This window comes from Fringilla coelebs, assembly GCF_963513975.1.
Source record: "Fringilla coelebs genome assembly, chromosome: 3".
Taxonomy (NCBI): domain Eukaryota; kingdom Metazoa; phylum Chordata; class Aves; order Passeriformes; family Fringillidae; genus Fringilla; species Fringilla coelebs.
The window spans coordinates 105,704,385-105,821,603 of record NC_140030.1 but is presented as its reverse complement, the minus strand read 5'-3'; the positions used below and the strand labels follow the sequence as shown (position 1 = coordinate 105,821,603).

Genomic DNA, 117,219 nt, shown 5'->3' with positions numbered 1-117,219 from the left:
ATTAAAAATCCCTCTCCAGATTTCTTGTGTGCCCCCTTACGGTACTGGAAGGTTCTCTAAGGTCTCCATGGACCAGACTGAACAACCCCAGCTCTCCCAGCCTTTGTAGGAGAGGGGCTCCAGCTCTCCGAGCATCTTCATGGCCTCCTCTGGACTCACTCTGACAGGTCCACATCCTTCTTTTGTTGGGAGTCCCAGAGCTGGTTCAGTACACCAGGTGGAGTCTCACAAGAGCAGAGTCTCAGAAGTAGAGGGAGAGAATCCCCTCCCTGGACTTGGTGGCTTTGCCTCCTTTGATGCAGCTCAGGATCTGGTTGGCAATATATGAAGAGCTGCCTTTAGTTAACAAAGCCCAGAGAGAAGGTGTCCTGATGGTTGGTAAATATGCTTTCCTCAGAGGCTGTGCTGGGTGCTTGTGCCCTTCCCAGGCTGGGTCCAGGAGCTGAACTGGATGCTTTGCAGGGCTGAATGGCAGGGTGAAGGTCCTGCAGCATCAGCTGAGGCTGTCTGTCTGCTCTTTGTGTGAAGTCAGTGTTTTTCCTTTGGTGAATAACCCTGGGGATTGCTGCAGTGAGGGATGAGGCTGCTCTGCAGTTAACAGGAGGTGGTTGCAGTGGGATCAATCCCTTCTGCTTTGCTTGGGTAGCAGGGTGAAAGAACTCCATGTGTCAGCAGGCTGGGGGCTGGGGGGTGGGCACACAGTGTCTCCATCAGTAGCCCAGCTCTTGGGCGCTGCCAAGGATATGCTCACCTGCACTATTGCTCCCAAACTGAGGCTTCTCCTGGCTGCTTCTGGACTGTGCAGGGACAGCCAACCTGGGACCCAACCCCCTCCTTACACTCAGCACGTGGAGGAGGGTAATTAAAGGAGTCATCCTTCCAAGTCAGGCTTTTTGTACAGCTCTTCAGACCTAGAAACCACTCCTTTTTCTCCTGGCACTAGGCTCAGCTTGCTGAAACAAAGATTAAAAGCCTGGATTCCACTAAAGATTCTTCAGTGGCAGCCCAAACAAGCTCCCTAGAGAAGATTAACTATCCCCTGCACTGTTTGAGCTTGAGCTTTAGCAAAATGGACTGATGAGGAAAACACAGGTAGTACTGCAAAGATGATTTTGATAAAGGTGGGCAGAGCACAGTGAAGGCATGAAAGGCTGGTTAAGTGTTTGCTTTTATGTATAGCTGAGTTCTAGGTCTTTAGACAAGACTTAATCTTTTCTATAAACAAATAACACATTCATTTACATGAATAATCCACATTTCTTATGCAAATCATTTGCCTGCTGCTATTTCTACTGAGAATAATATTCAGTATAATTACCACATTTATTTAGTGAATCTATTTACACAGGATAGCTCTCTGTCCATGAACGCTCTTCACCAGAGAGGCCCAAAGAGCAACAGGGGAGGCCAAGCTGCCAGTCATGTGTGCCCTGTGCTTTCTATTTTTGTTCCCATGAAGCATTCTGGGACCGTTTGAGATGTCTGGGCAAGAGCAGAAGGATGCCAGCATCCTGCCTCCATCCCAGGGAGAGCACCTGCTGCTAATGGAAGGCAGCTCTCCCCTGCTCACCAGCCTGCTGTTTGAGCTCCAGCTAACTATAATGAGGCAAGGCACTTTGAATAATAACTTTCCTTTGGGTATAAGGCTATCTTAATTTTTTGTGTGTTTAAGTTGGTAATTGCCACAGAGTTTGAAAATCTTCCAGGTTTTACCACTCCTAATTATGTTCTCATGCATATGCATCCCCTGCTTGTGTGCTCATTACTGTGAGGAGATCAGAACCCCGAACGTTGGAGCAGTTCCCTCCAATTATCTCCCCTATGCAGAAGTTCCTGTGAAATACCTCTCCTGCATGGGATGGCCCAAGATATTTGGAGAACATCTTGCTGTCCAGAGCATATTTTGCTCCAGGTGGTAAAATCAAGATGGGTTTCATCCCTCACGTGTCTTGCCCAGACTGCTCCTACCTGGGATGTCCCCTTGCTTGTAGCACCAGCCATTGAAATACTTGTTCAGGGGAAGTTATTAAGGTGTCCTAATGGAAAATATTTCAAGTTTCTAGGGCCCTGATTGCCTCTTTACCTGCTCTGTTTGCATCTATTGATCGTTCTGGTTCAACAAGACCCTCTGGGATTAGCAAACACTAACAGGTTTGAATGCATTCATGAGGTTCTATGCAGGGAAAGAAAAATAATGCTGTTGGGCTTCTGACTTGTTCTTGCTCAATAACAGCAAAACAAATGTGTGCAATTAAACATTACTTTGTTTTCTAAACAGCAGCCTTGAAATTTTGTCCTGCTAATGTGGGAATCCAGCTGCTGCTTTGCTGTCTGACCAACAGCAATGATTTGGGGATGGGAAAGGAGATGTTAATCCACCCTGAGCACGTTCAGGGTAGAATACCATTCCCTTGTAGGAAGGCAGGATTTCTAGCACCATGTGTGTTTTTGTGTAGGAGATCACAGTGGATCCTATGGAAAGATCAACGTGGAGCAAGCACAGCCATTGACATTACTCACTCTTTTTGTACAGAGTAACTGCTTGTTAACTATTTGTCAGGGAGCTGTGGGGTCAGTAGTTGTTAGCCCTTTGGAACTTCTGTACTGTGAGAGAGGGAGGTTGCCTGATCAAATAGAAATCACTGTCTTTATGCTTAAAGCATTGGATTGTGTATGAAGAAATGTCTATTCCTAGACACCTCAGCTAAATAATGGGATTAAAATTTTAAGAAGTAAGGTGATGTATGGCTCACTGTCTCCAGTTTTTGTATCCTTCAGGAGAAGGGAGAGATAAACAATCAGGATTCTTTTTTTCTGTAAAAAATTTTATAGGAGGAAGATGAGGGTAAAACTTTCCACCCAGCTGTGAAAACCCTCCTTCCCCAGAAGTGCCTGGTGCAATATTGCATATTGCCAGCTGTGTTAATAGATGCCTAGATCCCAGTTGGCATTGGGCCATACTTACATATACCAGAAATAGAGATTTAATTCTGAAGTCTGCTTAACACCTGCACACAAAAGGACAGAGGCATTAAAGGTGCTTTAAGGACAAAGCTTTATTTTAGCTAATGTGTTCTCTCACCCATCACATGACTTGTTCTTTTTTCTGTTGAGTGTCACCTGTCCAAACCACAATTATGGGCTTCAGTGTGTCTGAGAGACACAGTCCTGCAGCTGGCTAAAAGAGACTGATTTAGCACATTCAAAGCAACAAAAGGGCTTGGTCTGAATTCTGGCAGGGTTCTCTGCTTTTAGAGATGGATGTGGGGGTGGGGGCGTGTGCATGTGTGTGAATGCACAGAGGAGCACAGCTCCTTGGGAGCCAGGTGAGCAGCTTTGCTTCCCCTGGAATTCCCAGCAGCCCTGGGAGCATGTGTTTTACCCAGAGCTGTGCTGAGAGCTGCAGGGTGCCCAGGACCTCACAGGTTCAGCTGCTGCTGGTAAAGATTCACCTGCCCTGTGCTCTGTTTCTTTACTGTGTGCTGCAACTTGACCCATAAAACCCTCTGCTGCCTTTGGTCTCAAATACTCCTTTGTGGCCATTTGCAGGGCCTGCCACTGGTGGCTGGTGCAGTGACCTGGAGCTAGGCAGCTTACCCCACCAAAACAAGGAAAAAGCAGGTTGTGGGATCAGCAGCCATCGCTTATCTAAGGGCTTTTTCCAGAAAATAGGAGCATCAGGAGAGACCAACAAGCACCAGAGACATTTGGGGACAGACAGGATCCAGAAAGCTTTACTGTAGCAATAGAGCCCAGAGGCAGGGCTGCTCAAGGGAACTGTTCTTTGCTATAATGTCCCTCAGTCAGACACTGAAGTCCATGTGTCTCCCTTCAAATCTCCCGTTGCTCTTCCCCTTGTTCCCGCACCTGCTTGAGTTGGCATCATTGGGCACCTGGAAATGCTGTGAGTAAAAGCTGCATCTAGTCCAGAAAAACCTGTTCCAGCAAATGGAGACAAGGACTGGGGAGCATAGGAATGAAACACAAGTACAAGTGGGTGCCCATTTGATTGCAGTTGCTGGAAATGGAAAATACCTTGAGGTAAGCAAGAATTCCCCCCAGCCTTCCTCCAGTTTCACTACAGAGAAGTGTTTGCAGTTGTTCCAATGGTGAGGGAGCTCAGTGCTGCCTCATCCATCAGTGCCACAGACACTAGCCTGGAGGTGGGAGTCTGACTTGTAGGAACTGCAGGCAAATGTCTGGGTGTGTCCTCTTGCCTGTCGACTTGGGAAGCAGCTTCTGTTGCTGCAGCTGACTTGATGAGAGTTTCAATTAACAAATGCTATTAAAGTAGCTCTCCTCTTTATTTTTTTTTTTTTTTAATGCATAGCATTTCCTGACAGCTTAAACGTTTAATTAACTGGAGCTGCCATCGTGGAAAGTTTGCTAGAGAAGAATGCTTGCGGTTTAATTAAAAAGAAAAAAAATCCTTCAGAGGTACTGGAAGAGATCTGCTTGCAACAGTGATAATGGCAAAAAGCCTGCAGGAACTCCTGCATTTCCCTTTCTGAGTGCAGCAGTAGGTGAGGAGGTGCACAGCAATATCATCACCCGAGAGGAGAAGGTGAGTGCTTAACAGCTTCACGTTTGACCCTCCCATTTAAGCTGCAGATGTAGGACAAGCTACAGTTCTGTTACCTCAGCAAGGGAGAGGAGACAGCCAATAAAAAGTTTTGGTTTTGTTTTTTTAATACTTTAACTTACAATTCTCCTGGTATTAGGCCAGAGCTCTCTCTAACATTTTTGGTGTTCTCCAAGGGCACAGAGAGAGAACATTTTTCATATAAGCACTGGTCTGATCTTTTTTTTGCTTCTGTTACAGCACAAAACAAAGGCAGATCTTTCCTGCCACAAAAAAATGTGGAATACTGTTCACATTATCTTCAACAGCCATCATGAAAGCTGTTTTTTGAGATGGCAGGGTACTGCCTGAGGTGGCAGAGGGCCTTTGGTGCCCTCACAACGCTGAGGGCTGTGTGGGATGGTAGCTGGGGGTAGGAACCATCAGCTCAGCACACACTTGCACCCTTGCAGCAGCTTTCCACAGGGCCCCAGCATGGTGGTGTCAAGTACTGCAGAGCTGGGGAACCCCATGGCAAAGCAACAACCTCCTTGCTCCTGTGCAAGGGACTTCTGCCCTTCCTCTCCTCACTCTGACCAGGTGACCTGGAGGCTTTTTGAACAGCTACAGGTGGTATTAAATATAAACCTGGATGTCACTGACATGACTGTTCACATTTGGAGCACAGCTCCACGCACAGAGGGGTATCAAATGGTTCTGAGTCATCTCTGGGAGCAGGCTGGGGCTTTGGGGTGGTGCTGGGCCAGGGCATGTGCTGGCTTGCTGTCCTGGAGCTTCTGCACCCAGGCTGGCACCTCTGCGGCTGGTGATGAGGGACAGCTGGGCTCCTGCTGAAACAGGCCAGTGCTCAGCACTTGCCAAAACAGCTATTTGGGAGCACAGTAGCACACCCCCTCTGCCAGGGCTGGGAGAGAAACCTCTGAATGAGTGTCTGCCCCTGAGCCTGGAGGATGCACCACAGAGGCACCACTGAATGAAATCCAGCCCCTGTATAACCACCTATTACCATGCTGACTCTTTCAAGTACGGATCTCTGATTTTTTTTTTTTTGCAAACAAACAGAGTCTTTCTGATATATGTGCTACTTCAAGCAGCACTTCTTCATGGAGATGGGGCACTGCCATGAACAGCACTGAGTGCTGGGCTACAGCAAGTTGAACCAGACTCCTGGTTAAGGCTACCCTTGCCTGAGCCAGATCCTCCCCTGGCAGTGGAGCTCTGTCCTAGAAGCCCCTTTCAATCCAGAGCTCAGTGGGGCTCCTCCACCTTACAATAACCTGCCATGTTCAGTTGAGACTCCTCAGTATCTCCAGCTTGGGGGTGGATTTTGATCCTTTCCTCTGATCACTTCTTGACTGTATCCGTTTGAGCCCCTTTCAACTTTCTGAGGAAAAAATTGCAAAGTATTTGTGATCCTTTTGGAAAAGAAACACTCTGAATGGAATCTCAGATGTGAACTGAACTCAAACCCAAGAGTATTCCTAGTAAAAACTGCACTGAAGCAGTGTCCAGCTGGTTTGTAGACCCAGTGAGATTAGATTCCCTTGAAATGTGCTTTACAGATGTCCTTGAAACAGCAAGGAAAGCTACTTTCCCCTTCCAGCCATTCCTCAAAGGACCTGAAGGGCCATTGTCTGAAGCTGTGATTGTGAAGAGTCCCCCTCCCACTCAGAAATCGCGTCCTATTTTTCCTTTCACAAAACAATCATTTTCATCAGCTTTTCAACGCTGATACCAACAAATGCCAGCCACCCATTTCCTAGATTGTTTTTCTGTCTCTGGCTGTACTGCCTGTAAATTTTGTTGTGTTGGAAACAGGTAATATGTTATGGACCTCACTTGTGAAGCAGCTGAGATTGGCAGATAAAAGAATTAGAGAAATGGGAAAGATATGGGTCAATAATACAACAGAAGAATTTTTTCATTATTATTTTTTATACAAGTTTCTGAAAGTCTACGACTTCAAATAACTCTGAACCTCCAGATTTGTATTCTTGTTTAAATAGCTGTTACCATCATCTGCTTGACAGATTATCTGTCCCAGCACACAGGCACACTGTCAGGAGGAATATACTTCCTTGAGAATGACGCATTGCCAGAGCTCCTGGGGTCTCCTGCCTCCACAGGACAGCTGCACAGAGCTGGGACTTGCAGAGCATCCCCCTGCCCCCGGCTGGAGCGCTGGCAGCACCAGCAGGGAAGCATCGGCCCTTTCCCTGTTCTCTGCCGGGATAACAGCAAGTTATCCATCACGGCACCGAGCCCTGCCAGTGAAGCTTTCTCTCAGCAGAGGGAGTTGTTTCTCAAGGTAATAAGAAAGCATTATCTGATTGCATTTTTGTCAGGTATGTCCTATTTATTACCTTACCTGTAATCTAATTTGTAATGTATTTCCTTGATATTTTCTATACTTCCCCTCTGTATTTTGTAATAGCTTCCCCTGAAAGTCTGACCTACAAAAAAGACAAGGTTTTTAATCCAGCTTTGAATGATAACACCCTCCAGGTGCCTTTATCTGGAAAAACTCTCCTTGCACAGAGGGAGATCTGGTAGGAAAAACTCAGGACCCTCTGAAAATGTGTTGGGGGAAAACTGTCTACCAGCAGCCAAGGTCACTTTGTCCTAGGCAGGAAAATACTTGTGGCAAGGTGATCTTTTTGGTCAGAAAGCCATTCCTGATCCAAAGGAGGTATGTGAGAGGTAGAAACCAGTCTGTCCCAACAGCAGGAAGGCAAGAAAACAACTATAAGCCATTTAAAAACTATCACTGATGTGCATCAGCTGCTGAAAGCTGCTCAGGTGTTTTACCTTGGCTATCAGAAAAAAGCATGAGGCAACAGTCTGGGGAGAGAGCAGCACCTGTAGGTCCCAGCTAGGTTGGGCAGAGATGTCTTATGGTGGCAGAGGTGAAGTGTGACAGTCCAGCTACCCAGAACATGGGGCTGATGAAGGTTAATTGGCATGAGAAATGACACACACCGTGGGAACAGGTTGCATTTTCAGGTTGGTGTGGGCTTCCCATGTGACATCAGGTTGGTGGCCCACCAGGGCATGAGAGCTTTCTGCCCTCTTCTCACCTGGTTAGTTCTTCTCCTGCTTGGCTGTAAAATGAAGTTCAAACTAACTGCCTGCTGGACCTGGATTTCCTCCTTCTGGTAAAGGTGTTTCAAAGTCATACAGCTTTAAAACAAAGAAAGAGAAATGTCCCTTTTTGTGGATGCTAATGAAATTTTTATCTGGGCATCTTTCTGTGAATGTTGGGCCTGAGAGGCATGGATTATGTTAGGGAGAAGGGCTTATTGAGCCCTGGAAATAAATCAGAGGAGGACAGAGGATGAAGATCGTAGATGATAAATTAGCAAGTGACAGAAAACAACTGCAGGAAATAATAAAGCCAGGAGAAGTGTGTGGGAAATCCATAGGAGAGGTTGTTTACAACATGTGCATTGGACTTTCCAGCATTTGACATCTTATCTCTATTTCATTCCATATGTTACTTTATGCATGGATTCCTGTTTTTATGGGGTTTGTTCTATAGTTTTTGTACTAACATGAATGACTCACATCTGCTCCAATTCTTAATTTATTCTCTAATGTCTTCTGCAAAGGTTTGCTCAGCTCATGTAATACTTGTCAGTGGCAAAATCAGAAGAGCAGCTTCAGGCAGGTGAGCAGGGATAGCTGGGTGAGACAGCTCTTTTCTGGAGTCTTACTCTGTAGTTTTCTTAGGTGTTTTGTTCCCCTCAGCAATGCCTGTAATTCCCACTTTGGCTGCCCTGTGTGGGCAGGCCTGCTGTGCTGGGGCTGTGCATGGAGCCAGCAAGGAACACCCCATGGGACAGGGATGACGGCTGAGGGCCGTCCTTGCAGGACCACGGCCTGGCACTAAGCTGCTGCCGGAATACCAACAGCTGATGATTATGATTTTATTTTTTAAGTGTTCTTGACAGCTCTGGAGACACACATCTTCTCTTCCAAATCCAGTAATTAAATTCCACCTACCTGAATTCCCCCTGCTGTTTCAATTGGTTAAATTAATCTTCCCATCATGTCTGAGCCTCCTCAGTGTGTTGTTGAACGGTGGCCTCCTCTCGCCCCGGAGTCGGGCGGGGACCGGGACCGGGACCGACCCGGGCCAAACTCGCAGCGGCGCTGCCCAGCCCCGCGCATCCCTTGGCGTGCAAGTGGCCCGGACTCACTCAGGAAGGCAGGGCAGAGGGATGGGCGTCCCCGGTTACACGCAGACACCCCCGCACCCCTCAGTGTCCCCGTCCCCGGGGCTGCCTCTCCTCCGGCGCGGAGCGAGCAGAGCAGCAGCTCCCCGGGGACCAGCCCGGCTGCCTGCGCGCCGCACCTTTCGCGGCGAGCGGCTCCGGCTCCAGCCCCCCTCCTCCCGGCGCCTCCTCCTCCCGTTCCTCCTCCCCTCCCCTCCCCTGCAGAGCATGCACAGCCCGGGACTCGCATCGCCGGCTCCGAGGCGGGCGGGCGAGACCGTCCTCCCCGCCAGCCCCGCTGCCGCTGCCCCCCGAGCCGCCCGCGGCTCCCCCTCAGCGCCTCCCGGTGCCCCCGCCGGACTTTTCCCTCCTCCCGAGGATGAGGCGGCCGACGCGGCGGCTGGCGCTGTCTCTGCTGGGGGTGCTCTGGCTCGCCGCCCTCCTCCTCTTCTTCTTCGGGGCGCGGAGGAAGTTGGAGGCGGCGGAGCCTGAGGGACACACGCCGGAGGTAAGGAAGGGGCGGCGGGGCCGCGGCTGCTCCGGCGGGACTTGGGCGCGATGCCGCCGGCGCCCGGGGAAGAAGTTCCCGGCGGTTTTCGCGACCCCCACCCCACCGCGTTCTCCTTCAAGTTTGGTACCGGACCTGTGCTTTTGCGGGGGGACACTGGGGCCCTTTCCGTACCCCCCGGGCTTGGTTTTCCCCGTCCCCTCCCTCCGCTCGGTCTCGGACAGCGGACGCCCCAGCCGCCCCCCTCCCCGCCCCGCTTCACCGGGGGTGCCCCGGCCGCGGGTGCTGCCGGCGGTACCGGCCCTTTGTCCCGCCGCCAACTTGGAGCATCCCAGGCTCCGGGGAGCGGGGGGAGCGGTGCTCCCCACGGGAACGAAACGCGTGGTTCGTGTCACGGGTCTTTCCCCCCGTGGGTCGCGCCGTGCTCCCGAGCTCTGCCCTGAAGGAGAAGGGCTCGGACCTGTCCGGGCTGACAGGACCGGAGGGGAGCACACCTGGATGGGCCGTGTTCGGCGTGCGCGGGCTGGGCGAGCCCGGTTAAAGCGCGGGGCTTTCGCGGCTGGCTGTGGTGGAAAAGCAGGATCGCGCAGCGCTGCTGCCCTGGGAGCCCCGGCCGGGCTGGGACGAGGGTGTCCGCGCAATCAATCGCGCCTTTCCGTGTCGTGTGTGAGTCTCCGGAGTGACAGCATGGCAGAGATGCGAGGGGCATCTCGCTCCGCACAGGGAGTGAATCGGAGTTTCACTGCCCAAACGAAAAGCAGGGGAGCTGCGAGCAGCTTCGGCTGAACGAGGTCCCGGGTCCTCTCCTCCTCGGCTGCGAGCGGCTGCGGCTTAGCTGAGGGTTAACTTTCCAAAGGACGTGGATTAGATGCTGCTTAGTTGTACTGTTGTAAATCTTGAATTAATTAATCCGGGTTAGAAACCCAGCTTCTGAAAATACACCGAGATTGGGGTTATTGTGGCAGTGGAAGGGTGTGAGTCCTCACCCCCTTCTTTCACACCAGTGACACCGAGCAGTGTTTGGCCCTCAATATGTGACAGCTTTACGTGTTTGCTGCATCTTTGGAGAGTCTCATATATGTGTCTGTCACCTCAGCAACTGAATTAACGACCCGATTGGAAAAAGAAAGTCAGAACTCATAAAGCTTACTTTGATTTTTTCATCCTGAGGAATTATTGGTTTTCCATGTTTTTTTAAATAAAAATGATTGAGGAGGTTTCTTCAGGCTTTTGTAAATCTTTCAATCCTAGAAGAAGGGAATGAATCTATGTGACTTCAGGCCCCAAAAAGACGTAATTATCTATACATTTATTTATTTATTTAAGCTAGGAAAGGCAATAAACAAGTCACTGAAAGCAGAGTTAGGAGACAAGAGCTTTCTTAACCAGAACTGTGCTTTGGTGTTGGAACTGTATTTGTAAAGATTGCAAAAAAAGACCTCCCCTGTTTGACGGGGGCTACTATAATCTCCTTGAAATGAACCTTGCTTCTTGCTTAGCACCAGCTGCCGCTGAATCACTGCCATTTTGCAGCCCATTTTGACTTTCTGCTCCCATTCAAGGCTCCCCCACCTCGGGGTGTAGGTTGCTGATGCTGTTACAGGCTGGTCTTGGCTCCCGCAGCAGGTGAAGGGAACTTCTGCCACACAGGATCTGTCCCCACGTTTTGAAGCTGCCACTGCCAAGTTGCCATAACTCCAGCAAATTGACTGCTTGAATTGCCTCTCCTTCATTTCTTCTGAATTTTCCATCCATACAGTTGCATCCCCTTGAGATTCATAAAGTGCAGATTGTTTTTTTATTTTTTAATGCATTGAATTTTTTGGCTTTGGAGACTGCTTTGGAGCAATATGACTTATAAGCTGCTTATGAGCATGGGGATGTGGTGTCCCTTCAGTTAACACTTCTGAACGGCTGCAGAGCTGACTGGGCTACCAGAGACAGGAATGCTGTGGTCCAGAGAGGAGCCTGGTGCTGTGTCCTGTTGCCCTTGCCAGTGGGACTTGCTGCTACTGATGAAAACTTGAGCAATTGAGGGTTGTCCTCCCAAATTCCTGGGGAAACCAGAGGAGGTGATGGATTGCTAACAGCAGCTCAAACATTGTAAGACAGCTACAGAGGGGAAATGGAGCAAATCCACATAAACTTTCCTGGCAGCATTTTCCAAGCTGTTCCCTCCCCCCTTCTCTCCCACTTGAGCTGTATTCTGTGGACGTGGGCACGCTGTGTATCATGCCTTGTGTAGGTTTAACCTTTAGACAGTTCCAGTTAGGCTCCAGCGGGGATTGCTGCCTCCTGCCGTGCCTGTCCCCACCAGGGCTCCCAGCACGCATCCATGCTGGGTGGCCACAGTGCGCGAGCCCGCTGGCTGGCTGTGGCACATTGGCGGCTTGCTGAGAGCTCACAGAGCTGCTGCCCTTGGCTCCGTGGATGCCCATCAATCACTGTTATTTTGGTCTACACCCTGCCCCCTGCTTTACCCCAAATCCTGAGCCAGGTCCAGGCTTCAGCTTCCCAAAGGACGGCTTGTGATGTTTTTCTTGCAGTCCTATGCTGGGGTGGGCAGGGTCTCCAGGGGGCAGGACCTTGGTGTGAGGGGTGTGACATGGTGTTTGAGTTCTTCCTTTGCCCAAAAAATGCTGCTGGCTTGGCATCTTAAGGACCTGGTGAAGGCAAGCATTCCGGGAAGGTCTTGCAGCAGTAGCTGAGCTTTCCCAAGCTGCTCATGCCCGATGAGGTGGGTGCAGCAGTCTGTTGTGATTAACTTAGCTTCACCTTCCCCTGTAATTTTTCCCTTGTATTCCCCTGCAATCCATCTCTATGGATCTCTTGCTGCTGCCCAGTGGCAGGTAGGCAGGCAGAGGGCCCCCCCTTCTTGCCAGCCCTTGTTTCCCTCAATCCCTGGCACCTCATTTCCCTCCTCCTCCTCCTCCCTGCTGCCTGCAGCTGCTGGTGGTACATGCCAGGGCAGCGGCAGCAGGTTGAGGCTGGATTTTAGGGTGTGGGACTCCCTCCTGGCCGTGAGGTGTAGCAACTTTCCAGGGCTGGTACGATATGGAAGAACAAAACTGGTCATGTTTAGGACCATGAAGTTGTTCTGGGATAACTTCACCAGTCGCTCCAATGCTGTTTTTACTGTTGTTACTTGGGGTTTGGAGGTTGTTTTTTCTCTCTTTGCCAAGGGGCAGATCAAGCTCTGTTAGTGCCGTGAGTAGCCCTCGCCCTTTCGCTGCCCTTTGCGCAGTCCTGTGACTTGGCTGGGAAGAGGAGCTGTAGCAGGATGCCTGCCCCTGCCAGGGAGCTTTACCCGGCCGGCTGCCTGCTCAGCAGCCCTGGGCTCAGCCTGCAGGGAAGCCCAGCCTGATGGATGGGGGTGTGAGGACACGGGGCTGCCCGGGGTCATGGATCAGCTGGGACTCGTTGAGCCTCCTTCCTTCCCTGCCTTTTGGCCGAGGGTTTCCAAGCACTTTGCAAGCTTTAATTAGTTCCAGCTTGTCTCCTTGTCCCGGCAGTTTTCCAGCTGGATAAACCAGGACCCGGAGAGGCTAATTGAACTTTGTATCCTTCTGTCTCTGGTGGACTCCAGAGGAATTGGAATAATTTTATCCTCTTGGAAAATCAGGCTGCTGGTGACCCACCTGAAGTCACCCAGGGAGGCAGTGGTGGGGCTTGGCATGTGCTCCAGTAATCCCGGGCTCATGGCCCCATGCTGCTGGCTGGCATCTCCCCTGCTTCCCTCTGATCCATCCCCCTGCTCTGCTTTTCGGGGGGGACATATGAAGTAATAACTTAATTACATTAAGGAATAATGAGGGGAACTGATACGCGGGATTAATTACAAGCAAAATCCCAAATTAATTGTGAGGAGTACTTGTAGCTGGCTCTGCAGCAATGCTTTGCTGGTGTGCTGCCTCCTGTGTCCTGTGCCAGGCTGTGGCTGGGGATGCTTGTGAGGGAGCAGGAGATGAGTAGGTGGGTGATAAGCCCTTGATCATCTCTTTTCCTGCACCTGTATCAGACCACAGTGGCTGTGTGGCAGAGCCCTGCAGCAGGGAGGGGTTTTTGGGGGTCTGGGCTCCCATACTCAGGACCAGCAGTGTGTGCAGGAGGGACAGGAAGATAAGTTTTTGTTTGGTTTGGGATTTTATTTCCCTTCATTCCTTCCTGCATGCTAGCTTGCTCCCTCTGATGAATGGCTGAAGCACAGTTGACAGCCTCTGGAGGGAAAGCGGGTCTGTGACAGGCTTGACTGCAGGAGAAAAGCTACAGAGGAAAAGTTTCCTTTATTAAAAAGAATGACCTGTTCTACTTGACTTGTACCAGTGTTTGCAATGCAACATCTCCTTTCTGAGTGTGCTCAAATGCAGCTGGGGAATGGCTCCTGGGAGATGTGGAGAAGCTCAGCAGCTTCACTGCCTGCCCCACTGCTCAGCACCCTGCAGGGTCAGACCTCAGTGCAAAGGGACCCTTGCCAGCTTTGTGCTTATGTGCCTTGCACCAGCCTGTGCTTCCTTCTGCATCATTGCCATCTAGAAAGCCTCAGCACCTGGAGCTCAGCTGACAGTCTCCAGATATTAAATTCCTGTCAGTTTTATAGCAGCAGAGCCACTTAACAGATTAAAATAACTGTGTATCCTGCAAAAATTCAGATCTTGACAATTAAGGGATTGAAGTGGAAAGGCTGTTGGGAACAAAAAAAAAAAAAAAAGACAGAGTTTCTAATACCCAGGAAGCTTGTATTGACTGGGACTTGGCTGGAGACATGGATAGGTCTAGGATGTGAGAGAAGGGGAAAACTTATTTCATGCTTTGTTGGTAAAATCCCACTCTGAAATCTCTAGGAGCAAAACCAGGCTTTCTAGGATGTGCAGAGTTTTGCTTGTGAAGGAGCTGTGATGGAACGCAGTTCCTCTCTCTCTTGCTTGTGTGTTTAGTGCTGGATAAAACAGAAAGCCATGCCCAAGCAGCCCTCATCTGTGGGGTCAGGCAGGACAGGTCTGGTGGAGCAGGGGTGAAGTGAGGAAGTCACCTCAGTGGCTAAACCATCTGTGGACAAATGGTGAGCAGCCTGCCTGGTGCGCCTTAATTAATTAACCTGCCCTCTGTGCATTACAGCACTCCCTGGGATACCTGTAGAACAAAAACCAGTCAATGAAAACCCTCCTAATTTTTCACTGGTAATTGCAATGAATGAATTTTGCCTCCATTACATTGTGGTGGAGCTCTGTGTTGCAGCTGTGACTGATGGGGGCATAAATATTGATTGAACAAGACATGTTTGCTTTGCAAAACTGTGAGCATTGGAATGTACAGGTGCCTTTCTTAGCTTAGTGCTTTTAAAAGAAGTATCAGAGAGGGAAGGAAAGGAGGCAAGGATTCTGCTTTTCTTCTGGTAAGAGTATAAATAAATTTCTGTGCAGGTGGTATGTGTTTTGTTGACAAGAACTGTTGAGCGCCAGAAGAAGAAAAAAAGTACTTTTTATTGTGCTGCTCTGAAAGGATAAAAAGAGTTGGAAGAGTCCTGCTGCTTCACTCTGAAGGGGTGTTGGAGGTGGTGATGCTCTGAGGGTGGGTTGGGCTCAGGAGTGTCATGGTTTCTCTTGTAAATTGCTTTTCCTGTCAAGGTCCCTGTAGAGCACCCTGCACGTGGAGTTGCTGCAGGCTGCAGCATCCCTCTTCAGCTGGTGTGACATGGTGTGGCATCATCCTTTCCTAGGTAACAGGGAAGGGCTCAAGCCCTTGCTGCTGGGTTTTTAGCCAGACTCAGCTCTGGCTCACAGCTGGGAACCCTTGGTGACCTTTAGGGGTAGGCTTGACAAAAGTCTTACTTTTGAGCAGGGAAGTCTCCAAAATGAGCTGTGTGTCTGGATGCCAAGGCTTCAGAGACACAGCACATATGTTGAAGTGTCTCTATGCTTGAGAAAGATGTTGACTGTGAGGGAAGATGTTTTGTCCTATTTATCCTTTCACCACCTCAGATATGCACAGAGTTGGATTGTTTACTCAAAAACTCACTGTTTTCTCCTTGCTCTTCCTTTCCTTGATAAGAAGGCATCATCCTGATTTATTTTGATGGGCTCATGGCCCAGGGCCTGTCTTGGCAGGGTTTACTGCTTGCTCTGCTGAGACATCTCTTGTCCCTGGCTCCGCAATGTGACCTGTGCCTCCCCACAGGCAGGGGACTCTGCACATGGGATGGCTGCAGGGTGAGAGCTATAAATGGGAATGCTGTGCCTGGGGAAGGCAGGTCCAGGGAGCATTTTATGCTGCTGTGACTAGAGATTCTTTTTGTGCCTTCTGAAGCTGAGGGGTTGCTTGTGTGTGTGGAGACTAGGGCAGAGCGTGGAGGGCACACTCTGCTGAGCTGCTGTGGCTCCAGCTTGGGAAGGGCACTGCCAGGAGATTCAGCCTTGCAAATAAAACTGTCTTGTGATCCCCTATGAATGCAGGTGCAGCCTTATTGTCCCATGCTGACAAATCCCTGGGAAGCTGAATACTGGGGTTTTGTGTGCCCAGTGTTTTTCTTGGGTCTGTGGATGTGTGTGTTCTGTATGCACAGCTCACGGGGATGCCACTTTGGTACCTCTGGCTGTGCTTCTCTGTGCCGTAATCTCTTTACCAGTGGGAAAAGCAAGCTTGGAAGAAGTTGTGGAAGTGCAAAAGCAGTGTACTCCGCCTGGGAGAGTCTCATCTGTGAGGGCAGGCCAGCATTTGGTGCAATAAAACCAATTAAGGGGAGTGTATCTGCGAGAAAGCAGAAGTAGGATCTGTTTAAGGAAGACGTTTGCGGGAAGGAGTAATTACGTGCAGCCTAACGACAAAGGGTGCAGCGGATTGACTGTTAATTGGAGTAGCAGGAGCGGGAGATTGCTGGCATTAGCTGTGTGTTTCTTGCTGGCTTCCTCCTGTTTAAAGAAGGAAGGGGTAAGGAGCAGATGATAGGGGGGAGTTTGCTCTCAATCCACTTTCCCGTGCAATGAAAAAGCCATTTTTTCCCCTTTCTCTCACAGCAAAATGTTCAGATTTTGCCAAAGACGCTTAGTGCAGTTGCTTACTAAGCTGCAATTAAATTGATTTCCCACCCTCTTTACCCTTTTTGGTTCCAGAATCTCAGCAGGAATCAGTGTTACAGGAAGAGTAAGCCAAGGAGGAGATCTTGTGCCCCATCTTCTGCTCATCTAAGTCAGTATATTACTCCACTCTTCGTATGTATTTCCAGAGGAGCTGGGAAAGTGAGGTTGCTTAGGTACAGGGTTTCCCATATAGCTGCTGCTGGGGGGTGGGAAGGGCAGTTCTAGATCAGGCTGGATCAGTCTATGGGGTACCTGAAATGCCTCCTGCTGTGGGATGGGCATTGGGTGTCCTGGGAGTGCCTGCGGCTCTGGGTAGCACAGAGTTGCTGGGAGGAGCAGGAGGAGGATTTCTTATCCTTAACGCGTGCCTTTGGTGAAAATGATCAGTGGTGAGAGGTTCAGCAGGAGTTCACCTTTTTGTTCATGAAGGTAACATTAGTTGTAGTAATAGTTTGCCTCAGTCCCGCTGTTTGGAAACCCCTTAAGCACCTTGGTTAAATTAACCTTTGGTGCAGCCCGAGGGAATGAGAGGTGTGGTGGTCCTTTGTGGGTCTTTGAAGAGGTGTTTGAATAAGGGCCGATGCACTAGTGTCACTTCTCCACAGGGGGACAAGGTGACATGCTGGATGCTGTACTTTCCCCAGACAGCAGGTGTGCAGATGGTGGTGGCACTGGGAGGGTGTGACAGGGCTTGTGTCCCCAGCCAAACCCTGCCTTGCCACACATAGGCAGAAATTCGTGATGATTTACTGCACAGCAGCTCGAGCTCCAGCTTTGTGATATTATTTGGAGGAGCAAGTGAGCTAATGATTGCATCTCATCTCAGAAAGTACTGCGGGAAGTGCAGTGCCAGGAGAGAATTGATTCAGAAGCAAAACAGGTTCATTTTCAGATCAGGCTGAAAGACAAGGGAAGGAGAGATTCTCCTTCATTTTTTTTTTTTCTTTTTTTTTTTTTTTTAACTTTTGTTTTTTCCCCCCCCCAATCTCAAGTGAGACTGAGGGTCTTAGCCTTTTCCTCTTTGGTTTTCTTGTGGAAACATCAGCAATAAACCTGATTGGAAAGTGATACGAGGAGAGCAGGGTTCATGCGGTGCAAAAACAAATGAGCTATGAAATCACCCTCTATTCTCCAAACATTATTCACAGAGCCAGGAAAATTGAGACGGATGATTCTTTTTCTTTTGAAGCCACTGAAGGAGTAAGTCCAAAGGATGTGATTTGGCCCATGCCAGGAGAGAAAGGCTGCTTTGTCCTGGCTTTCCAAATAGCTTTGCCTGCATTTAGACACACACCATTTCCTCCTCAAGGACCACCGTCGGCATCCGCCAGTTACAACCACACCTCATAACCCATTATGGAGACACATGGCTCACAAATAAGACATGAATATGTTCAGTGGTGCCTTAGCTGCAGCCCCCCCGGGCTGGATGGAGTTCATGCACATCTTTTCTTGAATTTTTAGTTGCTTGTTGTTAGGTGAGATGGAGAAAAGATGAGAGGGAGGAGTTACAGGTGTGAGCAGAGTCGCTTTCAATGGCTGGCTTAGTTCTTCTTACAAAATGGTGATTTTAAAAGAATCTATTTTTATTTAAATGAGGTTTTTTTCATCTGGGTCTAGGTAATCTGCTTTACCCCGTAGGTTGATTCAGGATCATTCAGGATGGAATCATATCCTCTGATATCCTTTGGGATCTGCCTTGGGGGATGTTTGGGATGCAGCCCTTTGCACTTTGACCTCGCCTAGATGGAATGCAAAACTCAGGGTCTGGTTGGGGTGGTAGGCACATGGTTTTTCTGGTGAGGTGGGCAGTGGGAAGACACTGGGAGCTGCTGGAGCTCTGGCACTGTGGGAGCCAAGCTGGGAAGGGGACTTGTGTAGCATGGGCCTGCCTTCCACAGGAGTGGAGCAGGGAGGAATGGTGGCATTCATAATGCCCGTTGCATTTTCCTGGTGCCATAATACAGTGTAATTTGGAGAGAGGCAGACTCAAACATGCATTACCCAGCCATCTGCTGCTGCCACTGGGATCCAAATGGATGAATATACACATAGTGCTCGGAGTTAAACCGTGTACGATGTGTAGGCTGCATATGGTTTGCTCTCGGTGGTACAGCAAAACACTTTGTGAAGAAGAACCTCCTGTCCTGCCCTCCCATCCTGCAGGAGGATCTCTGCTTTAAATCTCTTCAAAGAAAAAAGAACCACCCCCTGTGCAGCCCTTGGGGATGTGTCCTCAGCCCAGCAGTGTGCTGCCAGCCGTGTCTGCTGGCTATGGCATGGGAGGAGTTGATTTTGGGGTGGAGACCCCTTCCAGAGGTGATGTGTGAAGGGTTTGGTCAGGAGCGTTAGAAACTGTGAGAAAGTGAAATATCTGAAAATTGAAATTAGATTTGCAAGTGGTGAGAAAGGGAATGGAATGATGAGAAATTGTTACGTTGCCTGGTGACATGGCCTTTGTTACTGCACCTGGGCATGGATGTGTTTCTTCAGCAGGGACCTCCTGGATGCACCTGCGCACTCAGGAAGCAAAAATCAGACATAAAATATAAACACAATCTGCCTTGAGAGGTGAGAATGAGCTCCAGCAGGCATCTGAATGCTGGGGAAGGTCATTCAGATGTTGGATTCAGCAAGGTGAGGACACCTTCCCTCCTGAAGGCAATGTCAGCAAAGGAAAGGCAGTTTCAGTTTGGCCTTTGCAGGCAGAAGCTCTGCTCTCATGGGGGAAACAGCAGGAAATGGTGTTGGTGCTTTAGGGCACCAGCTGCTGGGAGCTGGAGGGCAATCAGCCTTCCCCAGCAGGCACAAGGGGTGTTCTGGAAAGTGGCATGTCCTTGCTCTTGATGCCTTTCTGCATCCTTGGGACCACAGGTCCTGCTGCCATCATCGTGGCCAAATCCTGGCTTTGTGAATGAAAGAGAAGTTTGATTCCAGAAGTGGAGCACATCTCTGCTGTGTAACCATAGCTTTGCACATCTTGTGTTTACCCAGAGCATCATGCTGGGACAGCAGCCGTAGAACTGGGGCAGAGCTGGTGCAGCAGCAGGTACAGGCCCAGCACGGGGATTTGCCCATGTGATAGCTGGAAATTAACTCATTAAATAAAGTAATTTGCACCTTTTAATCTCAGTGATTCCTGTGTGTGGGCACCTGTATTTAGGAGAAGAGCTTATTCTGCTTCAATTAATTTTATATCAATATAAGCTGAATAATTAAAGGTGTGAATGGAAGGCCAGGTAGCTAATTCCCTTCCCTCTGGTGCACAGGCTGCACTGAGATAGCCTGGAAGAGGGAGCTCCTGGCAATGCAGATGTTAGTCCAGCCAAAAGAGCCAAACAGTTCTGAGTTTCTATATGTAAATATCAACTGGGATCAACTATTTTTTGATGCTCATCTCCTCGTATTGATCTTGGTTTGTGCATTGGCACCAGTTGTGTGTGTGTGGCTTTGGGCAACCCAGCATTTCTCTGTCTGAATGCAGGCTTGGCTCTCAGGATGTTCTCCTCATCTTCAGGCAGAACCAGCAGCCATTACTGCATCTGAGAGATAAAGCAGATAAATTTGCACTTTTTTTCCTTGTTTCCAGAAGCTGTGTTTCAAGTCTGTAGGCCAGGAGTGGCTGTGTTTCACTACAGTAGGATGCCATTGATAACTGGCTATTTTTGCCTCAAAATCACAGGGAACTTCTCAGACTTGTATTAATCCAATGAAAGAGTAAAAACTTTCGGAGTATAAAAGCTGGGGACATATCTTTGAGAACAAACTAATGCTTGACCTAAAAAGTGTGATACATCTCAAGTCCTGAGGTGCAGCTAAATTCATACCATGCTCAGGATTTCTTCTCCTCCCCCAGTAATCCTTTCCCAGTGCATCAGACAGGTACAGGAGATTAATTTGCTCAAGCTCCTAATGTTTGCTCCATGTTACAAGGACCCAAATTCCACAAGAGGCTGGCTTTCACTGTGGGAGGCTCTCAAGTTCATCCCAGTGTGTGCTTAAGGGCTTTTGCCACCTAGGATTTGGTTTGGAGAGACTGTTCAGGGAAGGCAGCGCTCGCTTTTCTGTAAGCAGGGCTGATTTCAGTGCCGTAAGGAGCACGGGGAAGTTTGATAACCCAGCAGCATGGTTCAGTGCCTTCCCTCGTGCTGCCTGGCTGTGTTCTTGCAAGGAGCCACAGTGTGATTACAAGGGCTGTTAAACGCCCTTAATATTCATGCTGTCGGAGGGAGCATTACTCCTGCCAGCTCTGCTGTCTGCTGCTGTTTGCAGTAGCATCGCATTGATGATTGAATCACCAGTGCCACAGTGAGTAGTGTGTGAAGCCCCTCCAGCCAGGAGATGCAAAGGCAGAGTTAAATCCCTCCTGTTTGTCCACTTTTTTTTTTTTTTCTGTCTCTTAACAGCATTTTTTTAAGCAAACAAAGCGCAGCGGAATAGTTAGGAGCCATGAAACAAGATGGGAAATGAGCCCCTTGCAGAGAGGTTAAGAGAACAGGGCACAGGAGCTGTGAGGGGAAGGAGCTGGAGGGCTCAGGGCAGCCCATGCTTGATGCAGCAGTGCTTTGCATGCTTCTTCTCCTCATCCTCTTTTCAGGCATAGATGGGAGAAGCAGCAGACTGAGTGATACATATTTGTGTGTATACACTGGTACATACTGGGTGGTGCAGCAGAACAGGGGGTGCTATGATTGTGGCTTGGGGAGGCTTTTGGAACGGAAGCTAGGAGCTGTTTTTTGTGAGAGAGCCCTCTTGCATCCTAACCTCTTTTGGATGGGGAGCTGCTCCCACTTGGTGTTGGGTTTGGAGAGTGTTTGTACCCCGTCATGCCTGAGCCACTGCCGCAGCTCCCGTGTTTCCTTGTCTGGCGCTGGGATGCAGCTATTTCTCCCAACAAAGCTGTGTCCCTCGTGTGCAGCCTCAGCTGCCTCAGAGAATCTTCAGCATGCCAGGTATTTGAGGGAAAAGAGCCAAAAGCAGATTCTTGGCACCCTGTTCTGCTTGTTGGTCTGATCTATGCCCCTCTCTGTCCTGCAGGGCTGTGGCACTTCTTGTGTGCCCTCCTGCTCAGCCACAGGTATCTCGAGCAGGTGGCTTGTCTTGGAGGCGTCCCCACACTTCCTATTTGGCCCAAAATGTGCAGTGTCCATCCAGCCATAAAGACTTGAATTTTGCTTATGGGGCCAGGGGCCTGGAAACTTCAGTGGTTGTTTGGGAGAGGAGTACCGAGCCGAGCATCCTCAGCTGCAGGGAAATGCTGGGCACTTTCCCCGAGGCCGGCTCCCGGCAGCACTGCAGCATCCCCCTTTGTGTGCACAGGTGTTGCCGGGGAGGAGGCTGGCACCTCCACAGATGCCGTGTTTGCATGGCCTGCCCTGCCGGGTGTGGGTGAGGAGCCCTGACAGGGTGGCCATTAGCGGAGCTGTCGGGCGATCGCTCCCGTCGGTTCGAGTTAGGGAGAGCAGGCGCCGGGGACGCCTGGCTGGGCGCCGGCAGGAGCAGGGCTCGCCGAGCCTCCATTGATTTCTGAGCTTGTCACGCTGTTCATTAGGAGAGGGAGAGCAAACGAGGTGCTTAGCAGAAGTGCTCCAAGTCGATCCTGATGGAGTAAGTTTCTCCGCTGCCTGGTTAGGGGCAAAAAAAAATAATTCTTGCCCAAGTCTCTTCTGCTCATAGAGTGTTCAGCCTCCCACCTCTTGTCTTTCAGGAGTGTCTGGCAGGATCTCCCCTGGCACTGCCCTGTCCTTGCAGACTTTCTGCACTCCCTCTCAGTGTAGCAAGCTGTGCTGCTGGTGCTTTTGCTTGTAGGATGATTTTGTTCCCTGTCCCTCTTGTCCTTCCAGGTTCCCACAGCTGGGTCCCTGTTGCGTGCTGAGCTCGCTGTGTCTCTTTTTCATGCTGGAGCTGCATTGATCGAGGCAGTAAATCAGCTGGCTGGTGCTGTGGATATAAATGATGGATGTAATGAACCAAGTGGGGGGGGGGAAGAGGAAAAAAAAGGAGGGGGAAACAGAAGGAAAAATTGGGAAGAAAACAGCATACTCAACAATGGATGGGCTATGCGATGAAATTTCCATCTCAGCCAAGGCCCCTCAGCACAGCAGCATGGTCCTAGCAATGTCTGGAGGTGCTGCAAGAGGACCTGCTGGGGGAGGAAAAGGGGGTTCCCGTGCATGCAGAGCTGTGCTGGCACCCCACCTTCCCCCCACACTTGCTGACAGCAGCTCATGGATGGTGGAGATAAGGATGGAAGCTGGTATCTGCCGCGTGGGCTGCGCCACAGGGCTGGATAGAGGGCACCAAATGGAGCTAAATCAGAGGCCAATTTATAGTCTTGCTGGCTACAGCTGCAGGGAAGGTTTGAGATACTATTGTTTGAATGTCTCTGCAGCTCTTAAGGTTGCAACCCCTTCATTTGCTTTCTGCCTTAGCTGGGTTTCCTTTTTTTTTTTTTTTTAGTTTTAAAGTGCTTTCCTGCTGGTGAAAGGCTGAAAGCCCCCAAGGCTTAAGCCTCCTACTGATTTCAGCAGTTTCTGGGTCTTTGAGCTGGCTGTACTCTGTTCCTGAGCTTTGGGGATGTAGAAGGAGGTTTGGAGCTGAGTCAGTGGTGTCTCCACCTGTGGGTTGTTATCCAGCTGAACAGAGCCTGGCAGCTCCCCATGGGCCACAAACCAGATGTTGTGTGGCAGTGATTTAAAGTCTCCATCATTTCGAGACAAATCAGTGATAATGAGTCTCTTTTTATAGAGAGGGACTTTGAGGCACGGGAAGATTTAATGGCAGACGCTCTGTAAAATTAGCTACTTAGCTAACTTTAGCAAAATCTTAGCCAAATTAACTAAAAATGAGCTAAATTCAGCGAAAATCATTGGAGAATTGTCAGTCTGGATGGAGGAAAAGCAGGAATTGAAGGGGGAAGTGAGGCCTTAGTGGCACTGATGAAGTTGTAACACCAGTTGGCAGTTCAGGAACGTGCCTGGGGTATGCTGCTGAGTTTTGGGTGTCTCCTTGGGATGGATCCTGGGTTGGAAGAAATTAAGGTGGATGATGGGAAGTTATTTGCAGGGAGAGAATAATTGTCTTGTGCACCTCGCTGCTGCCAGGCTTTTGTGGCTTGAAGCACTTGATGGCTGGCAGCAGGAGGGTTTGATGCCTTCATGGTCACCCTCGGCCACAGCTTTTGTAAGAGGAAAAAGAGATGGGGGAAAAAAGTGTCTCATCACTCGGGATGGTATCTTGAGGGCAGAAAAATGGGGCGAGGCATCACTCCTAGGGGAGCTGTGTGTAGCTGTCAGTGCAGAGAGGTCTGCACCTTCCTGCCCTGTGTTGGAGGCCAGGTGCCTGGTTGGATGGGTCAGGAATGATTCATTTTCTTAGGTTGGGTGCTATTGTAGTCTTGTGCCCTTGGAAGTGAAATACGAGGAAGGAGAGCTGAAGAAAAGCCTCTGAAGTGGCTGAAGGAGGAGGTGAAAGAGAGTAAAGATGAAATCCAATTCTGTGAGCCTGGCTGTTGGCCAGGAGGATGTGGTGAACTTCTGCTGTGTGCCTCGGGATCTGTCACGACCAGGAGCACTTAGGAGCTATTTTTCCTCCAGCAGAGCTACATCTTTCTGCAGATGTTAAGTTGACAGAAACAAGATGGATTGTTGCAGAAGTACAAAGGGCTTGGATGTACATTTTTCTCTTTATCCCAATTTATGTCTGAGATAGTTGTAAGCCCCATGGAAAATTATCCCTGATCTGGTGATGTGCTAGTGACGTTCTGGCTTTTGGCTTTTCCCAGAGACAATTCCAGTGGACTAGCCAAGGGTGTCAGCGTTACTGGCCAGCAGTGGTGAAGCCAGTCCAGGGGGTCCCCATCTCCTCCTCCATTAGCTAGAAAGCTTATGGATCAGGAGTGACTGGAGTTGTGGTTTTGGGGGCTGTGCATGCTTGAGCTGGCTCTTCTCTGCCCAGCTGGTTTAAGCCCTTAGAGCTGGCAGAGTCGTTTTATCCCAGTCATTTTTTCCGAGTGGTGCAGAGTCAGGGGGGCACGTGTGGAAGCATCCCTGCCTGCAGCAGTGGGGCTGGGGACCACAAAGTGGGACCTAAGGCAAACCCCAGAGCCTGCACTCCTGGGAGGGATGAGAAGGGAATGCAGAGCTGTGCAGAGTAGTGCAGGGGTTTGCTCAGCATTCTCAGTTGGCTTCTGGGACAGGAATTACCGTGAGGTTTTCAGGAAAGTGGTCTTGGGAAAAATGTGTAGAGGCAGAAATATAAGTAATCTCTCAGTTTGCAGAGTGTTCTGATAAACTGATGTCTTCAAGAGTGGCGAACAAGTTGTGCAGTTATTGTGCTTCCTCCAGAAAAAAAAAAAACCTAAATTCCAAAAGCCAACACCCTGCCATTTAACATGGTGGGTAGGGCAAGGAAGAAATGCATCTCTCTGTTTCATGCACTTCCATCAAATATGTTATCAGGAAGCACTGTTTAGTTTAGGATTTATTTCTCCTCCCTGGAAACCTGTGCTGGCTGGGCAGACCCTAGCAGAGGGTTTGGCAGTGCTGGCAGCGTTCAGCATGTGGGTGAATGTGACACACAGTCTCAGTTTAAAGCACTGTGCTGGGCAGGGTGGGTTTGTGTCCCATCCTAACCTTGATCTCAGTTTTCCTCCTGCAGCTCCAGTGTGCCCAGCAGAATGTGGGGCAGCTGGGACAGCTCTCACAAGCCCGTGTAGTTTTTTTTGGGTTTGTGGGTAATAATGAGCTGCCATGGGAAATAGCAGTTTCTTTTAAAGCAATCTTCTCTACCAAAGTCCCCTTGAATTTAATGAAGACTTAGAAAGTTGTTCCTTCAATTTCTACGCTGGCATATAGATATCCATAAAAGAGCCCTCCCGTAAATGGAACAGAGAGGAAACCATTCATTTTAGCGTCTCTGCATTTATGGATTGATTTTTACAGAATCCTATTAGTTTCACTGCCAGTAAATGGCACGAGGACTCTATTTCAAACCAGACAATGTCAAGATATAGAGGTGGGCATTAAATATCATCCCACCTGTTGCTGTTCAGCTATGCTGCTTGTGTCTGAGCAGAATGTAATGGCAGAGGCCAGGATTGCCAAGTCGATCTCTTCCAGCTCTTTGCTTTGTAAAATCATTAGGAGCCACGATAACGTAAGAGGCTGGCATTACACTGGTTCAACAGCCCGTTAAATAGATCTGATCATTTTTGTGCAAGGCTTTCTTAAAAGCAAAGGAATAAATACTCTCCTGTAGCTGTTCGTGGTGCTGCTTTTGAGAAAAGAATGATTTATAATGCTGCTCTTAAATAAACAAGTTAGATACAATGAAGAAGACCCCCAACCCCATAAACCACAGACAACTACTCTGCCCCAAAATACAGACAATTTCTAGATTTTATTTTCCTTCCCCCTCTGTCAGGTAGAGGACAGAACATTTCTCTCCCAACCCAGAGGGCTGCTGACAGCCCAGCTCTACCTGCCCATTTTACACTGTTCCTTCACGTGATGTTTGAGCTGCTGACAGCCAGATGGTTTCATAAACAGCCGCCTCTCTTTGGGCCAAGGGTAGCTCACCTTCCAGTGTCATTACCCAGCTCTCAGATTATTACAAATGAAAACATGCTATTAGTGTAATTTCCATTCCCCCCCTCCCTGTTTAAGCTCTCTGCTTTGTGCATCCCGCTTGATTTTTGGCGGTGTGATGCTTTGATTTTTGTTGGTGGGTGGTTTTACTCTTTGATTTCAATTCCAGCTGCATTTGGTTTGCAGAATGTGAGGACTTTGCAATTAAAACCAAAACTGAGCTGCACACATTGTAGCAAGGCAGGAAAAGCAAGAGGCTGACAGTTTTAGTATGGCACGGCAAGTGGGGGACATTGCTTAGCCATGGCCGTGCCAGTCTCCTGCTTGGGCCAAGCAAAGCTGTGATGCCTTACTGGACTGTTGGGAAAAGGCAACGTAATGTGGAAGTCATACATGTATATACCCATATGTGTATTTTCCTATATATAGGTTTTCTGTAGCTGAGAGGGAAGGGGTTGTTGGCAAGATCAGTGGTGTAGCCTCAGATGCCATGTGCTATTTAGGGAGTTGGTGCTGCTGGTTCTCAGCCATCTGATCACAGGCATAAAAATGTGCTTTGGAGTTGTTTCTGCTGTTTTACCTCTGTGGGCTGACCAGGTCACCCCTGCGCTGGTGCTGTTGTTGCAGTGGAGACTCGGAGGATGTCGCTTCAGAAAGAGAAAAGGACCTCTTTGAGGGTCAGAAAAAAAGAGAAGGATGTTAATAAAAGAGCCTGACCCTGAACTTACCCTCTCCCTGGCTGTTAGGCTGCTGCTCACATCCTTTGTCCGCTGTATCCTGCAGGCTGTGGAAGTAGAGAGCTGTCAGGACGCATGCTGGTGCCCCAAATCCCTGCTGTCCCCCTGCCCATGGCAGGCCCCTGCCAGCACAGCCTTGCCAGGAGAGTTTTCCTGCCTCAGTGTAGAGGAATGGTTTCTAGGGTTGGAAGAGCACGTGGCTCCTTCCTCCCTGGGCAGCCTTGGGCTTCCCCAGCGGAGTGAGCGGAGCTCGGCTGCTCTGCCCGGGGGCTGCTGAGACTTGTGGGGAGCCAGCTCAGCTCTGAGCTCCCAGAAGTGCTGCAGATGCTTCAAAAGTGCTGCAAAAGCTTGCCCTTTTTGAGATGTGTAATTTCTGAGTGCGCCAGATGCTGGGAACTGTGTTTGGTGTGGGTTTGTGCCAGGGCACCTTTAAATTGCAGGGCTGAGTTCCTGGCAATAATAGGATTTGGCTGTAACATCTGTAGCCTAAATTTCATCCTGTCCCAAGGCTTCTGAGACTAGCTGGAGCTGGATTTTTAAAATTTAATTTAATTTAATTATTTTATGCTTGAATTGGAGTGTACCCAAAGAGCTGCCACCTACACCTGCATCTCTGGGATAGCCCAGCATCTGGGCTAACATCTTACAGCATATTCCCAGTGGGTTTACATCCCATGGAGAATTTCAGGGTCTCTGTGGGCCAAGTAGTCAAGTCCACGCTTCAGCTGTCCCATCAGGACATGGAGAAAGGATGGGGAGGCCTGGGTGAGGCTGTGCTGTGCTCTGGGGATACAGAGCAGGACCCCCTGCACTCAGGTCACTGCTCAGTGCTTCCCAGTGGGAGGCCTGGGAATGTGGCCTAGAAGCATGGCAAAAGCTCACTTTGCCACTTACTTCACCCAGACTGATGGTGAAAAGCAGCTCCCTGGGTAAGGCTGTAATGAAAGTTATGCTCAAAGCAGGTCTAAAATCCCATTTCTTTTGCCCTTTAATTATTTAATTTATTTTCTATATTTAACGTGCTTGCTCTTCGTGAGTCAACTGAATTTTCATGGGTTGTTTTTTTTTTTTCTCAAATATTTATCTGTGTTGGCAGAGGGAACATCTTAAAATGAGCTGCTCAGAACTTGCCCTAGATGCCCTAGTGTTTCTTCTGGCCGCTTCTGCTACGGAGTGGTTACTTGCTCTACATTTCCCACATTTTCCCTGCTGCACCCAGTGAAGATAAAATGTTAAATCAAAACACAATGAAGAATTTTAATTTTATTCCTCATTTTCACCACTTGGGAAATAAAAGGCTGGTGGGCTTAGCCTGGTGCTGGCAGCTGAGCCCTGCTCCAGTAGTGCTGGCTGCCCATTCCTGTTTGGCATTGCTGAAGCTGGGCAGGAGTGAGGGATAAGCCACAGTGAGCCTGCTGGAGCTCAGCTGTGACATGTGAAATAGCAGAGCCCCTGCCAAATGCCCTCTGGGGGGGAAAACCATCTTGTCTTGGTGTACCAGGATCCTGGTCCCTTTTAGCAGCCTGGATTAGTATTTTAGAATGAGAAGGCTTTTACTGCTTTTCTTTTTGCAGTCACATTTATGTAGGGAGGCGGTGGACAGGACTGCTGAACAGCCTTTCCTGGGTAACTTGTGAGGACAAGCAGGGTGCTGCCATGTGAATTGACAGCAAATCCTGCCTGCTTTTGCTCCCTGCCATCTTGGAGAGCTGGAAATGGTGCAGAGGGGGATACAAAGTGATGGCTTCTCTGTAAGAAGTAGCCTTAGACTGCTCAGTCTGGGATGGAGGACAGGGGATGTGCTGCAGATCTGGAAGGTCATTAATGGCAGACAAGTGGTGGATAGGAAATAGCTCCCATCTCTTCCTGCACAAAATCTGGGTTGTCAGAGAAAGCTGGCAGGGGCAGGTTCAATGTGCTGGGACACAAGCTGCTTGTGGAGCCCCATACAGCTGCTTTTTCTGGGTGCTGAAAGTCTGGCTGGGTTCAGCAGTGACTGGACAAGATGCATGGGGAAAAGGTCTGGGCAAGGGTTAAATGAGATCTTCTTTTTCCCTTGCTCCTCTGAACACCACCTTCCTGAGCTCAGCAGTTTTAGAGCTGGGTGGTCCAGCTGGATCCAGCTGAGCCCCCTGCCCATGCAGGCAGCTGGGCAGATGTTTCTGTGCCTATCTAGGACAGGGAGGAGGCTGCATCCCTGCTGGGGCTGCTGTGCATCCTGCTCAGGAGCTTAAAGCAGCGCTTCCCAGGGCCAGAGCGCAGCACAAACCATTAGTCTTGCTGAGTACAGCTATGATTGTGCTTAGCACTGCCTTCCTATCTCTCCTGGCTGAACCATAGAGCACTTTGCAATGATTAATTCAGCATGAAACTCTTAAGTGAGCATTATTGCCCCGTGTTAAAGCAGACATAAAGGTTGCTGGCAGAGCAGGAGCAGAAACTCTCTGCCATACAGATGTTCACCAGCCTGGCTGTCTGCAGCCACCAGTGCATCCCACTGGCCTTCTTTTGTCTCAGCACTTTTTTAGGTCCATTTTGTTGCCCTTGAGATATTGTTCTTTTTGCTGCAAAAAAAAAAAAAAAAAAAAAAGGGGGATGAATTCAGATGCCGAGCTGTACCCAGTAGCTTGGGATTAAAACTCTCTTTGACTGCATAGATGAAAAGTCTTGGCTTGTGTAACCAGTTATTTCTGGTGCATCTCTCCAGGCATCTGCCTTGATGTGGGCAGCAGCAGCAGCAGCATATGCTGCTGGCTGCGGGGGGACCAGTGCTGTCACCATCTGTGTGCAGGCTTGCTGGGGCAGTGGCAAGCATTGCTGCTGGGGCTCTGTGCCCCTGCCTTCCCCAGGGCTGTGCGTGAGCCAGGTGCAGGTCATCCAGCTCAGAGCTGGGAGCCTGTGGTGCTGTGTCCAGAGCTCTTCACATCTCATGAGAGTTTTTTCTTCTTTGGGCTCTAGCGAGGGTATAAAAATTATGAAGGCCCTCAGCAGGAGCTTGTGCTCTGAAGGTGCCTTTACAACAGTAAATCAAATATAAAAGCTGTCAGGTAGGGTTTTTTACAGCCATCAGGACCAGAGCTGGTTGGAATGCCTTATGCACAGCTGATGGGACCTCTACACTGGCTGCTGTGGTTTTGGGCAAGATCATGGAGTAGCATGTCTGCTGCTTGGCACATCTTCTCTATCCCACATGGTTTCTGCTCTTCCCTGAGGTAGTCTGGCTTTTGCTTGCTCCAGCATGCCTCTCAAAGCCTGAGTGTGCCCCCAGGCATCTTCTCCCTTATGTTTGAAGACACACTCTGGCTGGTGCCAAGGGTTGGGATAGTGAGGGGAGATAGAGACAGGCCTGGAGCTGGAAGAAAAGAGCTGCTGGAGTGTGTGGGAGAGAGTAAGGATGGAAAAAGATCTGTGAGAAAAAAACAAGCCCAGTGGATGCCTAACATTAAGAGAAGCAGCATCACTAACTTGGGACTTGCTTTGTGCTTTCAGGACCATCCAGACAATAGAAGGTTGTGTTTCACCTCTGGTTACACAGGCCCAGCAGTGGTGGTGTGAGACACTTCCCTCCAGTGGCATGAGCCTCCTTTGCAGTTTCTACTCCCCTGGTTTCCACCAGGAAGCCCAGCTGCAGACATGGCTCCTCAGCAAGGAGATTCCCTTCCCATGTAGCTGTGGCCCAGCAGGCACTGTGTATCTGAACCTGCATGCATTAACCAGGTCTCAGCCATATCCCTCCTTTCCTTGCCTGCCTGGTCAGAGTTTGCCAGCATCTTGTTTCCCTCTGGCTGGAAGGACTGGCTCCTCATTTCCTTTCCTTGCAGCTACTGCCAGCAGCAAACACGACCTGATTTGTATTATCCTGTGTCTGATCCCACCTAATCCTTAGCGCAGCTCTGCAGGCAAGGGCAGTGTGTTGCTGCTGGAGCAAGAGGGATCAAAGGCATGTGGGTTGGGATGTAGCCCAGATGGGCGATGGGGCTTCCTAAATGTGGGTCCAGCCTCTGCTCTCTACTCCTTGTGTCACACAGGTGACTTCCCTCCCTTCCCATGGCTTTCTGAGGGCAGGGAGCTTTGCCTTCAGCAGATAGTGCACAGCTGCTGGTGGAGCTGATGTGTCCATCCAGCATGAGAAGCCCTCCGTGGAAGTGAGCGTGGGGCTGCTGCAGAGCTGGCTCTTTGGGTTCAGAGGTCCTGCAGGTGTTGCCTATCAGCTTGTTTCTGGTGGTTGGGTGGACAAGCCTTGTGTGGTGACATCTCTGTGCTGCCTAGGCCACTGAGTGTTGTCTTGCCACCCACTTGCTGCAAGAAGCTGAACTGTGCCCATGACCATTGCCACTGTCCAAGCCTGATGCTGCCAAAGCTGAAGACCCAAGGGATTCAGGGCAGCTTATTTCTGCCTGGATTTGAGCTTTGCTGCTGGTTTGTATTGTGATTGCTCTGCTTGCCCACGTGCATCTTGTGACAAAATGTCATCTACAGGACTGCCCTGGTGTCTGCATGGAAGGGGATGAGGTTTGAGGGTTTGTGACACTGAGATATGTGGCAGGGTTTGCTGCCCCCACAGTGTGTGGAATTGTGGAGCTTAATGTGTGCATGCCATGAGCCAGTACTGCCTGGGTGGAAGAAATCCTGTATCAGACAAGGGGACTGGTCCAAGCCCAAGTAGGAGATGCTCACCAAGACTTCCATGCTGTGTTTTTGTGACTGAGGACTTCTAAAATGCTCTTTTCCTTATTGCAGTGAAACATGTGTTTGTATGTGACAGAGAGAATCAGTGCCAAATGCAGATTGGGTTTTTTTATGATAATAACAGCAAAGCTCAGTGCTGGTTCCTGGTTTCCATCCAGATCCCCGTGCTCTTGGATGTTTTGAGTTTGCTGCATCAGGAGACTTAGCATGGGTTTGGTTTTTGTGATGCCCGTGCTGCGGCTTCCGTGCCCAGACGTGGCTCTGCTCAGGGTTTTCCCATGCAAACAGAAGAGCTGTGCTGCTGGAGGATGGCCAGAGCCTGGAGATCTGCCTGTGATCTGCCTGGCCAGGCCACACCATCCATGTCATGCTTCTGTTTTTTCCCCGTCCCCAGCCAAGCCTGCATCAATCCAAGGCACAGCACTTGAGGCTCCCGCAGCGCCCGTGCTCACGGCTGGCTGGGACCCACAGTCCTTCCCCAGCAGGCTTGATTATTTTCAAACTTGCCATCCCTTCCTAGGGTGCATTTCTCACTAGCCAGCACTGATTTTTTTTATTTCTATTACTGAGCTGAGATAGAGGAAGGTTGGGCTGACACATATGCTCTAAATTATGCTGCTGTATCTCCGGTGCTGTCAGTCATGGTGTACCCAGGCCGAGGATCTTGCAGACACTCCAGCAGCAGGTACCTGAGGATCAAAGGTTTAGATCCGTTCTTGCTGTCACAAATGTTTTATATCTGGTTTCTCCTTGAGGGGAGTTGGGGGGAGGATGGGCTGGTACATCTGAGGAGTACACACACCCTGGAGCATCGTTGCTGTGACCTGAGTTTCATCTCCCTGTGCCTGTGTGTTGAGGACCAGCTCTGGGCTACAGAAACACCTTCCTCTGCAAAATGTGTGTGTTGAGATGAGGACATGGGTCACCAGTGCTTTTTGACAGGGGGGTGGTATCTGACAGGTGGGCACTGGCAGGTCCTGAGCTCCAGCTGAGCCCTGAGAGTTTGCCCCATAGGTCAGTACCCCACAGGCTCTGCTGCCCCTGCATCTTCCTGCATCATGTGTGTTAGGGCAGCTCTCACGTTTCCCAGTGATGCTTTTAAATCTATTGGGGAAGTCGAGCTTTGGCCAGGAATTTCTTCACTGCTGCCATGATAGCTGCTTGATATGGTTTGGACTGGGCTGGGCTGCAGCACATCACTGCAGAGTGGGCATATGGCAGGAAGGCTCTCTGCAAGGGCTCAGGGCATTTTGGTTAGTCACCAGCAAGGGTTTTCCTCTGCTCTTCCCACTCTGCTAGGGGTGAGAGGTGGGAAAAGGGAAAAACGCCCTTGTACTGGAGCTGCTCAGCACAGGCCACACTCCTGCCCAGTGGGAGCCTTGCGACTTAACTGTAGGAGCAGGAAAGCTGGGGCATGGCTGGAGGGAGTCCAGGGCTTTTCCACAGCCAGAAATCAAGTGCAGAAGTGGGGAGTTTGGTCTGACCGCATTTCTTGTCCTTGCTGAGCTCCTTCCTTGGAGCAGGTTGTGTCTTGGTACATCTCTGCTCCCCAAAGCAGCTGTCAGAGGGAGGGGGAAGGGTGAAGCTGGTGGCTTCTTAAAGGCAGCTAAAGCCATGCATGCAACTGTCCTGTGTGTTTGCAATTATTGTATTCTTGTTTAATACCTATTTTTATGATATGTGTGGTTTTTTTTATAACCTTTCCTTCCCTTGGAGGCACTTCACATTCATATGCTGCTGTTACCATCACTCCTGTTGCTGCCTGCCTTAGAAGGGTGGCTGCTCAGGGAAGGATACTAGCATTAGTTTCTAAAGCTGTGTAAAGATCCTCTTGGAAGCAATTACCAGATGGATTACCCCTGGCTTTGCTGCTGTGAAAAGGCCATGTTGGGTCGAGGATGCTGACTATATTAACAGCACGATCCCTTCCTTCTTGGGAGGAGTGGTTGGGATTAACCTCCTGATTTTTGAAGGGCTGGGTTCAAAGCAGGACATTCAGAGCAGGGATCTGCCTGGCTGCCTCCTTTATTCTTCCCTCCCTGTTCCCTTTTCCCTTTCCTTTCCCCTGATGTGCCCCATCCCAGGCTGTCCTCTGGCACGTGGGAACCACAGCTCCATGGGGAAGGGGAAGACCTTCCCTGACCTCTGAGATGCTCCAGCTCTGTGGTTTGGTAGGAGTTTTGGCTGTAATGCAGGAGGAGGAGCAAAGCTCAGCTGGAGACTGAGTACAGCTATGGGCTCCTAAGTACTAAATCATCTGCTGCTCCTGCTGAAGCCTGGGAAGGCTGGTTCGACCTTCATGGCTGGGAAGCAGCTCATGTCTGTCCTGAAAGGCACAGAAGGAAAACAAAAGACTGTCTGTCCATGCAGGAACTCCCTTTTGCCACTTCATTTACCCACCATCACTCTGGGCTCTTCTCAATGTATTTGACCTCTGGTGATCCTGGGAATGTGCTGAACCTGTCTGGTGTGGAGGCACACACGGCATGTTGCCTTAATTTCTTTCCCAATTAGTGCTGGGTAATTGGTGATGACCTTTGGGGAGCAGCTCTTGCACTCACCCACACACCGAGCGTGCAGCCAGCAAAGGATGGCACTGGGGAGGGGCTGCCTGTTGGGCACCAGGTAATGTGGCACCGTGGTCCCAAAGATGCTCTTTGGCATCTCCTGGCACCCTGGTGAGCCCAGAGAGGGTTGCTGAGGGGATCCCCTTTGGCAGGGGGAAAAGGCATTTTTGGGAATTAGCAGGTGGAGACCGATGGAGTGAGCCCAGGGGAGCTGTGGGCATTCCACTGGAGATGAGAGGGGCAGTGGGAGTACTGCTGGGGGACTGCTCCCATCAGTCACTGATGGGAATTGATGCTCAACTCCTTGTGGGGCTGCTGCCAGTCCAGATGTTTTCCACTTATTTTGGGCTTTTAAAACCTGAAATCTTAAGAAATTAAAATCTCAATGAAAACAGAGACTCTTAAAACGTATTTTGTCTGGTTTGCCATCCAGCATTACCATTTGTAAACCCATTAGAGCAGTTCACAGGACTGGCATTGCTCATCCTTTTCTTGTGGCTCTGGGAAAACCCAGAAGACCATTTTTGGATAGAAACTTGGGAAGGCTGATGCAGCCCAAGCACAAGCAGTTGAACTGAGAAGTCCTGCAGCATCCCAGGAGAGCTGTGGGCAGGCGGAGGAGGAAATGACCAAAAATCCTCTCCATCCTTCTGCTTGACTCTCAGTACAGACAGAGCTGGGCCTTCTCTTTTGTCCAGTCAGCAGCTTGGTTTGTGCTGACCTCCTAAATATTCAGCTCATTATACACTCTAACGTATAAATAAAACAGAAGCAGGCAGCAATATTCTCCAGGAGGATATAATCGGCTTCCTTTCCTTTTTAATTACACAGGATTTGTCTCCATGTGTCAGGCTATCCTATGGGCTAATTTATAATTTTAAAGAGTTAAGATCTTTGTTCTTTATGTAGTCAGACTCTTATGAACGCACCTGATTTTGGAGGTCCGAGATGAAAGAGCATCTTTCTAGGTGGAAATGCAAGGAATTTTGTTGTGGGTGTTGTTTCTAGAGGTCAGTGGCCTGAATCCTGCATTCCTTTCCATTGTCACAGAGTGATATGAGGTTCTTCACTCTGCTGGAGATGGTGAGGGTCACCCTGGGAATTCCTGGGGTCTCCCTGGGGTGTGTGATGCTGGCTGCCAGCATGCATTGCCTGTCCCTCTGTAAATGCAGGATGCTGGCCTGGTGCTACAGCCAGCGGGTAGGAGCATTGTCCACATATGGAGCTCTGGCTCTAGCTGCCTGTGGGAGATGTGGATATATTTTAACCTGGCACCACTGCCAGTGCAGCAGTTGCTTGCTGATAAGTGTGGTGTGAACTCTGAGCTGACTTGTTTTCTCCTAAGGGAAGCCCTTGAAACAAAATTTGGCTTTTCATCAAAGCAATGAATCTGTCATCTTTCCCTCTGTGCAGCTCGGAGTCCCCTGCTCCTGATTTGCGAATAAATTCCCCATTTTGGTGGCTGCCCTGGCCATCCATTTTAAAATTAAAGCTTTGGTGCCCTTACTGGAAAAAGCATCAGTAATTCTCCAGTGGCTTTTCATGCTGTTACATTTGGCTGGAGACTTCAATAGATTTAAGCCTCTGGAGGGTGTTTCAGACTATGTATATTGTTTACCACAGATACAGGCAAGAAGATAAACAAATTGCTGGTTCTATCTGTGACTGACTTAATGGTGGCCCAGATTCCTTAGCTGCTTGCACTGACTCAGTGGCCAACAACCTGAGCTGATGCCAGCTGAGTGAAGGGACGACAGGAGGAAGTTACTTCTCCAAGACCTTCAGGGGGATGTTTTCATGCAGGCTGAAGCTGCAGCTGTACTTTGTGAGGGTCAAGTCTTCTTCCAGTTCTTGAAGGTCACATCTTCTTCCACGGCCCCTTTCCAGCCTTTGTCACTCCTGTTGAGTGATGTTGCAGGTGCCTTGGTTGTGTAAATGTGTGTGCGTGCCACAGGAGAGATCCAGGCTCTGCCCACACAGGAGGTAGTGAGCAGCAAGGGCAGAAAAGGTGGGGACAGTGTGGTCTTGGCCTCAGGGCCAAGTGAGAAAGTGGGACACTGAAAGGTCCTCAAGGGCTTGTGCTCCCTGCTGAGCCAGCAGAAGAGGAGGAGATGCTCCATCCTTTGAAGATGGAGGAGAATGCCTGTGGATGTGCATGAGCAGGAAAGGGTCAGTGGCAATGAGAAGCTGCATGGTGAATGTTCAAAGCTTCTCCAGGGACTCCAGCTGGAGAGCAGGCTTTGCTGGAGAAGTGCTTTGCTTTAATTAGGTATCTGTATTAATATTTTATTTGATTTTTCTTTTGTTTTGTTCTTACTTCCTCCAAAGTGGGGTCAGAACAGACTCAGATCGGAAGCTTTTCCTTGAGAGACCAAAAAAAATCACCTCCAAGCAGGGGGAGGTGCTGGTCCTCTTTGGAGCAGGGTGGGATCCTGGATCTGCTGCGTGTCCCCAAGGGGTCACAGAGGAGCTGCCACCAAGGTGCTCATGCATGTTGTGCCCAGGTACCAGTACAGGAGGAAGAGGAGTTTCACAGCCCTCAAATAAATCAACTGGGGCTAAAATCTCCATGAGTCACAAAACTAATTAGGGCAGATAATGGTCAGGCCGGAGCTGCCTCCATTCCCAGTGTGTGGTTTGTGTCAGCACAAAGCAGGGCCACTGAGCCAGTGAAGCACTTAAGCAAGTACTTAACTTCAAGCATTTAAACAGGGGTTTGTGTCGGTTCCTACAAACGCCTGGAGTCACTTAAGTTTGTAGTTAAGTGCTTGATTGACTTAAGGATTGTGCAGTTTGGGGAAGGAGGGTAAGAGGAAAGAGGTGACTTCCAGGGTTGGTGTGGATTTGATGCTGAACAGTGCCTGATGCACTGGAAGATGTGATGCAAGATGAGTACAAAGCCTTTTTTCCAAAGACCCAGATCCTGCTTTTGGCACCAGCATATCCTTTTTGGATGGGACAGAGACTGGCTGTGGTGCTGCCTGTCTGCCCCTTGTATCCTGGGGCTGAGGCCATCGGGATGCACAGCACTGCTTGCTCAGGCAGTGGGCTCTGGGGTTGAGAAAACTACACCAAAACTTGACTGAAGGATCTTGTACCTCAGTGCTCCATCTGGGTTATTCAAGGATGAGGACAAAGGCAGTCTGACACTGTCCCACTTCTTTTCCCTCTGATGCTGCTGACCCTCTTAAATGCACGTGCTGGCACCAGGGGACGAGGAGGGATGAGCCCTATCCTGTTTGAAGTATTATAATCCTTTCAGATGGCATTAGTGCCTGGGCCAGCAGCAGCTCTATAATTGAACCTCCTGTTTGCAGGAGCCCTGCGCTTCAGTGAGACTTCTAAATCTCATTTGTATAATGCCTGGTTGCAGTTCCTGCTGAAAAAGATTGCCCTCTGCCTCCAGTGCCCCCTGAGCCTGCTGAGCACAAGGATGTCCTCGCTGGCAGAGGAGTGACAGAGCGTGACTGGGCAGCCGCACTGTGCTGCATGGCATCTGAGTTTCCAGAGCTTTCACGTGTTTATTGGACCTTGTGATAGGCTGATGCAATTTTTAATTTCCCCACCTCCTGTTTTTTAATGCCTGAGTCCCAGGGAATGGGCTCAGTGGCAAGTGCTCAGTCAGGTATTTTGTAGGGATTTTCCAGGGAAAGCTGGGTTTGAGGGGAATCGACGAAGAAGCACGTTTGGCCACTGCCAGACTCCTTTGGGGTTATCTTTGCACCTGCACAAGTAGAGCCCTTTTTGTGGCCAAATGGTTTCCCTGGAAAACCCTGTCAGCTCTGCCAGCCCCCTCGGCTGCCTTGGGTTTGCTGCCTCCTGAAAGCGTGTGTGGCATTCATATTCTCTGAAAAATGTCCTTTGCCCAGGGTTTTTCTCCTGGGAAGCTGAAAGGCAGCAAAAGGCCTCAGCGAAAAGAAAAACAATTCATATCTCACGTGCTTCTCCTGTGTTGTGCTCATGTGGAATGTGTTTGGAGATTGTTTACCCACAGGTGATTGTTCCATTGGATTCTGGTGTGAGTTGTTTTCACTCTTTGGCCAATTGGAGCCAAGCTGTGTTGGGACTCTAGAGAGAGTCACAAGTTTTCATTATTATCTTTTTAGCCTTCTGTATCTTTTCTGTATTCTTTAGTGTAGTATAGTATTCTTTAATATAATATAGTATAAGAAGATACATAAATTAGCCTTCTGATAAGATGGAGTCAGATGCATCATTCTCTGCCCTCGTTGGTGGCCCTGCATTTACAATAAGTATGCTCGTGGCACTGGTCCTATTCACTGTGGTCTGAAGGCAGAACTTAGCAGCTCCAAAGGGAAAACAGCTTTTATTTTAGCAAAGGCTTAAGTTCTCTATGTTAAAACAGTGCCACAAAAGAAGAAAGTGAATCAGAGCCTCCCTTAGGCTCGCACTGCCCACTCCTTGTCTTGCTGGGCAGCTGGAGGCTGGCCCTGTGGACCAGTGTGACCTGCCTGTCCCCAGTCCTTGCTGGCTCCTCTTGGGAGGCTTTTCACCACCTGACATGCCCTTTCAGTGCTGGGCTGCCTCTGGGTGGCCAAAGTGCTGCCACAGCTACCCTTTCCCTGCCCGGTGTCCAGCCTGGCCTGGCCTCCCATGCCCTGCCGGGGGATGCCGCGGGCCCGCAGCAGCAGCAGCCGCCGGCTGGGCTGCTTGTTCCTCCTTCCCGCTCCAGCAATCCCTGCTGTACTGTAATCACACAATTATTATGCCGTTAAAATGTCATATTCGCAGAAATCCACGTAAACAAGGCATTAGCAGTTGCCAGGAAATTGTAGTTTTACTGCTAATGACCCATTTTCCCCCTGCAGCACCACTTGTTTTTTTCTTAAATATTATTTTTTCCCTTCTTTGTTTCTTTGGGTTTTTTTTTTTTTTTGTTTTGTTTCTGAGCTGTGATTTAAGAGGCAGATGACGAATTACATCTTTGCACTGAGAGGCTTTTAATCTTTAATGTACAGTTACAGTGAAAAGCTGCCTCTGTGCCTGCTCTGGGCTGTGTGCCCTTAGCCAACGAGGGTGATGGGTGGTTTTGGAGGAGATGCCTTTAGTGGGTCATTTTTTGGGGGATGCTTTACTGAAATGGCAGAGAAAGTGCTTGGTGACCCCTGCTCTTGGCTGGGTGCTGGTGTGAGATGGAAGCTTCAAGAAGTTTTGTCAGCATCTTTTTGTGGGTGTCCCTCTCCTTGACCACCCCTGGGGCACTCCCCACTGTGGTGTTGGAAGAGACAACACTTGTTTACCGAGAGCAGACAGCTCCTCCTTGGATATATTTTCCTTCTCTTTCCTTCTGCTCATTGAGTCTCTCAAACTCTTTTAAGCGTTGACTGTGTTTCCTATAATTAATACCAGTCATTAAACTGCAGTGTTGAAAGAGAAATTACCTAATTCCAAGAAAAAAAAAAATGAAAATTTATTACTAGTACGTGAGAGAAAATTAATAGGAAGCTTGGAGAGATGAGCCCTGTAGAAGATAAATAGAAAGGCAAGTGGAGTATTGACTTGATCCTTTTCTAGTGCAGGGTAATTTGGCCTGTAAAGTGAGTTAGATCATAATAAATTAAATTTAGATTTCTGCACATCAGTTAAATAACTCCCAAGACAGAATTCTGGTGTGAGGAAGAGGTGATAATACATTGTGGAAATATTATAATGAAGACCTTATCTGGTAACCTGTAACCAATGTGCTGTCCCTAGGTAAGCAAAGGGGATTTCTCCTGGTGCTTTAACTCTCCTTCCCTGTCTCAGATCAGGCGCAGGGGAGAAACAGGTGAGTCCCTGTGTGCAGGTTGGTGAGGTCTCCTGCCTCCTGCTGCTTGCACAGCTGGGAGCTTTTCATGTTTTCCTCTCCTGCTTTGAGCAGCTGTGTTTTGCAGAGGTCAGTGTGCACCTGTGTCTGAGCTGAGCATTCTGCTCTAATTTCAGTTACCCTTTTAGGGAGGCTTGGAATGGAAAGAATACCCAGAAATTTGGGCGGGTGATGCAGATCAAAAGCAAACTACCAACCCCTGGTATCTACCTCTGGCTGAGAAAGTGAACCCAATCCCTGGCCTTGTTTTGTGGCCAGATAGGGATTAAAATAACTGTTAAATCTCTGGCATCTAGTTACTGTAGATCTCAGGTGTGCATTTAATTACCCAATATTTATTATCCATCCCACTGATAGCTTTCCTCAACCCAAAAAGGAGAACCTAGGTGAATCAAGGTGGGCTGGTGTCTTTCAGGTGGAGATTGCACAGGAGTATTAATTAGTCACTGCAGAGTGAACCAGGAATGCAAGCCTGGAATGCAAGGTATATCCAGAGCAGGATGAGAGGTAAATACTGTGGGGTAAGGCACGGGTATTTGTCCATATATCCATTTCCTGCTGGGACCCCAGCCCTGGAAACAGCGCATTAGTGGAGTTAGATGGATACTGGGAAAATGCCATCCCAGACCGTGGAGGACCCTGCCATGTGCCAAACCCTGCTTCTGCTGCCTGACCAGAGCATTGCTGTGCTTGTAGCAGGTGCAGAATCTCCAGTTTTCTTGAGGGACTCCACCAGCCCTCCCACCTGAGCGATCAGATCCTTGCCCAGCTGCACCCTTCTAGCTGATCCAGGGCTATTGGGTGTAACTGATGTCACAAAAACCAAAACAACATACCCACACACGCCTTACAGCCTTAAGTGCTGTGTGGCCACTTTTGAAAGCCATTTCTCTTCTTATCAAGTTTGATAAAACCAACTTTTATTTTTCTTCACAGCATTAAAATTTAGGGACTGCAGCTCTGGTGGTTGTTTCAGCAGCGCCAGGCCTCCTGGGGTCATCGTGAAATCTTATAAACATCAGGCTGTCGCTGGCTGTGCGATGCAATCGCCTCACTTTTCCCTGATCTTTTACTGCCGTGCTAAATCATGTTTTGCAAGATGCCTGAGAAAAAAACCCAACATAAACAGCATTTATCACCCTGTGCACGTCAGCCCTCCCGAAAGTCCGCGGCTGGGTTATGTGCGTCCTCCTCGTAAAACTCCTGCAGGGACCTTACTGGTTTCATAACTTTCTCCCAGCCTTGAATAACTTGATTCCAGTCCTGAATAACTTCCTCTCAGCATGGCTGGTGATTCAGGGGTTTCTTCTGATCTCCTCGCACTGTGGAAGGTGCTGGAGGAGGTCCTGAGAAGGCCATGAGGTCACACCAGGGGAGGATGAATACAACCCTGTATCTGGAAACCTCTGCATCCCTGGAATTTGTTGGCTCTTTGGGAGTGCTCATGTCGCCGTAACCCGGGGTGATGTGAGGCATCCTCTGGCTGGAGATGCCTGGCTTGCTCCTGTGGTGGTTCACTTGCAGGAGCCAGTGCTCCCTCCTCCCCTTCCTGTGACTACAAAAAATGCGCTGCCAGATGCGAGTAAAATCAATTATGGGATAAAAATCGCCCTTTTCAAAAGCTTCATTTTGTGCTATTAGCAGGCAAAATCGGCTTTGAGATGGTGTGAAGTGAGGAGGGGGAAAAAAAGAAAAAGAAAAGCAGAAGAAAAGATCAATTATTGGATAAGATCACAGTTTTCTTTAGGGCTGAGATGTGTGTAAATGTTTGCATCTCTCAGTGTTACAGGTAGGCTGAGATCAAAGAGGTTGTGCTGCTGTAGCGATGAGATCGTATCGCCGCTGTTTTGTGCTGGCTGCCTCAGACGCTGCCAAAGGATGCTTAAACCCCCATCAGCTTCTGCTGCTCAGGGATGCTTCAACCCCAACAGCACTGAGCCACCAAGAAATACTTAAACCCCCCAAGATTGTTAAAGCTGCTGGGTAACCCTGAAATGCGCTTTTCCATCCCTCTGGAGTGGGGGGGACGTGCTTCCCTGCTCTTCTCCCTGCAGCAGGGCTGAAGTCCTCAGTGGGAGACATGTGGTGGCAAAGATGGACTGAAATTGGGCTGGGAGCATGATGGCCCCTTCTTCCAGGGTCCTGTTGCTGGAGCTGGGGCTAGGATGTGCCTGTGGAAATGTGGGATTACTCCTTTCCTACCTGAAAGGTTATGGGGGCCATGGGTCATGTGATGTAAAATACCTTTGTTCTTTGCCTGGAGAGAAGCTCAAACCCTTACAAAATGTTTGTGCTGCATGAGAGGGGCATCCACCAGAGACCTGAATTTGGGTTCCAGTTAGTCACTTTAATTCAAATTGGCAGGCTCTCTTTGACATATTGTTTCAGGACTTAAGGATAAAAAATAAACCCTGAAGACCTCATGGGACTCTATAGGAGTGTGCCTCTTGTTGATGGAGTAACAAAACTATCTCCTTTGTCCCCTCAAAAAAGGAAAGAAGCCCAGAAGTTTCTCTTCTCGATTTGGTGAAAAAGCCACCTCATAGGCCTGGGGGACTTCACCTCAAACTTAAGGATGGCTAATTGGACAGAAGCCAAAAAGTCCCACCTGGGCAATTTACTAGAAAAAGAAGTGAACAAAGAAACTAAGCACTTTTTAAGGTGTTTTACCAGGAGCAAGAACCTCTAGCACCTGGCTCGGTTTTTCTCTGTCTCTGATTTTGCCTTTTATTAAACCTTTTTGTTTCGAACACTTTACCTCCAAAGGTAGCTGAGCTATCTTGGGTGTGTTACAGACCTCCGAGAGCTTACAAGTCCTGGCTCGGAGAGGCTGCTGTGACAGGACTCCTCTTGAGCTGCTCTTGCGGCGCTTGCCGGAGTTGCGGGGATGACAGAGCTCCGGCGGGGCTCGGGAGGGGCTCTGGAGCGGGGTCAGGTGTGCTCCGGTCTCTGCTGTGTCTAACGGGGCTGACTTTGTGCGCGCAGGAATCGGAGGCGGACTGGGACGACCTCTGGGATCAGTTTGAAGAGCGGAGGTACCTGAGCGCCCGGAGGTGGAAGGGCGGCGAGGACCCGTACCGGCTGCATGCCTTTAACCAGCGGGAGAGCGAGAGGATCCCCAGTGACCGTGCTGTCCGCGACACCCGCCACCACAGGTTCTGCCTCCTCCTGCCTCCTCCTCTTCCTCACCAAGCTTCACGGCACGGGGGCCTAGTCCCCTTTCCCTTTTCAGGGATGTGGTTACGGGCTGCCACTGGGTGCTCTTGGGATTGGGTCTGCCTGGGTTGTATTTCTGGGATTGAATCTTTCCCTTTGCTTGATTTCTTGGCATGTCTGGAAGTCTTAAACCTGTTAATTGAAACTGTATAAGTTATTCAGGACTCTAGGGAAAGAAAAGAAAGGCCTTTATTTTCCCTTCCGAAAATTAGCGGGTTTGCAAGAGCAAGTCTCACTGTTGGGCAAAGTCTTCACGGGTGCTGGGAACTCTTGCTCTGCAGATGCAGTGAGGTGATGCAAGGGGGATAAAATAACTGTTGAGCGTTGAAATTGCTCTGCAGAGACAAGAGTGGGGAATAAGAGGTAATTGCTGAGTGAGGAGAGAAGGGTAAGAACTTGTTGGTTACTAGCTGCTCCAGCACCCCTGAGGTCAGAAATATCCTTTGGTGCCCAGAGGAGCTCTTAGGAAAGCAGGGAGGATTGCAGCAACAGTTGCCTTGTAGATGGAGCTGCACTCCCCTGTCAGTGTGAGAAGGGTGGGGTGGGAGTTTTGGTGCACCCTTGCTTGCTGAGGTCTCAGCTGTAGTCTCTCTCTGGTTGTCTTTCCAAACTCACTGGGGAGGAGCTGCCCTTCCTGCTGAAGGTCAGTGGGGTTAGTTGTTTGCTTGCTGGATGGGGTGATGCGAGGATGTCCTGGTGGTGAAGGGAGAGCTCCCAAGGTCCCCTCAATGCAGTTTTCCTCCTTGTCACCTGAGGACACAGCGTATGGCCCCTGCTGTCAGTCACCAGTCCACAGCCAGTGCAAGCTCTTTCCATGGAGCTGTGCCCGGCATTATGTCCCAACTTGCTAGCAGCAGCTGTCTCTCCTGCCTTGTCCTGGGAGCCCTTTTGGGGACATCCTGCTCTGGTGGGAGCTCTGTGCTGGACCCAGCCATAGCGCCCTACTGCCTGTGCTGCACCTTGCTCCCAGATCAGAGTGACTCCAGGTCTGAACTTCTTTTATTCCAGTTCAAATGCAGCACTTAGGCTGAAATGCTGAAACAGCACCAGCTCCCCAGCCCTGTAGCAAGCCATGTGCTTATTTATTTATTTAGCTTCTTTTTGTTGTAAGGACCAGATGCTCCTTTCTCCGGAGAGGAGCTGTCAGCCCTGACGGACGCCTGTTATAGCTGAGCAGAGAGTGAGTGTGCTATTCCTGGAGAGAATTAATGCCAGGGATATTAACCATCTGCCCTATTAAAAGGGAGATTGCCTCGGTTGCCCCTTGCCTACCCTCACTGTGCAGTGGCAGCCACCTTGTTCCTGGGCGGGCAGATGTGGCACTGAGTGCTCCTGTGAAAGAAAAGTTCTCATTAAGGAGGAAGACAGGGCACAGCACGTGGGAGGGGCTGGGGCTAATTTAATTTGTTTCCAATTTCCTTAACCCGGTAATTGGATTCTGATTTATTGAGTATGCCTGAGGAATGCTGCGGATGATGCACCATTAGCCAAGCATTAGAGTAGCCACGGAGGAAATGGAGCTGCCGGCAGGTCTGGGGGAGGCAGGCGCTGATGGAGAGGATGGAGGAGGGAGAAGGATCTAGGATTGGTGGCTGGGGGAGAGAGGAAAGTGCAGAGCTGAGGCCTCTCTGGAAAAATAATCCTTACTTACAGCACAGGTGTCCTGGGAGCTGCTGCAGGTGATGGTCAGGCCCTGCCGTGCAGCCTGGAAGCTGGTCTTGAACTGTGCAGCAGAAATGTGTGGGAGAGCATGGATAAGCATGGAGCAGGGAGAAGTTGCTGGTGGCTGTGCAAGAACATGTAAAGGGAATCCACCATGGGGTTGACTAAATGCCCTCCTCTGAAGGGGAGAGCAGGGTTGTGTGGACCAGGCTGTTGTGGGAGAAGGGACACCTGCAGTGCTCCTGCTGCATGTCCTTCTGGAGGCTGTGTTTAGAGGCTTGGTTTCAATAGAAAACTTGGATTAAGCTGCCCAAAGTGAACCCAGAGACTCGGGCCTCAATTCTCCTCCAGCTGACTTCAGGGCAATTCAGGACCCCACACTAAGGGGTACCACTGTGCCAAGAGGCTCCTGCCCAGCCTGTGTGAGGGTTTTGGAGGCTTTGGAGAGGGTCTCATCCATCATTTCAGCTCCTTGCCATTGATAAGCAACTTCTCCTTCAGCCTCTTGGTGAAATGTTGAGCTCTGCTTTGTGACAAGGTTTCCAGTGTGTTGGCTCTCCATCCTTCTGCCTCTGTGTGACATATGGCAGCACTGAGATGGAATTTCAGACCATGGTAATGCCCAGAGACCCACACATTGGATCCTAATCCTAGGGGCTGGGATGTGGGAATGCTGCTCCTTATAGCTTCTCTGTGGGGTGTTTTTCATTAGGATGGTTGCAGAAAGTTTCCTGGTGTTTTCTCTGCTAATCCGGCCAAGCATCTGGACTTGCCAGTGATAGCTGAATATACAAAATCTGGCAAGGGCTGAGCAGCAAGCTCCTTGCCAGGAGGTCATGGAGAGGGCAAATACTTTCAATGGGATGGGATGTGGCACTGACAGCCAGTTGCTTAGCAATGTTTGCTGGATTGATTTTGTTTTTAAATTGCAGCCACTGGAATAGTTTCAGATGGAGAGGAATTGCAGTGTTCCAAGAAATCAGAGCAGGAGAAACTGTGGTGGCTCTCTTTGTCTGCCTCTGGCTAGTGGAGGGCTATGAGCTTCAGCTTGGTTTGTGGGTGATTTCAGCCAGGGAGCTGTCATGCTTTCTATGGACTATTTTGTGTCACTTGGCCTGGGAGATCTCACAGTTGGAGCCTTGCTCCTGGGGACCTTCTTGTGTTTCGCTGCCATTAACTTCATTCCTGGTTGCACATTGACTAAGCACTTGGCCACATAAAGGCTACATTTCTCCAAGGACAAGACAAGACCTTGGGTGGTCCTGTAGTGTTGCATCCCATCTTCCCCAAGAGTCAAGGTTAAAACATCCCTGTGACTGCATCAGCAGACTGGACCTGGAGCTTGGTGCTTATCCAGACTGTGCACAGCCAGCTCATTTCTCTGGAGTGGGTGGCTAGTCTCCCTCCACCACGGTAGCCACATGCACTGGGGATTACCTCATCCCCACCTCCCACAACTCCCACCGGCAAACTGCGGGAGCGAAGCGGCAGTGAATGAGTCAGTGCCGGGCGGAGAGGAGCTGAGCTTTCCAGTATTGCTCAGCGGCTCGGAAAGCCGACAGCGAGGACGTGTCGCCCCCAGCCAGAAGATTTCGTCGTGATGGCTCCTGGGCTTTTTCCATCTGTGGCAGACAGCTCCTGGGGAGGCTGGTATTCACCACGCCAGTGCTCCATATGCTGCTTGGGCTGACCTCCGCCTCGCCGCGCTCCCCTGGGTTTGATGGATGCACAGATGCTGTTGTGGCTGCCAGGCTCGGCTGGGACCCGGCACTGGCCTGGGCGGGGGTTTGTGCTGGCTGAGGGTGGAAATCGGGGATAAGGAGAGGGGATGAGAGGCTGGAGGAGAGGTGAGAGCCTCCAGCAGACTTCTCCAGCTGTTGCAAATCACATCAGCCAGCTTCAGGCATCTCCCAGTGTCTGTTTTCCTCTGTTTGTTTTGCTTTTTACTTCAGCAGTGCTGGTACATGTTTAGTAGTGCTGTCTCAAGAGCTGATAAAGCAAGAAGGCCAAGGATGCAGCCCTCTCAAATTCTAGCATAAGACTGCATTTTTGAAATTCCCTCCTTCCCTGAGTCTCAAGTGCTTTACAAGAGGTCCTACCTACCCAACTGAAGTTTAATTTTACAGCTGCTTAGGGGTGTGTTTGTGTATGTCTGAGATAGACAAAACAGCTGCTAAGATCAAGTTGTAATTGAAACACAAGGGATGCTGCAGGCATGAAGATCAGGTGTTGCATTGTCTGCTGAAGGTGAGAATATCCTGGCAGCCCAGAAGCCAGGTCCTGCCAGCTTGTGCCCCCTAGAAAACTAAACAGCTCTGCTAAACAGCTCTATAGTGTTATAGTCCTATTCTCTTTGAGGACAACAGCACACACTCTTAAGATTTCCTCCAGATTTCTTCTCTGAAATCCCTGTGCTAAGCTAGCTGGAGAGTGTCCCTTGGGTAGGAAGGCAGCTTAGGACTGTTTGCTCTGCTCATATGGTCTGTTTTTGGAGGGATGGGAAGATGCAGGTGATGCCTGTGAGGTTTCCCTAAGACAGAGAGCTGCTGTCTTGTATTCTCAAGGTCCAGAAATTCAGCCCTCAAGCAGGAGCATTACACACTGCAGTGCTGTTTTGACCCATTAATTTCAGCTTGCATCCCAAGGGTGCAGAGCTTGCACATTTCACGTCGCGGTGGAGCAGCTGTGGTTGGGGTAGGCAAAAATACCTGGCTGTGCTGAGTGTGGGGGTGACTGGGAAGAACAGGTGGTCCTGAGGGTCACCTCTGCTGGGTGTTGTACCTGTGGACACAGGTACCTGGGACTGAGCGTGGCTCTCTGCCCTCCCCTCTGTCCCTCCTGGGCACGGCTGACACATGGGAGCGCATGTTGGCATCCCTGTGCAGATGGCAAGAGGGCAGCTGTGGCACGTGCAGGCTTTGGAGTGGCTCTGTTTCTGGGTGAGTTGATGATTGCCACCCAGGAGTGGCTCTGTTTCTGGGTGAGTTGATGTTTGCCACCCAGGAGTGGCTCTGTTTTTGGGTGAGTTGATGGTTGCCACCCAGGAGTGGTGAGCACTGAGAATATGGTGATGTCTTCTTGGGAATGAGGAGTCGAAGGGGAGAAAAGCTGGCAGCATTGCCTTTGGTTTGGTATGCTTATGATGCCCTTGGAGTTCTCACATTGCCTTGTCTTCTTCCAGCTTCCTTTCCCACCAAAAACCACTTTGAGGTTGTTCTTGAGGTGGGCACTGGGTCTCAGCAGCCAGAAATGTGGTTTTTGCCCCACACAGGAATTTAAGCATCTTACCTTTCTTGCCTGGTTTCTTGAGAGTACCCAAAGGAGGAACTTAATATCTGGTGACCAACACTTATGGAAGAGCCCAGGCAGGACAGAGTGGTGGCTCTGCTCTGCTGGCCTCAGTGATACCTGAATGTCAGACCTGTAGAAGCAGGTCCCTAGCAGGTGACCAAACCCACTTTGAATTTGAGGGAGGGTTTGTAGGGACCTAGATGGACCTTGCACAGTTGAGAGCAAAACCAAACCTATAGATTTTAGAGGTCTCCTGTTATCTTTCACTTTGCTGACTCGATACATTTCTTACTTTGGCCTGTGGACTGTAGCTGGGCTAATCCACTTTCCTGTGTAATGCAGACTAAGTCCTGAGGGATTATTATTTTTAAAATGTGCTTATTCAAGCAGTGTCTCGTGAGTTGCTGGCTCAGGGGGTGCTGTGTGGTAGAGCAGGGCAAGAGGTGGTGTGGGCAGGGGTGCATGTGCTTGTGGTCTCCCTGTGCCTGATGCTGCTGGGTCCATCTGCTTGGGGCAGGTCTGAGCTTGGGGTGGCTGGATGTGAGAGGGTCCAGGTTTCTTCTTGCCTTTGGGGCTCTTTATTAGCTGCTGGGTGGCTGTCAGCAATGTCCTGAGGAGTTTTTCTGTCGCTTGATTTATTATTCCAGCTGTTACTCTGTTTTCCGGGCAGAGCAAGGATATTTGTCATTTCATTGCAAAACAAGATTTATCACATTTCAGCAAAATCCTGTATGTGTGAGGGCTGTCCAGATCTTCTGCCTGCAAAGCATTTTGGGGCTGAAACAGCTGGGTAAGAGAGGATCTGGGATACCCATGCCTTTGGTCTTGGTCTCCTTATTTCTAGTGACAGCAAGAGCAGAGCACGACCCTGCAGGTGAGCAGGTACACAAATCAGTGGTAGAAAACACATTTTACACAAAAGCATTTCCATTAGGAAACTACATCATTGCTTTTTTTCCTTGGACACCAGACCCCAAGAGGTTAGCTCTCAGCACTGTGTTTTTCCATCATCTCCCTAGGCTGAGATCTCTCAGGATGAATATATGATAACAATCCTTTAAGTAGAGTAGGGGCTGGCTTTTCCCTTTGGGATAAACTAGAACTGCCTGCATTGGTCAAGGTCTTGGTTCTGGCCTTGATAGATGGCTTTTGTGGCCTAAATTTGAGACTTTCATGCTTATGTGGAGTGCTCACCTCACGTAGTGGCATTTGCACTTGGTCTGCTGGGTGAATTTGGACTTGAAACTGCAAGGGTGTTTGAAGTACCACAGTGTGATCAAAACACAGAGAGATTGTTTTCAGGTAGCGCAGAGAACAAGGAGTATTGAGGTTGGCACTTCTTGGCAGCTAAGCAAGGAAAGCTAGACAGCTATTAATCAGAAACTGGCATTTCATAAAATCATAGAATAATTTGGGCTGGAAGAGACCACAGGAGGTCTCTGATCCAGCCTCCTGCTCCAAGCTGGGTCAGCTCTGTAATCAGCCCAGGTTTGTCTCAATGCAAAAAGCCATGAGCCCACTGGGACTCCTGCCTCTCAGGCTTGCCCCAGCATTTTATAAAAGCTGATGTAATTTGAAAAACCTTGTTGCAGCACATGGAATTTGTAGTTCTTTTCCCCCAGCTACCTGTGTTTGTGAAACAACTTTGAAGTTGCTTGAGGTGCTGTCATCTCCTCTTTTGGTGTTCATCGCTTTCAGGTGATTCACTTAACTACCACACTCGTGTCTTCTCTGGCTTAACATTGCAAGCCTTTGCCAACTGTGGGGTTGAGACAGGCTTGAGAAAACTTGGTCAAAGACAAAAATCCCATGGAGTCTCCACTCCATTATGTCGCTTGAAAGTGGACAAAAATATTCACCGGACCGTTTTAGCCCTGCAAAAATCCAGTATTTTGTGTTTTCCTGCTTCTGCTGGAGTTGGTGTCTGGTACAGGTGTGGGAATACCTGCACTGAGGTGCCTCTTTCTGATAGTTGCACCTTCTTTTCCTGGAGAGCCCATGCAGAAGTGTGATGGGTCTTTCCGGGGACTGCAGACTGAGCTGGACATGCACAATCCTGGGAAATAGCTGGGGACTGTCCAAGTCCCCATACTGGGAGTACCTGTGGCCACCCCAGTGTCTGTGACATTTGCTGCCCACGTTTTTTCTGGTGGAGGTGGAGGGCTCAGCTGGCCTGAGGGTTCTGAGGCAGGGACTGGTGGTTTCAGGGGACAAAAACAGATGAATGCAGGGATCTTTTTTCAAATATCTTTCTACATGATGTCCTCTTTTGAAGCCTTCTGGGTTTGGGGTTTTTTTTGAATGTGGTAGGAGAAGAAAGAGTAGGGTCTGCAGGAAATGGGATTATTGTGGGTTTGAGCACTGAGAGAAGTTGCATTCCCTGGGAGTGGCTGCCCATGTCTGAGCTGGGATCTCTCCTTGTCCAGCACTCCTGGCTAAACCATCATCCCAACATTCTCTTGTCCTGAAGAGCCCGCTCTTCCCTCCTTGGATGGGAAGAGCCCACATTGCCCACATTGGATCTTCCTGTGCCTTTCCAGGGAGTTGGTGTGCTTCCTGGGCGTCATGGACACCCAGACCACCCTGTGGGACTTGCACAAGCTTCCGTGGAAAGGAGAGAGACTTTCAGGCATGAGATCCCAATCCAAACCCAGATGCTTGAGGCAGCCTTTGGTGCTGCTCTGTGCCCTCCAAGCCCTGCCTAATCCCTCCCTGGAGCTAGAGATGCTGGGTTGGCTCACTCAGAATTGCCTCCTTGGCAGGGACACAGGGTCATTGTCACCACCAGTCTAACTGCATCCCAGGAAAACGAGCTCCTGCCACCCTCTTGCTTTCAGAGGTGCTATGTCTTCCTCACCCTGGCACTATGGTGGCTCCACTCAGGTTTTTGGAGCATGGCTCAACTGGTCCCAGGTTGCAAATCGTGCCCTGGAGTCATGGGCTCTGGATGTTGGCTGTCACCCAGGCGCAGGAGCTGAGGTGAAGTGAGATGCTGCAGTTTTGTATCTTGAGGGGCTGCCTAGAGAAAAGGCAGGCTGAGGAGCTTTCATTAAAAATGGTTCTGGGAAGGAATGCTGGGGCTGGGGGTGGCTGGTGTTTCTCCAGGAGCAGAGCTGGTTGTGTTTTGTGTCTGCTGTAGGGAGGTGGCAGATGTGACAGCACTTATTCTACAGTGGTAGATTTTCAGTGCTATTCATCCCCCCTTTTTTTTCCTTGTATGAGAAGGATGAGGGTAACTTGAGAAGCAGCTGAGGAGTGAGCCAGGCTCTCTGAGGAGCTGATGGAAGTGTATAGGCAGGTGTTTGGGATGCAGGAGGATGTGCCAGTTAAGTGGTTGTGTTACTCATTTTTTTTTCTGGAGGGCAAAGCTACTTCCATCTGAATGGGCTGTGCAAGGAGTGTGAGTTATGGCACTTGTCTGCACAGCGAGCAGAAGCTGTTCCTGAGCTGTATTCTTGGCTAAAAGATGTCTGCAGGCCAAAGAGGATTGGCAGGGTGGGTGCTGGGGGAGTCTGTAGGGAGCTCAGTGTCTTGGCATCTGGCTGCAGGCAGTGGGGATGACTGGACTGTTCCAGCAAATATCCTGGTATAATACTACATTTCTTACTGCTGAGTTTTGTTTATCCAAGTTGTCCTTCCTCCAGCCCCTGAGTGCCTTGCTGGGTGGGAAAAGCATCTGCACGGGACAGTCATCCTCCCAAAGAGAATCTGAGGGGCTCACAGGGGAGCATGCACAGCTTCCATCCCAGCTGTTCCTTCCCTGAAGAATACCTTTATTTTGTGTTCCTTGCCAAAAACTGCGGTTTCAGAGAGGGGAAAAAAGCTGAGAAGTTCCCCCTCCCCTCCCTCCCCCCTCCCACAAAGTGATGTATTTCTTTCCCCTAAGTCATTTTGGCTTTGTTTCCCTATGAGACAGTTTTGATTTCATTTTGGAAATTCCCCACTCACCCGTCCACTGCATTTTGCCAAGAAAAATGCACGCACAAACCAGTTCTGGGTCGATTTGAAATGACCCTTCCCTCGTCCTTTTTCAGTCCTTCCATTTTCCCTGCTTGCATCCCAGCCCTGTGGAGAGATGTTGTGCATTGTACTGAGGACTTCTGTGCAGGCACTGGGGGAGCCTCCCTCTGTGCAGTCCCTATGGGAATTACTTCAGCTGCTGGTTCCCCCATGAGAACCAGTTTGGTTTTGGGATGGAAGGATTAGGAGAGCCCATGGGATTTCCCTTTTGTTGTGCAGACTCGGGTGCTGGAGCAATAAGGGAAGAGGGTGCCTGGGGAGAAGGGATTGGGACTGGTGCTCTTGGCTGAGACACAGTGCCTTGGGTTTTTTAAGCATCCTTGCACCAGAGGGCATGGAATGGACCAGAAGAATCTGTACAGCCTTTGAAGAGAGGGGTTTTGCCTCTGTTAATATCCTGTGGCAGGTTGGTTTGTGTTGAGGAGTAACTGCTGGAGAGATGCACTGTTAGCCCAGAGTTGAGCTGCTGTCTATCCATCAATACCACGTGTTTCTCACCAGCCTCCAGTCTCTTGCTCAGTCCCTTGGGAAATGGCAGAGCTACTACTGCCAGGGATAATTATTCCTCAAGACAGAAGACATTTGATAAAATATTAACCTTTTTCAAAAACAGAGCCCCAGTTAATTAGCTCCACTTTTGTGACACATTCACCCAGAGATAAAAGCTCGTTCCCCAGATATCTGTCTGTGGAGCAGTGATCTTTCTGCCTGTCCCTGTCATGATGGGGGACACAGAGGAGTGGAGGAGTGAGAGCTGGGAATTCAATAAAAGACAGTGACCTGCCAGTCACTGCACCCTGAGGACAAACTGCTCTATTTCAAGGTGAGCAATGCCTGGTACAGGCACTGCTGCTTTTGTTCAAGAGCCTGGAGCTGGAAACAGAGACAGAGTGGGTGGTGGGATCCACCTCGCTGCCTACACCTGGGCTGTGTCTGTGTTGTCAGTGCCACATCTCTGGAGCTTGAGTTTGGCGGCTACATGGGTAGGTAGGGCTCAGTAGAGCTGAGTGAATAACAGTGTTTCAGTTCTTTGGTTATTTAAGAGAAAGAAAAGCTAGGAGATGGCAATTTCAGAATAAACCAAAAGCAAAGCTGTTGGGGAATCTGAAAGTAAAAAGGCAGGAAAACTTAAAGCCAAAGAGATCTGTTTTTCTCATCCTGAAAAGGGAAAAATTTCATTTAGATCTCAAATGTTTTTGACACTTTAGTCATCTAAAAATGACAAGCTGTATTTAAAAGCAAGTGATTTTGAGTATCAGATGAAAAGTACACATTGGGCTCCTGAGGAACAAACGATGTGCTGGAGTGGAAGTGATGCTGCAACGTGCGTTGGCGGGTGCAGGAACTGCTGGTGAGAGGCAGTCACTGCACCAGGGAGAGGATTCTTCCCAGGGGATGGAGGGAGGGGTGGGGGTCTCTGACACACCAGGACTGACTGCAGACCCAGCCCTGGCCCTCGGGGTGGCTGTGCCAACATCAGTCTGTGGTATTTTCTGGGGTCCCTGTCATAGGGAGGAAATGATGAATCTGACTCCATGTTCTTAGAAGGCTGATTTATTATTTTATGATACTATATTATATTAAAGAATACTGTACTAAAACTATACTAAAGAATAGAGAGAGCATACAGACAGAAGGCTAAAAGATAATAATTAAAAACTCGTGACCCTCTCCTCAGAGTCTGACACAGTCTGACTGTGATTGGTCATTAAGTCAAAACAATTCACATGAAACCAATGAAACAATGATCATTTGGTAAACAATGTCCAAACCACATTCCAAAGCAGCAAAACACAGGAGAAGCAAATAGATAATTATTGTTTTCCTTTTCCTCTGAGGCGTCTCAGCTTCCCAGGAGAAGAAATCCTGATGAAGGGATTTTTCAGAAAATATGACGGTGACATCAGTCCGTCCATGGGGGCATTGGATTTCGTTTTTAAACTCCAGGTGCCTCCTTCCCTGCAACAGAATGAAAGGATCCTGGGGTTTTTATAGGGAAGAGAAACCCTTGCCTGTCTCAGTGGCCTTCAGTGGGTGCACCCACCTGAACCACAGCAGAGCCCAGTGATGATTTCGTGGTGGCCATCCCTTCATCACCAAGTGCTTCAGCATTCCCAGGGTGGCATTGATCACCCTCTGCTAGAACCATCGTCTGTCTTTGGCTGCTGTAACATATTGACAACTTGTCTTATAGTTATTATGTGCCATCGACTACTTTGATAACTTGCTCCAAGTAATTCTGACAGAATGAAGTTGTTTGTTTAACTCTCCTGCTTGTCTCGCTATTTCTATTGACCTAATATGTTTATGAAGGCTGAAATCAAAGTCAAGTATTAGTAAATAATGGAACTAATTCTCCAAGACTCGCTCCTGTTGATAATTTAGGCCATGAGACAGTTTCTTCCATCAAGCTCTTGTTTGGTTTTTTTCTTCTAGCCAGCACCTTAAATTCCTACTCCATCAGCTGCAGCAAAAGGGCATTTTGTTTTGGGGCTGTTTGGGTGGATTCCTGCTTTGAGCACTGCAGATCCCTACATGTTGGAAGTGTTTTTGAGCTGTCACAGTGGGGAGCTGGGTTTGTGTTTCCCCAGCTGTGACTACGGAGCTGTGAGGATGGGGACTTTCTCTGCTTTGATTTGCCACGTGATGCCAGGAAGCTCTCTGGTCAGAAAGCGTCCTCCCTAAGGAATCTTTACATCCAGGGTTCCAACCATCTGAAATGTAATTTCAGGTTTTCCTGGCTTCTAAAGATCTTTAATAATGGATTGGAGGTTTTCCATGAAGGCACAAGGTACCAGATTTTGCTTTTACTTCCACCAAGTGAAAAACTTTGCCGTCAGCTCTGGTATTCCAGTAAAACTAGCATCAGTTCAAAATTCTACCGAATTGTACTGGTTTTGCCTTCTTCTTTTCACTTTTGTTGGTTCTGTTTTCCTTTTTGCCTCAGTTCTGAGGAAGGAAGGGTGGAGGGAGTCAAGAAGCAAGACAGACCCTGAGTCTGTGTGGAGGGCCCTAGAAGTCTGAATTATTCATGAGCTGCTTTGAAAACCAAGACACACAATCTGGTTTAACTTGTTTTTAAAGGCAGCCGTGCTATTCTTTCCTTCCTTCTTAGTAAATTCTCTTTTTTTTCTCCTTTCCTTTTCTGAAGACAAAAACCCAGCAAATTTTTAATGAATTATAAATGCATCTTCTCATCAGTTTTGAGGTTCACAGGCAGCAGCACGTCATGTGCACAGAAGGTTATTTTTGCCTTCTTGCATTTCCCCTTTTCTTCAAATTTAGTCGTTTGATTAATTTTTCAGATATCTATCTTGCTGGGAGAAGAAAGAAAGAGACTGAAAGAGGCAGTGAGTTAGAGGAAATATTAATTGCAGGCTAGCCAAATCCAGCACTGCTTCAGGTTCCAGAAGCTGTGTAGAAAAATGTCTTTCTTGGTCAACCCAAGGAGACTGATCTCAGGTCAGCCAGTGGTTAGGTTGCACCAATTTGCAGGACTCTACTCTTTTGTGCATTTTCTAGTATTTTTGTGGGGAAGGTGCAGACTTGGACAGGTTCCTCTGCACATCTAATCTACAGCCAGAGCTGGTTCACGGCCCCAGCAGATTTTTCCTGAGGGCCTTCTTTACAATTTTATCAAATTACATCTAGTTCAAGCCTGCTGAATAATTCCTTGTGAGCTCTGGTGCTAACCACCAGTGAGTATTTGTTGCAGATGTGCCTCCTTACCCTTGCTGGAGCCCTTTTACACCCTGAATCATCTGCTCAACCAGGGATTCCTCTCTTTGGATCACCACCGTTTCTCCCAGCCCCGACAGCGTCTGTTGCACGCCACCCTAGGGATTTTTCAGCCCCTTTTTGGGAATGCAAACGTGAGGCACACGCCAGTCCAGCACAGAGAAATCCTTCTGACCTTTCTCAAGGGTATTTTTTCACTTTGGCAAGCCAAACTTGAGCTGGCATTCCCTGCAATCATGTGGCACTGCCAGCTGACATCTGACTCCGCGTCCTTTCTTCTTTCCTTCTGGCACGGCTGCTTTCCGGACTGCTGAGCCTTCCAGCTGTGTTTTCAGCCTCTCTTTGCTCCAGGCCTTTGCTCTGGTGTTTCAGTAGCACCAGCCTGCCCACAGCCATGGCCAGCCCAAGGTGGACCTGCAGGACCAGAGGGTCTGGAGCTGGTGGCGATTCCTCTTGTGCTCTGAAAGTCACACCCGTGCTCTGAGCTCAGATCGTGGTGTGTCCTGGTGGAGCTTAGAGGCAGCACCAGAGGGAATCCCAGAGCTTTCTCAGTAGGTGTCTGTGCTAAACCTGACCCCACGTGCAGGATGTGCCAGCAGTTGTCTCACTGCTCACAGCTGTGACCTAGAGAGGCCCTGGGTGTCATGGTGGTGCTGGTGATGCACAGACCATGGTCAGCTGGCTGAGGAGGGGCAAGGCATACCCAGAGAAAGGAGCAGGAGATGCTGGCATGACTTGGGAATGCAAAGGGGCATTTTGAAGGTCTCTCAAAGCTAAATGAAAAAATACTTTGAGACAACATGCAGGAGGGGTGGCTTGGGGGAAGCCAAGAAGCAAGGGTATTGATGGGAGGTGAATGCCATGGAGATCACTTGACCCCCCTCTAGGTGCTCTGGTCAAGCAAATTCTGAATTGTTGTGTCCCATTTATACTCTTGTATGAGACTGATGCGTTGACTGTGGTGTGCGCAGCACTTCTTGGATTTTCCACCTCTGGAGGTCATCAAGTAATGATTTTTTGAAAGGTACTTTGCAGTCAGGCACAAGTCACTGGACTTAATGCCTGGATAACTGCAAAATGCAGAAATAACTGGGAGAAATGCCAGAGGCTGTTGCCCAGAGGTCAGGTGAGGTGGTGCACAGTCCTGTCCAGCAGTAAGCTCTATGAACTTCCTAGATTCCATAGGAGTTGGCACATACATTGTTTTATAGCTCGATGTCAAACCATATCCATTTTTTAGAGTATTTTCATGGAAGTCTCCTAGGCTAGTTATTGGGAAGAAATTCTTTACTGTGAAGGTGATGAGGCACTGGAATAGGTTGCCAGGAGAAGCTGTGGAATGTCACATCCCTGAAGGTGTTCAAGTGTTGCATGGGATTTAGGGAAGCGTGTTCTAGTGCAAGGTGTCCCTTCCCAAGGCAGGGAGTTGGAACTAGATGATCCTTAAGGTCCTTTCCAACCCAACATAAAAACATTCTATGTTTTTATGATTTATGAATTTTGTTTTAGCTCAAAGACAGGGCTTAGGCACAGTAGTTTTCCACCGTTGTGTATGCCACCCTGAGAGGTTGTCCTGAGAGGTGTGACCAAGGTGCCTGCATGTCCTGCCATCCATCCCTACAGGTGTGCAGAGCCTGTTTAGCAATGTTTGCTGTTGGCCAGCTGGGGGTTCTCATCTTTTCCTTTCCATTGACAGCCCTTTCCTTGCCTGTGGTGGGTAGTGGCTTCCTTTCTCACCACAGCCATAATTTTCATTTTCTTCCACGGGAGTAATTTTTTACTCCTTGGGGAATGTCATCTGAAATCAGCATGGCTTGTCCATCAGGGCTGGTGTGAACCCATCCCTGGTGATGGCAGGTCCCTGTCCTCTGGGCTGATGTGAGAGCCCTGTGGCAGTGGAATGCAGACAAACCCAAATACCCTTATTTTGAATGCATGGTGACGAGACTGTGTTCTCCCATGTGTTTCCAAGGAGAAGAGAGGAGCCAGCAGGGAGGTGAAAGATGGTGTGGCTCTGCCTGGTGCAGCTGCTGTTTGAAATAAATATGCAGAGAGTGGTTTGGAAGTGGTGAGCTGTGTTGAGGGAGAGTTTGGACTTGATGGAAAACGTTAAAAATTCAGAGCAGAGCTGTTGGCAAGTGATGGCTGTTGAAGTAGAGCAGAGGAATGAGCAGAAGCCTAGTAGGGGGAATCTGGGGGAGTGGGATGAGGATGATCATTTATGGAGGGAATTAACTGAGGCACAGGAGAGGGTGAATCTTGGAGGTGGGTTTTGAGAGACACAGCACTGCACTGTGGACATGTGATGTTGGATGAGCCTGGGGGCACCATAAGAGGCTGTGGAACAGGGTCTGATGCCTAAAGAGGCTGATCTGGAACAGAGGCTAGACAGAGTTAAAGGAATAAAGTAGATATTTATTAAAAGGCCTTCAGAGGATACACCTTGGGCAGTACAAGAGCCTGGCTGAGGCTCTACCCAAGCTGGATGCAAGAGGGATGACCAGTCACCTGTTTTCACACTTTTATAGGTTTTGGCCCATTTACATATTGGGGTCAATTGTCCAATTCCAGCTTCAGGTTATGAAGTCCTATCTTCCCCAGATTGCTCTCCTCAGTTTGCTGTTGTTTGTACTTCTTGAGCCTAAAGCTGCAACAGAGTCCTTGGTTCTCAGGCTGGAAAAGAATTGTTTTGTCTGACTAAACTGTGAAGAGAGCTTGCTGACACTTTATATGAAGTTCAGAGTCACTAAGGCAGTACAGACTCTAAAAGATATGAAAGTTGAAACTAATGGCATCAGGTCTATCTCTGTTCACACTGTTAATCTTTACCATTGTGCTGTGCAGCTGTGGTGGCAAGGTGGGCTTCGGTTTGGTGAGGGGCACTGAGAGTGAAGTTTGCCATTTTAAATGTAAGATGGGCTCAGATTCCCTGGGAATGGGCATGTGCTGCCCTGTCAGGAGGATCTCTAAGGATGCAGGGACAGCTGTGTGTGGGGGCCACCAGCTTGTGATGCCCCTCTGCTCACCAGCAGCGCAAGGGCTGAAGAAGCTCAAGAAAAATATCTTGAGAAAGGGACTTTGGGGCCAATGCTGGAGTGTCTAGAGTTTAGGACTTTGCAGGAGAGCTTTGCAATTCCTGCAGCGAGTGCAGGGCTCTGGCTGTCTGCTCCATGTCCCCACAAACAGGCGCTGCATAATTTATTCCTGAAGAGTTAACAACACATTGGGAATGTGGAGTCAGATGTGCTGCTCTGGCCAACCTGCAGGAAATATGACAGGCAACCAGTCCAGGCTGGGGTTTTCCAAGTGATTCCTAAGGTGTTTGTAGCCACACTACCCCTTTCAGAACTTCCTAGTTGTGAAATTATTTCCATTTTTAATGGGGAAAAAAAACTTCAGTCAAAAAGTGACTCTTCCCATCAAATGAAGTTTGTCTGCTTGCATGAGGAAATAAGAATTGTTCTCCATCTGGATGCTCTCCCTGGGGTTTTTAGGGCAGGCCAGCCTGGCTTCTGGCCTCTTTCACCCCACCCAGATGCTGGGAGCCTGCAGAGCAGCCTGGCAGCTTTCCTGCTTGCACTTGCTGTGCTAGGATTGCTCTCCAGTCCTGCTGCAAGGTTTCATAGCATCAAACTTTAAGTGGTTTTAGCCAGTGAGTTTCAACACACTGCAAATACAGGCAGTGCAGTTACTACTTTTCTTTTCTTTTTTTTCTTTCCTTTTTGTTTAACAATCTAAAAAAATCCTCAAACTTTCATTGGTTTCCTGAAAATGTTGTGGGTGTTGGTTTTGGTTTTGTTCTGGTTTTTTGTTGGCAATTGGGTGACCTATGAAATGCCATCAGCAGCACAAAACGTTTATCCAGTGACAGCCTGAGGTAGCACAGGCAGCTTTTAGCAGGTTTATTTTCATTATTACAGCAATTTTAGGGCTGCATGCTGCAATTTTCACTTGCAGTGAGGTATTAAATTGAAATTACCCCAGATGTAATTGTCACACAAAATAATTCTGGACATGCTGGATTTAATGCTTTTCCAAGCTGTGGTTTTTATTACCCAAGTAAGTGCCAAAGAAAGACACTTGTAGTCAACAACTTAAACTGAAATCTGCCTTCTGGGGACCCAGGATGTTTAGCTGCAGTTACACTGGTGGAGGAAGGGGGGGGGGGGGGAAGGGACCAAGTGGAGGAAACTTTGGGAGGGCTCCTGAAAGAAGAACCCAGGGGTAAAATCCTGGGCAAGGAGAGAGTCAGAGCCATAAGGCTCCCAGGAGGAGGAGCCCTGGGAGGAAGGTGCTGCAGCTCTGCCTCACCCTTTGCAGGCAGTTTTTGGAGAGGTGAGTCCCAGCTGTGGTGTAGTGCTGGTCACAGAGGCAAAGCGAGGCTGCAGGTCCATGGCAGCATCATTCCTGTCCTCGGAATGTGCCAAGCCTCTCTAGACACGAGCCAGAGGTGAATTGCAGCTCTGGAGGTGCCCATGTGTGACATTCCAGCTTCTCCCACACGCACACTGCCTGGTTGGGCAGGTCTGGCATGTCAGCATCTGGAGTTTTAGAAGCAGGTTGTTGCTCAGGAGGAGCCTGAGCCAGCCTGCAGCAGCCCCAGCACTCCCACCCATGGGAGGCACAGACACTCCCAGCTCCTGCTTTCTTTACCAGCTCCTGGGCTGTTGTAATAGCATAAGTAAAGTATTGATGACTTTGTATTTTCCACTCTCGCTCGTTCTTTGCCAGAAATAGCTTCCCTTGTTGGCTCCACAGAGCCCTGCTGGAAGTGGGTGGAAGGACACGCATCTGGGAGCCGTGTATAAATAGCTCAGGGAGAGCAGCTGCCATCGTCTGTCCCTGCAGCTCCGCAGAGCAAACAGGAGCTGAGCCTGAGCGTGGCCAGGCTGAGCAGCGGCAGCTTGGGATGGCTGGGCCGGAGCGGGACACTGGGTGACGCAAGGGGCTGCAGTGACCCAGAGGAGCAGCTCAGGGCGTGACCCAGGGCTGTTTCATAATTCAGAAAGCCTCTGTTTTCAGCATCCCCGAGATGCAGTTTTGATGGATGAGGGTGTTGTCGCACAGGGCAGCGTTGCTGAACTTTCTCCTGCATATGGAATAGCTGCGCGGCTTCGGTGTCCTTTGGGGATGGACCCAGAATTAGAATTGGCTCGAAGGTGAACTTCTGGTGTGGATGACTGTGCTGAAAGTACAGGGGAGTAATGAGAAACCTGCTTTTGGTCAAGTTCAAGCAGGACTTGGAAAGGGTTTTGAGTGAAACAGTGAGAGAAAGCATCAACTAATTTAGTATGAGCTTGCAAATATTTTGTCCCACCCAAGATACCATTTTTTCCTTACCTTTGGAATTGTTTCTCCTCTTGTGCATTCTTGTTCACTTTGGTAATAATCAGAAATACAATTTCAAAATTAAAACATGGCAAACCTCGTTGAAAATAGTATCTGGAGCATTTTGGCATTTGAGAGGTGCAACATGCTGTTCTGAATAGTATAAACCAGCAATATCTGGCTGCTCTTACGTGCTTTCTCCTCTCCATATCCAATTTAATTTTTCCATCTGTTTTTACTTCACCTTGCAGGTTCTGTGATCCAGAACTTTTGAGGGAGCAGGCTGGTGGTTTGTTGGAAGAGTGGTTGGTCAGTGCTCTTTCCTGCTGCCTTTGAGGATGGTAGTGGTAGCACCTGAGCAGACAAGTGACATGTGGATGGCAGGAGACAGGATGGCTGTGATGGAGAGCTACTGTTGTGTCATCTTAAGACCATCTTAAGGGACTGATAGGGCCCTGGAAAGGGCAGCATGGATGTCCGGGGTATCTGGATTTTCTGAGCTTGGAATATATTGGTGTCGGTCTATAAAAGCCACAAATTTAATCAGCTAAAGGTCAAAGTAATTACAGAGTCTGTGACATTTCCTCCTGGGAAGGAGGCAGCAGGGACTGTGGCTGCAGCTGTGGGTTTTCACCTTCTGAAGGCTGGCTTGGAAAGTTTGAAATCCCAGTCTTCCCTGTAGTCTGGTTATGCAATTAATGCAGAATTAATAAGGAAACAATCAATTTAGAAACAGGGCTTGGCTTACCTTGCAGCTGGCTGGTGGGAATTGCTTCCTTAGGAGGCTGAGAGTGAGGTGGATGGGAGATGGAACTGCAGGGATGCTCTTACCTCTGGTGGTGCCATGAGCTAGGGGGATGAGAGAAGCCCTGGTGGGTAGCTGGGAAGCACTGGTTAGAGGAAAGGGCTGCCAGCTGTGTGCCTCCTTTCTCATCCCTTCCCATAATGGCAGTTAAGTTCTTTGCTGCTTTAATCCCCAGTGGCTTACTTGGCAGTTCCTGGACTCCTCTAGAAATGATTCACACAGAAAAAGTCTCATATTTCTTTGCAATAATGGCTGGAGACCATTTACTATTGCACTGTGCTGCCTGTGTTGGTAAAGTGAGCTCTGACTTTGAATTCCAGCACCTGAACAGCCTTTTCTGCTTTCTCCCTCCCCAGATGTACAACTTTGCACTACAGCCAGGACCTCCCACCCACCAGCGTGGTCATCACCTTCCACAACGAGGCCAGGTCCACCCTGCTAAGGACAATTCGGAGGTAAGAGCTCCTGGAGATCTCTTAAAAGATGGTCAGTGGGCCAGTGGTCATCACAAATAAAGGCAGAATCTGTTTTCACTCACCACGGCAACAGGACCAGACCTGCCAGCTGTGGTCTCAAATGGAGACTGAGAGAAATTCGCCTGAACGCTGCTCTCTGAGAAGTAGGTTTTACAGTGGGATGCTCAAGAAAGTGAGGAGCCATGCTCCCTTTGCAGGGTCTAGCCTGGGAAACTCTTGAGGGCTCAGCAGCAGATTAGAGTCTGGGCTAAGAGCTTTTATATCCAGCTGGGTAGGAGTGCTCAGCTGTATTTTGGCCCAGCTCTCTAGGGACAGCTATCATTCCACGGATATCTGCTCCAGTGCTGCTCCATGAGCTTCTCCAGTGCCCCATCCAGTGCCAGAAAGGCTTGCTAATTGAGAAGCCCTAATGACACACATGCAGACCAGATTTTCAGGGATGGTTTCTGTCCTCCTGCAGCGACACGCTGGAGCACTCTGGGCATGCGGCCATTCCTTCATTTGTCGGTTTGTTCTTGGCTGTGTTTTGCTGTCGTGGATAGACTGAAGGCTTCATTTTCACTGCAGGCTTTTGAAATCTGTGTTTAATCCCAATGTGTGCCTTGAATCTGCAGGTTCTCTTGTGGGAAGGTTGTGTCCAGGTCTGGGCTGGTGGGTTGCTCTGTAGCAAGCCTGGGTGTGCCGTGCTCTGTGTCAGCTGCTTTGCAGCTGTGTCTCATGTGTGCTTAGTGAAGGTCTGTGCCCTGCTGCAAGTCTTGGCTTTTAAACAGCATCCTGGCATCCCCTTTGCCATTGCTGGTGCTGGTCAGACTGGGGTTGCTGGTTAGGGGGAGGTTTCAGCTGTGCCCTGTTCACTGTCATGTCTTTGCTGAGCTTTTCTCTCAGCATCCTTCTTCAGGTGAGCGTATCCAGGGCCACAAGTGAGTTTGACAGTCCTGAAATTGAATTCCTGCTCTGCTTTATGGTTTCATGCCCAATCCTGTCTCCCTGCTTCACACTCAGTAATCTGTCACTGCTTTCTTTCTCTGGCGAGTGTGGATTTTGAGTGGCATTGATGCTTGGTGCTGTGTGCCACCTCCTTAGTCCTGGACCTTGCCTTTAATCTTTACAGTGCCTTGCATAAGTTTGCCATTCTCCAGAACCAGTTGTATTTGTAACAGAGGTGGCAAGTGCAGTCCTCTAGCTCCTGAGATATAGGGGGCTTATAACATGTGAAGGGCAGGGATGGATTTTAACCTCATTTCTCCCCATAACTCAGCACCTGACTGTCCTGCCAGGTGTGGTCATGAGTGATGTTGGACTCATGGTACAGCTCTTAGGCCTGGATCCCCCAAATCGGGCTTCATTAGAGAACTGTTCATTGCAGTGATGGCGAAGTTAGAAGTACAGGTACATTGAATTTTTACTTCTTCCTAAAGGTGATTGTCCTTTGAAGTTTCTTATTTCCAGCATAGAAAGACTTCCTTCCTTGTTCCTCTTTTTTTCAATTTGCTTCACCTGATTATTTGGCTTTACTGCCTTCCTTACCTGGCCATGTGTGATTTTCACCATAGCTTTGCTCCTTTGCACTGCTCCTTCTCTCTTTGGGCCCTGGCAATTCCAGTGCTCATGTTTAATCTGTGGGGAAGTTTTCCCCAGCTCTAGGAACCTTTCTGAGCCCTCTTTCTTGTAGCTTCATCCCCCAGCAGTTCCAGAGCCCCACAGAGCATCCCACTGAGCTGTACCCCAGAGGCAAGCCCAGGCAGTGAGGAACTGAGATGACAGCCTTAGGTCCCCATCTCCTCTGCTTGTCCCTGGGCTGAGATCCTGAACTCTCCTGGGTTGACCCTCTTTTTTTCAGGTCCCCATGGTTTGGAGGTGGCCTTTTGGCTTCAGGGTTCACCCATTTCCTCCTGGATGCAGTGCCTAGAGGCTTGCTTTGATGCAGCCAAGCCTGGGGATACTAATCCTTGGTGGCAAGCTGGTCATGTGGCTCCTGCTGTTCTCTCTAGATGGGGTTGTGCATATATTGCCACCTCCCTGCCTCTTTTTGGACCCAGCTGAAGGCTCATCTGCCTCTTTAGCCTCTGTGGGTTAATTTGCTGTGCCTTCTGACTGCTTGGGGCTTTTTCTCTCTTGCTCACCAAATACTTGGTTTAATTAGATCTTCCAGATGACTCCATCCCACAGTGGCTGTAACAACATGGATCATTTTCCTTGGCCATTCAAAACAAATTCTGTCCTCCTGACAGTGCTTTGTGCCTTTTGGGGCAGTTTGTGGCCAACTGCTTTTAGCATTCTTGTGGGTAAATTTGGCACCTCTTCTACCCTATTCTCCCTAGTACATGTCTTCAGTGGTATAACCCAGGTGACAGATGGACAGACTGAGGAGCAGAGAGGTGATTTTTCTGTAGCTGGTGGAAGATTCTGAGTTGCAGACCTGGTTTCCTGAGTTCCAGTAGGTTGGATTTTCCAGCCTCATTGCAGAATCAATGTTCTCGTGTTAATTGCGATTCTCAATGTTAATCGCCCTGTCAGGAGCAAGAAATAGGACAGAGGGACACTTCTTGCCTTGTCCAAAGCCATGGGTGATGGGGCACTGTCCCTGCAAAAGGGACACTTCCTATGTAAACACAGAGGAGTGGCAGAGGGAAGTGCTGCTGAAGGCAGCAGGGGAGGGAATGCCTCTTGCAGAAGTCACCACGTACCTGCTGAGCAGGGGGGATTTTGCTACTCCTGCAGTTTTCCTGGATGCTTGAGCGCCTCAGTGCTCCCTGAGTGCTGAGGCTGAGCTGTGCTGCAGGCTCAGTGTGTTTCAGGCTCTTGGTAGGAAGCAGCAACATGTGGCCTCCAGGGCACCCCTTACTCAGGTCACATTGGGAGCGCTTGGGACAGTTCATTTATGGACAGTTTGCATTGTCAAAGTTATTGAGAGAAGCTGGTGGATTGTGTTGAATAATGAATTCATTTAAAAGTTTCATGATCTTTTCTCTGACCATTTGCCAGCTGGGAGTAAAGCAGGGGGGGGAAAAGAAAAAGTAAATTTATCGAAGGCCCACATCTCTGGAAATGGTGAGGTCAGCATTTATAAATGCATGTGCAACTGTGCTTGTGAATATGTACAACTTTCCAGGGAGTAGGGGATGGGTGTCATGAGAAGGGGAAATAGAAAATAGGAGAAGAGGACAGAAAGGAGGAGATAGTCAATAGCAAAGTAGCTCTGAAGAGTTTTTTTAAGTGTTATTTTACTGTGCAGAAAATCTCATTGGGTTGTTTCAACCACTGCCTTTTTAGCAAGTTCCTTGTCCCTCTGTGGTTCAGTTTCACGTATTTCAAGCTCCAGGGCTCAGTGCCTAAAAATGGTGAGAGTCTCCAACTGTGCATGAGATGGGACCATGTGAGTAAACCCAAGGTGGGAAGGCAGGAGCAAGGGGGAAAATAAGCAATACAGAGGCATTTAAAATAAAAAGTAAAACCCCACCAAAACAACAATTTCTTCTTTCCTGTCTTTCCATCCTGTACTAGCCTGGATTTAGCAAGGGAATCCTAATCCTGTCATGTGGATGACCTGCTGGGCAGACGGTGAGACAGTCCCGTTTACTCTGCTGAGTGGTTTTTATTTATTTATTCTTCAAACTTGCAGCTGGGGAGCTCAGGGCAGGAATAAGAAAACTTAAATTATTTACCTCTTGCTGACAAACCAAAACACATCCTTTGGCAGGAGTCCTGATGCAAGCGCTGTGAATACCACATCAAATATTTAGATCATTAATTAGCAGAGTGAATATCATGCCTTTCATTTTCCAGTGCTCATAGGTGAAAGAAGTGGTGTCCTGGGCAGCCAGCACCTCTCACCTCCCCCTCGTGCCTCTGCCTTGTCTGCATCCAGACACATCTGAGACAGGGAGGTGACAAAGCCTCCTTGCTTAGGCACCATATGGAGTCTGTGCCATAACTGAAATGAGCCTGATTAAAGAAGCAAAAACAAGCCAGGTGTTGCACAGAAACTGTATAATTAGCACTTTGTGCTGACTATTTTTTTCATTTCTTCTTTTCTTTTCTGCTTTTTGCTTAAACCCTGGACTTTTTTTTTCTCTTAATTTGCTAATCATCTCTCGCGGTGACTGAGTACACAGCCCTCCGTGCGCTCTTACCTTTTGATGTTAACATAAGAGAACTCTTGAATTTCAAAGAGCTTGGTGGGTATTTGAAAGAATAAAATGCAAAAGCTGCAGTGTAATCAAAGCTCATTATGGTTATTCTTGGTGTGATGTCTTTCTTCCTACATAATTAGCCATTTGGGGTTGTTGAAGCAGTTCATTTTGGTGGGTATTTTCTCTCCATACTCAGTCTGATTTTGATAATTGTGACCCTTGGCCCTTTTCATACTTCATTATCCTCCCAAAGGTGTTTTTTTCCCTCCCAACAAGTCCTAATATGTTGCCATGGAGAGAATTAACAGGTTCATGAGTTCTCAAGGATGGGTGTCCACAGACACCTCCCTGTAGCAAGTGGGTGATGACCAAAACCACCCTGACTTGGCCAGAAGGTCAAAATTCCTTCCTGGAAACATTTTCCATGTCTTACATAGTCTGGGTGACTTTTGCACTGGTATTTATTTGGAGATGAAATTGCTGGATCCAGTGCTTACCTCTGGGTAGGTGGAAAAGGATCCCAACGAATTCTTGAGGAGGATGGAAGAGGGGCCTTACAATGAAAATTTAAGGTGAAATTCTCCATGGCTGTGTCTGCATAAGGTAAATAAATCGGAACAAAGAAAGTTTCAGCATTGTCAAAAGATAATTCAGCAACAAACCTGTTCTTATTAGGGTGAGTAAATGCTTTCTGGACTGGAGGCATGAGCTTTTAGTTTGATGGTAACAGGTCTTTTGGCAATTTAAGGGAGAAAATGTTGTGATCTTTGGCACAGCAGAACTTAAAAACTGTTTTGATTTGTTCAAATATGTCCATCACTGCAGTATATATCTACCTATGTTTGATTTCAGGGAAAGAAAATCTATAATAACAGAGGGACTTCAAAGCACTGTAATATTGTCTTCTGATTTTTCCCATATAAAAGGGGAAAAAAAGCCATGCACAGACATAAAGAAAGGAAAGTATTAAAAAAAAAAATCAAAGCTGAGCAGAGGCACAAGTAATAGAAAAGCCGGCTTTGAATTTTTAAAAGTGCTTTTATGGTCTATCTGAAAAGAAAAAAAACCAAACCAAAAACTGTAATGTTGAAAACGTGGAGGATTTGATGCCTCTTTTTCCCATCCTCCCTGAGGAGCGCTGCAGGAGGGGCGCTTATATTGTGTGTTCACAGCATCACGTGGTGCTATGTGGTTAATCGAGCACCAGGCAGAAAATGCAGTGGAGGCACAAATTTGGCTTTGCTGGGCACCTCTCTGTGCCTGCATCCTGTGGCCCCTGGCTTAGCAGCAGTTTTGGGGCTCGCTGGGCTGTGTGCTCTGACTTGCAGGGGCAATAATGAGCTGAAAGTGTGCTGGCAGCAGTGGTCCCATAGAGCCTCTGGACTGCCCTCACCTGTGTGAGTTGTTCATTGAATTTGGGAAAAGTGTTGTGTGGTGAGTGAGTCCCACAAGGGATTTGCTGGGAGAGGGCTGGGGTGGTACAGGTGAGGGGGTGCTGTGCCACCCACACTGGTGTCTGTCACTGACCCCATGGAAGGGTGACAGCTGATGGAAGGAGGCCTTGGAGACCTCCTTCCCTCGTGGGTCAGCATGCTGGCCTTTTCCCCCTTGCTCTGTCAGTGCCACAGATGGCCACTGGTGGATTCAGGGGTCATCTCCCCTGATTTATGGGGTGGCAAGCCCAGGCACAGAGCTGGTAGCACATCTGGGGACAGTGGGAACCTGCAGCTGAGCTGGGACTGGGCTGTGCATCTCGCCAGTCCAGGACCTTGGAAATGGTCCCTTGGGGTGGAAGTGGTCCCTTGGGGTGGAAGTGGTCCCTTGGGATGGAAGTGGTCCCTTGGGATGGAAGTGGTCCCTTGGAATGGAAGTGGTCCCTTGGAATGGAAGTGGTCCATTTTCTTCCATAAGATGTTCTCTGGCAGGAGACCCTCTAAGGCACTGAGTACTGCTTAGAGCCCAGGCCTGAGCTTACACAGCCCAATGCTTTGGTTGAGTTCTAATGGCTGGTACCAGCAAAAGCAGCAGAATCAGCCTCTCTGCAGCCACCTTCCCACAGAGTTAAGCCCTGCACTGCATTTCTGGCAGCCAGATCTACAGGGCAGGCCTTGAATGCTCCAAGTTTCCCGCTGCCTCCTCTCCTCCCGCTCTCGGTGGGTTATTTATTTATTTTGCTGGCTTTTTTACAAGCCTGCTTCTTTCCTGCAGGTTGCACAGAGTTAGGTTTCCAGGCAATCAACACTTGTTAAATATTCCACTGAGCATGATATTGCTCTCCTGTCTCTGTCTACTGATGCTCGGCTACGGTAATTTGCTGAACTCAGCTCTGGCGTACGGGGATTTCTAAAAAATAACAAGCCTATTAATAACAATAATTAAAAAACACTTGACAGGTGGAAACAGCACATCTAAATTGTTCTGTGTGCCCCAGTGGAGGAGGGCTGCTGAGCCACTTTTTCCCAGTACTTCATTCAGGCTGTGGGTGTTGAAGAGGTGTTGTTTAACTGTGCGTGCTACAAGCCAAGGTGTCGGGGTGGCCACAGCAGCTCCAGGCTGTTGCTTAGGGGACAGTGGCTTTCTCTTTTTTCCAGCCTTAGCATGCAAGGCACCTGAAGAGGGGGGAAAGAATGGCTTTTGACAAGATCCTGAAACTGGAAGAGGCAGGGATTGTCTTTCCAGAGAAAGTAATTCTTGGAAGTGATTTTTGAGGAGCTCCTAGCACAGGGGAGGTGCTAGGCTTACCTACTCTAGTCTGATAGGAAACCTCTTTTTTCAGAGGATTTCTCCCCAGGGGAAAAAAAAAACAACAAAACAGCATGGAGTAAGGATTGATTATATATGGAAGAAATTCTTTCCTGTGAGTTGCTCAGAGAAGTTGTACAGGCCCACTTACTTGAAGTATTCAGGACCAGGTGGGATAGGGCATTGAGCACCCTGGTCTAGTGGAAGTTGTCCCTTCCCTGTGGCACTGGGATTAGAACTGGATGATCTCCCTTCCAACTGAAACCATTCTATGATTCTATGTCATGCATCTGCCTTGGGATATCCTGTATGCCTTCCAAAAAAAAAAAATAAACTGGTTCAACTGTTTCTCTCTGCAGGGTTGTAATTGCAGCACCTGGAGGGGAGGGAATACACCAGTGCAGGCAGAAGGCACCTGGCAAAGGGGAACCCCCTGGGTGGGGTGGGCTGCATTTTTTGCCAGCTGGTTGGGTGGCTCCCAAGTTCCCTGGGGCTTCTCTCCTTACTGTGGTCTGGGCCAGGGATGTGGTTTTTCCAGACTTCCAGGTGCTTTTTTTTTGCAGAGTTTTGAGAGACTGAGAGAACCTGTTAATAAGGATCTGGCAGGGGCTGCAAGATTGTTAGGTAGTTGGGTGACTGCCCTCCTGTGCCAGTGGGAGGTCTGAAGATCTGAAATTTGGGGGGATTTTAAATGCTTTGTGGAAAAGGAGCCATGCTCAGGATGAAGGCAAAGAAGTTTAAATATTGTGAAAGCCTGTACAATCTGACTGACATCATCAAAGCCCAACTCAAGCACTTAGGAGGCTTTTGGGATGCTCTGGGGCTTCTGCTTCAAGCAGACAGCCTTGACCCTTTGCTAGGGCAAGATTTTAAGCATGTGTAATAGCAACTGCAAGTCCATGTCCTACATGTCAGGGTGACTGCTGCACTGCTGTTTATTTGGAGATGAAATTGCTGGAGCTGGTGCAACCAATCCATGACCTCTGCACCATGAGAGAAAGGGAAAGAACAGGTCTGGATTTTTTAATAATAACAATAATAACCCTTGGTGGCTTAATTAAGAAAAGATTGTAGCTTTGAGCCATGTTTCAGTGTCTGTCTACGCAGAGGGAGCTGTGAACCACATCCTCCAGCCTCCCTTTCATTACCTGGGTGGGCTCCAACCCTGCTCTTATCCTCTCAGCAGCCTCTGCAACACAATCAGCTTGTGGATAAAAACAGGAGTTGTCCTGCCACAGCTGTGAGGTGTGTAAAGATGGGTTTGAGCTGGGTAATTTTCTCTGTGTTGGCCCTGCTGTGGCTGGACACCGTATCATTAGCCCCAGAGGAGGTGGAGAGGTGACGACAGCTTTGCTGTAAGTCCAGTTAGGAATCTTGGTGCAATTTGGGGGAAAAAAAAAAAAAAAAAGCCAGATTTTCCTGGCTTTATGTGGGGCTCTGCTTTGCTCACAAAGGTGAGAAGGGTGAATCTCAGCTGTTTCCTAGGAATACAGAGCACTTAGCTCCTAGGTCAGGCTAGAAAGTGATAGCCAGGCACTCTAGATTACTGGAGGGTGGTTTTTGGGTTCTTATCTAGTACATCCTTTCTGGAAATCCAGGCCTGGTCTTCTGTGCTGTGGCAGGGGGTCAGTTCCTTGGCTTTTCCACTCCATTTGCTGGGTTGTTAAGTTGGTCAAGCACTGTCATGGATTTTCTCTCTTCATTCCTTAGCGTGCTGAACCGCACCCCAGTGCACCTCGTCCATGAAATCATACTCGTGGATGACTTCAGTGATGACCGTAAGTGACCCTTTCCCTGTTAAAAGCAAAGGGCCCAAAAGCCTGGGAGAGACTGGGATTAGCACTGAGACAGGGGAGAGTTTGCTGGAGTGGAAGGAAATTTAAAGCTCTGTAGCTGTGAAGAGCAAACCCCGCTCTGCTGGGTTTGCATCGCCACGTGTAGAACTCAAATTCCAGATGATCCGACCTCTTCTCACGAAAATAAAGCAAGAAAAGCGCTTGGCAAATCGTTTTTATGCCCAGCAGATGTGAATCCAATCCTTACATGGCTGTGTCCCACCACAGCCATGGTGTGTTTGATCTGGCTTTCAGCTGCAGCCAGGAGCAGTTCTGGGTTGGCACCACTGGAATTCCACAGGACAATGACAGTCTGACCCTCTTGACCCTGTGTGTACCTTCTGCATACATTTATGTAGGTTGTCAGCAACTCTTCTTTCCTTTTTTTTTTTTTTTTTGCCTTCTTTTTCGCCCATGGAAAGAGAACTTCCTGCATGGGTTTTCCCTTTTCTGAGGTGCACCATAAATACCATTGTACACCACACAAACAGCCCACATCCTCCTGCTGTTCCCTCCCAGTTAATAGTGTGACTCAAGGGAAATCAATAGCTCTGGTCTCCAGTAGAAGAGAGCTGAAGCCCCAAGGGCTCCCAGGGAACCACCCTTGCTAAAGACCTCGCCTAGTTCGATGGGAGAGTTGAAGATCTAAGTGCTCAAAAACACTGTCTCAGGCATAAAAAGGATGATAAACAGGCTGAGTGGTCTGTGGCACTTATATTTCAAGGAGCTGCAAAATAAAGCTGTTTACTTGGAAATGTGAAAACAAAGCCAGATAGGTTTCTTTTAAGAAACGAATCTAGGCTTTGCTCTTGGATGTTATAAATAGGCACTGCCTCGGAGAGCATTAGGGACAGATTTCACACAAGACCCGCTTCTTGGCACTGACACCTGCCTGGGAAGTTGCTGAAGCTGGGGGAAGGAGCTGCTGTGACTATGGTGAGCCCTGGAGCAGCTCCAGCACACGGGGCAGGCAGGCTGGGCAAGTCTGGGATCTGGCAGAATGGCTGTGATGGGGAAGAGGAGCAGGTGCAGGGACTTGAGCTGCCCTGCAGAACAGCAGAGCAGGATTTTTGGAGGGTGGAAGAAGTAAAAGCCTTGGAAGCATTTGGCTAAGTAGGCAAAGCACTTGCCTTCCTGGAAGGAGGCAGGTTTGTAGGAGCACAACTCCCCTGTCCCAGCATGCCAAGTGCTGTGAGCCAGGGAGAAGGAGCAGGGCTGGGTATTAACTCATCCCAGTGCACCAGAGGGGAGCCAGTTTCCGGTGTAACTTAGGGCAGCCCCTCAGCTACTCAGCACTTCTCAGCTATCTGACATCTTTTCTGTGATAGTCTCAGCCTGCTGGCATCTGCTCTGCATGCATTTACATAAAATACATGCATTTGCATAATGCACTACACACACATGGTCAGTTTTTTCCCTGCAACCCACCCCAAGCAATTAGTGCTTTTATCTCATGCCCAGTAGTGTCTCATTTCTCACCTCCCTCTGCCTGCTGACCTGTTACTCACTGGGATGCAGTTCTTCAGCACATGAGTTCCCACTATCCCCAGCAGATTTTCACTGTGAGTCCATAGCCAAGCCCTGCCACTTCTGCTCCCCTGTTCCAGCTCTGTCCCTGAATTGTTAGGGGTGTGGGCACAGTGATTTCTTGCTGGCAGATATTTCTGGAGGGGGTGAAAGTGCTCGGGTGAAAGTGCTCAGGGGGAGTGTATGGGCTCAGGGGTTGGGCAGAGGGAATGGGGCACTCACCTCTGTGTTTATAGTGCTGAGGAAGAAGAGGCAGAGGGGTGAGAGCCATGAATGAGTTGTGCAGGTCATAGTGTGGGTGTGTGGAGGTGGATGGGGCTGTGATGGGTACACCTGACATCCTCCCCTTTGCTGGGAGAAATCTGGGTGAGGACAGATCCTAGGGCTGTGTGTAAGGTGGCAGGACCTCCCCAGCTCAGGTGTAGGTGGCTGTCAGGCCTTTCTGCCCCATGGAGCTCTTGCCCAGAGTGTGAGGAGCCCCTGGCTGCTCCACAGGGCTGTCTTTGAGCATCCCTTTCTCCTTGCTGAAGGCTCCAGGCCGCCACAGGAAGCTCCTGCCCCGCCAGGCAGACACGCATCAACAGCTTGCGCGTTGCTTTGCAGCTACCAAAAATAGTCATTTGCATTAATGTGCAGAAATTTAGATTCTGACCTGAACCACAACTTTTCTATGCTGATTTTAGAGCATAATTCAGCTGCTCTCAGTGTAAATCTGCTGAATTTACACTAGTTCTATGAAAACTGCTGCTCTGCCAGGCCCAATTTATGCTTCACGAGCTGAGGGGTAAGGCTGTCGTGACCCAGCAGTGCCATTGCCCTAACAAACCATCAACCAGAACAGGACAGGGTCCTCTCCCTGCTCCCAGTCTCTCCTAGGAGTCCCCATCTCTGCTGCCAGAGCCACTGTGGGGGTGACTTGTCCTCGCTTTGTGTGTCCCCAGCTGATGACTGCCGCTTGCTGGGCCAGCTGCCCAAGGTGAAGTGCTTGCGGAACGGCCGGCGGGAAGGTAAGAGCTACCTGCCCCCAGCCCACATGGCAAACACAGGTTTTGGGAGGTGGGAGAGTCCTGGGGCCATGGGGAACCTCCTCCAGGCAGTGGTCAGCAACGAGGTCAGTGGCTTCTGGGAATAAGGGGGACCCTGATTAAAGAAAATGTGATAAAGAGCTGGGATTTGAAATGGATCCCCCCTCTCTCAGTGAAAAAGATGGGGCTATTAAGATTTCCAGTGAGGCTCAGCTGTAGCTTATTAGCCAGAAAATTAGAACAGGCAAAACAAAGCCCCGGGTCTTATTTGTAAAGATGTTAGCTCTAATGAAAAAGAGAAGATCTGCTCCTGCTGCTTCTGTGGGATTTTTTTTTTCTTTTTATAATTAATTATATTTGCGAGATTAAGAAGGGCTATATGGAGGATGAATGCATGTCTTACTGGACTGCTGCTGGCAACCTTTGGAGACATCTCCCCATTCCCAACAGCCTAAATGTGTGTTTCAAATCCTGGTTTGCAGTATTAGGATAACTAAAAACAAAGAAGTTTTTTGGTGCTTCAAATCCAAGGTGTGCCTCCAGGTCAGTGTTGGGTTGAGGAGACTGAGGAGGGGAAAAGGTTCTTTTCTCTGTGGATTCTTTCTGCAGAGGGTTTCAGCTCTGCAGGCCTGGTGACAGGGCGGCATCAGGCCCCATGGGTGTAAGAGACATTCTTGCTTTGGCAGGAGATTTAAGGGAGATCTCCACAGACCTGCACCTCCTTCTCATCTTTCTGCCCTGTCTTACGGGGGCACATGTGTGCTCATATCCAGCCCTTGAGGGACCTGCAGTTATTGGTGCTCTATAAATCAGTCACATGTGGGAACAAAACCTTACCTTGCTGAGTACATCACTTAAACTGCTTCCCCAGGAGCTGCCAGGATTTGGGAAGAGCAGGGGTGGGTGGAGAAGAGCATACCTACACACAAGATCTTAGGAGTCACAGAGAGAGATACAGGGCCAAGTCTGCATTGCAGGAGGAGATCTTGGCAAATTCTGGATGCTCCAGCCTTGTTCATATGTTCCCTCTCCACGTCTGTCCCTCCACCTCTGTCCCAGAGGCTGTTGCTTAACCTCTTTCCCCTAGGGAATTTTAGTATGAAAGTCAGTGACCTCCTGCATGAACCTGATGTGTGGCTGCTCCCTGAAATCCTCTCTCTCTTTATCTGCCCATATGTCCCCCTGTATTGCCACTGTTTCTCCTTCATAAAGAAGTTCTGCTCCCCTTGAGTCACCTGTTTCTCCTCTTGTTTGATGTGTGCAGCAATCCATTCCAATCTCCAAATTACTCCAAATTCACCATCATGAATCTGATAAGTCAAGCACCTTGAAAAACCAACCCTCTTTCCTTGATGGAGAATATGTTTGCATTGAGCTGAAGATCAGCAGTGCCCTCAGGGTGGGAGAGAGATCTGGGGATCACTGGGACACAGAAGGGGTTGCAGCAGGAAGAATTTGTAGTCTGAGAAAAGCTTAATTCTGGTACAAGGTGTTCCCATCCTCAACTCCTCTGTCCCATTCCCCACTACCTCACATCTGTGTTGGATTTGTTGCCTGCAGAGGGACATGAAAGCCTTTTGGGTCATGTTTTTTCCCAGAAGGTGACAGCAGAATTAATTGTGCAAACTACATATTGGCATAAATGCCATAAATCGGTAACCTTAGTGGAGCCATTTAAGTCTTTGTGGATTTTAGGAAATGCCTGGCATACCTTGCAGCACCAGAAAGGAGACAATGAACCTGGGCCATGTTTTATCTGGGTGGGATTTAGGCAGGTTAAAACCCAGGAGAAGCACAAGTGGAGGAGTCTGGGGATGTTACCCAGCCACGTGGGGAGCAGCTGACACGGTGTGTCCCTGAACAGGTCTGATCCGCTCCCGAATCCGAGGGGCAGACGTGGCAAAAGCAGCTGTCCTGACCTTCCTGGACAGCCACTGCGAGGTGAATAAGGACTGGCTGCTCCCTCTGCTGCAGAGGATCAAGGAGGTGAGTGCTCCTGAGAGACCAGAGTCACCCTCAGGGGAGGCATCCCCTTGTCCCCCTCCTCTCCCTCCCAGTGGGTATGACCATCCAATCACAACCAGCTGCATGAAAGCATCCAAGTAAGGGGTACAAAGAGACCTTTTGGGGTACAAAGTGGCCTTTTCTGATCTTCCTCCACCCAGCAGGCAGGTGGGGTGTCTGTGTGTCTGGGGGAGATGTGGGTGGCTGGGACAAGGTGTCTCCTGGGGCAGTGGGACTCTAAGTGGCAAGCACAGGTTGAGTGGTGATAGGGGAATACATGGGCAGTGCTCCAGCAGAGATTTTAATTAGGCTCATGTAAAATGCTCAGTGATGATGATTTAAGGGAGTGACGGCTCCTTGAATAGGGGCCGAATTTAATTTCATGCAAATTAAGCGCTAATAAATTGATTTAATAGGATTTAAATTCTGCTGATTTCAGAGCAGACAATGACATTTGCCTTTCTCTGGCGGCGACTCTCCTGCCAGACGTGCACACAGAGGCTGCTGGCCTCGTCACTCGAGTCAGGGGAGCTCTGTGCCTGTGACCTGCTGGCAGCAGAGTGCAGGGATTGATGCACCATCAGCCAGGGTGTGGATGCACTGTCCTTTCCCTTCACCCTTGCTGCACCTCTGCTACACCTCTGGCTCCTGGTGGCCACTGTTAATTACTCAGTAATTTTATAACTCCTGAGTTGCATTGACATAAGGGCAGCTGAGGAGCGAGGGGATGCTGAGGTGGTGGGTCATGGAAAAACCTGCCTGGCTGGTGTTCACAGTGCCCCTCCCCTAAGGCATCCTGCTTTTCACACCTGCAGATGTGGCAGCTGTGATGGCTGGGCTGTGCATCCCCTCTGTGTGTCACCAGGGGCAGGGGGGCACAGCACCAGGTCAGGTCCCTCCACCTGGGCAAGGGCAGTGGGTGCTGCTGGCGCTCATAGCACAGCCAGCTCTGCAGAGGTCCCAACCTCGCTTTGCAGGCTGGGCCACAGAGCTGCTGATAGATGGAAATGGGATGGAAATGGGCTGTTCATATCGTTGATCATGGCTCTGGTAGAGTTATGAGAACACATGCTGTGATATCCCACTGGAGCCTCATGGCTCGCCTGTCCAGGGTGGGATTTACTATTAAGCTTTGCAGCATCACTTGTTCCTCTAAGCTTTCTAAAGGTAGGCATCCCTTGCTTTGTGCCAAAGCCCTGCTTGTATTTCAGTAAGGAGTATCCAGAGCAATTGCCTCTTTCCCAGGCAGAGCTTTTGATGTGTTTTGTCAGGAGAGGGGCAGTGAAGGCAGCAGGAAGGGGGTTGGCAGATCTGCTTTCCCACACAGCTCCAGGATGGTGCCCCATGTCCAGCATCCACGGGGTAGGTGAATGTGAATGCCACGTGCAGCATCACCATAGGAGTTCCAGTGCCTTGTGGTCTGAATGCAGCATCAAACACACACATCACCTCTGTAAACTCTTCTGGATTGAATCTTTCCCCAGCTGGAAGTAAGGCAGTCTGTAAGCTTGCAGTGCTGCTCATTCTGCCCTGACCTTGCCCAGTATCTTGCAGCCTCAGGCAGCAGGGGAGATGTACTACAAAGAGTGTTGAGGAACCTGCAGAGCCAGAGGGGTCCCACATGCCGGCTTTTTAACTGCTCACAGAAGCTGCAGGATAAGGGCAGAGTCCTCAGTCTCCTTCTTCCAGGCCCACCGTCCCCATCCTTGCCAGCAGGGTTAAGGTATTGATCAGTGAAGTGTATGAAATGTTACTGCTGCCACCTTCAGGCTGTGCTCTAGAGATGGGCTCCCTGGCCAACTGCTCCATGAGGATCAGCTGCCTAGGAGGAGCATTTTCTCACTCTGTTGCTCCCAGGAGCAGCCTGTTTTGAGCTAGTGTGCTTTAAGTTCCAAGCAAATGAGCAGTGAGTGCCTCAAGGCACACCCATGACTTTTGCCACCACAGCCCAGCCACCCCGCTCTTTGCTTCTCTTATTTTCTCAGCCAGAGCAGCTATTCCTGCCGCTTTCCATGGTGGGAAGTGCCAGAGGCCGTGTGTGCCGCCATGAACCCAGGTGGAGGTGCCCCTCAAGCTCCACCTCGAGCTTTCCCAGCAGCTGATGGTTTTTCCCCCCACTGGTGGGCATGGGCAGCACATAGCCAGCACATGGATTTGGAAACAAGCAGGAAGAGCAAGTGATGGAGTGTAGGGGAAAGAGAGAGGGTCTGGGGGATCTCAGCCTTGTGCCTGGGAGGGTGCCTGTCTCAGGGAACAGCAGTGATGGTCAGTGTCTCACACCAGCATGTTTACAAACACATGGCTGAGAGTGTGAGCCTGGGCTCTTATTTTTATTTATGGAGCAAATATCTCTAGAGTCATTAATGGTGGATTTCAACCAGGTAACTTTTCTAAAAATGTAATTATCCATCCTGAGGTATTTTTACAGTATGACTCAACAAGCTCATCCCAAAACTGGATTTGCACATGGCACTGGGATGAACCAATGAATGGTGACCCCCCACTCCCAGCTCAAATACCCCCACTCTGGTGCTTTGCTGGGAAAAAGGAGACACATAAAGGGCAGCCTGCCTAATCTTTGCCTAATCCTGCTATGGGGTTAGAAGAGCAACTGTGGCCCTTTTTGTTGTCCAGTACAAGGTCAGGATGTAGAGGCTGAGAGCCACTCTGCCCTTCTCCAAGGATGAAATATATCTGTTATCTTCAGGAGCATTTTCAGAGTTTTTTCCTGTTGGTTTAGATCCATACATCAGTGTGTTTGAGAATGGCATTGCAGAAACAAATTCTCAGGTTTGTGAGAGAGAATTGGAGGTTTGGCTGTTGTTAATATTAACATGCCCTGGTATGGGTGGGTAGCAAAAAAAAAAAAACCAGAAAGATGAAGCTGCCTATAATAAGATCTGGTGCTCAGCCCAAAATAAATCATAGCAACAGCACTGTGCTCTTGAGCATGCCGTGCTTTTCTTTTGAGGGTCAGAGAGACCTTCATGAAAGCTGAGCAAATATATATGTTCCCAGGACATGGCAGGGAAAGTGAGGCAGGGAGAAGACAGCACTGCTCAAGGTGAGTATCTTGCAGTAGTGCTCTCAGCCCAGATGTGAAGGGGATTTTCTTACAAGAAGTTGTGGAGTGCAGTGAGCAGAGTGGAATTGAAACTGGGGGTGGGTGTCAGCTCCTAGAAGTGCTCCCCGTTAAGATGCTTGAGGGGCAGGTTTTAAATGGGTGGATGCAATCCTTTCCCTGCACTGCTCAGCACACAAAGCAGAGGCTTTGCTTTAAACCTTGCCCTAGCCTCAGGCAGTTAAAGGATGCCTGGCTGTACTGAGCTGTGGCAGGCTGGGGGGCACTGTGCAGCAGCCAGGATAGATTTGGAGGGTTTGAAAGGCTCACCCTGCTTGGATGTGGTTTGTGTTTCCCTGTGCAGTACAGAGGTGCAGCAGACCTTGCCCTTTCAGTGAGATGTTTGACTCTCAGAAAGTAATGGTGAGACCCCTGGCTTGACCCTGTTATGGAAATACCAAGTATTTGTCATGCTCAATTGGAAAATCAGCTCTAGTCCAGCTCCCAGCTCGTGGCCTTTGGTTGCTTCTTCCTACAGCTGCATTTGAATACTTCTTTGTCAGGACTAATTTCTAAAACAAAGTCTTTCCCCAGTGAGAGAGCAAGCCCGAGTGTGCTCAGATGCTTTGCTTTGTATAGCTGTGAAAAACAATTTGATCTGGTGAGGGTAAAACCTTGAAGTTTGAGCTATAATTGGAGTTTGGGATTTTTGAAAAGAAAAAGGGAGATAAGAGACCAGTCAAAGCTGTCAGAGTCTCTTCCTCCTGTAGATATTTTTGTTCATAACTGTTTGTATAATCTCTTTGCCCATAACAAGATGTTAATTAAATCACCACCAACTATTTTGAATAAATCAGGTCTTTCTTTTTTAACCCTTTCACAACTTTGGCAAAACTAACTGTACTGCCATAGTTGGTGCATTTAAAAAAATACCCATATTTAAGCTATTTGCCTGTGTTTTTCCTCTGTCATTTCAATTGCCTGTTTGTCATTTGACTTCTGAAATCCAGTTAAAAGTATTTAAGGGAGGTGAAAGGGAAATATTTTGGTGGATTTGTAAAAGGCAGAAGGAGCTTTGCATCCAGCCCAGCTGGCTGCCAAGTACAGGCACAGTCTGAGGAGGAGGCAGTGAGGGACACTTGTCCCAGGCAAAACTGAATGACTCCAGTGTTTGCAGGCATTTGGTGTCTCCAGGAGTTTGGAGCCCCTTGCCCAGTTTGAGGGGTGTCATCTGAAGTCAGGGGTGTTTTTGCTTCTGCTTTGCAGGATCCCACCCGGGTGGTCAGTCCCGTTATTGACATCATCAACCTGGACACCTTTGCCTACGTGGCAGCTTCCTCAGACCTCAGAGGAGGTGAGTCCAAGCTTTGTGCATGTCCTGTGGGCATCCATTCCGTGGTGGGGATGTGCACTGGCCTTTGCACCACACCTCTGTCTCCTGCTGCCTCACAAAAAAGCACATGAACGCTGCTCAGTGCTGCTCCCAGGCTGCTCCACACACAGGGGAGTGTGGTGTGAGCTGTGTGCTTGCTACAGTGGGTGGTCAAGCAGGAAAGAAGGGTCACATCAAAGCCACCCTGGGCAGCACTGGAAGTGACAGGGGGAGATGGGAGATGTCTAGGCAACAACTGGAGGATGCAAGTGTACTGCTTATTAGTATGCCTGTGCTATTTGGAGCACACAGTATCCATCAGAGCGTGCACAGGGGGACTAGGTTTCAGCAGCAGCTTTAATTCTGACTTTTCCTGCCTTTGGAGCATTTGACTTTGAAATTGTAATGCAACGTGCTGTTTCTTGTTCATATGTAGTAGTGAAATATGTTAGGCATTGGACTTTCCTCTCAAGAGCTGCATCTCTGTGGCTGAAGTCATTTGAAAGTGGGGAAAATGTTCCATCAAACACAGCTCCTGCAGCCTGCATTGCCTCCTAATCCATATCAATTTCTAATTTCCCCATGGCACTTCTCTGCTCTGGTTTTAGGTTTTGACTGGAGTCTGCATTTCAAATGGGAGCAGCTTTCCCCGGAGCAGAAAGCCAAGCGACTTGATCCCACCGAGCCCATTAAGTAAGTCAGGAGGGGGAAGGAAGCACCCAGGACAGGCTTCTCATGTGACCACATGTGTGTCCCTATGCTCCACAGCAGTGTGCAATCTCTTCCAGGACAGCTCTGAACTTCTAGTACCTCTAGTGAGCTCCTGGCTAGCCTGGGTTTTGCAGTACAGCTTCACCTTCCAACACTGAAGCCTTGGAATGCCACAAAGATGGGAGGGCTGTGTTTATGGTTACTGGGGTTTTGGTAGTGCTAAGGATTGTGGTTAGGGGAAAAGCCCAGTGCTGTAGCAAGCTGCTTCCCTCAGTTCAGCTACCACTTAAGAATAAGGCAGCGTCCTCATGATAAACTTGGTGTCTAGTCCAGCCTTCCCAGATCAGCACTGCTCTTCTGTACCTCACTGAAGACTCCTCAGAAATGGGAATGTGCAGCGGAGGGAGCAAAGCTGAACTGGAGCATGTGTCCTCATGCCATGGGATGGAGGGGTCCTTCATTCTGCTGGAAATCTCTGCTGGCAGCAAGCCTGGTGCTGGTGTGTGCACCCCCAGCCAGATGTGAGGCTTGGAGGACCCCAAGTGTTGGGGAAGCTCAGGGCCTCAGAAGGCTCCCAGGGGAGAAGAGCAGTGCTTCTCCTGTTAAGAGCAGAGGATGCTGCTCTTAACAGGAGCTCTCATAGGCTTCCCAAAGGTTGGCCTTGCATTCCTGATCACTCTGCAGTGTAGGGCACTGTGGAGATCAGCCTGGGCACAGCAGTCACCCCAGTTCCTCCCAGGCCTATACCGAGGCATTCAGACTGTCTGCAACTGAATGGAGATGGGACTTGTGCCAGCAAGCAGCAAGTCTCCTCAAGCTATCTTCTGAGCCTGGCCTCCCCTCCTCCACAGGCCTTCTCTGTGCAGTTTCCTTAGCTAATCCAAAGAAAAAAAAAATAACCCTGGTTTGAAATAAAGATCACACAGCTAGTGATGGCTTTTAAAAAGCCCTTCTGAATTGACTGTGCCTTCCTCTCCCCGGTGGAATGGTGCTCTTAATAGGCTGGCTCCAGGCAAAGAGCCCGTCTGAGTGAATAACCCCCGAGTGCTAAGTGCATTTTTGATGCTGAAGCCTACAATCAGGGCTGTCAACTTTGGGCTTGTAGGAGTTGTGCTGACGGGTGCATTAGCCAGTCATTAAGTGCCAGGCAATTTATGATTGGCAGCAGAGCACCAAGGTGGCTGAAAGAAAGGCTCAGATGCATTTTGGGGTGTTTTGTCCTTTTCTTGGTGAGAAGGTGATGTCCTGGTCGTGGAAGAGGAGGCAAAGGGAAGGGCTTCTTCTGTGCATCCAGGTGCTGCAGCAGTGCTTGAGAGTGTGTCCTCTTCTCCTTGTGCATTCTTCAGGACACCCATCATTGCTGGGGGGCTGTTTGTGATTGACAAGGCCTGGTTCAACCACCTGGGGAAGTATGACAGTGCCATGGACATCTGGGGTGGAGAGAACTTTGGTGAGTTGTTTTGCATCCTGCTGTGCCTTGCTGTATTGGATTCCCTTTCTGAGTCATGCTCGATGGATACAAGGTCATTTCAGACTTCACTTTGAATGTTCTGGGTGGTTTCCCTCATTTACCTACATAGGTTGTGGTCTCAGGAGAGTGAGAGATCCAGCAACCACGAATTAAGTGAGCAATTGTTGGCACTTGGGACTGCCTACCTTCCATGCTGCTTTGATTTCCTGTAGGTAAATACCTTCAACCACACCGTTTTCAGCTTCGGTGTTACAGTAGATGAGAGAACACTACATGCACCCTTCTATTCCTTCCTGGTCTTATTTTCTCCTTAATAAATTAAAGAATTTGTCCTAATCTATTAATGACAGCATTTCCAAGCTATGAACTGAGGTATCAGCCCCTCCTTGAGTTGGGAGAGTATACGAAACTGTAGCTCCATCAGCATGCAGCAAACAGGTGGCAGAGTACCAGGGCTGCTTATCCATTCCTGTATCCCTGGGTGGCTGGGAGCTGCCCAGCTCTCTCTCATACTGTCACTTTTCCTGCACCAAAAAAAAAAGGGTTGAGCTCATCTAAATTCTGTCACCTCTGGCCCTTATCATGGGACAAGATAGACATAAAGAAATCTCCTGCAAGCACACTTGAGAGGGCACATGAAAGAGGTAACAGCCTGTCCCTTGTCCCCTTGTCCAGCAGAGCTGGATCGGGCTCTGCTGTTGTTCCTTTGAAGCTGCAGTGATGCTGTGGATCAGAACAGCAGGCTGTACCCAGGAAGGAAGGGGGAGGCACTCGATGTCAGGCAGACAGATCAGAACCTGGCTTTAATAGCTTGCACCTCTGGGGAGTGGGGCTAGCCAGGAAGGAAGGCTCTTGTGTCTCAACACACACAGCAATGCTGTCAGTCATCCAAGGGAGCAGATGCTGCTGCCTTGCAGTAATCCATCCACTGCCTGGCACTGGTGTTTCCTTCACATGCCTTGTCCCTCTAGATATATTTTATTTATTTCTATCTTGTTATGCAGTAGGAATCTCACTTTTTCATGCTTTCTCTCTGTCTTGCCTTTGAAGTGACCCAAAGGATCTGAGTGGGGCTGCTGTGAGGAAACCTGGGAGGGGAGTGGCAGCCCTCCCACCTCCCCTGCTGGATCAATAGCCCAAACAAAACATTCAAGAAGGGAACTAGACAGGAGAGGAGCTGCCATGCTGTGCCTGACCTGCTATCTGTCTGTGCTCATCATTTGTCTCTGACAGCAGCCAGCAGGAGCTGCTCCTGGGAGAGAAACAGTGACAGGACAGCTTGCTCCTGGGAGAAGCTCCATCCTGGCAGCTTGTCCCATGCCCTGTAACAGGAGGCATTGTGCTCCTTATGCCCATCCTGCAGAGGAGAGGTTTCCCCTACTGATGCTCTGCCCCAGGAGGCTGGTCCTGACCAGACATGCACTGGCAGTGGTGCAGGGGTACCATGGTGACAAAGGAAGGCAAAGTCAAGGTTAACATTGTGACAACAAAGTGCAGGTCTGCATAGCAGCAGGGCAGATCCCATCTTGCCCATTTTCCTGGGACCAGAAGCATGCCTGGCTTACAGCTCCACCTCCTGCAGGTGCAGCAGTTGAGGGCAGTGTCCCATCAGGCAAAGCAAAAGTGAGCGTGGTTGCCTTTGAAGGAGGACACCAAAGGTGTTTTGCTTCTTAAATTTACTGAATTCCCTGTAGATGAGTAATGGCAAGGAGGACTTGCAGGCCAGCAAGAAGTGCTAGAGGTATCTTGCTGAATGAAGGCCAAGTCCAGCACACCCCAACGTGTACTGCTCACACCCCCTCCTGGGGGTCACTTGGAGGGGCCATGTCCACTGGCAACATCTCTTGAGGGTCAAGGGAAGGATGCTGCTGGTTCCTGCTCCCCTGGCTCCTCTGAGCTGACCCTGTACCATGCTTCAGTTGGTGCTTCAGTTTGCCTTCCCTTGGGGCACTTAGCTCTTGGCTCCCTGTCTGGAGATCTTGTTTGTTACCTGCTATGGATGGCTCCAGGGGTGATCCCTCCCTGTGGAAATCTGTGCTTTTATTGTTTCTGCTGTACCTGGAGCAGGCTCTGCAGGGTGCAACTAGCCTGAAGTAAAGAGCTCAGACTCCTCAGAATCTCCTGTGTCCTCATTCCAGTTCACAATACACAGAGATGACCTCTTCACCAGGCTTTGTGAAAAAGCCAGGCAAGGAGTGAATGGTGTGAGTCTTTCAGCACACCAGGGAGCTGCTCTTCTCACAGGCCCAGCAGAAGGACCAGAGGAGGGGAAGGCAGCTTGCAGTGACCATGCTGTACTCCACAGCTGCTCAGCTGGTTGTCCCCTTGTACTGGGTGCCCTTATGACTGACACAGCAGTGCCAGCAGAGATGCACAGACAAGTGACAGCAGCAGCCACGTGCGAGGAGAGCCGAGAGCAGCAGCTCAGAGTGGGCACATCCTGCCATAATCTCATTTCCCTGCAGCTGTGATTAAGCTTGCTCCCAATATAGCACCAGGACATGGCACAAGGGCACGTTTTATTGGCCTCTTAATACCCAGCACTGGGGAAAGTGGTGAGGCTCCAGCTGCTGTTGGCAGCTCTTGCATGTAAACACGGCAGTGAAGGGAAGGGGAGGGAGTTTCTGGGAAGGAATACTGCTCCCTGCTGTGCTTTCCCACCCCTGCCATTGCTTGTCCCTGCTGCCAGGGCCAGCTGTTGGGGATGGGATCAAAAACTTGAATTTTGGATCCAGGCATCAAGGCAAGAAGGCTTTGCAGCTGTGTCAGCCTTCCCTTCCCATCAGCTCAGGAGCAGGCGAGTGTGCTGAGAGCAGGACGGGAGCAACATGAACCTGGCTCTCACCTCTGCAGCAGCTCAGGGCTGAGCCCTGTGTGCTCAGAGGGCTTTGGAGGTCCAGGCTCCAATTGGCCTTTGCTCCCTGAAGCTGTCAGCTGTTCTTGGAGGGATGGAAGCTTTGTAAGCCAGCAGTGCCTGCCCTTGGAGGGAGAGTCCTGTTGGCACTGCCCAGTTCCTGCCACAGGTGCTTGTCTTGCCAGCATCCGACCTGGGGACAAGTCATCCTTGTGCTGGCATGTATGAGGGGACTGCTGGGAGCACAGTTTGGCAAAGACAGTGGGTGTTCTCCTGTCTTAATTGTGTAGTTAAATAGGGGGGTGTGTGTGAAAAGGAATTACTAGTTTTGCAGTAGATACATGCTACATATAGCTCTGCACTGTCAACAGATGATAAAATAGGATTCAGAGAACTGCAGAAGCCTTTTCATTTTAATTTCATTTCTTTTCCACGCCGGTTCTGTCTGACAATAGAGCTACAGATTCATAGCTTCATAAGCATCAGGACCAGATGGACCCATTAGATCAGCCATGCTGCTTACCCTTCCTACCTCATCCAGCTCCCTGCCAAGAGCTTTATAACTTCTGGTGTCAATTGTGCCATGGGCTCATTTTCCTTGAGAGGGGCCCTGTGGGCCAGCCATAGAGTGGCTTGGAGTGACTGGGAGACATTTCCCATACTGACAACTTATCCAGATTTTTGGGATAATCCCTTCCACCACTGACCTTTGCTTGTGTGAAGGTGTGTGCATTACTTGTTTGCAGCACTGGCACTCAAGGCCCAGAGTACCTGGGCAGGATGAGCTCCTGTCCATTTCGGGACAGGCGATGGATGCACAGCTCTCTGTCCACTTTGCAGAGTCAATGGTGGATTCATAAAGATAATGACAGTTGTAGTCATTAATGGAGAGAATTCATAGCTTCTCCTGGTGAACTTGAGAGCCCTTTGGAGGGAAGTGACTCTGAAAGAGGCAGTGCAGAAGTAATAAGGGAGGCACAGAACTGGCGGGAGGATTCTGCAGTGTATGAAAAGGGACCTGCTTACCGTCTCACATTGAGACCATTGTGATTGCACCTGCTGTGCTGGAGGCAGGTTTCAAGTGCACTGACTTCAAACAGCTTGCAAAGAAGCTTTGAAATGTGCTTTTAAGGCCGTTGTGCCTAGGAAAGCCAGTCTGGTAATTGATTTACCCCAGTTTAATGTTGCAGAGGATGAAGGAAGAGCTAACACCAGGATTCAGACTGCTCTAGGACAGAAAGACAAAGTGCTGAAGCTGCTTCTCTTACAGAAATCTCTTTCCGTGTGTGGATGTGTGGAGGGAGCCTGGAAATCATCCCCTGCAGTCGTGTTGGGCACGTCTTTAGGAAGAAACATCCCTACGTCTTTCCAGAGGGAAATGCCAATACATACATCAAGTAAGTGGTTTGTACTTGCTTTGTTTTGTTGGTTTTTTGTTTTTTTTTTTTTTTGGTGAATTAGCCTTGTAGATAGAGGAGGGAGCAGAGAAGACAGGCAAGAAAGTTTGTTAGGAAAACTTTGAAATATCCTTGGGCAGGAATTTCTTGAGCTGAAGAAAATGTAAGTCAATACAACTGTCCCATAGGATTTCTCCAGTGTTGAGAATATGACAGAAATAGGACATTTGTGTGGTAGCTTTCGTCAGCACAGAAATGGAGGGATGGCCCCAGCACATCCCTGAGAGCTGGCTGCTGGGTCATCAAATGGTTTAGACCTCGAGGTCATCAGAACACATTTGTAATGACCTGAAACGAGGCTGCCAGCAGCGTCTGTCAGTAGCCAGTGACCTTAGCTGAGGGCTCAGTGTGGCTCAGCTGAACCAGAAAATTTGGTTCCCAGTGCCTCTCCGGGATGGGAGCCACACATCTTGCTGGAAAGGGTGGTTCTGTCTCCAGGCTGGTGCTCTCCCCTGAGCAGAGGCAGCAGTGGGCTGCACCTGGCTGGCATGGACCAAAGGGACTGCCAGGGCATACCAGCTGAAGGGCACCTCTCCTCACACACAGCAACACAGGCTGAATCAGGTACTGAAAGGGCTGCCTGAAATGGGCTAAGATCCTGGAAACATCAGGCAGAGAAGGAGAAAATCCAGAAGTGGGAATAGGCATGGGAAAGATGATCAGAGCAGCTAGTGAGGTCAGGAAGTATTTCCTCCATTTTTAGAGTGTGAGGCTGAACGTTGTTGCTGAAGTGAGTGACAGAGAAAAGCACTGGGGGCACTTACAGTAAATGCAGGGTTGTTTCTGAGCTAACCTGCAGCTGTGAGTGCTTACACAGCAGGCTTTCCTTTTACTGTGGGCTTCCCACTGTCAGAAAGCAGCATTTGTGAAGACCCAGGTATCTGCCACAGGGCTACTGCTGACCCAGGCTCTCTCAGCCTTTGCTTGAGACGAGGGGGAGTGCAAATGACACCTCTCACTAAGACCTGTGGAAAATCACAGGTGATTTCCAGCCACACAGTGGGTGGAGCAGGAAGGGGATGGCTGTGACAGGCACAGGGCATCATCAGGGAGCAGAGCACAAATTTGAGAATCACTAGGAGGGCTCTTGCTTTCAGCAGTGAAGCAAGACTACTTCAGAGGGGCCTGGGATGTGGCAACCCCTCCCCTGTCAGAGTGGCTGCAAACCTGAGTGAAAAGGTGGCACCTGCATTGTGGCACCTGCAGGAGGAGCAAGGGGAGCTTGAATGGGTTCAGCTCTTGTGACTCCCTGCCAGGCACAGGCCCCTGGGGACTTGGGGGATGGCTGTGTCATGCCTGGGTGTGAGTGAGCCTTGGCACTTATCCCCGTGTTTCTTGTTAGCTCAGAGGAGATCAGGAAGCCAGACAAAGGAACCCTGCACGCTGGGCAAGGTTAGGTACAGGTGTAGACACTGATTTAGTCATCTCTTGAGCAAGAGCACTTAGACTATTGCCTTAGAGAGAGAGAGAGGAGGAAGCCCATGAATCAGCAAGGAACTGAGAATCAGTCTGGAGAAATGTACCTGTAGGCATCAGGAGCTGGGATGTTATTAACCTTAGGCTATCTATCAGCCTTAATGTTACAGTGTATAGGCTGAGAGGAGAAGCAGCTCCTGGCAACCTGATGCTCTGTAGCACTTCTGTTTAAATAGAGGTGTTAGCAAAAAATATCTCCACTTTTCTGCCAGATACTGATTGCTTTTCCACAGAGCCCCTACTTCAGTGTGAGAGACAGCTCAGCCTCCAGTGCAGTGCTGGCTTCATGTGCAGAATAATCCTTTTCTGGGCACCTGGGACTTGGCTGGATCCAGAGCCTGCCCACAGCACCTGCAGCTTAGTGGTGTGGCAGCAATAGCTTGGAGGCACTGGCTTGCCTTGGAGCAGGAGACTGGAGGACTCCCCTGATCCGGGCAGGGACAGGCAGATAGGCATGGAGCAGGAAATCCATTTGCAAGAGGAGTTAGAGCCATCTGAAGCCAACAGAAGATTGGTGAGGTTCAGAAACCTTCTGCAGACACCTGGCTGATGTGGGAGGGTGGCATTCACACTGCAGCACTGTGGTGGGGCCACCCTCTCCTTAAGTTTTGAATGCTGAGGTTCACCTCAGTGAAACCCAGGAGTGCAAAGCAGAGGAGTCCTTTCAATCCCATCAGGATTGAGGCAAAGGAAATACTTGCATATCTTTGGCAAACTTTCCAGAGCTCCATCCCATCCACTAAATGAAACCCCAGGCACTCCTGCCTTGGAGATGATGCTTGAGACACCCTTCAGTTCTAGGTCTGGTGGATGCAAAGCATCCAGCTCCAGCTGAGTTTGAAATGGTGAATTCTTCATCCAAGCTTCATTTGGCCTGATGTGTTTGGAGTAATGGGAAGGAAGGAGTACCTTCTGTAGTAGTGAGGGCTGGGCTGGCTCAGATGGGCTTGGGTGAAGCTGAGGGTGGGAGGAGGGCAGATGGATCAGTTGGTGCATTGTGGAAGATGTCCCCTTGGTTTCAGCATGTTGTCCCCTTGCCTTCCCCAGGAACACCAAGCGCACGGCCGAGGTGTGGATGGACGAGTTCAAGCAGTACTACTATGCTGCCCGGCCTGCAGCCCAGGGGAGGCCTTTTGGGAAGTAAGGATCCTTCCTCTGCTGCCTGTGCCCTGCCTGTGCCCTGCCTGCTGCAGGGGGTGCTCACAGAGATGTGCCCTGCTGTGGAAACCCACCTGCGTTGCTTTATAGCTGTGCTGAGAGGGCTCTGACGAAGGGAGAGAAATGATGCATCTGTCTCCATCTTATCAGAGGGCTAATTAATTACTTTTTTATACTATATTATTCTATCCTATATTACACTGTGTTACATTACATCTAAACTGAATCTGCCAAGCACTCAGCTCTGCTCACACTGCACAGAATCTCGTGACTGTCAGCCAACAGTCCCAACACACACACACACACTTGGCCCTGATAGGCAAGAAAACAAAATACCATCACTCTGGGTAAACAGTCTCCATGTTGCATTCTCCTTTTGCACAAACACAGGCACAGCAAATAAGATAAGAATTGTTGTTCCTTTCTCTGAGGGTCAGAGAATGTGAATCTCAGAAATATTTTTGGGAAGAATTGTGCCTTGCTTTTCTCTGTGAGAAGAAATGTGGCTACATCACTTCTGTAGTGACAATAAAATATTGATGGTAGGCACATGCTGCAGCAGTGAGGTGGATAAAGTGCCAGTTTAAATGCTATGCTGGTTTATGCCAGGGAGTGAACCAAACCCAGGTGAGAAAACCCCCTCTGCCTCTGTCCTGTCCTTGGCATTACATAGAACTCTAAAACCAAACACATCAAAACTACTTCTGATCCCAGAGTGGAGTTTGGTAGGGAGAGTCTAGAAGTGTTGATGGCAGCTGACAGGCAGGAAAATCATCAAGTTTTTGGCCTGCTGATGCCTTATTGGAAGGCAGCAAGCGTTTGTGTGCAGGGAGTTTGCCATTCATTCTGTGGGAAGTCAGAAATGCCTCCCTGGCAGGAGGACTGTAAATATTTGTGTCGCATTTCTCATTTTCACATGCTCTTCTTTGCCTTAGAAAGTTTCCTTCAGACTCCAGGGGGTTCTGAATCTAAACTTGAATTCCTTGTGACCACTCTTCAATGTCCAGGATAAATAATTTGAAGTCCTGGGGACTCCCCTGTTTCCTCTAATTTAATATCCTCCTCCCATCCATCAGCACAGAATGAAGCAGCAGCTCTGTCCTCTGCTTAGGGTATAGAGGAGTTGACCTATGTGAAAAGGAGGTCCTGGAGGCTTCTGGCTATTCCATAAAAGCCAGTTCATAACAGCTCCACAGGTGGAGGCTGGCCCAGGGGAGGAGCTGGAGTTTTGAAAATGTCACTGTACAGCATGGTCCCTCAGCAGAAATTTTGTCCTGATTAATAAAAGAAAAAAGTGTTTCACTGTGTGATTAACTTCTGCTGACTTACCAGCCTGTTTAGGTGCTCTTGCAAATCAAGGCCTCCTGTAGTCCTGCAAACCAAGAGTAACTTAAAATAGCAAATAGCATATTTTAATTTCCTATTATGTTAATATGTTCAGGTAAGGGTTATTGCATAGTAGCATACATTTTTTACTAATAATTTTTAAGTGACTGTGCTCTTCCATGAACCTTCTCAGCTCCAGACTCCCTTGTTAAATTGACAATATGTCATCATGCCATTTTACCAAGTGAGACCTCCAAAGATACAAAGATCAAAACAACTGCTCAAACTCATACAGAGGGAAACCAGAGCTGCTGGTGCTCTTGCATTTGCTCTCTGTGCATTTCTGATGGGTATCTCTCATCCTCCTTTCTTGGTGTGTTGGGTCTCACCTTCGTCGTTCCCACTGTATCCCTGTGATATTTTCTTCCCACAGCATCCAGAGCAGAGTGGAGCTGAGGAAGAAGTTGAAATGCCACAGCTTCAAGTGGTACCTGGAAAACGTTTATCCCGAACTTCGGTACGGATGTGCCATCTCCACCTGCATCCAGCAGGCCAGTGGGATGCTCCATCCCTCCCTCCTGCCCCCCAGAGACATGGGCAACCCCTCCCTCGGGCTTCACAGAAGGGCAGAGGGAATTTTGTGTGGCACAGCTTGCTCACAGAATGGCATTCTGTGATACCTGCTTCCTCCAAGCTCTTTGCTGCGGGGCTGGTGAGGGACAAAGCACCAGTTGTTCCCATTTGCTCTCAGGAATTCATTAGGTATCATCCTGCCCATGCTGGAACAGGTTGTGTAGGGAAATAAGAGAGTTTTCCTAACAAAAGTATCCCAAGGCAGAAAATTCACCATAGCTTCTGCTGGGGTGTTTCAGTACTTAATGACTCCTCCTTAAACAAGCCCCTAATTTCCAGTCCTTTCACACTGTTCTGTGGCACTCAGTGCTTCTCTGTTGTGAAACCGTTCACCCTAGGATTTTATGACTTGTATTCAGATGGCTCTGCCTTGCTCCTAGCCAAATGCTTTGATAAATGTTGTTGCTTTTACACAGATATCTTTTAGCTACCAATTTACTCCAGAAACCATTGCTTTCATTCCCCTGGTCCCTATCAGGAGCCATCCTCAGAAAGGATAGTAAAGTTCTAGAGATACCTTCAGGGACCTGCTGGTGCAGTAGCTGACTGCAGAATCACTGTGTGAAAATGATGATTTATAGCCATTTTCTTCCTTTTTTTTGCCATGTGTGGCATTGCACAGCAGCATTCTTGGGCAATACCAGGGCTCTGTGACAGTTTGTTATAAAGTTCCCCTCTCCTGTAAGCTGAAGGCTGCTCACAGCCTACTCCTGGCTCCTCTGTTTGCCTGGTGCAGTTATTTACTTTTTCCTCTTATAAAGGTCAGCCATCCATCTCTGAGAACTGCTTCTGCAGCATCCCTGTCCATGTGCTGCTCTCAGTGCTTCAGTATTGTGGCAGACCTTGCCACCCCTCATTTTTTGGAGGTGAAATGGTGCAGCCTTAGCCCAGAGAGCCTCCCTGTGCATGGGGCAGTTGTGCATGGGGCAGTTGTGCATGGGGCAGTACGATGTCGTTCTCACGCTGTTCCCGCAGGATTCCCGAGGAATCGCTCTATCAGACTGGGATCATCAGGCAAAGGCAGAACTGCCTGGAGTCACACAAGTCTGAAGACCAGGAGTTCCCCATCCTGAGCTTAAATCCTTGTAACGGCACCAAGGGCACAGTGCCAAAGGCACAGGTAAGATGTGTTGTGTATCCCTGTGATGCTGGATGGGGAGGAGCCGTGGGGGCAGCTTCAAGATGATAATTCTTAAGGTTGCTGAAGCTCTGTTGGAGGATTTACCTATTCTGCCAGTGTCTTTCCATAGGCAACTGTCATTAAGCCCTGGCAACTCCACCTGACCTTGGTGGAGGCCCTGGGCAGCAGCAGGGACTGGTGCAGGAGCCACAGGACAGTGTGTCCCACTCATCTTTGTGGGAGCCTATGCTGAGCTCTTCCCACTGCCCAGGAACACCATGTGCTGCCATCTGCACAGATCAAAGGCAAAGAGAATTATAACTTCCTCTCATCTCTCAGCCTTCTTTCCCTCAGAATGGACTGAGTTGCAGTGGCATTTGTAACTTCATAGTCTGCATTCTCTCAGTATTGGATTGCCCACTAAACTAGCGAGGATTTAATGAGGATGATCTCAGTTTTTTCAGTCTCACTGAGATGAGAAAAAGCTGTATGAATTGATGTTCTCAAAAGCACAGTCTGGGAGATTTTAAAGCCAAGAGCAGGCCCATGTGCCTTGCAGCAGAGTTTCTGGAGCAAGACCCTGAAGATACACACAGCTTCAAAACTCACCTTTGAGATTTTGGGCGTGTCAGTAAGTTCTGTGTTCCCATCTATTAAAGAGGGTGGATAACATTCCCTTGCTTCTCCATGGTTGCCATGAAATAATTCAGTAGAAAATGGTGTTGTGTGCATGCTTCCTCTCAGCTGTACATCCTCAACCCTCATGGTTACATATTCAAACCAGGTAGCTGTGCATATAAAAAGCCCAGCTTGGGGAGACTGCTTTAAATACCCCTGATTGGTGTGTGCAAACAAAGCATGTCATTATGTGCATCTCTTTCAAATGCAGTTGCATGCCTGTCTGTAGGCAGGAAATTAATATCTGTTTCACAGCATGGCAAAATCAACAATGACTACTTGAATATTAGTTCAGTTCAGAAAATGTAGTTAATATAATTGCAAGTGCCACACAGTAACACTTCTTACAGTTTCACTGGTTTCCATGTTCCAGAATTGTTTCTTTTTTTCTTCCACTGCTGCATGGACTTTTCACACAAACAGCAAGCTGATGAGAGCAGGTCATCATGTTTTTCAGAGCTAGCTCTGCACGAGAAAGGAAAAGTGTTCCAACAATAGCAACTTCCAATGAATCGGCTGTTTTTAAAAAAAAAATCTGGGAAAATCAGAATGAAAAATGCTGCTGCAAGTTAGTGTTTCAAAATGAAATGGTATTGGTCTTTCTGAAATACCAATTTGATGTGGTATTTTAAAATGAGAAATGTCATGCCAACAAGTTGGATTGTTTCATTCCTTCCAAACACATTTTGTTTTGACATTTCTGTGCAGTAAATTTTCAGAATTTTTCACGCCACGAACTTTTCATCTTCCTGTTCTGATTCTGCAGCAGTTTGCAATAGGTCAACACTTCCCACTGGATGGCAACTCTATTTCTTGTGCACATCCAGCACTAACTTTGCAAAGGAGCAGAAAAATGCTCTACAAACAGATTGCAGAATGACTGCACTCGGTACACAGCAGGAACAGAGAAAAGCCTTTCCTTTTTATCTTTCTCTGTCTTTCTAGAATAGTCCTTTGTTACTTGCACCCATGGAGAATAGTTCAGATTAAAGCAGGGTATTTCAACTTTTGTTGTGAATAGAAACTTGTATTTTAATGACTCGGTTGCCACAAGACCACCTGAACTTGTGGATGAGGTGGCTGTTACAGCTAGCAGGCTGTGTAGGATTGATTATGCAGCAGTCCTGAATGCTACTTGGTTTTGCATTTGATACACCAGAATAGAGCAATAATCTTCACTTTTAACACACTGAAGTCATGTCTTGTTTACCCTAAGCTTCATTTTGTGAAAAATAGGCTTAGCTAAATCAAAGCTGTGCTTCCTTGGCATTCAATAAGTACCGTGAAAATATCCTGGCTGTCCAAATTCTTTATTATCACTATTATAGTTGCAATAATTTGGTTGCTTTGATTGCCTTTCTGTAGCTGTCTCCCTGCTGGGCTGCCCCAGCCCTTCACCAACATTATATGCATGAAGTCTTGAGACTGGGTGTGTGAAGATCTGGGCTGTCATGGTTTGAGGAGAGAGGCACAGGAGCTGTCAGATGGCAATCAACTGCTCTTTATGTAGCGTAGGGGAAGGGTGTTGTGAGACCCCTGGCTACATCCATAGTTGGGGTAAATTGAGGCAAGTGCTCAGTGGTGAAATCAGACATACACCCTTAGCAGGTCTCAGAAAACCTCCCTGATGGTGTCTGGTGTTGGTCCTGAATTACTGAAAGGGGCACAAGAAGAAGACCCCTCATCTTTGTGGGAGAGAGCTCTGTCTTCTCATCCTGGGGATCCACTTGGCCCTTTCTTTCCTCTCCAGAAGGCCTGGCAGCAGTCAGGGTGGGCTCAGTCCCCTGAGGTGGCTCTCAGAGGGGTCTTGAGGTGGTTGAGGAGCTCAGGGTGGCTGTCAGGGGGCTCCTGAGTCAGTGACAGGCAGAGATGTTTGTGCAGTGCCCATCCCCAGGGTACAGCAGGCTCTGCCTGCGCTCCTGCCCGCTAGAGCACTCCATGCCTTGTTGCGTCTCATTTGCTAAATGAACAGATTGATTTAGTTTTTCACGAGAGAAATGCATCTGAGGGAAAATAATTGATCATAATTTTGTCCTCATCTATTTAATGAAGATGTGAGTAGTTGGGGATTTTTTTTTCAAACCAAGTGTCAGTTGGTATTAGTTCATAGAGTTTGGAAAAGTCATCTGACTGGGATTTATTTAAGTCATTAGCAGCTTCAGGAAACCTGACATACTTCAGATAAAAAATCTGAAGATGCTTTGACCTGGATATAACACATGTGTAAGCAGTTGCTGCAAGAGGAATGTAAAGCTCAGGCATCTTTTAGACAAGCAAGGAAACAGGGGAAAGGCTGCAGCATCCATTTCCTGGGCCTGCGCCCCAAAATACCCGGGCTTTGCAGCTGAGTGGCTGCCATTGCATTTGAGTGGCATGACCTTGACTCTTCTTGGGAAGGAAAGGCAGTGGGATGACCTGCCTGGTGTGGCTTCGATGTTCATCCCAGTTGGCTTCAGGTCCTCTGTGTGCTGACTAGGTCTGCCCTTTTTTTGGAGAGCATTTAGCACCTGTCCAAACTATGATCCTCCTGAGATAACTCAACCATAAACATTCTCTTCTGACCCTCCTCCCCTCAAAAGCCTTGTTCTTCTCCTCCATGGGCATGACTGCTCCAGCTGAAGGCTGGCTGGAGCTGTGGGAGCCAGGCTGAGTGAGCAGAGCAGGGGGGCAGCAGTGTCATCTCTGCTCCCAGCTTGTCCTGTGTCACAATGTGACATGAAATGAGCGACACTCCCACGCTGAGATGTCCACGGCAAAAAAAAGGCACGTTTATTTTTGGACCTCGATATTTATAGAATTCTAAAAGTGACTGTGGATTGGAGAATGAAATTGCCACCTCTCTGACTACACTGGTCAAACCAACAGTCCCTCAATTCTCTCCTCTTTCGGAAAGGAATGCAAAACAATTATTATTTACATGAAAGCGCGTGAGAAACTCCATTACAAAAATGTAAACATCAGAAGGCTTAGAAGAACTTTAGAAGATCAGGGAGACAGTCCTGGGCACCTGGTGTACTTTGCTTTCCCTCTCCTGAGATGTGTGGAAGTGCCAGTTGTATCCCAGGGTCTTTGATGAGGGCAGCACTTCAGTATCCTTCGGTGACTTGTGCCTTGGGAAGTCCTTTCCTGGGATTTTTAAGAAGATAATTGGATAATTAGATGGTTCAGCTTCCTTCAGAGAAACTTTTCTCTTGCTCCTGCCCCTGCTTTAGGGCACGGCTGACCTCTCTCTGGGCAGCACAGGGCTCGCTGTCACGGAACGCTGGGCTCCCGTGGCACTGCTCCTTCCCAGGCTGAGGGGCTCCTTCCTCCATCTGCCAGCCAGGCTATGCCAAGCCAAAGGTCACTCTGGAAGATAATTTCCTCAGTTCACAATAATGCTGAGTAACAGTGACAGGTGCCGGCTCAGATGATGCTAAAGCCTTGAGAAACAGTCACAGAAGCCCCAGATGAGGGGTTGGTGTTATCTGAGGCTTTGGAGGAAGGGGGTTGCTGTGCTGGTTGTGCTGTGCAGCTGGTGATGCTCTCTTCAAGTCCACCCTCTTCCTCCTGGTTCCACCACCCCTCTATCTTTGCTTTTGAAAAGGCAGGAAATCCTGTTTTAAAAATCTGTTTTTCCTTGGTTCTGGGTCAGCTCTAAACCCTGATGGCATCTCCTCAGGCAAGTCTGCAGCCCTGAAGCCAGGCTAGCTCCTTGCAGGGCTCCTTAGGAGTACCATGGGCTGCCCCATCCACCACAGCCTCTGCTGTGCTGGCCACGTCAGTGTGCCAGGGATTAGGAGATACAGCAGTTCCTCATGGAAAAAGGGAAAAAAAATCCCAACTCACAAAAATAAGGGAAGAGAAGGGGTAAGGTAAAAATGTGTGTGGCCATGGGCATGTATTTTAACTCAAAGTCCTTCATGGATTCTGTGGTGTTCAACTGACTTCCCTCCTCCTTCCCCTTCAAATTTCTTCATTTTCTGCATAATTTTCTTTGGCTTTCATCTAGGGCTGAAAGGGAAGAAGACATGATTAGAGCTGGATAAAACATTTTCAACAGGGCTGGCTTCCATAAAAAGCCATTCTGCCAAGATAGATGAGCTGTGTGAAAATCTGTCAGCTGAGATAAAGACAGTGGAAGGACAGCCTGGGGGCAGGAGGGTAGGATCCAGTGTCAGCTGTGGAACTGCTGCTGGATGTGGAACATCCAGCTCTGGAGCCCTCACTTGTTATGATGAACAGCAGCTTAAGGAAAATGGATATCACCACCCTTCCTATCCCATGGTCCACTGCTGAACGAGAGGATGGCTCTGCCTTGGGAGGATGTGAATATTCTGAAGCTTTGAACATAGCCTGGTCTGGAAAAAAGTGATGGAGAACCTCTGGTAGGAGCAGTCTTTGAGAGATAACCTCAGTGAAGTAAGAAGGTTAAGATGTCAAAACAAACAAACAAAAAAGACCCACAGCCTGGTTAGTTGGAGAATTCAACATATACACAACTTACAGCATTAGCTGGCTGCTGCTGAGGAGCCTCATGGGTGCAGCTTCAGCCCTGTCCTGAGCTAAAATGACCAGCAATTGGTTAAAAATGTAAAGCAGGTTTTCAAAGCAGCTTGTAGCAGCGTGGGTGCCAAGAACAGATGTTGGAGCTTGCCCCGTAGGGTTTGGTTCTTCACAGATGCTGGAGTAATTTGGCACCTGATTTCCCAGGCTGGTGGTTTACACAGCAGCTGACAGCCTGCGTGGTTGGGATGTCTGGGACGTGTTCACTGTGGGATCAGGTAAACCTTGCTCCATGTGGCAAACAAAAGTGGTTGCCAGAAGGGTGTGGATTACAGCTTTGAAAATGAATGCTTGTTATGTACCCAGATCCTGGGCAGCTCTTGCTGAGGAGCCTGTGGGCAGGCTGTTCAGAAAGCCAGGCTTGATTTCCATGAGCTGGTGGGGAGTAGTGGGCTGAGAAGCACAGAGTATGAGGATCACAGTGTGAAGTCCTTGTGGAGCTGGGTCTGCTGTGCAAAAGCATGTTTTCCCTTCCAGGTGGCTAAGAACCTGAATGAAAGTGGGATTTATATTCCCAGGAGTTGAATGCCTGTAGCTGTCTGTTTTGAAGCTGAGGAGAGAAGTTAGAGCTGCTGACTGTAACAAATACCAAAGGACCAGAAGTGTGTCCCTGCTCTAATAACTCATGCTAATGCAACCCAAAACCTCCACCATTCAAAGTCAGGGGCACTGCAGGCATCCCAGCTCTGAGAGTAGGGCAGCCATTCTTCACATTCCCCTCCAGCACTCAGAAAGGGTTGAAGTCTCCCAGGAGCCCCATTTTTCCAGCCCCAGCCTAACAGCCATATGTTTGTGCACTGCCTTCCCCTCCACTGCCCACGCTGCTGCTCACATCACTTCTCATGGAGCTCTGACTTCTCCTTAGCCGAGCTCCCAACTGTTCTGCTTCCTCTTGGCACCTTTTCCTCCCCAGCAGGTTCAGAGTTTTCACAGCCTGTGCCCTGCTAAAGCATCTGCCATGGCTCCTGGGGTCTCTAGTGAGAACCCTTGTGCTCCCTGGCCTTGCTGCCTCTGGCAGGGTTATTGCACTCTGATAGTGAAGCCAGCCTGCTGTTGGTGCTCCAGCTCTGCTCACCTGCCCTGCCACAGCTCAGAAACCTGCTTTCCATCTGCTCTACTGCTGCTGCTCAGAGCCATTTACACAGCAGGAGCTGATCTTGCTTTGCAACCTGGATGGGAGCCCTCAGAAAACCCTTCCAGCCCTGCTCTTTCTAATTTCAAAGTTGATGCTCACAGAAAGTTACAGGCAGAGAAGTCCCTCTCCAGGGTTATATCAAAGCATGGCTTGTGGGGTTTCCCATCAGCCAAACCAGCTCTTGTCTGCTTGTGCACACACATGAGTAACAGGGAGACAGACATCCCTTGGCTGGGATCCTCTCAGGAGGTGCTCTTGGGTAACACAAGCACAGGTGAGTGATAGAAAATGTTCAGCTGGAGTAAACTTCTGTGAAACGCTCCTGGGCTAAGCAGTGTGTCTGTACAGCCATGGTGCTTTGTCCAGTACATTTGCAAATCCTCATCAGTCTATCAGGGGCTCCTCTTCTTCTCCCAAAAACATCCACTGGTGAAAAAGATGGTAATCCCATAGATTTCCTATTGTTTGGTAAGCATCACACATGACAAAGAGTCTCTGCTCCTCCAAAGCTTATTTCTGGGGCTGACGAGCTGATAAAACACTGGTGAACATGAAAATGCAGCAAAAGAAAAAAACCTCCAAGACAGCCCAGGGGAATGAGAGTGGCAAAGTTTACAGCCAACCAGTACAGCAAACCTTTGAAATTTGGTCCCAGTGCCTTGATAGAAAGCAGAACTTTTCCTCTTATTTTTGTGATATTTGGGAACAGAACCTCAGGAGTTGCAGACATTTGCTGTGTATCACCTCTTGTCTCCCGCTGACAGCTGCAAAGCATCTCTGCTGCTCTTCCCTGAAAAAATGGGATTGCACACTGTGTGGTTGGTGGTGTTCCTTCCTCTCTTCTGTTTTTTTTCCCCATCCTTTTGTTCTCCAACCACAGCCCAGTTCTCGCTATGGAATCTTTTGTCTCATGAAACATGTTCTTCCAGCAGCTTTTAAAGACATTTTCTGCGGTACCTGCAGTCCCTCAAAGACAACTGCAGTTTTGGGGGGGCTTGAAACATCCCAATGACTTCTCCTGATGCCTCTTGAAGTCAGTGAGGTTTGTGTTTGATTTTGTAAGGGGCGGGATCCAAGCCAAAGTGTTTCTTTTCCAGGTAAGAGAATAACAAGAATCAACACTGCTCTCTCATCATCTTTCTTTTTCTTCCTCTGTGCAGGAATGGACATACACATACAACCACCACGTCCGCCAGCAGCAGCTCTGTTTGTCTGTGTACACCCTCTTCCCTGGGTCCCAGGTGCTGCTGTCACCTTGTAAAGAAGGTGACAACAAGCAGGTGAGCCCTTTTCACTGATCCCCCATTTTCTTTGAAGTTCCCTTTCTTTCATCACAGTATTACTGCACATTAAATGGCCTGTGCTCTGACTTCATCTGGGAAGCACAGTCAATTTGGGAGTACAGACTCTGGCCTGTTCAGCCCTTTGCCTCTTAAATGAGTGTGTTGATAAGGATGTCTATTAGTGAGGGTGGTGATCTGGATACTTCAATGCAGAAGTCAAACCCAAACTGGCAATTTAGTTCACATGGGCTGCCAGTCAGGCAGCAGATGCTAACATTTCCCTGCAGTTAATCACTGAGCTGGCATTTGAACCAGTGACCTGGGGAAAAAGCTGTTAGTAATATATTATCTCCCTGAAGCCAGGCAGAGGCTGAGTTAAATGAGTGTGCTTCTGATGGGAGAAGTGCTCAGCGTGAGCTCTGCTTGGTGTGGGTTGTGGTGTTGTGAGGGTCCCCAGGACGAGGTGAGAGATGAGAATCTGACTCCAAGTCCTCAGAAGGCTGATTTATTATTTTAAGATAATTATGTATTAAAATTATATACTAAAATTATACTAAAGAAAGAGAAAGGAGACATCCAAAGGTTAGACAAGAATGAATGATAAAAACCTGTGACTGACCAGAGAGCCCCACACAGCTGGACTGGGATTGTTCATTTAGTTAAAACAATTCACATGCTGGGTAAACAATTCTCCAAATCACATTCAAGAGGAGCACAGCATGGAGAAGCTGAGGCTTCTCATCTTCCCAGGAGAAGAAATCCTGGCGAAGGGATTTTTCATAAAATATCGTGGTGACAGTGTGGGGACCTTGTACTTGACAGCACCAGGCCACAAGGGCTTGCTGCCAGCTGTGCCCTTGATGCTGGAAGAGTGCAGTGAGAGCACGCTGGGCAGGAGGCTCGTTCACCTGTTTCTCCTGTCGTGTCTCCCCGCAGCGCTGGGGCAAGGTGGGGTCACACATCGAGCACATAGCTTCACGCTTCTGCTTGGACACTGAGACCTTTGGGGACACCCACGAGAGCATCAGAGAGCTGGTCATCAACCCCTGTGAGAGCACAGCCATGAGCCAGCGCTGGGACATGCTGATGTCTTGACCTGCTGGAGGACGGGCACCGGGACGTGGCCGCGCGCGGCTGGGACGGCACCGGGTGGGGCTCGGATCCAAACCCTGTGTGCTGCGGGACAGGAGGAGAAGCATTCAAATAAAAATGGGACACTGCACTCCAGGTGGAACAGCGGATGTTGGCCGTCAGGCGTGCAGCTGGTATTGGCCTGGTGATGGTCAAGGAGGAGGGATGGCAGAAAAACAAGCCTGAAGTGTTTTAGAGGGGTACTGGGGCTGCTGCAATGGGCTGCACAGAACCTCAGCATGCACAGCGTTGATTAATCTCCCTGGAAACGCAGGTAGAAGAGCGTTTAGTGCCTAAAGGAGACTTGGGCTGAGCAAAACAAGAACCTCAGTAGCTCCTGGGGCTTGAGGTGGGTGCACAAGTTGGGATGTGCCAAGAGATGCTCAGAAACATCGCCAGGGATCGAGTGGAAGACACTGAATTATTTTTGCACTTTGTTGTGAATGTTTCTGTCTTCTGCAGACAGCACGGCTGGAGCTGTGTTGCACACTTGAATTGGTACCTGATCCACGTCCCTGTTGTGTATCCAGAGGCAGAGCAGTCCTTGATGGCTGTGGCCAGGATCAGAACAGCGAGTGATGGGGGAATCCTGCTCTGTGCTAACTGCACACGGTGCTTGTTGAATCTCCAAAGCCCAAGCAAACAGAGGATTCACTGCGTGAGATTAAAGGATATACATTTCTGTCAAGCTGGGAGGAAAGGCAGTAACGTGATTATTTCTCCTCTCTGAAGGCCATGGGTCACTGAAAACTCCCCTAAAATTTTGCTATGTTTCTTTCACTGCTCTGCTTCAGATCTGGACTAATTCAAATTTTCACTTTTCTTCCATAAAAGTAATATTTTTGGTAATTGAAGGTAATTGTGTCATATTTCTGTTTCCCAATTTCCAAACTACAGATGAAGGGACTCCCATAAAATGCTGCTACTGATGGAACGGTGAAGGTTTAATTTTTAGTTAAAATTAGAGACTGCTCCAAGAAAGGAAGAGGGATGTTACCTGGGTTTGCTTCCCAGTTACCTTGTGGCCCACAATGTAAAGTACTGAAGAAGAGATTTGGGATTCCCCATTCACACCAGTGAGCAGGGCAGCCTGGGCCATGATGTACCTCTGTCTCCAAATCACTTAGCTTAGCCAGACCAGGCAGAAATTATTTCCTTTATTTATATTATTATTGCCTTTGTTGATATTATTATTTCCTCAGCTTTTGGAGGTGTCTTTTCCCAGAGATCATGCCAGGTGCTGCCTCTGTGTGGAAGTGGGGTGACTGCCTGAGGGGAGAGTAGGACAGACAACCTCAGGAGGGGTCTTAGGAATAGAAGGTCCTTTCCAGCCTGTCTTTCAGGGCAGCTGCCACTACAGCCACAGGTAACAGGTAACAGCAAGAGCTGTGCACACAGCTCTTGTGTAGTAACAACTCTCAAAGAGAACTTCCACAGGACTGTCAATGGGACTTGAAAGAAAAAGACATTGTTTCTGTCTAAAAATGCTAGGATTTAGTGAAAATCCTATCCTTTGTTTCCTGTGCTGCGAACTGCAGGTGAAATACCATAAGCTTTAAGCCTTCAAGTGCTCTCAGCATCCCTTCTTGAATAAATTGCTGGCTTTCAGGATTTTACTGCCTCAGTTTCTCCTCCCTCAGTGCCGGGAGAAAGCCGCGTGTATAAATCCTCACGGCTTTAGAAGCAAAACTAGTATAGCTCTTTATGTGCAAAAAGGTCGAGGTGCAAAATGCTTTTCATGTGCTGCAGTGATTACTAACCTCATCAAGCTCCCTTGGTGCCAGCCTCAAGGGCTTCTGTTCTGAGAGGGCTGGAGCAAGCTGTCATTTCGTGGTGGGAGGTGGCATTGTTTCTGTGCCACCACTCTGCCAGGAAACAAAGGGGAGCACTTCAAACGGAATGGACCCGTTTCACAGAGGAGGGCAGTGACCTTGGGCTTCTTTTTAATTGCACAGGAAGGTATCACATGGACTTCTCACAATGGTGATGACAGGCAGGGGGTGGTAGTTCCCTGTCTAGTGTTTACAAGGGAAGGCAGCTCCCAAGAGCTTGATGCATAACACGTTCACACTTGTACTGTGCCCAAAGTCTGGATCTGCCCAGCAGCTGGCAATTCAACTCTGAAAATTCAAATTGCTGAACAGCTTGGCATGGGTTTTGAAGCTCAGCACCTGGCAGGTACACTTTAGCAGGACCTCAGACCTGTCTAACTTTACTGTTTTCCACCAAAGCTGGAAATCTCCATTCTCCTGACAGCCAAAGCTCTCTAAATGCTCTTTGCCTTAGCAGAACCAGCTACCTCACTACACATGTGTGTGTGCTTGGGCACATGGACCCATGGGACCCGCAGGGATGTGCTCTAGGAAGGAGTTGTTTGACCAGCTTTGCAGCTCTCTTGCCTTTTGGGAAACACAAATGCTATAGCAAACCCCTCCTATTCCAAAACACGTGCTCAGTGATCACTGTGAACATGTCCAGGGCAGTGGAGAGGGGGGCATCAGACGTGGTGTCCCTTACCAGAGCAGCAGCCAGGTTCAGCTAAGTCTCTTGCAGGCCCAGAAGCCACCACATACCTCACAGACCTGGGGGGCAGCAGCACTTTTCCAGCTGGTGATTGTGTCTCACACAGCCATCAGCTGTAACCCTTAGGCTACAGCTTATTTCATGGTCCAGGAAATGAGATTATCCCTATGGATCAGCAGTGTTTTCAGAGAAGCCTGAGAGTATCAGCCTGACTCCTGGGGAGCTTTATATAAAGCTGGCCATGGTCTGGCAGTCTCCAGAGTTAACCCCAGTATGGCATTTAGCAAATGTGCCTAACACCCCTGCAGAGAGACCTCGCCTGGTGTCAGGGAAAAGGTTAACTTGCTGCTGAAACCCAGCTCGCACCCTTCAGGTTTCATTTATTAAAATACGCTGAAAACAGATGAACTTTTCTTGCTTTGTGTTTTTTCAATGCCTAGACAAATGATTGCCATGCTGTGAACAGGTACAATGTGACTGATTGGGATCTATCTGGGCTCCCACGCCAGTGCTGCTTAAGCCCCGGCGTCATTTGGTAGTAATGCTTTTTGCACTGCACTGACTTGAAAGAACATAAGATAAAGCAGAAAATATGATTCTAATCCTGGCTGTTGAGCTTTGTGACAGCCTTTATGATCTCCAGGTAAGTCACTTCTTGTGCCTTGGGAAATTTAGATTCAGAGCAGGAAACTCGAGGCTAGAACTTCTACTGGCTTTTAAAGAGCCAGCAAATGCTATCTGAAAAAAAACCCCAAAACACACCAGAAAAAGTCAAAAAAAGCAGATCCCCTCCATATCAGAGGAGATCCATGTTCTCATGAGAACAAATCTGGTTTTAGTTGGGCTGGAGAAGGCTTGCAGTCCTTACCTTGCTGCTTATGTGATTTCTAGGTGTCTCATGCTCATCTTTTCTCTGCACAGTGCAGTTCCATGAGGTAACAATACAAATCATCTGTGCACGGAGCTTCGGGTTACAACATGTCAAGGTGGTGTTTACTGGTAAAGAGGTGGAAACTGAATTCAAAGATCTTTGTTTATCCGGCAATGCAACAGCAAAATGGGGCTGGTGGATGAAGTCTGGAGAACTGGTGGTGGTTCAAGACAAGCACAGCCCTGAGTGCTAATCCTCTGCTTCTAGGAGTGGCTTGGGATAGTTTTCTTCATTTCCCTGCCACAGTTCCCCAAAAGTTTAGTGAAGAGCAGGTGTCTTGAAGAGAGAAAAAGCCAAGGATTATCTGTTGTTGTATGTAACACCAGCAGTAATGGGCTGGCAGTCTCCATGGTCCCTTTTTTTCTGCCTGTACAGATAAGAAGTTGGAGTTCATTTTCTTTATAACAGCCTGTGAGGTCCTGTGGTTTAGACTGGTGACCAAAACAGTGTTGATAGCACACAACAATGTTTTAGTTATTGCTGTGCCTGCAGAGTATCAAGGTCTTCTCCATCTCTCACTCTGCTGCCCCTGTGAGCAGCCTGGGGCTGGGGGGAAGGACTGGGAGGGGGACAGCTGGGACAGCTCCCCCAAACTGACCAGACACATCTCATACCATAGGATGTGGCACTCAGAGGTAAAACTGGGGGAGTTCTGCCACAGGAGGTCTCTGCCTGGCTGGGCATCAGGCTGCAAGCAGTGACTGACTGCCTTTGCATCACTTGGTTAGTTTTGGGGTTGTTTCATTTCATTTCATTTCCCTTCATGACTGTCTTTATCTTGACTCACAAGTGATTCTCCCTTCAGTCTTTCTCCATCCTGTTGGGCAGGCAGGGAGGGAGTAGGGGTCAGCCCCCCCAAATCTGGCCCTAAGCAAGCCAGGGTCTGTGGTGTGGCAGGCTGCTGTTCCTCGTGGCTCAGCTCTGATCACAGCTCTGCCGTGCAATCTGCACTGCTCACATTCCAGATTTTAAAAGCTTCAGTGAAAAGCTGGGGGTTAGTATTGTTTGTAGAAGGGATAAAGGAAGCAGGGTCAAGGAGGTTTCACACAAGCAACAGAAGAAACTTCTGCTGCTCATTAATGTTCTGGCTAAATTAATTTTGTATGATCAGTCCAGCACCAGTTTTAATGTGCAGCTGCTTTACATGGCTGCAGAGTTAAGCCTGTGGCATGGGTGTCCAGCTTATGTTGAGACTTACATGCTGAAATCCAGTGGCATTTTTCCAGATTTATGGATGTTTTTCCCAATGTCCACTGTTCTGTTTCTCACTGGAAGTGCCTTCAGAACCCTGTAAGAATAAAAACCTGTTGCAAGCTACTGCCTCTCCAACTGAGTCTAATTAAGTTTCGAATTGAGCTACATTTTAGCACGAAGCTGACAAAAAGCAACACATAAATTTACAGGTAAGAATGCTTCTTTTCTGGAACTGGGGGCTGTTCTGTTTTCCCTAATACTGCTTGGGCACTAAAGAAACCCAAACTGGTTCTGTGTGATGTACAGAAGAAGCCAGGTCTGGGTTTTGCATAAGCACACATGTAATTATTAGCTATCAACTGTCCATCACAATGAGTGATGTCTCGCATTTTCTTGTGATTTGCATTAAAAAGTGTCCAGACAAGGTATTGCCACTGCAGAGGGTTAAATTCAATTGTAAACCAACCAGCCATCCAACCAACCCAAGATCAAAAACAAGGAGAAGGAGCACTGAAAGTTTGTAAGTAACCTGATAGGTGTAATAAAAGAATGATATTGTGAAATTGGGACTGTTCCCAGGGTGAGAGGCTTGGGAGTCTGCAAGTCAGTAGGAATCTATTTAGGGTTATTTTGAAGAGCCCTGGTGACTCAAAGTTACACCATGGGGACAAGTTGATAACACAACACCTGAACAAAGTCCAGTCAGTTCTGAAAGAGCACAAGACTCTGCACTGCTCCTGTGGCCCAAACTGTGTCAGGGGTTCAGCATGGACTTTGTGGTCCTGAGTAACTCTGGCCAAGGAGACACCTGATGGATCCACGTGTCTGTGTCTCTGCAGCAGGCAGACAAAAACCCTGCCTCCTTTTCACAGCTTTGGGGCAGCAGTGTGAGCCTCTTCTAATGGAGATTGGCATCCTGGTGCTGTGACGGTGTTCTGGCATTTGGCATGTTTTCAGAAGAATCAGTGTTGCCAGCACTTTGAGCAGTTTTCATGAATTCTGATCCTGCTGACAAATCCTGGATCATCCCCATGGACATCCAGCCAGTGTTATGTAGCAGAGATGGTTGTTTTCTCTAAATGCAGAGTCAGACCCAAAGCCTACATGTGTCACAACCAGATCCAGGGGTATTACTAACATCAGCTCTGACCCTCTTGGCCAAAGCCCACACAATTTAGATGGCTTTTACAAACCCTACTGGGCTCCAGCTGCCTGAGGCCACTGACCACAAGGACAAGTGCAGCAATGATCATCTCCCCAGCAGCAGAAAAACAAGGGAGAGAGCACTTCCAGTCCTCATCCTGAGGCTGCTGTCACCTCCTTGCTAATCCTTGGGAAGTTGATCTGGGAGGGGCTGTGCAGAAGGCAAGGTGGAAAGGAGATTTCCTGGAGGTTTGGGAGTGGTGGGAAGCAGTGGCTGACGCTGCAGCTGATGGGGTGGATGGGGAGTAACCAAGGACAATTCAAATGATTTGAGCATAGAAACACCTGCACCCAGGGGTGCAGAGAGTCTGGGTGGATCTCACATCAACCCTGCACCTCTAGGGGGGATTTATTTTGACTGATAACTGATCAGTGCTTGAAATGGCTGCCCCAGAACCCCTGAAGGGGTTAAAAGGAATCTGCTTATCTGGTTACAACATACTTTCACTTCTGTTAATGGCACTGTTATTGGAGTGGCAGTGGATTACTCAGTGCCCTGGACATGAAGCCTGGATTTGGGCAGGGCCCACGTGTTGATAAGAGCATTGCTGGTGCTGTCTCTGCAGCTGAGCGCTGCCAGAGCATGCATTGGTGTGTTTGCAGTGGATCCTCAGTGTAAGGGACCGCAACCATTGCATCTTCAAATTGATTTTCTTCTAGGGAAAGCTGTTGGAAGCAAAAACCAATTTGGTTTGTATGAACTACATTAGAGATAAGAAGATATCCCTCAGAGTGCACGAGATCACCCTAGAAGGCGTTCTCACCCTACTGTGAGTAACAAGTCGCGGAATAAAAGGAATTTCTCACAGCTGATCTGATCTCCACCCATCCGTGAGCTGGCTCTGAAATGAGATAAACCCATCTCCTCTAATTCAGGACAGGTGTATCCTATTTCCCAATCACATCACAGGCACTAACTAGGGAGGCCTGGTGGTGTTAACACTGAGTCTGTAACCCAGGCAAGTGAGGCACCCATATCTGCTTTGAGGGTCTGACCTTGCTGAACTGCTCCCACTCATCTGGAAGTTGGCCTGTGAGCTGCCACCTGTGCTGCTGCTGAGTAAGTAGTGGCTCTGGAGGGTCACCCATGTGGCTTTCTTTTCTTTCTGGATAGGTTTGGTGTCCTGTATCTTCTGTCTGATTCAGTCCTCCCAGTCAGGTCCTCATTTGGCTCCTGTTTGTTGAGGTAGTGTGGTAGCCAGCCTACAGAGAGAGCGAAACAGAAAGTGTGCTTCAAAGGGAAAAGCAGTGAGGGGAAAAAAATTAAACACAACAAACCCACCACTTTTTCCTCCCTTCCTTCTCCCAGTCTCTTGGCCTTCTGTAACAGGTATCCCTGATGTGTAGCAGCATCTAATTTGTAGGGTATCTGAGAGGGATCAGGGCTTGGGAAAACACAGTGGGGCTGCAGACACAGGTGGATTTGCAGTCCAGCTCTGGGCTGGAGCCATCCCTTCTCTAAGCACAAGTTTGTCAGCTCCAGTTCTCAGACTGGGTGTGTTTTGTGGGTCCTGCATTGCCATTTTCCTCAGCACAAGTGTCAGGTTGGCTCAGGAGCACTGCAAAGTTTGTGTTCCTAGCAAGAGATGCCAGCCCAGGCTGTCCACGAGACTACAGGGGAAAAGACTGTGGCTGCCCAGGCCTGGGGCAAGCTCTGGTTGTTCTGCAGGAACAGGGTGACATTCACAGCTGGGCTTGTTGCTTTTGGTGGTAGAAAGCAAATCTTCTGTTGGTTTGGCTGCACATGGCTGTGGAAATGGAAGGAGCCGTGTCCATCTATCACAGTAATTAATGGTGGCTGTCAAAAGGTGCCTGAGAACACAAGCATCCAGAAGGGAAAGGAAAAATCCGTGGTGCTTCAAATGGATTTTTGTAAGAAGTTACTGGACTGGGGATAGAAAAAGAACGTGTTCTTCACCTGACTTCCACTCTTTTTGGCAAATAGTGGTGGCAGAGGCGTGAGTGGGCAGATGTGCAGGAAGGGACAGGGTGCTCTCCAGTCTGTGACTGGACAGGGCAGCCCTGGGCTGCCTTGGTGAGAGGCAATGGCTCAGAGCTGAGAGCTCTGCCTGCTCCATCAGCTCTGAGTGCTCAGGAGTGCAGGGCTGTGCTGGCCCCCAGGAGCTGGGGGGGCTCCCTGGTGGTGTCCTGTGTCCCCCTGGCTGTGCCACCCTTCCCCTCCTGGTGTGACACTCCTGGGGCCACGGGAGCACAGGGAGTTACCTTTGGTGGGAGCCAGGTCTGCTCAGGCAGTCACAAAAGAGTTGTTCCTTGGAGGCTGCTCTTTCTAGGACACCTGGCTGTGCCTGGAGCATCCTGCATATTATCAGCTAATTTAAAATTACTCACACAAGCCCTTATCAGTGCATGAGACCAAAGGGTGTTAGTGGGCATAATGACAAGGAAGGTTTTATGAACCACTTCATGAAGCCAAATCCTCAGGAGCTATTGCGGCTGTAATTAGATTTGAGGATAATAAGGTTGCTTTTTCTCTTTCTTCTTCTATTTTTTTTTCCCCCTCTCTTTCTTTCTGGTAGCAAATCAAGGGAAAAATTGGAGCTCTCGGTTCATTCTTGTGTTCAGAGTGTGGCTGCAGGCTGTACTCAGTAACACAAAGGGATTACAACTTGATATCAAGTAGCCTGGGAGAAGTGTGAGCATGAAAGTACAGGGGTGTGTTTGACTGTAGACCACGTGGATCCCTTATGGATGTGCCTGGAAAAGGCCTCCCAAGCCTCATGAGCAATTAATAATGAAATCAACTAATAACGAGATCTGCAATGTGAAGAGAAAACCAGCCAGCATTTTGTTATGGGGAGAAAATGAGCAAAGCAGCAGGGGACGTGCTGATCGTGTCTGATTCATGTCGTCTCTGTAATCTCAGCTAAAGTTTTAACAGCCCAGCAAGATGAATTGCCCACTCCAACCAACACAGGGATCAGCATGGGGTTTATTAGGAGCAGGCTATCATTTCACAATGTCAGGAGTGTATTTATTATTAAGCAGTAGACTCCACAGTCTAAATGGAAAACCATCACTCCTCCTCAGACACCAAACAAGGTATGTTCATAAAGCCCCGTGGCCAATCCTTGCTGTTGCCTGAGCACAAATACTCAGTCTGCTTTACTGGACCTCAGGGCGTTGTTTAGCTACACAAACTAACAAACCAGAGTGTCTGAAGCTGCTGGAGGACAAAGCTGTACACCACATGCTAATTTTGACTCTCAAAACTCCCTGGTGACTTCATTCCAGTGAAGAAAGAAGAGAAAGAAGCCTGGGTTCAGCACAGAAGGATTGGTTAACAGTGGATGCTTATGGGCCAGGGTACAAAACCCTCTAAAAGCAACTCTGCACTGTGTGCTTCCAGCTCAGAGATTGCTCAGTCCTTCCCTTTTCCTGGAGCCCAGCGCCTCTGTCCATAAGGAGATCCATCAGTAAAACGTCTGGTAACACACAGTGAACATTTTGGTTTTATTTATTGCCACATTAAGATACCCAGTATGGCAGCATAAATAATACAGCTCAAGTAAACCACCACTTAATGCAGTAATATTTCAGGCTGGATTTGTGGGAAAGGCTGGGGGCTGGCCATGTTTTCAGTCCAGCTTTGCAAATCCAGCAAGCATACAGCGCTCTCAACCTGTGGCATGGCCAAGGAACTCTTGGATTTTGCAGTTCTGCTCTTGGTGCACAGTCAAGCAGCAATCACAGAACATCACCTGGTCTGAATGTGGGCAAGAGTTCCTGGGCAGAGCCACCTGAGTGATGTGACTGTCTGACTGTGGGCCGCCACAGTTGCCTTTGAACATCACCATAAAAATCTTTTCTTGGCAGTTTATGAGGCCTAATCAGACATATTTTTAACAAGTCCTTCTAATGGCCCTGCTGGGAGGTACCTTGAAATATGACAAAGTGGATTTTCAAAATTTAGAAGCCAAACTGCAGAACGAATGGAGAGCTGAGTCAGGGATGGAACAAATACATCAGTCTAATTTTTTCACCTATTTTTATCAGCTCTCTGGGAGTGCCTGATTTCTGAAGTTCAAGCAATATCACAGAAATTTCTTAACATTTCATGTCACTTTAAATTATTTTTTAGTTTCTCAGATTAAGGATTTGTGAGCGTACTAGACTAGAAACGCAGGATGTAGATTATGCAGAATTAATGCTGATCTTTGAACCTGCTCTTCATCAAAAGTTGCTTTGTAAAAGGAAAAATGACTTTTCTATACCTCATTATTGCCTTGCACTTGGGAAGGGAAATACCAAATGTCCATTTGAATGTTATTTGCAAGCCAGCCTTTGCATCTCACTCTGTGAGATATCTTTTGGTCTGGGGCATGGATCTGGAGGGTCTTGCTGTAACACAACTTTTTCAGTTCCCTTCACCTTCAGTGTTCAATCTGTCCATTCACATTTAAAGTCCTTTTGTGTTTCATTGCCATTCCCATCAGCTGCTTCTGCCGCTGTCACTGTTCCCTGAATTCCCCGGAACCATTATCCCTGATCAAGCCATAAAAGCAGATATGATACCATCTCCACAGCAGTGATTTTCATCTAGGTGTGATGAATACCTCTTGCACTGCAATAGCTTGGATTCGAGCCATGCATAATTTTTGCATTAATTATGTCATTACTGTTTAATTGCTGCAATTAGCAGCATCACTTTCTCCGAGCCATCACTGTCATCATATGGCCTCCACATTATAGCAGGGTCCCACCTGCTGGGGCACCCAGTGCAGATGTATGGGATGTCCATGTAGGAATCTCAAGAAGCTGTGCTCACCTGGCCCCAGGAAAGGGAGCATCTGAGCTGATACCTCTTCTTTGTGAAGGCACCTAAAACCCTGCAAGGTGACCTGAAAAGTGGTGCCTCTCTCAAATGCTTCTTTTTTTTAATGTCCCTTTTCTGGAGCTCCAGATGGCTACACAAAGTACAGGAAATAGGGAATAAGGTCTCAACCTGAATCTCCAGGAGTTTCATAAGCTCAATTTACATGCCACCATGGCAATAAGTGTCACCTGGAGGTGACAGGCAATGTTTAGGAAATGGAGACAGGGCTGGGACTGTGTGTCAGGAGGCAGAGTGACCAGGGTGTGACCACACTCTCCTAAAGCACAGCAGCTGCTTGCCTCATGCAGAAAGGGATTCCCTTCAGAGCTGTCAGGGTGATGCTTCTGGAAGATCTGAGTGCTCCCTGCCATCTGGTGAAAATGTGAAATGGTGAGCTAATGACAGGAGTGTCACCTGGGAGTGCTGGAGGAACCCACCCCCACCTAAGTCCCTGCTGCAGAGCCACTGGTGGGTTTGTAGGACCTCGGGGGATCCTGTTAGGAGGAACCAGATGGAAACATCTCACAGACCCTCTGTTTTCATCCACAGCACAAATTGTTACACCTCCAGGCAGCATCTTTGCTGTTTCTGACTTTTTAAAGGTAAAATTTTCAACATTGCTTCTTGTCAGTCTTCTGCACTAAATTAGAACCCATCTGAGGTAGTGTCAGGGGGCTGGCAGTGCAGCAGGGTATTTGTTAATCCTACAGCCATAACACCTGGAAAAAGCTGCCAGGGCTGGGGTACACTCCTGGAATTAGACAGGTACCAAAGTCTGCATTTCCATTTTGCAGAGGGGGAAGGGCTTGTTTCCCAGAAGGTAATCACTCTTCCAGTAACCTGACCAACCCTCGAGAGATTATACAAATCAAAACTGCGTTTTCTCCTTCAGAGGCAAGATTAGCTCTTTAAGGAGAGTCACACTTTGTGCTGTGGCTGTTGGGCTCGGGAGGTTCCTGGCTCTGTGACTCTCAGGTCTCCCATTCAGCATCAAGCTGTCTGCTAACAGCACCATCACTCCTCATTACTGCACAATATCCATCAAGCAACAAGCCCTGGTGTCTATTTAGCAGCAGGAGATCCTTATCCAGGAGAAGCGTTCTGCCTGAAGACATTCTGCCTTAAACAAGGGTCAGCCATCCTGCCAAATGCATAAAACTCACTTTACCCAAATGCTTATTTTGAGTAAAGCAGAGAGAAAAATAACTTCATGAGATGCTTTTAATTCTTAGTGAATTTTTACCTTTTTTTTTTAGTGTGTGTGATGAGAAAGCTTTTTCTGTGTGCTTTTTGGAGCCTTTTTTTTTTTTTTTTTTGGCAATGGCCCTGCTGGGAGTTCTTATGATTGTTGCATTCATTTGAGCTTGCTTACACAGACAAAACTCACTCAAGCAAAATCACTGCTGATCACTCTGCAAGTGGGAATGATGATGAGGTGACAGTTATATGGGCTCAGTTTCAGGGACATAAACCATCTTCATTGGCTGGGAAAGCTGCCTTGGGAGGAGTTCAACCTCTTCATGTTTGTTTCAAGCACTTAGGAATAAAGGCAGCAATTACAGAAGGTGGCTTTAGGTCACTTTAAGTCACCCGGTGATGAACATTTATGCCACGTATTACCAGCTTTATAAACTGCACTCTTCTGTGCCAGTGGTTACCCACTGTATAGGTAATTGTAAAACAAACTCCATATTCCAATTGACACCCTTTCTAATTACATCTCACCTTCATTAGGCTATTAAAGTGATAAATGCCAGCAATTACATTGATCTCCAGTGAAAACCCTCTGTCTGTGGTGTGAGTGATTTGCTCAGGAGCCCGCAGAATTCTATCAGCGGAGCAAAGCTCTGAACAAAACAACCCCAAAAAGGAAAGGAAGGGGAAAAAAAAAAAAAAAAGATTTTTTTTTTTTCCTGGAAAGCAGCTCAGCTGATTAGAGAGTGTCTGACACCAAAGTCCATGCCCAGCATCCAACAGCATTGCTGGGTGGGGCTGATCTGCCAGCCAGGAGCTTCAGCTTCTCGTTTGAATTGGATCTCTGCAGGAGGAGGGAGAGGGAGTGGATCTGGCAGGTGCTCCAGCATGGCACAGGGTGTTCTCATTCAGCACTGGTGGCTGTTCTGTGCTTGTCCTTTGCACCTTTTGGCCTCCCCGTGTTCTTGCACGGGAGATCTCCCTCATAGGGAGGGACAGGAATGGATGGACATCTCTGCTCTGTGTGTGTGTGAGATTTAAATGTGCACAGTCACCTGAGTTCTAGCTCAGGTGTGGTCTGTCCTGCATGAGCCAGGCATAGGTGGGAAGACAAAAAGCTGATTTCTGTCACAAGGATGGGCTGTGGCACAGCCCTGGATGGTGGGGAAAGCCATAAGGAGGATTCCCAGGGTTGCCCTGGCTTTCCTTCCTCCCTGGCAGCCCCTTCTAGAGAGCCAGGAAAAAGAGCTGGTGATGTCTGGGCTTTGGGTTTCTCCCTGTTGGGTGGTTTGGGGGAGCAGAGGACACAGGGAGGGGAAGAGGCTTTTTTGCTGCAGTGCCTGCAGCACCTCCTCCCAGTCTGATGTGGGGAAGGAGTGGGGGGGCACCCAAATGGGAGCCCCTCTGTGTGCTCAGGAAGTGGGACAGAGGGTCTGGCATCACCCTGCAGGTCTGCCCTCGTAGCAGGTTTAATTTTAAATCCTCACAATGCTTTGTTACAGCCACACACAGGTTTCATGGAGACACAGCCAGCCACCACAGGAGCAGATGTTGCTTTTCCTGCAGGGCTGAGCCAGCCACAGGGATGGAGTGTCAGAGATTTGTAGTTCTTTTTTTTAATAAATCTGATAACTTCTGCAGACTTTTTCCTCAGGGGTAGGGCAGCTGCTGTTAATGCCAAGAGCACAGCCTGAGCTGGGCACAGGCTTGCCCAGCTCCTCAGGGATGGCTTCCTGGGGACCAAGCAGCTGGGGCTCCCCATGAGTAATACCTGTGCCAGAGAAGGACAGCCAAAGCCACCTCCTCTTATCATTCCTGGTCTTTGTACAGACAGATTGAGGGCTTCCCAAATGCAGTTGCTGTCTGAAATGATTTGCTGGATGCAGCCATTAGTCATTTCTGATTTATGAATTTTTCAGTCTGCGAGCACCTCAAAGTGAGGTATTTGAGATTCAAAATCCTGCCTGTGCTGATGTGTTGATTAGCTGGTCTGAATGCATTGAGGTGCTTGATGTGTTTCTATTTTGTGACTAAAATAAGTGTGACCTTAAAATGTTTTGTACTACTAAAAATAATAAGCCATTAAAATCCTTAGTAGTTGGCCTATGCCTTAAGAATATTATCCAGAGCTGGGAAGGAACAGCTGTGGGCTTCTTATTGACAAATGATAGCAGTGAACTTTCCCCCAGCTTCTTGTGACAGGATTGCTTTTTGATCTGTACATTTCCTTGCCATATCTGAGTATCTTGCAGAAAAACCCTGAGTAAAGCTATCACCATCTGGTTTGTTATTTTTTCCATTATACCAGAAAAAGACACAGGTGAAAGGGGATTATTTGTTTTGGTGTGAGTGCCTTCTCTAATAAGGACTGTTCCTAGCAAAGCTTTCTGCATTTCATTAGCTACAGGCTCAGGCTGGACATTGCACTGGTCTGTTGGTGTGAAAATTTTGTGAGTTTTCACCCAAATGATAGAACCTCCATCTATTCTCAGTGACTCGTGCTACACAATGTGAAATCTGTTTGCTGTGACTCTTTTTTGCCACTAAAATCTTTTCTTAGAATATTCCTTTTGAATATATTATTGGCAGCAAAATTCTTTAGAGTGCATTTGTAGAAAAGTAACATGGAGTTAGCAGGAACCTGGAAGGAAAAAAAAAAAAACCCAGAAGGAAACAAGGCTTTTAAAAAGAGGAAATATGCAGACATTAAAAGCCTCTTCCACTGAATACCAGCCTGGTGACCCGAAATGAGGATGCACACACAGATGTTCCTGAGCTCCCCTGGCACTCTCTGGCTGCCACCACCCAGCCACCTCCTGGGCAGGAGTTCCCTGGGTTGGGGGGGGAAAGAGAGGGAAAAATCAATGGGAGGTGCCTGGTTCTGTGCCAGGGTTGGAGTTCATACCTGGTGTGACCTCCTGTGAAACCAGAGGTGATGGTGTGTGGGTCTGGGCACAGCTCCTGTGCCCTGCCCCAATGCTGCCTGGGCTGGGGGTGTTTGTGGGTGTTTTACTGGATCAAGGGTAAACAGATGTGTGTCTGAGTCCAGCCAACACCTGCCTCAGACAGTGACAGCAGCACAGTCAACAGAGGAGGGTGTCCCTGTGGTCTGGTGGCACCCAGCTGGCTGCCCACGAGGGAGGAGCCCAGCCCCAGGTAATTGTCAGCAGGCAGAGTCAGTGGACCTGGTCATTGCAAATATTTACTCCTCAAGCACTTGTGACACAAAGTGGAATAAATGGCCTTGCACAGGTGCAGGTGTGATGTGGCACCTTGTGTTAAAGCTATCCATGTAAAGGCAGATGAAGGGGAACAGGGAAATGTTCAGGAGTGTGGGCTTTTTTTCAGTCTGGAAGTAAGCCCAAAAGGTTGCTTTTGCAAACAGCACTGTTGTCTAGTGACCAGGGGGCAGTTTGCGGGTGCCCATCCCCTCCAGCCCGGGTCAGATGCCTTCTTTAGGGCAGAAGAGAAGTCTGTGGTTTGGGCTGTGGCCCTTGGCATCTCCTGTGGTGTTTAGCAGCAGGGATGGAACTCGGTGCTTGTGGCTTGTTCCTGGTGTGGCCACTGCCCCCAGGCAGGGCTGGGGTGCTGCTGCCTTGTCTCAGATGTGCTCTAGGCTGCTCTGAAGTTATTGGATTATTCTGTCCAAGTCAGTGGCCTTTGGGTTAGATCCTGCAGCCAGCTGGGGATGGTTTTATTCAGAAATCCAGGCCTTGAGCTTATCCCTGGTTAGAGAAACAAGATTTTCCAGGTGTGTTTCTGAGATGGACTCTTGAATCACGAATAGGAATTAATTTTCTGTCACTGTCATATTTTCTGAAAAATCCCTTAGCCAGGATTTCTTCTCCTGGGAAGCTGAGAAGCCTCAGAGAGAAATGAAAACAATAATTATCTGATTGCTTCTCCTGTGTTTGCTGTTTTGGAATTTGGTCTGGATATTGTTTATCCAGCAGGTGGTTGTTTGATTGGTTTCATGTGAATTGTTTTACAGCCAGCTGTGTCGAGGCTCTAGAGAGTCACGAGGTTTTCATTATCATTCTTTTGTAACCTTCTGTCTGTATCCTTTCTCTATTCTTTGGTATAGTTTTAGTATAGCATTCTTTAATATCATATCATAAAATAATAAATTAGCCTTCTAAGAACATGGAGTCATTCTCAATTCCTCCTTTGTCCTGGGCACCCAAAAAATACCACAATTTTCCAACCAAATGGTTTCGATTTCACTTTAGATTTCACTTTAGATTGTCTCTCTGTGAATGTTTCACCAGTAAAAGTTTTTCTCTTCCTGCTCCCTGTTGGCTGAGAGGGTCTAAACTGCCACCAGAAATAGGGGCAAAAAAAGG

General features: G+C 48.7%; 1 protein-coding gene across 1 annotated transcript; it reads left to right on the top strand.

Annotated features, from left to right (window-relative positions):
* Positions 1-9,175: 9,175 nt before the first annotated feature.
* On the top strand, positions 9,176-101,791 carry GALNT14 (polypeptide N-acetylgalactosaminyltransferase 14; the record flags this gene model as incomplete). The annotated part of the gene is made up of 15 exons (XM_084202532.1): positions 9,176-9,304; positions 42,770-42,939; positions 62,201-62,299; positions 70,906-70,973; positions 73,499-73,564; positions 75,447-75,568; positions 79,914-80,001; positions 80,628-80,712; positions 82,077-82,180; positions 86,326-86,452; positions 89,036-89,128; positions 90,906-90,989; positions 92,081-92,225; positions 99,744-99,863; positions 100,803-101,791. The coding sequence occupies 15 exons, from the start codon at positions 9,176-9,178 to the stop codon at positions 100,959-100,961; spliced, it is 1,659 nt and encodes a 552-aa protein (XP_084058658.1). The 3' UTR covers positions 100,962-101,791.
* Positions 101,792-117,219: the final 15,428 nt, after the last annotated feature.